Genomic DNA, 144,179 nt, shown 5'->3' on the forward strand with positions numbered 1-144,179 from the left:
TCATAGACAAAGCTCAGGCACATGCCATAACGCGTGCAAGCTCACACAGCCAGGGCAAGGTCAAGAGGGGCTTTGATTCCAGGTAAGCCAACTCCAAAGCCCCGGCACCTGGTCCTCCTGCCCTGCTGCCTCACAGCATAGTCCTGCCTTCCAGAAGGAGGCTTATGGCCTCCTTCTCCTCTGTGTCCCCAGCACTGTGTCTGACACTGATGAGCTGCTCGATTCATACTTGTTGTATACGTGAAAGAATGAGTGAAAGAAAAATCCTATGAAAAAATGGAAAAAAGGTATAGAAAACAGCAAGCTGGCGGCTATATTGAAAGGGACATCCAAGTTTCACCTACTCCAGGAAGCCCTCCCTGACCGCGCTGCTGACAGAGACCTGGCCTGGTGTGTGCCCTTCCAGTGCTACTTAACAGATTCTGTCAGCAATGGCCATCAGAGCTCAGGGGGCAGGGAAGATCAGGCAGGCAGGGAGAGGCCCTGGGGACTATACAGAGATGCCCTGAGGACTTGCCATGGGGCAGCCACAGAGCTGCATGGCCTCCATACAGTTCATTTAGCCTTCCCAGCTCCAGGACAAGGAGAGAATTCTTAACATTGCCATGTTCAGTTTCCATACACATGAGGGAGGTAAGTTACTTGCCCAAAGTCACAAATTCACAAACAGAGAGCACTCTGCCTGACACCTGGGCTCTTCTCTAGGGCAGCCTTCCCCTCAGAGGGAAGGCCATCCAGGCCAGCAGGCCGAGCACTACAACCGGAGGTCAAGGCAACAGGGAAGAGGGCAGAGCTTTGAGTGCCTTGCTAAGGAGGTGGGCTTTTTCTTGAGGGCACTAGGCAGCCACTGAAAGGTTTGAAGAAGGGGGAGCAACGTGGACTGGTTAGTGTTTTGGAAAATTCATTGTGGCAGAAGCAGGGAAATGAATGGAAGGGGAGAAACTATATCAGTGGTTGTCAGAACATGGTCCCCAGACCAGCGGCATCTGCTTTACCTGGAAGCTTGTTAGAGACACCAAGGCTGAAGCAGCCCCTCCCCACACTGTATCTACTGAATCAGAAACTCTGGGAGTGTGTGGGTCCAGCAATCAGTTTTAATAAGCCCTGCAGGGGATCCATCAACAGGTGAGTGGATAAAGAAGATGTGGTATATGTATATGTGTACACACACACACACACACACACACACACACACACACACAATGGAATATTACTCAGCCATAAAAAATAATGAACTCATGCAGCAACATGGATGGACCTAGAGACTAGCATACTAAGTGCGGTAAGTCAGAGAGAAAAATATCATGTGACATCACTTATATGCGGAATCTAAAAAAATGACACAAACGAACTTATTGGCAAAACAGAAGTAGACTCACAGACATAGAAAACAAACTTATGGCTACCAAAGGGGAAAGCTGGGAGGGATAAATTTGGAATTTGGGATTAACAGATACACACTACTGTATAGAAAATTGATAAACCACAAGGACCTACTATATAGTACAGGGAACTATAGTCAATATCTTTTAGTAACCTATAATGGAACAGAATCTGAAAAAGAATATATTTATATATATGTATAACTGAATTGCTTCGCTGTATACCCAAAACATTGTAAATCAACTATACTTCAATTAAATAAATAAATAAGCCCTGAAGGGGATTCTGATGGTCTCTAAAGTTTGAGGACAGCTGGACCAGAGCTCACATGATCAGCTAGAATTTTATTTAAATACTTTGGAGAAGAGAAGGTGGGAACATAAACCAAAGCAATATATTACAAGTCTTAAATTACTGGTATTAAATTATTAGTCTTTATATTTTATTTAATTGCCATTATCTAAATCACGTAGAATTATCCACAATAATCCTATGGTATGTAAAGGACAATTTCTATTCTTCAGATGTGGAAAGGAAGGTTCCAAAAAGTTGAAGCAAAGGTCAGAAATCCACAGGATGGCCTTGCAATTTCTCACCCAAACAGGGACACCTTTGACAAAGGAAGGAGGTGCTAACAGTCATTACACAGGGTCAACAGGCCTAAACTGGACTCGCCAAGGCAAACCAGGACGTGTGATCAGCCTGGAATTCAAACCCAGGACCATAGATGCCAGTGTCTATGCCCCTGAGAGTCTGCCACTGAGAATCCACTTCCTTCTGTGAGCCTGGGGAAATCAGGGATCTGGGACCCATAAGTCTGGATGCTGCCTGCCACGGTTTCTCCTGCAGGATTGGGAGAGATGGGGGCGAGTGATGTAATTCCTGCCCATCTGCTCCTTGTTAAGGTCTGGGCAACCTGACCCTTTTGTACTTTATCTCTAGTCTAGAGCATAAGCAGAATTTCCCCATTTTATTGTGAAATATTGCAAAGGTCAGAACTAAGAGAAGCATGTGAGGCTGCCCCGGGCCCTTCTGGAACACTCTCTCAGCAGCAGCTCTGGGCCGTAATCTGCTGCCACCACACTCGAGGCCGTGAACAGCTCAGCTTCACAGGAGCGCCCAGTCCTCAGGGCTACACAGGCCACTGCCTGAGCACTTTCGAATGCTCCACGGTTGGCAAAACACTCTCGTACCTGCTGTCCAGCGCTGTTTCCCTCAGGCCCCACGCCTGCCCTACACTTCCCCATGTAGCAGGTGAAGCATTGAGATGCAGGGGAGCAGAGCAACTTACATGAAAGACACCAGCCAGGGCCTGCCTGGTCCTGCTTGTCTGTCTTTTGTAATTGTCCACTCTGCCATTTATTTACTTGGAAAGAGAAAAACTCGGCAATTTGCTTGGAAGACAGTAACTCCGAATTCACACAATCTTTTCTTCCATTTTTAAGAGAATGAAAATTAGGAGTTGGTCTTTAATGGTTAGTTTAAGTCTATCATTATCTCTGGTTTAGAGGTGCAAAAGTGGAAAATTCTTCAGACTCCAAGGTCATTGCGCAGTCCGCTGGGCTAATGCAGTGATAACACCAGGGAAACAGCAATGGTTTTGTTGCAGCAACTACTATGTGCCAGGCACCATCTGGGCACATACCACGGGTAACCTCATTTAGCCCCCTCTTTCCAGATGAGAGACCGGAAGCGAAGAGGGGACAATGACATCCTTGAGGCCACACATCTTGGGAGGAGTGTAGCCAAGATTGAAACCCCATCAGATGTCAAAACCAGTGCACAGAGAGGGCAATGTTCCAGAAATCCAGTTCATTTCTATGCCTTGAGTCTTTTTAACATTTCCCCTGTGCTGAATCCTATACAAGGGAAAAGGGAAAAAAAACTAGAGGTTACAGTCATCCCTCAGTATCTGTGGGAGGAATCGGTTCCAGGCACCCCTTGGATACCAGAATCCACCAGTGCTCAAGTACCTTATATAAAATGGTGTATAGCCTACACACATCCTCCAGTATACTTTAAATTATCTCTAGATTTCTTATAATACCTAATACAATGTAAATGCTGTGTAAATATTTGCTGGAGCTCAGTAAATTTGTTTCGCTTTTTGGAACTTTCTGGAATTTTTTCCCAACTATTTTTGATCCATGATTGGTTGAAACTACGGATGTGGAACCCACAGATACAGAGAGTCAACTACACTCCACACTTTTCCCTTTTTCCTCAAATCTCCACACCTCTTCCCTCTCCGCTAATGACCTTGCCATCTCTTGTCACTGAGAAAACAGATATACTCTGAAGATAACTTCCACACACTCACACCCCCATGTCTACCCACCCTGTACCCATGCTTGTGGGTTCTGCCATCCTTCCTGTCACTGGAGATGGTCTGTCCTGTGGAGAAATTGCCTTCTTTCTCTCCTACGCTATCAAATGTTCCCTGTGCTTTTCCCATCAGCATGCAAACACCTGCATTCTTCCCATCTCTGTTACAAAACCCTGACTTGACACTTCATACTCCTCCAGCCACTTCCCCATTTCTCTGCCCCCCTTTACAAAATAACTTCTCAGAAGAGATTCAGTACTCTCCCTGGCTCAGTGTCCTTCCTGCAATTTCACCTGGACCCTCTCCAGTCATGCTTCCACCCCACATCCCATGGAAGACTCTGTCGAGGTCATGGATGACCAGCATGTGCTAAATCTAATGATCCATTCCCTTGAGCCAACAGCAGCTTTTGACACAGTTGATTCTTTCTTCCACCGTGATGCTCTTTCTTAATTTGGCATCCAACATTTTCTTTATTCCCCTCCTATCTCATTGATGGGTCCTGTTAGTCTCTTCCTTAGGTTCCCTCTCTTCTCCCTGCCTCCTAAAGTTGGAAGGCTATAGGGCGCCATTCTTAGTTTCTTCTTATCTCTTCTCTGGATAGATAGATAAATGATTGATACATACATACACACATAGATCATACATAGGTACATAGACAGACACATAGACACACAGTTAGATACTTGATGATCGCATCCAGTTATATGGTTTTATAGACCCTATGCTGACAACCCCTAAGTATGCATCCTCACCCCACACTTGTTCCCTAAGTCCCTGACTCACATACCTGCCTACTCAATGTCTCCTCTTAGATATCTAACAGGTATTTCAGACTCAGCATCTCCAAATTTGAACTCCTGGTCTTCGTCCCAAACCCTGCTTCATCTCCACTCTTCTTCATCTAAGTTGAGGGAAACTCAGCCCTTCTGGTCAGACAGGACAGTAGCTTGGAGTCATTCTTGACCTCTTCCGCTTTCTCCTATCCCACATCCAATCTGTCAGAAAACCAGGCTGGGCTTACCTTCCAAGGATAGCCAGTGTTTGACCACTTCCCACCACCTTTGTTACCACCCTGGTCTGAAGCATCATCCTCTCTGGCTTGGATTTACGCAGCAGCCTCCTACCTATAGCCCCTGCTGCCGCCAACCCTGTCCCCTACCATCCGTTCTCAACCAAGCTGCTAGAATGATCCATTTAATTAAAAAGATGGGTAAAGTTATTCCTCTCCTCAGAACCCTCAGTTGGCTCCTCATTTTTCTCAGAGTGCCCACCGACGCTGAAGAGTTCACTCCAGTCCCTGTGGTCCAGGTATCTGTCACTGCTCGGACCTTAACTCCTGGTGGTCTCTACCCCACTCACTGCTCTCCAGCCATGCTGGCCTCCTTGGCATATTTGTCTCTCTGCCTAGAATACATTTTCCAGATACATGTGTGGCTTCCTCCTTCAGGTCTCTGGTCTACAGTTAACTTCTCTTAAAATTTTAACTGTCCTACCCCCAGCATTCTCAGGCCCCCTAATCTGATCTATTTTTCCCATAGCACTTACCATTTCAGCCACTTACTCAATAATTTACTTTTTGTTATGTTCTCCCACTACAACAATGTAACTTTCAGGAGGGCAGAGTTTTGGAATTTTTTATTTTTTTTTTCGTTTTGGTTCACCAATAGAGCCCAAACACCTAGAATAGTGCCTGTGACACAGGTGCTTTAGAAGTATTTGTTGAATGAATGAATGAATGAATGAGTAAATGACTGAGAAAGCAATGTCGCTGCCCTGAAGGATTTTTCAGACTTTCTGAGAGGCTCTAGGTCAGTGGCCACTCATATGGCAGATAACTCTGAATCCCTTTCCTCTTTCTCCCATTATTTCTTTAATCTCTTACTTAACGATGCCTCTGCCACTCACCAGCAGGGCTGCATCTGGGAATTTGTTATTTCTTGACCGTGCAAGATCTTCATCAATAACCCCAACAACTTCTGTTTCTTGAGCAATGATTATGTATAGGTATCACACTAGACATTTTGAGTATCTTTTCGGCCATGGCTCATGGGCCCAGCCGCTCTGCGTCATGTGGGATCTTCCCGGACCGGGGCACGAACCCGTGTCCCCTGCATCGGCAGGCGGACTCTCAACCACTGCGCCACCAGGGAAGCCCCATTTTGAGTGTCTTATCTCTGGTTTTCATGGTTCCACTGAAAAGGAGTTTTAAGTTTCTCATTCCTCATCTATAAATGAGGATAATGAAAGGTTGCAGAGCTTGTTCACGTTAATAAATTAGAGTGATGGCCTGAAGCTGGGTTCATTGGCCCCAAATGGTGTGCTGTTCCCACTCCTGCCTTGCTGGGATGGAGGGAGAAAGCCATGGCTAAACAGCTTCCAACTCCCTTTCCTGCTTCTCTTTCTTTCTCTGGAATCCACACTCCCTGCAATCAGCACCTTAAGAATATGGGATCTAGAGCTACGCTCTCCAAGTTCAAATCCTGGCTTTACCCCTTACAAGCTGTGTAACCCTGGGCATATTACCTACCTCCCCTACCTCTCACTTCCCTCATCCTTAAATGTCAGTATCAACAGCACTTATCTTATGAAGTTATGTCTAACACCTGTAGACAGCACTTAAACTAGGACCTGGAATGTGGTAAGTAATATGGCTCTTGTCATTTGTTATTGTTACTATTATCCAAGCTAGATCATGAGACTGGTCACATGGAAAGAGGAAAGGGACTATAAAACACTTGAAAAAAAATGCTTCAAAATCTTACAACTAGTGGCCTCTGGGGGAGGTGGAATTATAGGTACTGCTATCTGTCTCAGAAACAAAGGAATTGATAAATGACTCACTCATTGTCAGGAAACTGAAAACATTGTATAGAATCAGAACTCAAACCCCAGTTCTTTTGATTCCACATATTGTGATCTCTAATTGAAGACAAACGTTTTCCCACACTTAGTTAATTTAAACATCTATAAAATGAAAATATAGGTACTATATTTATTGAAAAAAAAACCCATGTGTAAGTGGACCTGTGTAGTGTAAACCCATGTTGTTCAAGAATCAAATGTATACAGAGAGAGAGAGGGAGATTTTAAAGAACTGGCTCACACAGTTGTGGAGACTGGCAAGTACAAAATATTCAGGGCAGACCAGCAGGCCAGACCCAGGGAGGAGATGAGCTGCAATAGCTCAAATACAAAGACAGTCTGGATACAGAATTCCCTCTTCTTTGGAGGAGATCAGCCTGTTTTTTCTTAAGGTCTTTGACTGATTGCACTAGACCCACACACATTATAGACGGTAATCTGCTTTACTGAAAGTCTGCTGATTTAAATGTTAATCTCATCTAAAAAATACCTTGACAGTAACATTCAGACTGGGCTTTGACCAAATATCTGGGGACAACCCAGTTGATGCATAAAATTAACTATCACAGGGAATAATACCAATACCTCCCAGCAGGGCTTATGGTAAGTAACAAAGGAGACCGGGCATAGGAAAGTCTTTTTGTAAGCTGCAAAACTCACCTCACTATGGGGAATTACTACTCTTGAAAAATGCCAGAATTCACTTTTTTTATATATGATGACACCAGAGTAGGAGAAAGCAAAGAGGCCCAGCCCTGGGTAGACCTCCTATCATTCACACACCCTGCAGGTCTGACACATTTGCTTTCTCTTCCTCCCTTTTTGGATGGGCAAAATTTTCTAGACTCCTGACATATGTACTTAGTCACCCAAGCCATGTGGCAATAGGGAGAAGTTTTTAGTTTTGAGCTAAACCTAAAGCCTTAAAATATTCCACGAGCCTGAATCCTGATAGAACAATATTGAAGACAGACATCCAGTCGTGAAACAGAGTGACAGAGATAGTTCTTGAAAAGCTGCCTTTTCCGAGCTTCAATTTCCCTTCCCATACAACAGGAGCTAACACTGACTCCTGCCCAGCTCACTCAAGAGTCACTGAGACTCAGTGGAACCGTGGAGCTGACAGTACTCTAAATTGTAACATTTCCAAATGCCAGGGATTTTAAAAAATCATTTAAGAACATGCACACTAATAGTAACAGCAAACCATGCCCTTTTCATTATCCTATAGGAGGTCTAACAGTATGTATCACAGAGACAAGATTAAGAGATAAAACTATGGGCTCGGGCTTCCCTGGTGGCGCAGTGGTTGGGAGTCCGCCTGCTGATGCAGGGGACACAGGTTCGTGCCCCGGTCCGGGAAGATCCCACATGCCGCGGAGCGGCTGGGCCCGTGAGCCATGGCCGCTGAGCCTGCGCATCTGGAGCCTGTGCTCCGCAACGGGAGAGGCCACAACAGTGAGAGCCCCACGTACCGCAAAAAAAAAAAAAACTATGGGCTTCCTATTAAAAACAGAGGTTACCTGGAATGCATGCTACCACCCTCCCTCTTACATTCATGGCAGACATATCTAATTGATCACAGAGCTCTCTCAGGGACACAAGGACCAATGTGGTTGTCATGGTGGAAGAGACAGGGGTGGGGGAACCTGTTACTAGAACGAGCTCAGAGAGGGAACTGCAGTCAATATTCACAATTCCAAGTCATCAGTCTGCTGGCCTAGACAGAGCCACTTATATTTCCTGGTCCACAGACAGAAGTATTTCCCAAATCTGGATCTATGCTAAACCTGGGAGTGGAAGCTAAGAGGCCCCGGATTCTGCCTTTTGAAATCCTTTCTGGACCAGCGATTTACATCTATCATTCAATCAATCCCCAGGCAGGACACTTATAGTGACACAGGGGCAGGGTTACTCCACCACCACCATCACTAACAGTAGCCACCACCACTACTGTATTAGTTCCCTATTGCTGTGTAACACATTATCCCAAAACCTAGCAGCTTAAAACAACAAATATTTATTATCTCACACAGTTTCAGAAAGTCAGGAAACCAGGAGCAACTTAGCTGGGTGGTCCTGGTGGGGTCTTTCATGGGTTGCAGTCAAGAGGTCAGCTGGGGCTACAGTCACCTGAAATTTTGGTTGAGTCAGGAGAATCTGCTTTCAAGGTAGCTCACTCACATAGCTATTGACAGGGGGCCTCAATTCCTCACCAAACAGACCTCTTCTTACGGTTACTTGAGTATCCTCACAACATGGAGGCTGGCTTCCCCCAGGTGAGCAATTCAACAACAAGAGCAGGGATGAATCTGTGATGCCTTTTATGATCTAATTTTGGAAGTCACACAGGGTAGGGGAATCAGGCTGCACTTATTGGAGGGATGAGTGTCAAAGAATTTGTAAATCTATTTTATTTTATTTTATTGGCTGTGCCACATGGCTTGTGGGATTTTAATTCCCCGACCAGGGATTGAACTCGGACCCTCGGCAGTGAAAGCACAGAGTTCTAACCACTGGACTGCTAGAGAATTCCCTGTAGATCTATTTTCAAACTACCAAAACTACCACCAAAAATACCTGTGAAACATAGTAGAGAATTGGAGGGAGGTGGGGAAGTGTTATGTCAGGTAAAATGCTCTACTTCAATTCAAGCTTCTGTGGTCTAGATTTAATGCATCAACATTCTAGATTTAACACGTTCAATAACAGAGCATGCTTCATTTATGACTGAAAGTAGATGGATGCTACACTGTAAGGATTCAAGCCAGAAGGAAACTTCCAGATCATCGACCCAACTTCCTCATTTTACAGAAGGGAAAACTAAGGCCCACAGAGGAGCGGTGACTTTCCTAGGACAACCCAGTGAGTCAGTGGCCCAGCCCTGCCCAGAAGTCTGATTCCCCGACTCCTGAGCAGAACTTTTCCCAACATTCCATACAGGGCCATATGTAACAGGGCCTTTCCCAAAATCATGCTGAGATATCCTAAGAAGAAACTGAGCTCTAGAGACGGTGATGTCAGGGAAGATAGAAACAAAATGAATTATAGGAATTTTCAGGAACTGCTGGGACCCTGAGGCCCTTCTGGTTCTGAGATGAGCTGCCCTCCTGCCAGGAATTGGCCAAGAATGAGGCTGGCAAGGAGAGGAAATGGAGATGTGCTCCCAGCTGCCTCACACACCCCCACCCACTGCAGCTGGGGCAGCGTCGCTGCTTGTCGATCGAGAACACTGATCAGAAAACCCCTGGCATGTGGATGGTAACTCAGGGATCAGCAACTCAGGAACACAGGCATCAGCTCAAGTCATGAGCATAAAATGACAAAGAAACAGACCAAGGTAACTGAGAGAATATTTTACATTAAGTTTTCCGGGTTGCTTACTATATATTTTATGCATCTTTATGCTCCCTAACAATTTGACATTGTTTATACATTTTATGCATCCTTATGTTCATAACTGTGACATAACAGCACTTTATAGTTTTTAACTGCATAGGTTATATAGGATCTTTTCATCTCCCAGGCCTTCTGTAGTGTTCCTAAGAGCTCTGGAATAGTAATGACGGAGGTAGCCGTTCTTGTCCTTGTTACAGAGAGGTAAGGAGACATGGTGGAGGAACACCTGTTCTGGGATCAGAATGCCCAGGTTGAAATCCTGCCTCTGCCATGTACCAACTAGGACTTTGAGAAGGTCATTCAACTTCTCTATACCTCAGTGTCTTCACTGGTAAAATGGAAATGATCATAGTTGCTGCCTCATGAGATTATTGGAACAGATGAACAAGTCAACATTTGGAAAGAACGACAGGGCTTGGTGCACTGTGGAATCTCAGTGTTTTTAGTACTTGGTATTCGGTATTTAGTATTGCTAGATGCTTTAGTCACACGTTCCCTCTTAGGCACTAGGGCCCAGGTGTTACAGTTCAGTCCCCTGCCCAAGCTCACGCAGTGATCTGGCCAATTTTCCAAACCAGGGAAGTTGGACTAAATGATCTCTGAGGTCCCATTCAAATAATTATTCCATGTGCCTCAGAAGGTTGAGAATAAACTGTAATCAGATATCCAAATTCAGTCATGTTTGGATTCCATTAAGTTCAAAAAGACCTAGAGAGGGAGACTGTATCACTTAATACAACCACAAAATGGTCAAGTTTAATCCACAACAATCCTAGAAGATTGGTACTATTGTCATCCCCATTTTACAGGCAAGGCAAGTGAGACACATAGAGCTTATTAGGTGACACAACTAGTAAGCAAAGAGCCAGGTTCAGAGCGGGGCATTCCGGCTCCAGAGTCTGCTGTGCTTAACCCCCTCACTGCATCCTGACAGCTTTCCTGCGGTGACATGGCTGCGGTGTTGGGTGAGATGAAGTGCTGGATGGAATCAGCTGGCAGCACAGTGCTGATGCTCCATTATATATTTGGCCATCTGCACTCACTTACCTCATTGGGTGAGGTCTGTGCTCTGTGTTCCAAGCACAGGGGTGGGAGACACAGGCATTAAAGAGCCAGAACAGCCACATTATTTATTTTTTTCAGGCACTTAATGTATGGCTGCCCACTCTTCCCTGAATCTGCCATGCCCATGCTTTTGTGCCTTTGCCACGCTCTTCCTTCTGTCAGTAACATGCTCTTCCCACATCTCCATTTGGAGAATGCCTACTCCACATTTAGGGTCCTGCTGACATCACCTCCTCTATGAAGCCTTCTCTGATTTCTCCAGGCAACGTTGCTCCATCCTTTATGACCCCTCCGATTTTGCACTTTCCAAAATCGTAGAACTTATCAGTCTGTACACAGCTCACCATGGTAACATGTGTCCCTTCTCTCCATTACCTTTCAAAACTGTGCAGCCCGAGGGCAAGAACTGAGTTTTATTCAACCTCAAACCTGCTGTGCCCGGAATAGGATTCACTCATGGTAGAGAACTGATGGGCATGAACTGACCGATTAAATGAATGAAAGACCCTTTTCTTCAAAGAGTTTCTGTGATTCGATATGATATTTTCCTCCAGAACTGGTGGTTTTCAGGCCAGAGAGTGACTTTCCCACCACATTCTTTGCAAACAGCTCTATAAGAGTTTGACTTTCCGGAATGTTTCCTACATTTTCCTTTCGATTGTATCCCAATTGTTTCCTGTTTGTCCACACCTCATAACCCCTTCCTTCTTCCTCGTCTAATTGTCGCAGGCTATTTCCACTTCATCCCCGCCTGTCAGACAGTTCTGACCTGGACTGACATTCCCTCATCAGACAGGCCCTGTGGGCAGCAAGTCTGGTTTGGGGCAGTTTCCTGAAATCGCGGCAGGGACCAAATCATGGGCTTTGGATTCTATCACTTATTCCCTGGATGAAGCTATTACTCCACTTTGCTAAACTTTGGTTTCCTCACCTGTAAAATGAGATCACCTGTCCCTTCCTCCATAGGATGTTGTGAGGATTCAACAAATCATAAGTGTGTGAAGTTGTAGCACATAGTAGGCACTCAATGAGCGCTCTGGTACCTTTCCCTTTCCCTGTGCGGACAAGATCTGCTTTTCACCGTAATGCAATGCATTATCCATAAATCAGGAATAAGAATACATACTGCACGCAGTTATGAGAAGTAAAATACCTAGAAGATACCCAGTTCTTGCTGGATCCCTATCCAGCCCTCTCCCTTGACACCATGTAGCTAAGCAGAAACCCACAACATAGATCATCCTTCCCTGTGGCTCAAACCACATTGCACTGCACCTACTTGTTGCACAGAATCACGCCAGATGAACAGGGCAGAGGAGGAGTCATGAGCTCTGTCTGGGGAGGTGGGCAGGATGGGCTTCAGGGGCTGAGGCCAACAGCAGAGGAGAGAGAGCGATGCATAAAGCATCCCTCCCTCCTCAGGCCTCCAGACTGAGGGAGGAGGAGGGATAAGAATAGGGACTCAGGACTCAGCCTGACTGGAGGAAGTAAATGTAGGACAAAAAGAGGGCTTTGAGTCCAGAAAACCAAGGTTAAGTATTGGCAGTGCCATTAACGGTCAACCTTGGGCAAATCTCTGAGCCCCCTTCCTCCCCCGTAAATGAGTTGGATAATCCCAGCTCGTTCAGTGTCAGAGTTTTGCACAAAGATCACACGAGGTAATCTATGTGGACACACAGTTTAACTACAACATGGTTTACCATTGGGAAAAGATCTTTCAATAATCTTGTAGCCTGTTTTTAATCTCCAAGGCTTGGTGTCCCCTGTCAGCCCACTTTGCCAAGAATTTCTTCAGATACCATCACAAGTGGTTTGCCAAATCCAAAACTCTAGGAGGCTTTGGTAAGAAGACTGGCAACTAGGGAAATCTCTCATGCTCATTTAGGAGAGTTTGATCCTTAGCCATCTTTGCTGTTCCCTACAAAAAGATGAACATATAAGGACAGAGGGATGAAGAATAGTAGAAGAATTAGTAAGCTACACAATTATCATTCCTTTTACACCTTTGCCATAAAGGTTAATCATGTGTATTTTTTGAACTGGACATGGGCTCTTGACAGGTGGGTCATGAGTAAATGAAATTGTGTTTGAACATCCACACATGTTACATACAGAACCTTGGATTCACGCCCAGGCAATTCTTTCATGTGCTGCCATGCAAGAGGAGGTCTCATTTGAAAACTAAGAATTGATATTCCTTCCCTTCCAAGTGTAAACAGAACCCTGATCCAGGAATTTACTATTGTGCCTCTCGGGTGGGCATTAGCCAGTATTGAATAATTTAGCATGACTGATGGTCACTGTGTTAGAAATAAATTTTCTTCTGTCCCCAAAACCTCATAATAAGAGTAGGCACTCAAGAAATTAAATCCGTAATTATGGGCTATACATTTCACTGATTTGTCTCTGATTCTTACAATGATACTGCAACATAGGTACTTCTGTGCCGATTTTACAGATGAGAATGGTGGTAAAGTTACAATTGAAGTGACCTTCAGTATCAACAGTGGCAGAACCCAGATTGGGACTAAAGTCTGTCATCACAACACAGCACATATATATATATATTTTTTTTGAGTGTCCATCAAGTAAGAAAGTACTTTGCCAAGCATTAGGGATAGAATGATGAACAAAATAGGTCTTGTCATTGCCCTTGTGCAGCTCACAGCTTGGAAGTGAAAACAGATTCATTGGATTTACAATCATTTCTAAATTTTCCCAGAGGAAGTTATTCGATACATATAAACTGAGTCTTAAATGATAAGTAGCAATAAGCAAAGGGGGAGAGGAGATTTTAGAGGAGAGAGAGCCTTCCAGGCAGAGGAAGCAGAGAAGGGCATGTGCAAGGCAAAGGAGAGAGTAAAGGGAGAAGAACCTGGAGAGGCAGCCCCGGGTGGTGGGGAGGTGGCAGGACTGCTCAGGAGCTCAGACTTTATCCTGAGGGCACTGGGGGCCTCTGAAGGTCTTATACGGGGAAAAATATGCACTGATTTGTGTCCCCTACCTTGCTTCTCTACTCTCATCCATCCTCCAGGCTGCGGCCTGCAAGGTCATGGAACAATTCATTGCAAGGTGGTCTGTGGTCCAGGACAGGGATGCTGGTGACCGGGATGCAGGCTGTGGCAGTGAAGATGGAGAGGAGAGGGTGACCTGAGGGATCTCAAGGAGGCAGCCAGACCCTGAAGGCCCTCAAAACCCCAGCCCATTACAGTGCGGGCGCCAGATCCAGGATGTTATGAAGATGAAGAATGAAGATAAAGAAAAGGGACCTAAGGGACTAATAAGCAGGAGTGTTGGTTTGAATTATGTTCTTTGCCAATGTGTTCTTTTTTCTTTTCTTGTTCCTCCTTTTATTCCCTAATCATATGCATGAAGATATAAACTAAAGTATTCTCTTTTAAAAGTTTATATGGGATCATAACCCTGTTTTATATATGGGAAAAGGCTGACTCCCGGTGGGTTCTCTGTATTTTCATATTGCCATAATTCAAACAATGTGATGAATCAACTCGCTGTAATTTCTGAAGCTGGGCCCAGAAAAGCTGAATTTTATGGGGATTTTATTGAGCTGTGCCCTGGGGCTGGGTGGCAGTCCTTAGGGGGAGAAGGTATTTCTAGTGGGATGAAGGAGGGAACTACCATTTACAGAGTGTTTCCTGTGTGCCAGGTCATTTACCCCTCAGGAAAGCTACATGAATGTTGTTTCACATAGGAGGAAAGCTGAGGGGTTAAGTGACTTGCCTGTGGACACCCAGCTGCAAAAGGGAGACCCCGGCTAACTCCAAAGTCAGGTTCTTTCCCTGACAGCACATGCCTCCCAGGCACAAGAGACACAGCCCAGTGGACCTGGCTGGGAGAAAGAAGGAGGTTTTACAGATATTCTCCCTGTCTCGCCAGCTTTAACAGACCTGGGTGAACCTGAGCAGGGTCTCCTCACTGTGCCCTGAGCCCCCCTCCCAGGGACACAAGGGAGGAAGTGGGGGCTATGTCCCTTGCAATTAATTTTCTCTTCTGACCCCAAATCTTCCCAAGTTGGCACAGAGCCTCTGGCTCCTAGTCCTAACTCAAGGTCCAGTGATCATGGGGAGACCATTCAACTGATGAGCCAAGGAATTATCTGTTCAGTCTAAGAGTCTCCTACAAACCCGAGCAGATCAATGAGAATATTCAAATCTGAGCCCCTCAACGCCGCTGAGCAATCTGATCTGCCCTCTCTGGAGTAATCAATACTATTATCCCATTTTATGTGTAAGAAAACTGAGACTTGGAAAATTTGAGAAAATTCTCCAAAGTATTTAGTAACACTGTCAGGCTGTGAATCTCGATTTCAGATATAAAAGTAGCCAGCATGATCTTCGGCAATAGCATGTGTTCAAAATGTGTTTGCCTGCCTGCTTCCAGCTCTTGGCTTGACCCCTGTCCCTCACTCTGGAAAGCAGACATCTACTGACATTTCCCCACAGTGAAAGCAGTTGTTACCCTGTAGATCTGAGCCTCCATCCCCAAGATGTGCCACACGTGGACCCTCGAAGGGATTAACAAGCCCACATATGGCGCAGGGTAGACTGGGAGCCTGTACTAAGGAGTCATAAAAGATTTTTAAGAGAACTTTATGGGGGTGAGCTGTCCAGCAGGGTGAGCAGTGGGGTAGAGGGGGCCGGCAGAGAACTGGCAGATCCAGAGGTGGGAAGTCAGGTCTGATGGAGGAAGAGAAGCCCAGAAAAGACCACATCCTCCAAGGGAGAGCAGTGAGCCCAGAGCCGGGGCTGGGGCCCAAAGACCAGGACTGTGACTAATTCACCATGTGATGCAGGGCCAGTTCCTTCCCTCAGGAAGTTTATCTGTGCACCAAAGAATCTGCATGTACTAAAATGTTCTAAAATGAAAATGAGAAAGGGAACAAGGATGGGAAGAAGGAAGAAAGGATTGGTTCAGACGGGATGGTCCACGGAGCCATCACACCCCCCCCTCTGACTTGTGCCCTGTGATCAGGATACAAACGTGTGTCCTCATGCTCCAAACCGGCTGTGCACACTGAATACTTGTGCAGATGCTGTTCCTGCTAAGGCGAATGTTCTCTCCTCTCTTCTCTGCCTGGAAAATTTATAATCTGTTTTTCAGTTCTCAGGTCATGTCACCTCCTCCACAAAGCCTTCCCTGACTCCTCTCCCACTTCCACCCACTCTCAAACACAAGCAATCACACCTCTGAGTTTTTACAGTATTGTATATACCCCAAGGACAGCATTTGTCACATTGTGTTTTTATTGTAGTAGTACTAGTTCTAGTAATAGAAAGCTTTTATTTAAGGAACTCATTTTTTTTTTTTTGCCAGACAGTGTTACAGTCTTTTTATAAGTTATAGCATTTTAAATTTCATCCCTATGCCATAAATTAGGTATTATTTTCCCGACTTTAAAAATAAAGAAACTAAGAACCCCCCCCCCACACCATGAGGTCAGGAATCTTCCCATGTGTATCCTTGGGCAAAAGTACAGTGCCTGTATCTGGAGCAGGGTCTGATTCAGTTATACTTCCAGACTACTCATTCTGAACAAAGAAGTAATAATAGGCAATGACTGAAATAATAAATGAATGTCACCATTGAGTGAAGAGGGCTTACATGTGATGCATGGCTTTAAACATGCATTTTATTTTGCTGTAACCATCCTAGAGCACCCCAACTCAGGGAAAAAAGCTGGCCATAAGGACCACATAATTTAACCACAGGGACATGAAGGCCCGGGCAGGCAAGGGGCTGGCCCAGGTCACAGAGCTGCCTTTGGCACCTGCTCAGTAGTATTTCTCAACTTCTGGTGGGTAACACTTTCCAAAACACTCTTTCCCAGAGCTCTGCATTGGCGACGGGCCTGTTTTCCTTCCCTGCAGAAGCTTTCCTGTGCCTGTCCTTAGAGACAGAAGGAGCACCAAACCTCTGTATTTCTTAGTTGCATTCTCCCAATTAAGCAAAGAAGCCAACCGAAGACTCCACAAGTCAAACTCATTGCATCTTAGCAGGCTCTGTTCCTGCCAGCTTTAGCCTGGGGAGTCAGGTTTTACAGGTCACTTAGCCCCACATCCAGGGCCTACGATGGAAACCCTGACAAAGCCACACAGATAAGGCTGCAGAGGACACAGGAGACCAGAAAACCTAGTAATTTTCCAGTGTCTAAACCCAGCTTCCATTCCGAGGGCTCCTTGCCAGCCGAGACACTGAAGTGTCAGCCAAGAGGGCCCTGGCAGAGAGCTGTTTGTTTCCACTCCAATGCACTCTGGAAATTCAGTGTGATACCTTGCTGGGATTTTTAACGACAAGTTTCTCCTTCCGCATCACCTGCTATGCAATTAGTTTTCCCTTCTTTGCACTGCCCAACCATTTGTTCATTTGTGCGTTCATTCATCAAATTTAAACTCTATTTGAGTTGCCGTATGATCCAGCAATCCCACTCCTGGGCATATGTCCAAAAAAACTCTAATTCAAAATGATACATGCACCCCTGTGCTCACAGCAGCACAATTCACAATAGCCAAGACATGGAAACAACCTAAAGGACCATAGACAGATGAATGGATAAAGAAGATGTGGTGTGTGTATATACATACATGATGGAATATGACTCAGCCATAAAAAAGAATGAAATAATGACACCTGCAGTAACATGGATGGGCCTAGAGATTGTCATACTAAGTGAAGTAAGTCAGACAGAGAAAGACAAATACCATACGATATCACTTATATGTGGACTCGAAAATATGACACAAGTGGATTTATCCATGAAACAGACTCGCAGACAGAGAGGACAGACTTGTAGCTGCTGGGGTGAGGGAGGAGAGGGGTGAACTGGGAGTCTGGGGCTGGCAGATGCAAACTATTATGTACAGACTGGACAAACAACAACGTCCCTGTACTGCATAGCACAGGGAACTACATTCAATCTCCTGAGATAAACCATAATGGAAAAAGAATGTCTCTATGTATAACTGAATCACTTGGCTGTACAGCAGAAATTAACACAACATTGTAAATCAACGATACTTGAATTTAAAAAAAAACCTGCAAAAATATTTAAACTCTATTCCTTCAGGTACAGTTTGTGCATGCACAACTCTAGGGGACTATGAGCTCAGAGAGTACCTTCTGATAATTGTGGAATAGGGAGAGTAAGAATAAAACAGAATGTGAAAATGCCACATATTCAGTCTATTACAGAAGAAAGAACATTCAAAATAAGGTAGCTGGGTCACATAGCAATTCCCAAGCTCTTATAGCAATTTCCGTTGTTTCTCTAACACAAAAAAATCAGAAATATCATTCCCTTGTTTAAAACAGGTTTCTTGGGGCTCCCCTGGTGGCGCAGTGGATAAGAATCCTCCTGCCAATGCAAGAGACACAGGTTCGAGCCCTGGTCCAGGAAGTCCCACATGCCACGGAGCAACTAAGCCCGTGTGCCACAACTACTGAGCCAACGTGCCACAACCACTGAAGCCCGCGTGCCTAGAGCCCGTGCTCCACAACAAGAGAAGCCACCGCAATGAAAAGCCCATGCATCACAACGAAGAATAGCCCCCGCTCACTGCAACTAGAGAAAGCCTGTGCGCAGCAACGAAGACCCAACACAGCCATAAATAGATAAATAAATAAATGAATAAATAAATAAATAAACTTATATTAAAAAAAAACAGGGTTTCCCAACCTTGGCATTATTGTTATTTTTAGCTGGATAACTCTGTTGAGGGAGAGTGTCCTGTACGTGGTAGAATATTTAGTAGCATAACTGGCCTCTACCCACAAGATGCCAGTAGCAACTTCCTACTCACCATGATGATAACCAAAACTGTCCCCAGATACTCCCAAATATCCAGGATGGGGAGGAGGAGGGAAGGGGGCAAATTGTCTCCAGCTGAGAGCCACTGGTTAAAAATAACCTCTTCTCCTCCCCATTTCCTGTCCATTCCCTTCTATTGCCCTCTAAATGAAGTCTAAGACATGTGGATTTTCATTCAAGACCCTCACGATGGGACCCTGCTTACCTGTACAAACCCATCATTTGCCATTCCTCCACGCCACCCACCCCGCATTTCCCCCACAGGCAGACATTCATTATTCCCACCTCCCACCCTGCCTGTTTTACTCTCCTTGTCCCCCAGGGTTCAGCGTGGGTCCCCTAACTTGTGAACCCTATGCGGACCCATCCTCTCCCCCACGAGCAGGTGGATTTGCCCCTCCATGGGATCCTCGGCACCAGGGCACCGTCTATCACGACACTTCGATTGGTGGGAATATCAGTTCTAATGAAACTATTGGTTTCTATGTCTGTGAATTACTTGGGGGCACTAACGATGTATCCCCAGCACTTAGAAAAGTTCTGGCTCAAAGAGATTGATTTAGCAATTGCTCTATCAAATTCAAGTTCAATGAAGAATTAAAAAGTAAAATAAAGAAGAACCCACACCCTCCACTAGCACGTCCTGCAGAATTATTTGGAACTTTTGTCCAGAGAGGCAGGGCTCTCAACTCCATGGTCAGCTGACTAGTCGTCTGATCCTGGACAAGTCAATTCATCTCTCTGGTTTGCCTCAATTCCCTTGTATGTAAAACAGTGTCTCTCACAATAGTTTAAGGCACAGCTAAGTTACTACATGAAATCACTTAGTGAACTGCCATTAATTGTATGAAATTGAAAGGTTATTATTTCTATTTAATAATAAGACCTTTGAAGACATAAATATTGAACTGAAATAAATATATTTGTAGGATCTCTCTTTCCTTTATGGAGGCTTGGCCATATCCTAGATGTGAAGGCCATTTTATTTATTTGGGTTTTTTTTTCTTCCTCCTGAAAAATAAGCCTTTTCATTTGATAATTCCTACCCTACCTGGACTCTTCGTATTTCAGTTCAGGAATGTTTTATTTCTTCCTGGGTGAGAGTTCAAAGAGTTCCTTTGATTTCTTTGAAGCAGGCCACATCCATAACTGGAGACCATTTTTCTAATAGACCTGCAGCCTGTAGAATCTTAAACTTTAAAAATTGTGCAGAATGATAATAATTAGAATAGAAAACTTGAGAAGAGAAACTGCTTCTAAAACGTACTCTTCATTTCGAAGACAAAAAAAAAATTGCATTAGGTTTAAGGAAATGTAATTGAAAGAAATCTCTGAAGAATTTAGCACTATTATGGGTTGAACTGTGTCCCACACAAAGGTCCTAAACCCCTGTATCTGTGATTATGAGCTTATTTGGAAATAGAGTCTTTGTGGATGTGACCAAGTTGAGATGAGGTCATACTAGGTTGGGATGGGCCCTGATCTAATATGACTGGCGTCCTTATAAGAAGAAGAGAAGAGATACAGACGTGGGGGTAAAGTCACGTGAAGACGGAGGCAGAGACTGGTGTGATGCAGCTACAGGCCAAGGAACATCAAGGATCTCCGGGAGCCACCAGAAGCTGGAGAGAGGCATGGAGCGGATTCAGCCTCGGAACCTCTGGAGGAACCAACCCAGCCAAAAGCTGGACTTCAGACTTCTAGCTTCCAGAACTATGAAAGAATAAACTTCTGTTGCTTTGAGCCCCCCAGCTTGTGGTACTTTATTAGGGCAGCCCTAGGAACACGAACACCCTATAGCCAACATCATGAAACCGTTCCCTTCCATGAAGTCGTCCTTTACCCCCAGTCTGAGCTGCTCTATCATAACGTTAAGATGCCCAAATAGAGAATAATGACAGTTATTCTCCCCTCAGGAGCAGAAGTACTGAAAGGGTAGAGATTGCTTTTCCTCTACCCTGTGTCTTCAGGACTGGCAACTATGCGAACACGGAGCAAACGCTCAGTCAGCAAACGAGTCAGCAAACGAGTCCTGATGAGATCCACAGAGCCCCAGGCGAAGGCAGGAGGGCAAGGAGAATTAGCATTTTTCTGCAGTTACAGGGAGACGACTGTCACAATGTATGTCCTGAAGGAGAGTTCTGAAACCTAGTCCAGAGCACAGAGCCAGGCAATGGGGCTGGTGATAAGCAGGCCAGGAGCTAAAGGAGTAGAAATGGTGAGGACAGTGGGTTGGAATCTACTAACCAGAAGTTGCTTTTGTTACCCTCATCTGGAGTGTACGGACGTGGGCACATCTAGGAGTAGAGTGCCAATTATTTAGTTTTTCGGTTGTTCAATATCCCATCCCCAGTCGTATTGGGGAGGAATCTCCCACAGTACATAGTATTGGTGGACACGAGGCCCTGCTTTTTATCCCCACTCTTGAAGATGGGAGACGCTCCATCAGTACATGCCCTGGAAGCCAAAGCACACGCCAGTAACCTAGGCCACCTGTGAGGCTTGCTGGCAAGCGATGCAGAGCGGAAGGCATACTTAGGCTGATTCACAGAAGGCGCCACTGGAGCCAGCTGTGCAGAGTCACGGTGAGAGGAAGGGAGGTGGGCACAGCTTCCATCTCCCCAGACTCAGGTCTTTGTCTGGAGGCCTTTCAACTAGAGCAGCACTGCTGGCCTCTTCTTCCATTCTTCACTTGATTTTTCTCCAGGGGAGGAGAAAAAGTCACCACCTTCTACGATATGTAATTGGTAAGTCTAGGAAAAGGAATTCAACATGCTCAACGAGACTCCATCCTTCTCATTTTCTAAACCAGTTTGCCTAAAGGAATGCATAGTTTTTGCTTCTCTGTGCCTTATGTTTACTGTGGCAAGTTGTAGCCCTAGGATAAGGCCCATGGTGGTTCCACCGTGCCAATGACTGGGAGAGAGTCAAAATTCAGAGGTGAAATATAAGCAAACCCACTTGGCCTCAGATCGAAAGCCACATTCCCCAATCACCTTTATCAATAATAAATTGTGATTGCTGTATCCATCTCTGAGTGGGCTTTAAACTCAAAAGGGGAAGAAAAAGATCATCTATTGGGCCCAGGGAACACAGAGTGGGTGACGCCAGAGGCTTATGGCGTCATCACCAGTGATTGACAGTTGAAGGGCAATGCTGATTTTGAATAAAAAGAATTAGGTGATATCTCAAAAATACCTGTTGTTCTAGACTTGCTCGGTACTGGAGTGAATCATTAACATCCAACACTTTGTATGCAGTGACCGACTTTTTTCTATAATGAGTATCAGGAAATGCAAGAAGTTTGCTTTCACCTGGCAGAAAGAGCAGTATACTTGGTCTGTCTCGAGACAATATCAAAACCCCTCGTCTGTGCCACAATTTAAGCCTCAAAGACCTTCACCATCTTTCCATCCAGGTGGCAAAATGTTAGTCCACCGCATTTTTTTTTATATGTAATTTCTACACAGTGGAATTCACCCTTTTCCTTTTCCACTACATTACTAGCATTATTTTATTAGGACCAGAAAAATAGGAAATAGCAAGTACTGTAGATGTTTTGGTAAAGTACAGCAAGCCAGGGGATGAGAGAGAAATCCCACAAGAATGGGAGACTTTACTTCTGTGAGTTCCATGAATACCAGTGGTTGAAGGCATGTCATGATAGTCTCCCAAAAGTGAATGTTAAGTTTTTGTACCTTGCACTTCCTACCACTTAAAAAGAAGCACAGTAATTTGTGGGCCTCTGAATTTTGGAGGCAACATACACTCCATTTGTGTTACCACTTTCACCCATCTGGGAGGTAAACTACCAGCTTTGAGTGGAATACGTAATAGGAGAAGCCTCTCTGCCTGGTCCAGACTGCAATGCAATCAGTTCTTAGACTTACCTGTCATGACTCAGCAGATCCAACAGTACTTAGTGTGTCTGTGCCAGATCGGAATGCTCTATGGCACTTATAGCAAACCTCAGTACAAGACTCAGGGTAAAAAGCCTTGAAGCCTAACGACAAATCCAGGCACAACTCAGCAAATAATTACACTCGTCTTAAAAAGCATTGTGTGTATTGTTATTAGGCCCTGTTGGAGACTAAATGACTGAAAATGGGACAGGAAGTAAGCACTCAGACCTAGCTGAGCACTGTGAACAGGGTGTTATATAATCCACCGCCCGTAAAGTGCATGGCCAGCAGCTTTCCATCGTCAGGTGAAAGTGGTGGACGTGGGACCGGGCACAAGAGGTTCTTAAGGCACCAGTAAATGCTTCCACTCCCAGAAGGCACACTCCTGCCATTATTCGTCTCCTCCACCAGCCCATCCCTATAGCTCCATGGGAAGGTACCTCTGATTAATGCACTGACTCACAAGCGCTGCAGTTTTTTATAGCTCCACCCAGGGACCGTAGAGAAGGGACATCTACCCAGGAAGCACTTTAATTTTTATTGGAGTGCAGTTGATTGACAATGTTGTGTTACTTTCTGCTGGACAGCACAGTGAATCAGTTATACACATACATATATCCACTCTTTTTTAGATTATTTTCCCGTATAGGTCATTCGAGAACATTGAGTGGAGTTCCCTGTGCTATACAGTAGGTCCTTATTAGTTATCTATTTTAGATATAGTAGTGTGAGGCAATGGTTTTATGCCCAGGGGATTCATTTATTTTAGGATGTGCGCTTTACCAGGAGCTGCTGTACTCACAGAATGGTGTCCCGGTCAGGTGAAGAATCGGTCACCTCACCAGCAGAGTAACACCTCACAAGGTGGGGCACCATCCTGTAGAAATGATAATACTCTCAACAAGTGAACAACTTATGGTAATGCTGCTGCCAGAATAAAGTGTCCAGGACCCAGGGACTGAAGAAGGTTGCACTCCTCACACTGGCTCACAAGCTTGCTTCCCGTTCCCACAACTTTGGGCCTTACTGACTCAGTGATCTGGGGGAAGTTATTCTTCAGGGAAGAACGCTTCCATGAGAGGACATGACAATGGTCACTCTGAACTGAATTTACCACGACCCTCTGTTCATTTCAGTGTCCTTATGCCACTGAGAATATAGACTGAAAAGAAGGACAGTCAACACACTGGCCAGGGTGTTTGCCCCTGATTGTCAAGGAAAAATACGATTGTAATGATAGGAACACAGGAGTAGTAAGAGTGGAACTTGGGGACCCCCTGATACTGCCATATCTAATAGCAAAGTTTAGTAGAAAACTCTGCAGCCTGAAACCAAGGGCTCATATCCCTCAAAACTAAATCTTTGGGCTACCCACCAGTGTGACCAGGGAAGGGCTGGCTGAAGGCAAAAACCATTGGAATGAAATAGTAGAAAAAAAAAAGCTACAAATGTCAGTTATGCAGAAACAAGGACCAGAGCCTCTCTCTGTATTACCTTCCTTGCAGTGTCAGGTATTCCTATATTTTACTGAAGTTTCCTCTTCTTTCCTCCCCATTTTCCCCACTATTATATATGTGGGACACAGTAACAGTGGACTTTACAATTGAATCCATAAGTTTCAGAAAGAACTGGAAGCACAGTCTGGATGCAATAACCAGTAAGGCTTTTGTTTTTGCTCCTTTGTGGAGAAGCTAAATACATTCTCAGTAGTAAGAAGGATGTGTGTGTGTATGTGTTAGAAGCATATGTTTTGAGTGGAGATGGGCAGCCAAAGAGGTAGGACATAGGGGGTCATGTGTTAATTCTTATTAACCACCCAGCAAAGGGTCTTCTTATGTGACAGGAAACCCCATGGGAAGAAGCAGCCCACACTCACGATGAAAGCCGCAGTGGTTGTGGGGGGTCCTCACTCTCTCCTGCTCACAGCACCCAGCAAAGTTGCCTGGATGAATGAGGCTTGGGCTTCACTCGCAGTCACTGTGCTGTCCAGCGTTGGTGGTGAGGGTACTGATGGGTGGTGCCATCTGGCTGTCTTCCAAAAGATGAATGCTTGCCTTCTGCTATTTGTCTCCTGGACAATCAAAGAGTTCCTTGATTCCTGTCTATCTTCCAAGGCCGATCCTCTAGTGTCTACTGATTCTGGAGCCTCCAACACCCTCTCATGGGGGTGCCAGAGTTCATTTTCATTGCTTACAACTGAGAACGCTTGCTGATAGGAGAGTGTTTCTGATTACAAGGCTGAGCTAGGTTCACTTAAAGGGTCCTGGACCAAACAGGTGACCACAAGAAACTTTTAATGGATATTATAGTTGGCATTCTGTTCTAGCACCTTGGGGAGAGGTTCGTGCCTTCACACGCACACAAGATTGCGGTTGATCTTTGTGATCAGTTTAACCCTATGAAGTCTGGATTACTCTTATGTCCATTTTACAGATGAGAAAACTGTTGCACAGAGAAGTTAAGTAACTTTTCCAAGTCACACGCCTAAAACGTAGAGGATTGGAAGTCAGGCACAACTATGTGAGTAAGAACGCATGCTTCGGAGAAGACGTGACTCAGTGAAGTGTTCCATGATCTGCAATGCCTAGAATCTCATCTGACCTATGCTTTCCTTCGTCTTGGGAGAACACCTTCCCCACACAGCAGTTTTGATGGGAACCAGAGGTTACCGACCAGCATCACGGTTGCACTAGATGGTCTTAACCAATAGAAGATGTGAGTCCTTTCGTCCAACCAGGTCCAGACTCACTGTATTCCTGAACATCTGACCTGATGTATTATTTCCCACTGTTCACCCAAAGACGTAAGAACTGCCTTCACCACCTAGGTTCTGTACCCCCAAAGCCATAGCATTCCATCCCACCACCCTCTCCCCAGCAACACCAGTGAGGTGACCTGTTTACAGCATTCCCAGGAGCCCACGGGGTGGGATAATCTGAGGGCGATGAGGAGACAGGCCACAGGACCAGCTCCATTGGCCAAGGCAGGGACACGTGCAAGCCATTAGGCCTATCAGCAATGGTTCTCAGGTGCAAGCAACGAGGGTGGCAGTTGGCTGACCCCTGTTTTTAAGGAAGCCTAGCGAGGGTTTTATGGCCCACAGTTCTCTGAGATCCTCAAGGCTTCCCTTGCTCTTGGCTCCCCAAAAAAACTCCAAGGGAAGAACTTCAAAGTTCTTCTCTCATTATAAATCTCACAGCCCACTCATGTGAAACCACCAGATCTGTGACTCATTTGGAGGTTTGCAAGGCTTCCTTGCCTTATTAGATGCTCCTGCCCACCCCAGTACCCCTCAGTGTTCTTGCTAAGTCAGCTTACTAGACCAGGTAGCAGGTTTTATCCAGATCCTACTTATCCTTTGAGACTCTCCCTGAGACATCCCATCTCCAGGAAGCCTTCTCCAGGCTGGTTTGGTTCCCAGCAGTACTTTTGCCCTAACCTCTTCCAGAGCACAGGAGCCTGCCTTGAGTGGCTATGATCTTCTAGGCCATTGCTTCCTAACCAGGGGTGATTCTGTCCCCCCAGGAGGCATTTGGCAATATCTGGAAACATTATCAGTCGTTCCCCCAACTCTCCCCAGCTGGGGAAGAGTGCTACTGGCATCTAATGGGTAGAGGCCAAGGATGCTGCTAAACATTTACAGTGCACAGAACAATTCCCCACAGCAACTGTCTGACCCCAGATGTCAATAGTAGGTGTGGCTTCTTGGGCAAGCAATGTGTGCCATCAATAAGGCTCAGCTCTCAGAAGGGCCCCCACTCGGCTTAATACTCTGCCATTGCCATGTTGAAATTCTTGGTAAATTTTGAACCTAGGGGCTCTGTATTTTCATTTTGCACTAGGTTAGACAAGCTATGCAGCCAGTCATAGTCAGTTTGTAGATGTTGAGAAACCCAGTTCTAGGCTCTGAATAGGAATGTAGGAATGAAGATGCCATTCCTGCCTACAAGGAAGGTGGGGGAGGGGACCGTGTGCTTCCTTGTCTTTGTGCCATGATGGGGAAGCCTGAGGAGGGACCACCTGACCAGCTTGAAGGGTCAGGGAAGGCAAAGTCTCACCTCAGCTAATTTCTAAGGGATGAGTAGGAGATAACCACCTGGACAGGAGAAGAAGGAAAGGGTCCAAATAAAGAAACAGCGTGTTCACAGGTGCCAGGGTCTGGGAAGACAGGGCTGTGTCAGGGACTCTAGGCAGCCCTGTGGGTCCAAGCTACGGGCTGTGATGAGGCAGAGAAGTTAAGAGATGAGGCTGGAATGCTAGGAAGAGCCGGGTCCCAATCACATTAAGGAACTCTTGAAGGATTTCAAGTAAGGTAGGAACATGATTAGATTTAATTCTAGAAAGACAGTCACAGGTGTTGTGGCAAACAGATTGGAGGGAAAAGACATTGAACTGGGGGACTAGTTACGGGCCAGTGACTGTAAAAGAGCTGAGAAACGATATGAGGGGAATGAAGCTGGGCAGAAGCAATAACAGGGAGGGAGAGAGAGAGGCTGAGAGATAATGAGGTAGAACAGGCTTTGATGATTACTGAATGGATACCAATGTAAGATGCTTACGTTTATTATCTTTTTATTAATTCTTTTCATCCCAGCAACAGACTTAGAGGGACACCACATTTTTTTTATCATTTTACACTTGAGGAATTTAAGGCTAAAGAGATTTAAATAACTTGTCCAAGGTCACATAACTGGTAAGTGTCAGAGCCCACATTTGAAGATAGACATATCTGATGCCAAAGTCATTGTCTTTCCGAAGTGCCACATAGCACCCTCTCCAGTGTACTGAGGATCCACCAGGGTGACTAAGAACAAGTCCAAACTGGGCTCAGGACAGGTGCTCTCCTTACCTCTTGGTACCAACTCTGTTCCTCAAGCTACATGGTCCACTCTCAGGGTTATATACCGAATTCTTCACTTCCTTGGGTCAAGCTGATTTCTTGGCACATAGTAGATAATTAATAATGGCTAAAGAAGAAGAAAAATTACAGCAGAAATGTGGAAGAGTAAAAAAAATCTTTCAGTTGATATTATTCGCATTATTATTCTCATTTCTGCCTATCAAATTGACTGGCAGTGGGTAACTTGGTACACTCTTTCTGAAAAATGGTTTGACATTATGCATCATTTTTAAAAAGTCATACCCTCTGCTGAGTACTCAGTTATTTCCTTAAGATGAGAACCTGAGTAAAGATTTATGGACAAAGATATTCATCTCAGCCTTTTTTACAATGTAAGCAAAAAAGAGGTGGGGGCAATTTTCCAAAAACAGGTGAATGACTAATGATATCAATTCAGAATATTAATCCTGCAGAATTTTTAATGACATTAGAAAGTTACCACAATACCACACTAAGTGTAAAAAGAATTTAATAAATACAGTTGTATATACAGTAAACTCCTCATCTGTGTACAGAGTTCCCAGCTAGGGCTTAAGCAATATTATACCCCTGGGGTTGAGGCATTTCTGGAAATGGCAGGTGGAATGATGGGATCAGTCCAGTGGGATTGTCCTGGGAGAGTAGTCAGCATCAGGAGGGAAGGGCTGGGCAGACATGTTTAACCAAGACACAAAGCCTCATACATAGGCTGGGTGGGGGCTGTTCTGGGGAAGGCAGGGTGTCTGTCACGCAGTTCCTGGGGAACTCAGAATATATCTGAGCTAAGAGAGAAGCTAAAATCTGCTGTTTACCTTATGTGACTGTGTAGCAAACTACCCTGAAATTTAGTGACTTAAAACAGCAATTTATCATTTTCCTTCATGGTTCCTTGAGCTAACTGGGCAGTTCTCCCTCAGGGTCTCCTATGTGGTTGTGGTAAAATGGTGGGTTTAGCTAGAGTCACCTGAAGGCTGGACTCCTTGGGAATCCAAGATGGCACACTCACATGCCTGGAGGTTGGTGCAGACTCTGCCCTCAGATGGGGCTGTCAACTGGAGCACCTACATGTGAACCCTCTATATGGCTTCTCATCATATGGTGGTGGGTTCTGGGAAGAAGTAACCCAAGAATGAGCATTCCAAGAGACTCAGGTAGTGTCAAGCCTTGTTATCACCTAGTCCCAGAAGTCCCAGAACATGCTTTTGGACGCATCCTGTTGGTAGTAAGTCACAAGGACCAGACCAGATTCAAAGGGTTGGGGACTAGATTTCACTTCTTGATGTGAGGAGCAGCAGGTGCTTGCAGGAAGGGAAGGAGTTGATGGTGGCCATCTTTCAAGCCTATTTATCACAACCGTTTTCAATAAAAAGCTCTGGCAGACATTGCTACATAGGACCTAAAGCAGGGCTGTTTGCACCCCCAAAGTATAAGCCAAAAGGGTCAGAGACTCCCACCTCTATAGGGATATCAGCTTAGCTTTGGTTTCCTACAGGCTCCGGAGAGCTCAGCTGTGCTCTGTACCTGGAGGATGGCTCCAGGGCACCAGGAGGGGCCAAAGTACATGGCAGCTATGAGATTCATAACAGTGCCCATTAGAAAAAGCTTTGAAGGTGGGCCCTGGCAGCAAAAGCGAGGCAGAGTCAGAGGCCTGGAGACCTCCAGAGTGAATATCTTTGTAAGGACCACAATTCTGAAAGTAAAGAAAACAGAGGAGTAGTTCCTGAGTTCATATGAGAAATTCCTTAGAACTTCCCAGAAATAATTCAGGAGATCTTTACAAAAGAGGGTTTGGGGGAGCCAGTAAAATACAAGTTATGACTACTAATACCACCCCATTTTTTTATGCCAGCTTGATGTAAAGCAGGTTGTATGACTTAAACACACGAACATGTATGTTTCTATGCACGTACATGTAAATGTACACATACAAAGAAAAAGTTACATTGGAAGAAGTTACACCAAAATGTTAAGTGTCTCTGCAATCTCTAACATCAGATCTCTTTGATATCAGGACATTGTTTTTAACTCCCTTCTTTGTATATTTTTCTGTATGTTCCCAATTTTCTAGGATGAACCTATTGCTTATATAACTAGTAATAAGTACATTTCTTAAGAAAAGCATACGTTAATGATGGTGCTTGCTCAAGTGAGGTAAGGAGGAGAGGAGGTCTACCCCACTCAGGCCCTGGCTCTGACACAACAAACATGGCAGTCAACATCTACAACAGATTTGGCCTCCAGAACAGCCCAGGGGAACAATGAGCATAGCAGGTCTGGAGCCACTGGGTAAGGATGTCCAGACTGATCCAGGTGGACTCCCACCAGCTTGTCATACTCCCAGATTATCCTACCCAGGCCCCCAGAAGTTGTGCTTGGTTTACATGCACACCCATAGGCATTTCACTCCCAGGCACATCAGGGGCATTTCATCACACTCACCTCCTTCAACGCAGTCCCCGTGAGTCCTCTTTATTTAACCCCAAGACATCTTCCCTAAACTCCTGGAAGTCTGAGAGCATCACTTCTGCTTCTGACTCAAGGGCAGTTTCTCACCTTCCTGTAATTCTCTCTGCTGGAATGTCCTGTCCTCCACTCATTCTGATCAGTTTCCCATACCTCTGGGGAGTGGGGAAAAAAAAGAAAACCCCAGGGAGGCTGCAGAGGAAGCAAAAACAAGGTGGGCCCACCCTAAGTCTGGTGATCAGTGACCAAGCAGGGTGCCCACCGCCCAAACACCCCAGGCAGCACCCTGCCCATGCTCCTGGAGCACCCCAAGCTTTCCAATGTCATGGCCAGGGCATTGCACCAGCCCATTGTGCCCCTTGTGCAGGGGCACAAGCAGCAAGAGGAAGAAGAGGTGGACAAGATGATGCAACAGAAGATAAAGGAAGAACAGGAGAGAAGGGAGAAGGAGATGGAAGAGAGAATGTCATGGGAAGAGACCAAGGGACAAATCTTGACATTTCAGGAGAAACTTTTGGCCCAACAGGAAGAAAAGCACTGTTTTCTTGCAGCTCAAGAACGTTCTACATGAAGAAGAAAAACAAAGGCAAAAGGAGCAGAATGACCTGACCACTCTGACATCAGCTGTGCACCAGCAGAGCCTGACTGTCACCCAGGAACTCACACCCTCAGCAAGCGGGGGACAGCTGGAGGACACAATCACCCAGGCATCCTCATGACAGCTGACAGAGCCAAACCGATGTTTGGGCCCCAGATGCTTATGACCCAGCACTACCTGGGCTCAGCCGCTGCTTCCAAAGGGAGCCCAGAGCATGGACAATTCCAAGGCAGCCCAGGTGGTGCTTATGGGACCTTTCAGCCTCCACCTCACCATGGACCCGAGCAGCTAACCTGTAGTCCTACTCAGCAGCTCAGAGCACGATGTTAAGCCTTTCCTGCAGTGCAGTGCCTATCTCAGCCACAGTCACAGCCCCGCGCCAGGCACGGCCACTTTCAGCCCACCCAGACAGGGTTCCCCTAGCCTGGTGGTGCCCTGTCCTTGCAAAAGAATATGGGAGATGCTAACAGAAGACTGCTTCTCTGATTCACCCTCCCCATGCCCCACACATCCCCAAGCTCTGCATCCAGCCCTGGACTCCCTGCCTCTCCCCGCAGACCCTTGTGTGGATGCAACAGCCCGAAAAGTTGGGCTTTTCAGCTACCAGCCATCCCTGCCCTTGGCTCACCACTATCTAGCACAGCCAGGACCCAAGATTCTACCACAAGTGACCATCAGATTATATCTTCAACCCTCACCGCTCATCATGGAGGAGGGTCCCCAGTGTGTCCGAGTCCCAGGCCAATAAAGTCTACTGTCACTTGAAAAAAAGAGGGGGAGCCTCACCTTCTGTAGAAAGCCTCCCCAGACACTCTAGCCCTCCTGTCTCAAAAACCATCCATGCCCAGACTGGTTCCTATGTGCGCTCCCTCCCTCGCCACACTGTCCTCACCGCATCGCCATGGTTTCTCATCCATTTTCCAAAGCCATGCCGGGGTTCCCTGGGGGTGAGGACCTTGCCTGATTCATCCCTGGGACCCCAGCACCAGGTCAGCATGCCCACTTCCTTCCACACACCTGTTACACCTGCCTCTAGAAGCCGAGGTGTCTAGAGTTAGGCTTACAGTTATAAGGTACGCCTACTGGTAGGGAAGGAGTTGTGGGCTGTCTGGAAAAACAGCAAATTATTAAGAAGTAACAACGAATTACACACTGTCTGAAAAATGGCAGTTGGAAGAGATCCTTTTAAGTTTCTTCCCGAAATGTCCTCAGAGGGGTAGAAGTTTGCTCACAGCTTCCATATGCCTTAAGTCATTTAATTAACAACCCAGTCAAGTGAGGAAATAGGGACTCAGAGAAGGGAAGCAGTTGACCTGATTGCATCTCATGTAAATGCAGAGCTAGGACTATCTGGCTTGAAGCCCATGCCTTACCCTCTAGACCACAGGAGGATGGAAAGTTGGCCCTGGGGGAGATCTGTGGGCTTTGATAAAGTTAGAGTCATCTTTCCTCAGGGAAAGAGGGAGAAAGAAGGCATTTCTCTGCCTAAAGTGTCTGAGTTTGTGTGTCTGCTTCTTCATGCTTTCCATCATTGCCTGTTATGGGCTGAAATGTGTCCTCCCAAAATGCATATGTTGAAGCCCTAACCCTCAATATGACTCTTTTGGGAGACAGAGCATTGAAAGAGGTAATTAAGGTTAAATAAGGCTATAAGGTTGGGGCCCTAATCCGATTAGACTGGTGTCCTTAGAAGAGGAAGAGACACCAGGAGGGCATGCGACAGAGAAAAGACCATGTGAGGACACAGCAAAAAGGCAGCCATCTGCAAGCCAAGGACAGAGTCCTCAGGAGAAACCAAAACAATTGATACCTTGAATGATACCTTGATCTTAGATTTCCAGCCTCCCAAACTGTGACAAGTAAATTTCTGTGCTTTAAACCATCCAGTCTGTGACATTCTGTTATGGCTGCCCTAGCAGACTAAGGCACGGCCCAAAGAGGAAAGAGGACACACGTTTGCATTTCTCTTTGGCCTTGATCACCCTAAGGAGCCAGATGGCAGGAAGATCAGAATTGGGGTTAGGGGGGTATGGTGGAAAACCTCTAGAAAAGGGGGCCGTACTTCTACCAGCTGGGGCAGCCCTGGGGACATTCCTTTACCACAGAGGCTGGGACCATCAGTATGTGTGAGACACCTGCACGGACCACCCATCAGACTGGAGAAACGGCTCACGGAGAGTAGGAGGGCTTTGGCTTAAGCTGGCCACAGACTCTCAGCCAGTCTGATTGAAGTAGGAGGAAAAGAATAAAACTCAAGTGACCACTAGCAGCCACACACAACAGCCCTACTGAGAACACTGTATCCATCAGGGAAGCCAAGTTCACCACAGATGGTCCAGAAAAGAACAAAAAAGACTTTAGTAAAAGGACCGTTGAAGAGATAAGGGGCAGAGATAAGGGAACAGATGAGAATCCTCAGACACTGGCAACAGCAGAGAGCTGTTAGCACCACAAGGGCTAGAGGGACAGGGAGGGACAGAGACAGTGTTAGTGAAGCTATGTAAACCAGCTCCCATGCAGGACGTCAACCACAAAATACGGCCAGGAATGTGGTGCTGGGGCAGCAAAGAAATACCTCAGGCCTCTCTCTTCCTATTGCTCCACCTCCTGCCAGGGCCTCCCGTGAGCCAAGCCTGTCAAGGGAGCCCAGGTAATGCAGTCCATAAGGGTCAACCTTATCCCAGAGCAAGACAAAGAGAATCAAAAATGGATCTGGGAATAGAACTACCATATGACCCAGCAATCCCACTACTGGGCATATACCCTGAGAAAACCATAATTCAAAAAGAGTCATGTACCAAAATGTTCATTGCAGCTCTATTTACAATAGCCCGGAGATGGAAACAACCTAAGTGTCCATCATCGGATGAATGGATAAAGAAGATGTGGCACATATATACTATGGAATATTACTCAGCTATAAAAAGAAACGAAATTGAGCTATTTGTAATGAGGTGGATAGATCTAGAGTCTGTCATACAGAGTGAAGTAAGTCAGAAAGAGAAAGATAAATACCGTATGCTAGCACATATATATGGAATTTAAGAAAAAAAAATGTCACGAAGAACCTAGGGGTAAGACAGGAATAAAGACACAGACCTACTAGAGAATGGACTTGAGGATATAGGGAGCGGGAAGGGTAAGCTGTGACAAAGTGAGAGAGAGGCATGGACATATATATACTACCAAACGTAGGGTAGGTAGCTAGTGGGAAGCAGCCGCATAGCACAGGGAGATCAGCTCGGTGCTTTGTGACCACCTAGAGGGGTGGGATAGGGAGGGTGGGAGGGAGAGAGACGCAAGAGGGAAGAGATATGGGAAAATATGTATATGTATAACTGATTCACTTTGTTATAAAGCAGAAACTAACACACCATTGTAAAGCAATTATACTCCAATAAAGATGTAAAAAAAAATGGATCTGGGAGCAAATAGAAAAGATCATAGTAATACTGATAAGTTTATAGGTAGGTAGATAGATAAATAGATAGAAACCATTGTTATCCCAGGTTTTCAAATAAGGAAAGTGAGCCTGGGAAATTAGGTATTTGCGCAACCTCTTCCAAACACCATATTGTACTTCCTGGAGCTCATCTAGATGGAGCAAGTCTGTTTATTGTAATGGGCAAGTAAACAGCCTGGTAAACACCAGGAGGCAAGTATTACACACTATGACAGCACATGGCTGGGAACCCGAACAGTGGCTAGGGGAGGAGGAGACGTCAGAAAGGCTTCTCAGAAAAGGTGACTCCTGAGAAGAGTCTTTTTTTTTTGGAAGATAGGCAGAATTTCGTTTGCTTTTTTTTTTTTTTTTTTTAATACAATGTTTAAAGGTTTCACTCCACTGACAGTTATTACAAAATATTGGCTATTTTCCCCGTGTTGTACAATACATTCTTGAGCCTATCTTACACCCAATAGTTTGTCCCACCCTCCCCCACCCCTATAATACCCTCCCCCTTCCCCCTCCCCACTGGTAACACTAGTTTGTCCTCCATATCGGTGAGTCTACTTCTTTTGTGTTATATTCGTTAGTTTGTTGTATTTTTTAGATTCCGCAAATAAGTGATATCATATAGTATTTTTCTTTCTCAGTCTAACTTATTTCACCTAGCATAATGCCCTCCAAGTCCATCCACGTTGCTGCAGATGGCAAAATTTTGTTCTTTTTTACGGCCTGTCACAAGCATCTTACCCTGCAGCACCACCACCTTCTCTGAATCTCCATAGTCCCTGATTTTGAACTGTACAATGCAGTATTTAATTTTTTAAGATAGTATTATTCTTAAGGTTCTTCTGTGTAATATTTTTTCTCTCTAGTTTTCTAATTTTCATATATTACCCCTGACAAACAGCACCCAGTAAGTCTTTAGAAGACCTTTGTTGATTGGTTGATAACTCTTGGTTGTTTAGAGTCTTTTCTCTGTGCTGAGTAAAGTATGTTCTCCCGCTCAGCCCATAGTGAATCATAGGGTCTTGCCAGAGCATTTCAAAATGTCCCCTGCAGCTCCAGGGCCCTGGAGGCCAGGCTGGGGACATGACCTTGGCTGAGTCCTTCTCTATCCCCCATTCAGCACTGCCCCCTGTCTTTTCTTTGCTTCCTTAGACAGGGACAGAGATGGCCTGTCACCTCACCAGGCTGACACATGGTAGACACCATCAACAGGAGCCAGTATTATTTTTATTAGCAAAGCTGTACTTGTAGATCCTCAAGACATCTACCAATCTATCCCAGAGCATTTCTTGATTTTATCATTTCTAATCACCATGATGGAGGTGTGTTAAAGCTGTAGGTTCATCTTCCTCTGGAGATTTGCAAAAGTAGAAGAGTGTCCTCTGCTGGGGATTGATTTCTGGGTGGTCTGTCCGAAACACCAGGGCCGAGTGGCTAAAACTGTCTATCTCTCCCAGTCATTTCCACAATTTCTGAGCAAAGCCATCCTCCATCAACAATTATTTTCATAGGGCTCACACAAGCCTTCAGGTCAATTAAATGGCCTGGAGGAGAAGCTGGCTTCTTCAACCGAAAAAAGGTCCCCTAAATCCAAAGTTCAAATGCCTTGCTTTAAATACTTATTACAGTCAGATGAGAAGAAACATACAGCTCTTCCCCAGAAAAGTACGGATGTTAGAAAAGAACAGACTGGAATTATAGCATTTCACTATTTACAAAATCCCCTGACAGTGGGCAGCTGGTTACTGGAGGCTGATGCTTTCTGGGAAGCAAGAGTTCAAAGATAGATGACTATAAATATTGTTAATAGGCTGGAAAAAACATTTATTCATTCAATCATTCATTTGTTCATTCATACATTCATAAGTATAGCAGATTCCGATAGAAATACTCTGATTTTCTATTCATAAAACAACAGCCTATAGTAGTCAACATGGATTAACCTGGAAAGCTCAGTTTCTGCTTAGTCACCCACTCCAGGAAGCAATCACCAGCCCCCTATGTATAGATTATGCCCCTTCCCTCAAAATGCATTTGTAGTGTGATCGCCTATTATCAGATCTGTATCTCTAACCAGCAATAAGCTCTATGAACTCCATTTAGTTCATTATTGTGGCCTGAGCACCAGCACATTGCCTTGCACATAGCAGTTGCTTAATAAATATATGTCATGGTTGGTTGAAAGAGATCTGGAGTGGGTATTCATTCATGTATTCATTTATTGATTCATTTATTCAATCCCTAACAATACCTGGAAAGGATCTTTATCTGGAGACTTTACAAAGAGAACAAAAATAATAAACTCAGAATGATTGGTCTTACACATAGGGATGGAAGCTAGCTCTGCCAAGGTGGATGGGCCACAGACAGACCAGTGAATAGGTAGATTCCAGTGTGGGAGGTGATAAGAAACTAAATGAATGGATAGATGTGTGGACAAAACAACTACAAAGACTTGCAACAGAATTCCAAGACCAATTTTCAGCTTCAGACAGGTGTGGCTGAGGGAATTCTCTCATCTCGCTCTGGTTTACAGTCTCTTTTTGCATTTTCGTGGGACGAAAAGACCTCCATCAGGCCAATGTCACCTCCGTCCACTGCAATCTACCTGCCACCCATAAGTTTCTTTATGTCTGCTCTCCATCTTCTGTCTTCAGCCTCTTCCTCTCGACTCACTGTGATTTCATAAGTGTGGTCAAGATTCTCTATTAAGTTTAACCACCCCCACTTGATTCCATATTCCTAGAGAGTTACTTCCTAACTTCTTTCCTTTCCTTCACACCCAAGATTCCCATAATAGCACCTTCACTCACTGCCCGCACTTCTTCACCTCTGAATCACACCTCAAGTCACTGAATCTTGGTTTCTACACCCACCATTTCATAGAAACTGCCCTTCCCATATTGTTTGCTAAAACCAGTAGATACCTCTTAGTCCTTTTTCCTGACCTTTGCATCTTTTGCCACTGTTAACCCAACCTTCCTAAAGGATCTCCCTCCGGGATTCAATGATGTAATTATCCTAGAGATTTCTCCCACCCTTTCAGATCTTGATCCTTTACGGCTGAGGCTCCTCCTCCAAGTCTCAGTTCTTCTTTCCTCAAACACTAATCCTGCTTGAACTCATTCCAATCCATGTCTCTAAAGACCATCCATATGCTTATACCTCCAAAGATCTGTCTCTCCAACCCAGAGCCTTCTCTAAGCACCAAACACGTGCATGGAGCTGCCTGCTGGACATCTTCACCCGGAGGTACCAGAGGCAGTTCACAGCATGTTTAAAATTGTATTTGTCATTTTCCTCCAAACTCCACTCCTCCCTTCCATGTTCTGCACCCCCGTGAATGTCACCTCCATCCATTTAGGCCCTCGAACCAGAAACCTGGGAATCATCATCGATTCCTTCGTCTCTAACAGTCGACAAGATCCATCAATTCTACTTCCTTAAAATGTGTTTAAATCTTAAAATCCATCCAATTCTCCCCACCTCATATCTGCTGCCTTAATTCAGGCCACCATCATCTCTTGTCTGGATTAATATAGTCTTCAAACTGTTCTTATCCCCAGTTTTTTATTTTCTACTTTGCAACCAACGTGATGTTTCTAAAAGACAAAACAGACCATAAAAGAATCCCTTCTTTCTCTCACCTCCAACTCACTTAAAACCTTTCATGGACTCTCCTGAAGACCTCATAGCTAGTCCAACAGCCCTCAGGATGCTGTTCATGGCCCACGTCTCCAGCCCCACCTCCAGTCTTCCGTTACATCTCTCCATCCCAATCTGTTTGTAGACTCCAGACCTTGTCACCTCTTTTTCTGGGCCTTTGCTTATGCTGACTCCTCGCCTAGACTACCTTTCTCTCTCACTTCTACACTTAGCAAATTTCAACTCATTTTTAAACCCAGCTCAGGTATCACCTTCTCAGAGAAGTCCTCCTTGCCTCCAAGACTAAATGAAGGGCTGTCTATGGGTTCTCATGATTTAAACCCATGGTGGTCTTTCCTCCATAGTTGCCAGAAACAATGAGAAATTTGAAGGGTTTAACCCCTATGTCCCTAGCCTAGTACACTGTACATCTGAGGCATTTCATAATTTTTTTGTGAACAAGTTAATGATCTATACATAGAAGAAAGGAAGGATGGATGGAAGAGGATTTAGCTGAGTAATTAAATCATCTGTAACTCAATTTCACTCCACATTGCACATCCATCATGCCCTCTAGTGACTGATGGAGTCGTTGTAGGTTTAGAAGATACTGGGGCAATCAGCAAATACAGATTGAGAACTTAATGTGTGAAATGCCCAGTGCTGGGCACCGAACAGGCTTATAGTTTAGTAGAGCAATAACACAGGTATCAAAGGATCGCTCTTCTTGGTGTTGTGTAAAGCAAACAGCCAGGTAAAGTCGCAATGACAAGAATTTGGGAGTAAACAATCTAAAACTCTGTCAGTACGAGCTGGACAAATTTTCTAAGCCTCTCTAGGCCTCAGATTTCTCATCTATAAACACTGAGTTCACAATACCTACATCTCAGCATTGTTGGGAGGATTGAAGGAGAAAATGTTCATTCCAGGCATGTGCAAGGTTCCTTATAGAGCTTCACAAACTTGATAGACCTCAACAAAAGCTACCGTCTTTCCTCTCCATTTGCTTGCTCACTCATGAATCTGCAGCTCCCCCTGGGATCTGTTAGACCTGAATTGAATTGAGGGGAAGGAAGCTCCATCCATGCCTGGGGCACTGGCACATCTTTAAAACCCTTGGTTTTAAAAGATTGGTGACTCCCACGGGTCCATGTGGAACCCAGACCCATCTCTGCAGACACTGAGCAGGGTTGGATGTAGTTGAAGCATTCACTGCTCCCCTTCCTGTCTAACGTGACCATGACCCCTGCTGCTGGCCCAGATTGCCCTCTTATGACATCTGGAGATGACCACGGAATTCTCTTCTCCCCAAAATGTCAATTGCTGCTCCTAAGCTACAGGGCACACTCGAACTCCTTAGCATGACACGCAAAGTCCTCTGAGGCCTGGGATCCTCTGCGTCTGCACCCAGCTGCACTCTGTACTCCAACCACACTGGACCCTGGTGAGCTGTGGTCCCAAAACACCATGTTCTCCAGCTTCTCTGGGCTTTCTTCATGCTTTTCCCTCTTCCTGGAATATTCTGTCTCAGTTCGGCACCTGGCAAAGTCCTCTCTATTTTCTAAGAACCAGGCATCCACTCCTTTGAGCAGCCTCCCCAAGTCTGGGTCAGCTGCCCCTTTGGTTGAACTATGCCCTCTCTGAGGCCAGGAATGCTGAGAAAGGCAGAGTCAAAGCCACAGGGTGTGGCTAGAGGAAGCAGAGCCAGAGCAAAGGCCCAAGTTAAAGTCACGTTAGAGGACATGCATATTCACCAAGAAAACACTAACCTTTAAACATTTTACATGGTACCTCCTATGAGCCAGGAGTGCCTTCATACACTGACTCATTTAATCTGCACAACCACCAGGTGCAGCTAGTCTACTGTTACAGCCATGTTGCGTATGAGGGAAACTGAGGCCCAGGGAGGTCAAGTAACTTGCCCAAGGTCACACAAAACTAGTGATGGAGATTTTATAAGGGCAAGGTGGTTCCAGAAATAGGTGAAGACATTCTTTTGGAAGCAGAAATAACCAAAAGGAGGATGATGAGCAGGGTGAGGAATGGGGTGGGCAGGCAGCTTTATTTCCCTAGACATTCATTCAATTAAAAAATGTTGTGCACCTGTGCCTGGCTCTGTATTAGGCTCTGGAATTACAGCGATAAACAGATGCAGTCCCTGGCCTTACGGTGCTCATAATGTGGTAGGGGAAATAGGCAAATAATCACACAAATAGATAAATGAGTATACATTATGGAAAGTGCTAGAAGGGAAATGTACACGGTACCATGAGACTGAATAGAAAGGGATATCTAATAAATTTCAGGGGTCATACGGTGACATTCGTGCTGAGATAGACGGTGCCCAAACGAAGGATGGAGGGGAAAGAGCTCCAGGTAGAGGGAGAAGCACATGCAAAGTTCCTGCTGCGTGAAGGAGTCAGGACATTCAAGGAACTGGAAGAAGGCCGGGGTGGCAGTGGGACAAGAAATGAGGCTGGTGAGGCAGGTACCGGCCAGATTGTTTGGGACTTCGGGGCCGAGCATGTGGGAAGAGGCATATAGTAATGGGAGGCTGGAAAGGGAAGCTGGAGGCAGGTCTTGAAAGCCATGCTTAAAATTTGGTACTTCATCTTTGATGTACACGGTGCCTCGTGGAGTCAAGAGTCTTGTGCATGTCATTTTAGAGATGAAAAATAAAAACAACAAAACGGTACGTGTTCGATTGGGTGGTGGGGGGAGATTTGAAATGTTCAGAAGGAGAGTGAAATGGCCAGCCAAATGGTCCCAGCCTGGAAGGAGTTAACCCCTTCCTACCCTTGAGATCTTCAACAACCTCGGCACTCCACAAAATGATCAGCTATCATTTATCAGCGTTCTGCAAGGTAGCATTTAAAACTGAGGCCAGGCAATAAATCAGGCACATATAATTTGAGCCCTGAAGTATAGTAATTCTTCTTTTAATGCAACATCTGGTACCGATAATACAATTTGCAGGGGGAGGGAGCCAGGAATGCGATGTAGGGCCCTCATTACTGGGCAAGCAGTGCTGGAAAGCCCAATTTCCCTCCCATCCTTCCAGCAACACCGTGGACTTAAAAAGGAGCTTTATTATGATTCCCTCGGCTGGCCAAAAGGGAAATCGAGTTAATTATAGACTTGTTTGCGGGTTATTAATTAAACCCCAGCTAAACATAAAAACACAGGGGAAGTGCCATTTCCCGCTCCGTGCTTCCAGCCTCTCAGAGCTGAGGAATGACGTTCCTGCCTTTGCAGTCCACTCTGTGTCCTGTTTCCTCTGTGGATTTTCTCAGGAGGGTCCCAGGTCCTTCCCCCTATGTGCAAACAAAACCTTATTTTTAGCTGAGAAGGAACACAAAATTGAAAGCTCCGAAACAGCAGGGGGACAATAGGAGGAAGCTTGCAGACACTGACTGGTCGTGACACTCAGAGTTCCTGGGCTGCCACACCACCCTGCATCCTGCAGTCTTCCAGGTTCTTCAGCATCCCTGGTCCTCAGTCGGGTACCCCAGCTTCTCCTGTACACTTGCTGTGGGGCAGCTCTACATAGTGACTAGAAGGACAAGCTTTGTCGCACACGACCAGAGCTCCAAACTTGCCCCCACTCACTAGCTCCTTGACAATGGGCAAGTTCCTTCACCGCTCGGCTTCAGGTTCCCCTCTCTAAAATGGAGACACTAACAGTGCCGCCCCCTAGGTGTGCTGTGAACTTTCAACACAATGAAGTTTGTCAAACACTCAGCAGGTGTGCAGCACACGTTTGCTAAGAAACACTAGTTTCCTTCCCTCACTCTTCCAGGAGGACAGTTTTCATCTCTGGATCTTCCACATAAATGTCCAACGCTAGAAGGTGCATGTGAGACCTTGACACCTCTTGAAACATTTCTAAGCCTCTATTTTCCCATCTTCAAAATGGGAGCAAGAGCAGTGCCCACCGGTAGGATCATTGGGAGCATTAGAGAATGGGAGCAACCTAGTACCTGGCTCTGATCAGGCGCTTAATACCTGTTAGTGGCTAAACTGTCTGCAAACAATCCCCAGAACACTTAAGGGGAGATTCTCATGCCAGTATCTGTGGCATAAAAAGGAAGACGATCCAACAAAGGGAATCACACCAAACTAGCCTCATTTCCTACTGGAGCTGAGATGCTAAATTACCAGATCAAGAGCATTCCACAGATGTTGTACAGACATCCTAAGAGAATTTGCCAGATTCCTTGGCAAAATCTAGCTAGACCTTCAACCTAGCCTCCTCAAAATCATCCAGTGGGCATTTTCTCTGCTTGTCCGTAGAGAGATGTGGCCATCACAGCCTGATTAAGGATAATCAGACAGTTTTTTTGGATGGGAAGGGCCAAGGACAAAGCCCTCTGACCGCCAGGGATTTCCTTCAGAGCAAGGTTTCTCAATGTTTCTAGTCACGTGGAGAAAATAGAAAGCATTCCAGTGAAATGTGCCAATGAGACAAAACTTGAGGGAATGGCTCATGTGACTCCCAGGCTCCAAGCACCATGCTATTTACACTCCCCTGCACTACCAGCCACACTAAAGACGGTTGAGTCAGCATCAAATCTTCCCAACCCTGCCCACTAGAACAGGTGTGGGCAGCCTGCCCGGGCATCGGCTTTGCAACCTGGGTTCACAGACCTTCATTAGCATCATACAGTTGAATTCAAACAATGTATACTTTTCAGTTTTTTATTCATTTAAAAGTACTGTTTCCATTTTCCACCCACCTCCTGGCAGCAATCCTTACACACAGATTCAAGTCCTAGTTGTGCAGCTAAGTTCCCTATAAAATAAAAGCTGGAGACAGAGTGGTAAGCAAGACCTAGGAGATCTCCACAGGAGAGATGAATAACTATTTGTGTAACTGTGTGTTATTAGTTAAAACTTTACTAAACTGCAGGTGCCAAAAGAGCACATAAAAAAGGGACCAGAGCTAATGTGTTACTGGCTCTCCTAAACACCTTCTCATGCGTAGTGCACAAGTCATTATGCCCCTTTTAAAGGTAAAACTGGAGCCAGACAGCTCATGGGATAGATACAGCATGGAGCTGCTGTCAAAGAAAGGAGATAAGAGGGAAAGGGAGGAGAGGGACAAATCTTTGTAAATGGTAAAGTGCTCTATATTTGAAAAGATGACAACTGTCGTTCCTGTACTCTGGGATACCAAGCTTGAGATTCCATCCAAATTTTTTTAAATAGCTTACATCAGAGTTTCCATATTTCTCTCCTTTTTCTAGCCTTCTGGGGAAGAGGATGGGGTGGGATATTTGGAGAGAGCATCTCAAGGTATATGACTAGCCTAATATTGTAGCACCCGCCAAATAAAATTCTTCATATATCAGCTGTTGTAACTTGGAAAAATTATTCAACTCCTCAAACTGTTCACGCAGTCTGCAAGAAGTGGATGATAATATCTACCCCACAGGATGACTCTCAGCGTTAAATGAAACAGCATCTATACAGCCTGACTCATACTAAGTGCTTATAAGCGAGAGCTCTCCTTCGCTTCCCTTCCCTCCACTTCCTTTTTCTCTGGAGAGGTCTTCATTGCACAAGAAGATGAATCAGTATTCTAGAAGCCTGGCAGGCAGTTGCTGTCAGAGATGTGCCCTACCCTTGTCAATACATGGCTTTGGTCTTGGCTCTAGGAACTTAATATTTAAAAAGCAATGTAACTGGAACATTCTTCACTCCCAATTTCCCACTTGCTGTTCATGCCTTACCAATTGCATAAAGGGCAGAATGGTTCTGAGGGAAAGGCAGTGTATGTGTGTGTGTGTGTGTGTGTGTGTGTGTGTGTAGTGACATGGGAAATTTCCAAGGTTTTTATTTACAGCTCTGGGAGCTTGTGAATAGTTTAGTAAGAGACTTCTTTCTCCTTTTTCGCTAAGTGTTGAGCAGTGATACATTTGTACTTCTTCTTAAACAGAAAACCTTGGGGAGGGTGTTGGAGGTAGAGCTTGACTGTTGCATTCCAAAAACTTGAAGAGCCAAAGTCTACAGAATTGCTACATATCCCAAGACCGTCACATGCAAACCTGGTTGTAGAACTTACACAAGGAGAAACTTCACTTCCCCTGAGGAGCTGGCATTCTTCTTTGTGGTGAAGAGAAAGACATGTCCCAACCCCTACACTGTGCCCAACTTTGTGCTAGGCCCTTGAAGCTCATAGGTGACCCTCTGCAGTCTAGACGTAGCACGTTGAGATGGTAAGAAAATTGTAGAGCGAGAAGCAAACCCACTACTTGGGAAGTAATGTTTATTATTAAGCAGCTACAATGTGTTAGGCGCTTTCACAGCATTGGGCCTTCCCTTTTGTTGTGTATCCGACCCTCACCATGATCCTGAGGGGTAGAAATTTCTAGAAACATGATCAGAGCCAAGGTAGTTATACCTGTATTGCATATGAGGACGCTGGAGCCCAGAGACCATAAACAGCAGAGCTAAACTTCAAACTCAGCTCTGACTCCAGAACCCTTTCTTATCTATCTTGTCTACAGCCCCTAAAAATGAATAAAATGATTACAGTAGACAGAATAAATCAAAATTCACAACAAGGATGGGGAAATTTATCATTGGGCAAATAGCCCCTTATTTTTCCTAAACTATAACCTGGTAAATTAACGGTCCTGATGCCCTCAAGAAAAGGTTAGCAAATGGGCATGATCCTCCACTGAAATAGGCAGAGAAGCCCGAAATTGGTTTAGAAAGACTTCCATTCAAAATTATTAAATCAAAATTTGGCTCATGAAAGGGTTATTTGAAAATTGACTTAGGTGACACAGCTCATTTCCTGATGAAGCCAGATTAATGAGACATTACTGAACCTAATTCCTCAAGAAATAAATGACTCACCTCTCTTCCTGTTGAGCCGCCTAGAGCTTTCCTTCTGCTTGGCCTTCTGCCTTTTCTGAAAACCCAAGTGCTAGGATGGAAAACTCAACTGGTAGGGAGAAGGATAAGAATCAATCCTTTCTGTTCTTTACCTCCAGGTTCTCCATTAATTAGATCCTAAACTAAGTGGCATCCAAATAGCTAAAGTAGATGCCCCTCCCACCAAGTTGCAGAGCTTACACTATGTTATCAGGGACTTACTGAGGCAGCCCAGGGTGATTAAGATGGCCAGGTAGGCGAGGTCTTGGAAAGAACAAGATTAGAGGATAGTACCAAGGAGCTCTGAGGGTGGACCTCTCAGAATGAGCACAAAACAGGAGGCTATTTTGGTCTGTGTAGATGTTCACAAAAAATATATTATCTATAGCAAAGGAATACTCAATAATCAGATGGTCAAGGTATCCTATTCTGCGGACAGGTAGCTTCTTTCCCTAGCCACCTTGATGTTTGCTCAGTGGGCTCATGAACATGGTGGTCACAGTTGCAGGAATGGAGGTGAGTAGTGCTGTAGCCAGATCAACTTTGGTCAAAGAACGCATGCATGTGTCCAACCCATCAACAGCAGAGACCATTGCTGAGCCTCAGATATGGCATTATTTCCAGGGAGAGCATTCAGCCACCTGGTCTGATCATGTGGGGGGTAGTGATTTATCCTCACCAGAACAGATACCAACATGAATATATGGATTTGACTCCCCTGCCCACAGTGTTTCTGACAACACCTCTGTCTATAGGCATAAGAATGCCTTATTCTCCATATCATGGAAACCCACACAACATTGCTTCTCACCAAGGAACTCATTTTAAAGAGAAGAGGAAGACAACGGGCTCATGACCATGAGTTTTATCATGAACTTAACCACTCAAAGGAGAGAGTCTGATAGAATGGTTGAATGGCCTGTTAAAGACTCATTTATGGTGCTTGCCAGATGACAACACTTGAAGGGTTGGGGTACCATCCTGAACTTCCAGTTCATGTCTGATACCATTTCCCCATAGCTGGAACACTTGGGTATGAGAACCAAGAAGTGGGAGGAGCTTCTTTCACCATTAACTCGAATGACCCATTCACAAAAATTTTATTCCCATTCCTACAGATTTGGGGTTCTGCTGGTTTAGAGGTCTTAGTTCCCAGGGAAGGAAAGTTTCTACCAGGGAACACAACAATGGCTCATTGAACTGGAAACCAACACTACCACCTGGCTGGTTGGTGCTCCTGCAACATGAATTAACAGGACTACTGGTAAAGTTAATGGAAGACCATAGCAACCCAACACATCCAGATCTACTACAGGTTTAGACCTTCTAGCAATGAAGGTTAGGGTCACACAGTCAGGTAAAGATCCATGACCAAGTAAGGTACTGAATGAGGCAAAGGGAACATGAATTTAGCAGTGGAATAAGGAAGCTCTTACTACAACTATGGGCTTATAATCCGTTGCAGAAATGAGGAAGCTTGCAACTACGCAACCAGTCATCCTCAGTATCCCCAATTCCTCCCTAGCTTCTGAATAAAGTCTAGGTGATTTTGTCCAGCTGGCAAAAACTAGATGCAAGGAACTGTGGAAGAGATTGTCTTATCTTTTCAGCTCCTCTAGTGGGAGACAACTCTGCCTTTTAAAGAGATTGATAAGACAGAGAAGGAAGAAGAGGATTAAAACGAAGAAAAATAACAAATATCTCCTACAGAAAGAAATACATTAAACACCTACCATGAACCAGGCAATGTCTGAACTGAGATTTGAAGATTTGGTTAAAGTGAAGCAAGTGGCCAGAAGGGAAACTCCATAGAGAACCACATACGCAATGGTTCGGGCCATCATAAGAGTGCCAATCATTCCGTGGAACTGGGATGTAGACTAGGTGGGGAAGAAGACCACTGTCTACAGGGGAGAAGTTAAACTACTTGGCCAACATCACAGAATTTGATGTGTGGTAGGATGGGAACTCAAATTCGGGTCACTCTGAAGACATGCCCAGTTCCACCACCACCGACATCCACCCCCCAACTCTCCACTTTGCTCTTAGCCGGTGAAGGAGTTAAATGCACAACCAGAGGGCAAAAGGACTGAACATTCTGGGCCAGGGTCATCATAAGCCTAAATAAGTAGTGCTGATCAATCCAGAGTTGAATGCTAAGGTTTTTCTCTGAGATGCAAGTATGGGGCCCAAGAAGATCCCAGCATGCTCACCAAAAGGAAACTCTTGGTTCTGCAAAGGCAAGTTTGGCAAAATATTTAGTCCCACTCTAGATGCAGGCAAGCGCTTGCCACATCCCTATGCTAAGTCCAGAACCAAAATTTTAATCTCCTTTGTGGGGATAAGGAATGGTCCGTGTGAGAATAAAATATACTACTGACCAAAGGGAAGGGGAGGAAAAGGGATTCTAATTTGATCATTGCTAAAATAAAACCGGGGAGCAAGGCCAACAGCTGCCTCCCCAGGAAGTCCTATTACTGCGGACAATGGCCCAATTGTTCTCCCCTGCCGAAAGAAACCTTGCAGTCTCCAACCTGGGAGGGGGGGGCACTCACTGTCTTTTTCTATTTCTTTCCTTGAAACACAATTTATTGGAAATACTGCCAGATCTCCAGGGGGAAAACAAAAGGCTGGCGGTAAAATGAAACACCTAATTAACAGAGAGAACTGCTCCAATGTTGCCAGAGAACTTTCCGCAAGACTCCTGGCTCCTTGAAGAAAGAAGTTAGGGGAGGGGGACACAAGGAGCACTGAGCACCTCTTATTGTGTACACCATGGTGCCAGAAGGTAGCATAGAGTAGCGGCGATGAGCACTGGCTCTGGAGTCAGACTACCTATGTTCAAATCCCACCTTTGCCGCTGACTAGGACAAATGGTATAACCTCCCTGGGCCTATGAAGTGAGGATAACTGTTGTCCTTCATAAGGTTATTGCAAGAGTCAAGTGAGTTAATTCACTGAAGTGCTCAGAAAAGCATGCCTAATAATGTTAGCTAAGTATTAGCTCTTATGGTTATATGTTAGGTAAGTCCATTGTTACATCAACTCCGTTTATTCCTGCAACAACTCTGGGTGAGGGATCATTACACCCAACTCACAGGGTTGGTAGTGAAATTGAGCACGAAAAGTTAAGTTCTCTACCTACGTTGTAGAGCTAGGATTAAAATCCATCGTTGCAAAATATTAAAGCCCGAGATATTTCCAGAATATCATGCTGCCCACTTCCCCTATGAGAGGGCTTTCTCATCATTGTGTCCATTTGCAGCCTGAGAAGTTTCACCATTGGCTCCAGAGTCCCCTGCCTCTGTGCTGGTGGACAAATACCCACCAGGGGGACCGTGGGGAGAGGTTCCGGGACAAGCAAACCTCTGCAGACAGTGTCTGGACTGTTGGCATCAAAAGAGATTAAAGAGGGGTGGAAGGGCTTCCCTGGTGGCGCAGTGGTTGAGAGTCCGCCTGCCGATGCAGGGGACCCGGGTTTGTGCCCCGGTCCGGGAGGATCCCACATGCCGCGGAGTGGCTGGGCCCGTGAGCCATGGCTGCTAAGCCTGCGCGTCTGGAGCCTGTGCTCCGCAACGCGAGAGGCCACAACAATGAGAGGCCCGCGTACCGCAAAAAAAAGAGGGGTGGAAAAGAGAAAAGCAAGAGGGAAAGAAACGGGAGAAACAATCAGTTCCATTTGCATTTATGTTTGTTTCTACGTTTGTGTCCAGCCTTGATTTTCAGGGATTATACAGCAGGATAAAACTATGTCTCACTTGGGGCAGCAAGTTTCCAAGGAGTCTCCTTGAAGTCTCAACCTAGTGACTTTTTCAACTTTCATTTATCATTTTTCAAAACAATATAAGGCCTTGGCAACCAGCCTACTTCTTCCTCCAGCATTCCCCCCACCTGCCTTCTGCAGAAAACCCTCAAGCAAAGCATCTGACGAAACGCTTAGTGCACAGTAAGTGTTCAACATTGTGAGATGGCTCCAGGACCAGCAGGGCACTCCCGATGGGTCCCAATGGATCGAACATCCAAAAGCTGCTGCTCCCCTGGGGCTTGAGAAGAATGCATTTGTATAACCCTTTCCCTTCCTTCCTCTCCTATCCCCTAGGAAGTCTCTCCTCAGCCAAGCTGGCCAGGACTGCAGGCCTGTTGCATTTGCGTGTGTGTTTGTGTGTATATGAGTGTCTTCCTGCTGGGAAGCTGGCACATGGAGTCCCACCCCAATCCTCCAGCCCCAAATTAAAACAAGCTGGTTGCGATTGTGAGCAAGCCCAGCTCGCACCAGCTGCGCCCGGCTCGCAGCTTCAGAAAGTGCTGTTTCATGTTCATATGCAAATAACTATTTCCTCTCTAGAGCGTGCCCGGACTGTGTTCCAATCTGAACGGGGAGCAGAGAGGAACAGAGGCTCTGGAAGAACATGTGGCCAGGGCTGTCGGGATGGATTATGCTGCCCTGAAGTGTTCCCTGAATTCAGAGAGTGGTCAGTGCGCCACAGGAGGTGCTGAGGGCAGAAGGGAGATGTTCCCAGAGTCTCCTGCAGCTGTTCCTTCACCCTTCACACTGCCAACCCCTTTGGACGAGCGCTTGTGGCCTCTGAACGGGTTCTCCTGCCTCTGGGCCCTCCCCAATCTACCCCAAACGCCTGCTACCAGAGTGATTCCATCACTTATTCACTCAAATATCAGCTATTGGACACTTAACTGTGCCAGATGCTGTTGTAGGCACAGGGGTTAGAGCAGGAATCACATGGGGTACGGGAGGATCTGTCCCCAGGAGGCTTATATTCTAAGGATCTTTTTCACTTGTAGTCCTCACCTCACTCCTCTGTGCTCCAAAGTCTTCAACAGCTCCCTATGGCCAACTGAATAAAAATTAAACTTCTTAACATAGACTAGGCCCTCCAGGCTCACACTCAGATGCGTGCGTCCAGTCCTAAATTTCATTGTTCATCACTCATGAATGTTGGGCTGCACCCCACAGGTCTGCAAGCCCTGTACTTGCCCATCCTTGAGACCGAAGAAAGAGCCTGGAGTCGGAGACAGAGACATCAATGGTTTAATGGATGGGGGAGCTTACCTGTCTGAAGCAAGGTCCTGGAGCGACACCCTACAGAGCGCGGTGGATGGTGGGCAGGACATGGCGGCAGTCTTCATTCGGGGGTGGGGCGGGGGTGGGGCGGGTTACCAGTTATAGGGGAATTGATATCAGGTGGGCTCATTAGTTACCAGGGAAACTACTGGTTTCTACTGGTGCCCCAGAGGGGCACACCCCTCAGGGTGGAAATGTTCTGATCTAAAGATTAGAAGAATCACCAGCTGGGGCGGGGACAAGTATGTAGGAAGGTCAGTCAGGTGAGTAGGGTGTCGGTGAGGCAGGCACTGGTGAAGCAGAGAGAAAGAGAACAGCCATCCTGTGTGGCCTGACCATACAATGAGCCTGTTGAACATTTACCCACGCTGCAAAATCCAGCTCCAGTGTCATCTCCTTGGACCCATCCAAGATTCCCCAGTAGGAATGAACCCCTCCTTCCTCTGTATCCTTACAGCAAGATCCCAGCAATTTACAGTGAGGGTAAATGGCAGAGATTATCCCAAAATCCAAATCGACCCTTCCATAGTCCAATTCTCCCCAGGCTAACTGTGTGTTAAGACTAATTAATTCATACTGTGGTAAACATGACTCAGGTTCTTTGATGTGGGGATTTAACTAAAATCTACTGAGGGCCTAATGTGTGTCAAGGACTGTGCTACACGCTTTCATTTATTTTATTTCTTCCTGTCCTCTATTTTCTCCTACATACATATGAGGAAACCAAACTCAGAAAGGTGAGCTTATTTACCCAGGGTCACACAGCTGGTCCAACGGGCTTCTCCTGCTCATTCCCACAGCCATTTCTTCTACCTGTAACACACACATCCTCCAGGACACAGTGGTGTACTTTGGAGTGGTTGGTGGGGGCGGGGGGGGGGTGTCTGTGCAAAGTTACAGGATAAACACTGGACATCTACCTGGCATCCTTTTCACTTACTGGTAACTAAGTTAAATACTATTTGATTGCATACACTTTAAAGATGAAATGCAAGTCTTCAAATCCATTTTGCACCAGAGGAAGGGCTTTTGGGGCTGTGCTCCCAGCCCCCCAGCTGGCACCCATTCAGAACCCTGTGACGTGAGGGCTACTTGGATGGAAAAGCTTTCTTTAATACTGCATTTTCCATAAGGCAGAAACACTGACACCAATGGATGAAGGCAAGTAGAAAGTGAGGAAAAGGCAGGAGAAAGAAGAGTTTAAAAATACAGATATTCAAAGAAGTACTGAGGCCTGGGAGCATCAGTGCTGACACCATGAGCCCTCCATACATCTGGAAGAAGGACACGGTAAAAATAATATTCCTGGGCTTCCCTGGTGGCGCAGTGGTTGAGAGTCCAACTGCCGATGCAGGGGATACGGGTTCGTGCCCCGGTCCGGGTAGATCCCACATGCCACGGAGCGGCTGGGCCTGTGAGCCACGGCCGCTGAGCCTGCACGTCCGGAGCCTATGCTCCGCAACGGGAGAGGCCACAACAGTGAGAGGCCCGTGTACCACAAAAAAAAAATAAAAAATAAAAAAATATATAATATTCTTGATAGTGGGCCATCCAAAAACAAAAAGGAGGGGCAGTTAAAGATTAATTATCTTCTGTATACTATTTTCAAAGGACAATGACATCAAATATTTGAGGAAACTTTCCATTTAAAACAGTTGAAACTATTAAAACATGGGTACTGAAAAAATATATTGCATTTTCCTAATTAACAGTGTATGTCCTTCCCCTCATAAGTTATGGGTCCTGCATGTGTCAGGTAACTGACTGATGCCGTTAGCTGAATGATGTGTTCTTTTTTTTTTCTTACAAAAAATACAATCTTTATTGGAGTATAATTGCTTCACAATGCTATCTTAGTTTCTGTTGTACAGCAAAGTGAATCAGCTATATGCATACATATGTCCCCATATCCCCACCCTCTTGAGCCTCCCTCCCACCCTCCCTATCCCACCCCTCTACGTCGTCGCAAAGCACCAAGCTGATCTCCCTGTGCTATGCAGCTGCTTCCCACGAGCTATTTTACATTTGTAGTGTATATATGTCGATGCTACTCTCACTTCGCCCCAGCTTTCCCCTCCCCTCCTATGTCCTCAAGTCCATTCTCTATGTCTACGTTTTTATTCCTGCCATGCCACTAGGTTCATCAGTACCATTTTTTTTTAGATTCCATATATATGCCTTAGTATATGGTATTTGTTTTTCCCTTTCTGACTTACTTCACTCTGTATGACAGACTCCAGGTCCATCCACCTCACTACAAATAACTGAACTTTATTTCTTTATATGGCTGAGTAATATTCCATTGTGTATATGTGCCACATCTTCTTTAACCATTCATCTGTCGATGGACATTTAGGTTGCTTCCATGTCCTGGCTATTGTAAATAGTGCTGCAATGAACATTGTGGTACATGTCTCCTTTTGAGTTATGGTTTTCTCAGGGTATATGCCCAGTAGTGGGATTGCTGAGTCATATGGTAGTTCTATTTTCAGTTTTTTAAGGAACCTCCATACTGTTCTCCATAGTAGCTGTATCAATTTACATTCCCACCAACAGTGCAAGAGGGTTCCCTTTCCTCCACACCCTCTCCAGCATTTGTTGTTTATAGATTTTCTGATGATGCCCATTCTAACTGGTATGAGGTGATACTCATTGTACTTTTGATTTACATTTCTCTAATAATTAGTGATGTTGAGCAGCTTTTCATGTGCCTCTTGGCCATCTGTATGTCTTCTTTGGTGAAATGTCTATTTAGGTCTTCCACCTATTTTTTATTTTATTTTATTTTTTTTATGTGGTGAAGAAAAAGTATATTTTACAACTGAAAAGATGACAATTCAAGTCCAGATTTCAAACAAGTGGAAGCAAGGTAAGTATACTGTCTAAACTGTAAAATTGAATTAATATTTTTAAGTACAAGTTTGCTATGAGATAATATATAAGAAGGTACTAGAACATAGAAATAAATTTGAATTCGTTTTTTTCAAGGATTAACAAATATATCTGATATTTTAAATTTTAAATATATACTTATTAAATCATTGTGTATTTCATTGTAATAGATCTTATAAGGAGGTCATATATGGAATATTAGGTTTATTACAGTTAAATCTTGATGCCATTTTTCTTAAGAAGTTAGAAACATATATCTTATCCATTCTCAACACCACCAATAAATCAGAAAACAAATTTCTATTTTCCAGTAGATAAAGCAAGGAAACTCCCATTTCTGGAAATATGTTTTCAAACATTTACACTTTAGGATATCATTTAGGAAATAAAAAATAATAATTGAAATTAGCTTCCAAATGCAGTCTATGAAATTAAGATACTACAAAATCTGATGATATAAATATACAGCATCTACATGCAGCTGCCTATATGAAATATTTTTCAAAAGCACTGATAAAATCTCTTGGGCAAGTACTGAACTCCCTTTAAATAGCAGGCATTGTAATAGATGCTGAGTATTCACACATAAGAAAGAAACCATTGCAATATTCAAATACCTACAAGTTGCTGAAAGGTTCATTTTAAAAAGCATCATCCTCAACAACAACAGAAACAAGGAAGGCAATAACAACTTAAGTCCAGACCATAGATTATTCAATGAAAGTAACTTGATGGTAGTCACTATAAGAGATTATTACATTATTAAATCTGCATTCAAAATAAATATTTATATTCTTTAATCAGATAAATACCCATTAATCTTCACTTTTTGAAACTGGTTAACGAAGCTATAGTTGTGCATTAAATCAAAAGGAAGAGGGAAGATACTAGTTATTCTTTCAGAAGAGAATTTGAAGGTTGAAGACGATGATAGCAATGGCTTATTGAAATTGTATTTCAAATATAATTCCAATTTAGAAAGGTAAGATTAACTGATCTGGTAACTATATAGCATAGACAAAGGAGTTGCTCACAGTCTATTTTTCTATGCATAGAATGAGATTTGATGTGACAGCTCATATATTATGATTTTGTTAGATATAATAAGTAGGAAAAATTTGAAAATTGACATTTGTTAATAAAAAGTAGGGTAGATAAGCTGACTGTAAAACAAAGTCAATCAAACTATGTTGGGCTTTTATGCTAGGTAAGCTCTGCAAAAGTTGGACATGGTCTAAGATCTAATATTTAAAATGTTGTCTTTCAGTGTCATGTCATTTCAAGTTAGAAGCTATATTATTATGAAATACATCCCTAAGCACACATTTTCTTGAAAGCTAGACTATAAGATAAATTTAATGTAGCTAACACTACAGTTCTTTTTTTTTTCTAACATCTTTATTGGAGTATAATTGCTTTACGATGGTGTGTTAGTTTCTGCTTTATAACAAAGTGAATCAGCTACACATGTACATATATCCCCATATCTCCTCCCTCTTGTGTCTCCCTCCCACCCTCCCTATCCCACCCCTGTAGGTGGTCACAAAGCACCGAGCTGATCTCCCTGTGCTATGCGGCTGCTTCCCACTAGCTATCTATTTTACATTTGGTAGTGTATATAGGAACATGCCACTCTCTCACTTCGTCCCAGCTTACCCTTCCCAGTCCCCGTGTGCCCAAGTCCATTCTCTATGTCTTCGTCTTTATTCCTGTCCTGCCCCTAGGTTCTGAATTCTCTCCCCTGAATTCTCTTAGCTTTTGCTTCTCTGTAAAAGTTTTTATTTCTCCGTTGAATCTGAATGAGATCCTTGCTGGGTAGAGTAATCTCGGTTGTAGGTTTTTCCCTTTCATCACTTTCAATATGTCCTGCCGCTCCCTTCTGGCTTGCAGAGTTTCTGCTGAAAGTTCAGCTGTTAACCTTATGGGGATTCCCTTTTATGTTATTTGTTGCTTTTCCCTTGCCTCTTTCAATAGTTTGTCTTTGTATTTAATTTTTGATAGGTTGATTAAAATGTGTCTTAGTATGTTTCTCCTTGGATTTATCCTGTATGGGACTCTCTGTGCTTCCTGGACTTGATTGACTATTTCCTTTCCCATATTAGGGAAGTTTTCAACTATAATCTCTTCAAATATTTTCTCAGTCCCTTTCAACTATAATCTCTTCAAATATTTCCTCAGTCCCTTTCTTTTCCTCTTCTTCTTCTGGGACCCCTATAATTTGAATGTTGGCGTGTTTAATGTTGTCCCAGAGGTCTCTGACAGTGTCCTCAATTCTTTTCATTCTTTTTTCTTTATTCTGCTCTGCAGTAGTTATTTCCACTATTTTATCCTCCAGGTCACTTATCCATTCTTCTGTCTCAGTTATTCTGCTATTGATTCCTTCCAGAGAATTTTTAATTTCATTTATTGTGTTGTTCCTCATTGTTTGTTTGCTCTTTAGCTCTTCTAGGTCCCTGTTAAACGTTTCTTGTATTTTCTCCATTCTATTTGCAAGATTTTGGATCATCTTTACTATCATTACTCTGAATTCTTTTTCAGGTAGTCTGCCTATTTCCTCTTCATTTGTTTGGTCTGGTGGGTGTTTACCTTGCTCCTTCATCTGCTGTGTGTTTCTCTGTCTTCTCATTTTGCTTATCTTACTGTGTTTGGGGTCTCCTTTTCTCAGGCTGCAGGTTCGTAGTTCCTATTGTTTTGGTGTCTGCCCCCAGTGGCTAAGGTTTGTTCAGTGGGTTGTGTAGGCTTTCTGGTGGAGGGGACTGGTGCCTGTGTTCTGGTGGATGAGGCTGGATCTTGTGTTTCTGGTGGGCAGGACTGTGTCCGGTGGTGTGTTTTGGGGTGTCTGTGGACTTATTATGATTTTAGGCAGCCTCTCTGCTAATGGGTGGGGTTGTGTTCCTGTCTTGCTAGATGTTTGGCATAGGGTGTACAGCACTGTAGCTTGCTGGTTGTTGAGTGGAGCTGGGTCTTAGCACTGAGATGGAGATCTCTGGGAGAGCTTTGGCCGTTTGATATTACATGGAGCCAGGAGGTCTCTGGTGGACGAATGTCCTGAACTCTGCTCTCCCACCTCAGAGGCTCAGGCCTGACACCTGTCCAGAGCACCAAGACTATTTCAGCCACTCAGCTGAGAAGAAAAGGGAGAAAAAAAGAAAGAAAGAAAGAAAAAAATAAATTAAATAAAGTTATTAAAATAAAAAATTTTTTTAATATTTTTAAAAATAAAAAAAACAATGAAGAGAGCAACCAAACCAAAAAACAAATCCACTAATGTTAACAAGTGCTAAAAACTATACAAAAAAAAAAAATGGACAGACAGAACCCTAGGACAAATGGCAAATCAAAGCTGTACAGACAAAATCACACAAAGAAGCATATACATACACACTCACAAAAAGAGAAAAAGGAAAAAATATATATATATAAAAAGGAAGAAAGCAACCAAATCAATAAACAAATCTACCAATGATAATAAGCTCTAAATACTAAACTAAGATAAACATAAAGCCAGAAACAAATTAGATGCAGAAAGCAAACCCCACGTCTACAGTTGCTCCCCAGGTCCACCACCTCAATTTTGGGATGATTGTCTACTCAGGTATTCCACAGATTCATGGTGCATGAAGTTGATTATGGAGATTTAATCCGCTGCTCCTGAGGCTGCTGGGAGAAATTTCCCTTTCTCTTCTTTGTTCGCACAGCTCTTGGGGTTGAGCTTTGTATTTTTGTATTTGGCCCCGCCTCTGCGTGTAGGTTGCCTGAGGGCATCTTTTGGGGAGTCTGAGGTCTTCTGCCAGCATTCAGTAGGTGTTCTATAGGAGTTGCTCCACATGTAGATGTATTTTTGATGTATTTGTGGGGAGTACGGTGATCTCCACATTTTACTCCTCTGCCATCGTGAAGGTCCCCCTCTTCATTTATTTGGCCTTGTAGGTTTTTACCTTGCTCCTTCATCTGTGACATATTTTTTTGCCATCTATTTTTTTTTTTTTTTTTTTTGATGGGTGAGATGTGTTCCTGTCTTACTGGCTCTTTGGCCTGAGTTTTCCAACATTGGAGTTTGTAGGCTGTTGGGTAGAGCTGGGTCTTGGTGCTGAGACGAGGACCTCTGGGAGACCTCACTCCAATGAATATTCCCTAGGGTCTGAGGTTCTCTGTTAGTCCAGTGGTTCAGACTCAGAGCTCCCACCACAGGAGCTTCAGCCCGACCCCTGGCTCATGAACCAAGATACCACAAGCTGCATGGGGTGGCAAAAAAAGGAAAAAAGAAAAGAACAACAATAACAAAGAGTAAAAATAAAATTAGACTAGCAAACTAACAGATATGTTAGAAAGAATATAAAAATATAGATGAAACAACAGGCGGAGGGTAAAACAAAACTACAATAGTAAAAAAGAGGAGAAGAAAAGAAAAAAAAAAGGGTGGGGGGGTGGTGTAAAAAAGAAAAAAAAACGGTGGAAAAGGCCTTGGCTGTAGAGGGCAGGGCCTAGGCAGGAGCGGGGTTTGAGTGGTGGAGCAGGGCCTATGCTTAGGACCCACAGGGCTGGAAAAGGCCCTTGGGGGTGTGAGGGGTGGGGCTTAGGCTCAACAGAACAGAAAGGGCCCAGGTGTGCCTCTGGTCTCAGAGGGCAGGGTACCCCACCTGGGAGCCCAGCAGGCTTCCTGCGACCAAGTGGGCGGGGCAAACGCCCTCCACTCCTCTTCCAATCCTCTGGTCCTGGAGGGCCCCTCCCGCCTGCCTCTCCTGTTCTCCCCCCAGCCTCATTCCTACACCCCCAGGACCCACGCAGCCTGGAGGGGGCCTCTGAGGGCGTAGGACCTGGCCCAAGGGCCCAGCAGACTTCCCGGGCCGATTGGGCAGGGGAAACGCTTGGTGCATTCCCCCCAATCCTAGCCCTTGAGGGTCCCTCCTGGCATGGGAACCCCTCCCCCTTCTGAGCCAGACCTCAGGGGCACTGGTCCTGTCTGGCCTTCATTTCTCCTCTCCCCTCAGTCCCCCCATGTCCTACCAGTTCGTTTGGGTGTTCCTTCCGTCTCCTTGGGTGTCGAGGTCCCCCCCACCAGCATCCGACAGGTGCCCTAATCGTGGGGAGACATGAACTCCACATCTTCCCATGCTGCCATCTTGGCTCTGCCTTGAATGATGTGTTCTTGATGAACTGATTCCTCCTCTCCTGCAGCATCTTCGGTTCTATAGGGACCTGAGCCGCCTGACTCTGAAAAAAAGCATAACGGTAGAAATTCAGTCATTGTGTCATGAAACAGGAGAAGTTTACATCGTGGAGGGTGTGAAGAGGAGAGGATTCCATGTCCCTCAGTGACTCTACTCCCCATAATTTAGAATTGATTCTAGCTGCTAATGACTGGGAGCAAGGCTGGGTTTCCTGAGTACAAATGAGTTCTGGAAAACATGTGTTTTTATTTTCATTGTGTTAATTATCTGGCAAGAGCAATTCAAATTTAATATGGAGCATATGAGCCAACAAATCCTCACCCCCTACAACTCATGTCCATGGCAACCTTGGCTACTTAGTCACAAACTTCATTCCTCTACATCCCAGACTTGACTCAGGATCCTTCTTAATACAGCACTCGGGCAGCTGCAACCGATGGACCAGAGCTGGCACGAGAGATGAGTCTTTGTTTGCCCTCCCTGATCTGGAGCACAGGCATCATCAGATGAAGGGGACAATTCTAGCTCTTCCCGGGTCCAGTCAACAGATGCTGATGGAGTGCCTGCTTTACATATGCCCAGCTCACACTGACTCTAAAGAGAAATCTGACCATGCCTACCTCCTCTTGAGCTGTCTGTGTGGCTTCCCATCCCTACAGTCTACATCCCTCCATTGTCTGTCTGAGTCAGACTTCCAGGCTCTTCGGCGGTACATCCACACAGTGACCCTGCCCTCCAGCCCCTGAATGATGTTCCCACCCAGCCATCTGCCATCTCAATGCTTTTGCACACCTGCTCCTTTGGCCTGAGGCAACTTCCTCCCTCCCTTACCTAGAGCAGTGGTTCTCAAACTTCAGCAGACATCAATAGACTGGTTAAAACACAGATGGCTGGGTCCCCATACCCAGAGTTTCTGATTCTGTCAGTCTGGGATGGGCCCCAAGAATTTGCATTTCTCACGATTTCCTAGGTGATGCTGGTGCTTCTAGGCTAAGGACCACACTTGGAAAACTATGGCTCTACATAACTCTGGCCTGCCATTCAAACAGCTAAAGCTTCAGTTCTTCCAGGAAGCCCACCATGACTGGCCTCCTCCCATACTGTTAGTTTCCTCCCCTGAGCCACCACATCCCCCTGTTATTTCCTCTATCCTTGCACATAAAGGGTTATGAAGAAATTACCTGTCAATGTGTCGATGTGTCTATATCTCCTCACAATTGTAAGCTCCTCGAGACTCCAGCTTAATAATGTCTTAGTCATTTCCATACCCCCAACACCTCACAAAGTGAGTACATAGTTCAGGTTCATTAACATTTTTTAATGAATACAAACCCTCATGTAAGCAGAGTAGATGGAACCAAATTTTAGGGTAAAGCATGATGTAATGAGAAGGAATATTATCACCATGGCCCATCCTCTTTTACCTGGAGCACTGCCTCAATCTCCCCCCTGCTCTCCAGGCCTCTAGTCTGAACACCTGCCTGCCATCTACCACACTAACTCTGCCACACTCCTGCTTAAAACTCTCCCAAGACCCCACATGGCCATCAGGAAAAAGACCAAATTCCTCATTCTAGCATTCAAAGCCCCCAGGTTTGGGTCCTAACATAATTTTCCAGCCTCATCCTCTTACACACTGTGTTCTCAATCTCCCAGACTGCTTTATCCTTCTGTGCCATTTCCTCTACAAAGAATGCTCTTCACCCTTTTCTTCCTGGAAAACTCCTATTCATGCTTCAAGGCCCAGATCAAATATTATCATCTCTGTGAAACCCTCCTTGATTACTCTGGGCCTAGTGACTTATTCTCATAGCATGTAGTATTTAAAGATAGGGCAGATCTCCTTACAACCTGAAAAAAAATCTGGCCCCTGCTTGTCTAATGCACAACCCCAATGAGATCCAAAGCTCCTCTTCAGTGGGATCAAAATGTGTTTACAGAACCAAATAATCAGAAGAGGAAATCTTGTGAAATCTGTTTAACAAATGGGGTGGCTTCAGTGTCCTCCCATGGACTTGGGTGAAGAGCAGAAATTCAAGAGGCCTTTGCAGCCTCCCACTTTGTGCACAAGTGCACATGCAGTCTGTAAAGAGAATCTGAGAGGAGACAGACATGGCAGCACAGAGATGCAGGAAGAGACAAAGGAGAAACAAACAGAGAAGGAAGCAAAAGACAATGGAAAAGTAAGAGAAGCTAAATAGAAAAAGAAAGAGAGCAAATGCAGTGAGAAATAAGGGAATAAAAATAGAGAAATGTAGAGCGATACAAGACGAGGAGGAGGAGGGAAAGGAGAAGGAAGGAAGGGAGGAAGGGAGGAAGGAAGGAAGGAAGGAAGGAAGGAAGGAAGGAAGAAGAAAAGAGAGAGAAGGGAGATATTGACCAAAAATAACCAGAGAGATGCACACACATATGCAGATGAGAGACACAATGAAAAACAAAGAAACAAAGACAGAGAAGTAGGTTAAAGAAAGATAAAGGCCAACCGTGTCCCTGAGCTGCTATACTGTGATAACTGGTCCACAGCAGGTACTAATAAATATTTTGAATGAATATGGAATGAAGATGGAGAGGAAGACACCCACAGATGGACAGGAAGGGAATAGGATAGAGCTCAAACTTGGTGCCTGCTGTTTTCTCAACACATACTCTATAAGCAATGGAAAAATTATAAGTCGGCCAAGAGCGCATATGAACATGAGATCTCTGATTTCAGCAATGGCCTCCAAAACCTAAGGGTGGGACACAATGTCTTTTAGCCCGCTAAGGGCCAGGCCAACTCTGGGAAGAGACTGAACAGATCATAAAATTCTTCTCTGAGATCAACACAATAATATGCTGTTTATCCCATCCTTGATTGATTCCATGGGGCAGGAAGAAGCGGAACATGCAGGGAGTCTGGACACCTGGCTTCTGGTCTGGACCTTGAAGCTCACTGGACAGTCAACTTGGACAGTCACTGTCCTTCTCTGGCCTCAGTCTTCCCAATTAGAAAGGGAGTGTGGGATGGTAATTGGACCAGATCACTTTGCCTATCTTTTTTTTTTTTTTTTTTTTTTTTTAGTATAAGAAATTTTTGTTTCCTAACAAAATCATGGGCAAAAATCCAATATAGAAAACTGATTAAAAATGAAAAATGAAATTTCTCTGGTTCAAGTTAGATGAGAACTCAACAGAGCAAAGACAGCTCTGCTGAGCACCAAGGTACCAAGGAACTCAGAAATCATCTCATCGGGGTTTTTTTAAGGTGCCCTACTGCTCTCTGTATTTCTATACACTTCCGTTCTGCAGAGCCCACATGCGTACTCCTCAAGAGGCCTCGATGGCTGGCTTGCCCAGGACCACCTTTAGTCCTCAGTGAGAGGGATGCAGCCATGGGTCTATAGGTTAGAGGGCCCCACACATCACTCACACACACACACACACACACGCATGCACACACACACACACGTACACACACACTGTGGACTGGGGCTTAGAACCGGCACAGGGCCACCTATCACACAGCCAGTCCCTGGACCAGCGCTGTACTGGATCCAGGAAAAGCCACCCTCTCTTTCCCTCTGTCCCTGAATCAATGAGCAACTGGGCCCAAGTGCTGTTAGAATTTGTGCTGCCAATATCGGAAACAACCCTGCTTCTGAGAGCAGAGAGAATTGAGGGGTGGAAGTGCCGAGATAGGAGAAAAGACACATAACTGTCAAATCCTTCCATTCAGATAGCACAAATGCAATCGATTCTTGCATAGCAAAGTATTGTTTCCAGTAGTGCCGAGTGTTCATTCTCTTCTTTTTTAACATTCCAATTCATAATTTCAAAGGCATTTACAAATGAACACAATAGTTACAGTAGCTAAGGAACACTCTGTAATATTAAACAATTCAATTGCTCAGAAAAGTATATACTATATGAAGGTCTAGAAGAAACAAGAGTGAAGTGATAACTCCTTATAAAACGGTATCTAGATGGCCAATGACTGTTAGATTTTTTAATAGTTTTATTTTCATTAAAATATATAAATATTTCTAACTAAAACTTCAAAAAAATAAATGAAATTTTACCTTTAAATATTTTATAATTTTGATATTCATCAAATACAATTTGTAGTTCACCTTTTGATTTAAATATCTTACAAAAGATAACTTTTTTAAAAAAATTTATTTATTTATAGCTGTGTTGGGTCTTCGTTTCTGTGAGAGGGCTTTCTCTAGTTGTGGCAAGCGGGGGCCACTCTTCATTGCGGTGCGCGGGCCTCTCACTATCGCCGCCTCTCTTATTGCGGAGCACAGGCTCCAGACGCGCAGGCTCAGTAATTGTGGCTCACGGGCCCAGTTGCTCCGCGGCATGTGGGATCTTCCCAGACCAGGGCTCAAACCCGTGTCCTCTGCATTGGCAGGCAGGTTCTCAACCACTGCACCACCAGGGAAGTCCACAAAAGATAACTTTTTAAAACAACACATGAAGAATATGTTTTTACTTTTACATTGATTAATGAGAATATTCAAATTATATATACATTAAATACAATTACATTTTATTTTCAATCCTTTAGATCATTGAGAATGAATAAAAGTTGTGATCATGATAGAAATAGAAAGTGAAATTCAGAAAAGAAAAAAGCTAAAAGGAATAAAGAAGTAGAAAAACTTAAAGAGAAAGTCTGCCAAATTTTTTTATTGAAAACAGTGCGGAAAAAAAATTTGAAATTCCTAGAACTAAAAACAAAACTTAAAAAAATGGCAAGATTTCCATAGTATCCAAAAAATCAAGTGATATTGAATATTGGCTTGATGTTCTGAAGAATAGTGTTGTATGTCTAATATTTATTCAAATATAATGAATGATACTTTAAATGGGACTAAAAGCACAATAGTTATAGACCACAATGGAAAATATTTAGATTTAGTTAAAATGATTTTGACATTTGCTGCTATAATAGCAGAACTTGCAAAATTATTTTTTAAATAATGGGAAAAATGATAGCTCTGCAGGATGAAGAATTCAACATGAAATTTTGAACTTAATGAGGAATAAAGAGGGAAGACATTTTATTTTTTAAATTTTAAATAACATAAATATTATAATATTAAATAATATTGTTCAATACAACTACTTTGTAGCAGGTATAAAAGTCATGTGGAACAACTGGAAAACAAATTGAAATTAATGATATTAGATTCATGTCACAGCTCTTCTAAAACATACAGATTTTGATTTAATAAAGAACTGGAAAAAAATCACCTTAAGTTTTAGGCATTGATTTTAAAAATTGTTGAGGGTAAGCCTATGATAAAGATGCTAACATGGTGAGTGAAGGAAAGGGTATACAGCCAGAATCCACAAGTATTCTTGGTACACAATTTAAGTTATTACTAGAAGATTCGGGCTCAACTGGCTGATACCAGTTATCATTCTTTAGAGCAATTCAAAGATTATACTCAGTATTTTCAAGACCTGCTCAAAGTAGTAAGATTTTTTTAAATTAAGATATAATTGACATATAACATTGTATAAGTTTAAGATGTACAACAGATTTGATACATTTACATACTGCAATATAATTACCACGGTAGTGTTAGCTAACACCCCTGTCACTTCATATAAGTATCATTTCCTTTTTATGGTGAGAACATTTAAGATCTAGCCTATTAGCAATCAGAGTTGTAAGATCCTGATGAAACACATATTATATTTGACCTACCAATTCTCTCTCTAACACAAGTCAGGAATGCAAACTAATGGCATTCAAGTGCTTAGATATAATTTCTTGTAATTTTAAAGCAATTTTATCAGGACACAACTTACCTTAAAATGCACCTATTTTAAATAAACAGATGAGTTGTGACAAATGCATACACAGGTGTAACCACCAACACAATCAAGATAGAAAACATTTCCATCACCCCAGAAAGTTCCCTCAGGTGCCTTTCCTGTCAATCTTAACTCCCACGCACTAGCCCTGGCCCTAGACAACTACTGATTGATCTACTCTGTGTCATTATAGACTAGTGATGCCTGCTCTAGACTTGCATATAAGTGGAATTATATAGTACGTAGTCTTTGGCATCTGCCTTCTTTTCACTCAGTATTTCTACTCTCACTCACCTTTTGAGGTGCATCCATTTGCTGCATGTATCAGTAATTCGTTTCCTTTTTTGCTGACAAGTATTTCATTGCATGGATATACAATTTGCTTATCCATTCACCTGTTGATGAACATTTGCGTTGTTTCTGGTTCGGAACTGTTGTGAATAAAAATGTTGTGAACGTTGGTTCATGTGTACGTTTTCATTCCTCTCAGATAAATGCCTAAGAGAAGAATAGCTGGGTTGTATGGTTAGAGTATGATTAACTTAATAAGAAATTGCTGAGCCGTCTATACCACTATACCATTTATATGCCCACCAGCAATCTATGAGACTTCTGGTAGCTCCACACCTCCCCAACTCTAAGTATGATCAGTCTTTTTAATTTTAACCATTCTGATGGGTATATAATGGAACTGCATTGTAATTTAAATTTTTCTAATTTCCTACTGATGATATCAAACATATTTTCATGTGATTATTGTTTGTTCACTTATCTTTGCTCATACAGTGTCTGTTCAAATCTTTTGCCTGATTTTTGCTGCATTGTTTGTCTTCTTATTATTGACTGTAGAAGTTCTCTAGGTATTCTTGGGAATTCCCTGGTAGTCCAGTGGTTAGGACTCCTCAGTTTCACTGCTGACGGCCTGGGTTGAACCCCTGGTCTGGGAACAAGATCCTGCAAGCTGCTCAGCATGGTCCCCCCAAAAAAAGAATTTCTCTATATATTCTTGATACTAATTTTTATGATATATCTCCCAGCCTGTGGCTTAAGTTTTCATTTTAATATTTTACCTTGAAGAGCAGAATTTTTACTTTTGATGAAGAAAAATATATCAATTATTTTCTTTTATGATTTGTAATCTTATGTCCTAAGAAATTTTGTTCTGTTCCCAAGATCACCATTTTTTCTATAGTTTTAGTTTTCACATTTAGATCTATGATCAGTTTCTAGTTAATTTTTGTACATGGTGTGGGAGGTAAGAATCAGAGTTCATATTTTTCAAACGGATATCCAGTTTTAGCACCATTTGTTGTGAACACTATCTTTTCCCAGATTGTCTTGGCACCTTGGTCAAAAAGCAATTGCCCCTCTATTTGTGTTTCTCGTTCTGGACTCTACTGTGTTTCATTAACCTACATATCTATCTTTGCACCAATACCACCCTGTCGTGATTACTGTAGTTATATAGTAAATCGCAGTATCAAGTTATGGCAACTCCACCAACTTTGTTCTTTTCAAGTGTTTTGGCTATTTTAGGTCCTTTGCATTTCCATGTAAGTTTTAGAATAATCTTGTCAATCTCTACAAAAAGCCTTCTGGAATTTTTTTTGGGGGGAGGGGGTGTTTCATTACATCTATAGATTAATTTGGGAGAGAACTGGCATCTTGAAAATAATGTTTCTGATTCTTGAGTATAGTATATCACACTACTGATTTAGGTCTTAATTTCTCTCACCAGTGTTTTGCAGTTTTCACATATCTAAATAAACTTACCCTACTTCATAGTTTTTGATGCTACTTTAAATTACATTGTTTTTTAATTTCATTTTCAATTGTTTCTTGCTCTGTACAGAAGTACAATTGATTTTTGGTATATTGAACTTGTATCCAATGACCTTGCTAAATTCACTTAGTTCTAGTATCTTTTTTGTAGTTTTCATGGGATTTTCTACGTGTATGATTATGTCATCCAGAAATGAAATCAGTTTTACTTCTTCCTTTCCAATCTAAGGGCCTTTTTTCCCCTTATTTTATGCACTTTCCAGGATCTCTAGTACAATACTGAATACAACTGGTGAAAATGGACATCCTTGACAGTAAGGGGAAAGTATTCATTCTCAGCCTCAAGTATGAGGGGTCAGCTGGAGGTTTTATTGTTAATGACCTTTATCAGGTTAGGAAAGTTTCCTTCTGTTCCTAGTTTGCTGAGAAGTTTTATCATGAATAGATGTTGAATGTTGTCAAATGCTTTTTCCGTGTCTATTGAAATGATCATATTCTTTTCTCCTTTATTTTATTAATATCGTGTATTACATTAACTAAATTCAGATGTTAAACCAAATTTGTATTCCTGGGATAAACACAGGATATATGCTGGACGTGATTCGCTAATTTTTCACTAGTATTTTGCATCTATATTCATAAGGGAAGTTAGTACTGGATTTTCCTTTCTTGTAATATCTATGGCTGGTTTTACTGTCAGGGTAACGTTAGGCTCATAAAGTGGGTTGGAGAGTATTCCCTTTTCCTCTAAAAAGACTTTGTGTAAGACTGATATTATTTCTTTCTTAAATGTTTGGTAGAATTTACCAGTGAAGCCATCTGGGCATTAAGATGTTTTTGCTGTTATTTTTGTTCTGTGGGGAAATTTATTTTTAACTTTTTATTTTGAGATAATTTTAGATTTACAGAATAATTGCAAAAAATACTACAGAGAGTTCCCGTATATTCTTTATCCAGCATCTCCTAAGGTTAATACCTCATGGGTCACAGAGGCTCTGTCTTTTCCTTTTAAGTATTTTCTTCTCTCTGTGCTTCAGTTTGGATACTGTTGTAGACTGAATTGTGTCCCCTTAAAATGTATATGAAGAAGGCCTAACACCTAATATGACTTATTTGGAGACAAGGCTTTTAGTGAGGTAATTAAGTTAAATCAGGTCGTAAGGAGTGGTACGAATCCAACAGTACTGGTATTCTTACAAGAAGAGGAAGAGACACCAAAGATCTCTCTCTCTCTCCCCCCACCCCCTGTATGTACACACGGAGAAGAGGACATGCAAGGATACAGTAAGAAAGCAGCTATCTACAAACCAGGAAGAGCAGTCTTAGCCAAAACCAACCCTGAAGTCACCTTGATCTTGGACTTCTAGCCTCCAGAACCATGAGAAAATAAATTTCTGTTGTTTAAGCCACTCAGTCTGTGGTATTTTGTTATGGCAGCCCAAGTAGACGAATGCAGATAATTTATTGCTTTAGTGATGTTATTGTCTATAACGTCCAACCTGTGTTATCCCACTAGATATGAATTTTTTTGTTTAAAATCATATTTTTCATCTATAAGAGTTCTATTTCACTGTTTTTTAAATATCTTCCATTTCAATATTTATCATGTCCATGTTTTTCCTTTAAATACTTGAACATAATTATAGCTATTATAAAGTTCTTATCTGCTAATTCCATTATCTGTCATTTCTGGGTCTGTCTGTATTGGCTGAGTTTTCTTTTTTTATTACTATCTCATTTTCCTACTTCTTAACCTGTCTAATAATCTCTAATTGTATCCTGGACATTGTTGTGTGCCGGGCTTTGTTGTCTTCCTATTAGGAGTTTCAGACTTTGTTCTGGTAGGCAGCTAAATGACTTAGGGATCAGCCTGATCCTTTCAAGAATGTACTTAAGCTTTATAGAGAAGCCTTTAATTGAGGGCTCATGTAGGACTTCTCACAAGGGATGATCCTTCTGTCATTTACTGAATGCCTTAGGTATTCAATGAGGTCTCTCTACTCTGGCTGCAAATCTCTCTCAACACTAGGAGAGATTTAGGAATCGTCCTGCCTACAGCTCCTCAGTCCTTCTTATCTTGGCTGCAGTTTCTCCCTATGCATGTGCAGCTTCATATTCAAAGTAGACTCAAGAGAAGCCTATGCAGATACCTGGAGCTTTCTCTCTGTGTACTTCCTTCCTCTCTGGTACCCTGCTCTGCAAATTCCAGCAAAGCCCACCTCCCCGAACTCTGATCTCTGACTCCTGAATTCGGGGAGAACTGTTATGATCTGACTAAAATTCTCATCCCTATATCGTAGTCTGAAAAGTACCTCCAGGCAGAAAGCAAAATGATCATTGGCCTCATTTCATTTGTTTTCCTTCTCTAACTTTTTTTTACATATTTTGTGCATTTTTAAATCATGCCATCAAAAGAAAGCAAGAATAGCTATATTAATTTCACACAGAGCAGACTTCCAAGCAAGGAATGTTAACAGAGATAAAGAAGGGCATTACATAATCAAGATAAAAAAGCATAATTGCTAATTTTGCAGAAATGGAGGCAAGAAAATTATTTATGGAATAATGACATCAAACTTCATGAATTATGTATGTCTCAGTTTTGTCACTCATCCAAACATTTTTGGCTCATCAACAGAACACTCAGATATATTCAATAATAATTAAATTCAGTCGTATTTTATACTTTGCCAAACTTTCACTCACTTAAAGACTACATTTTAAATGTAGCTTTAAGACAGCATTCAAAAACTATCATTTAGCATGTTGTTTTAATTTCAAAATATATTTTCAAAATATACTGCTTAATAGCTTATTGAGTTGATTTATAACTTTTAAATATTTAGACATATGGTATACACGTTCCACATGAACTCCTGCTCCAGGGCCTGCAGGTGTGCAGCACGGGCCTGCCCTTGCCATTAGACATTCTTCTACCTCCAAGCTGAAGCAGCCCCGCAGTCCCTGCTCTCCACCTGTGGTGAACACTGATGCCGCCACCCGCCTTTGCAAAGGCCTGGCTCTCCTCACAGTCCAAGAGGAGTCCTAGTTCCTTTCATCCCTTGCTAATGGCCCTGGGATTCACATACTCCCACTTGAGGCTGCAGTGGATACTGGCTGCTCCAAGATCAGCTCACCTCTGTGGACCACTTGCACCAATGCTGCAACTGCCATTATTGCCAGCAGTGAAGTTGGAGGTTTGGGATGCTGCAGATGTGCGTCCTCCACATGGCCAAGGGCAGCTGACTACCCTCTAAGCCCCGTATTAGTTTCGTGGGGCTGCTGTAAACTTTGTGGCTTTGGAACCGCAGTAATGTATTCTCTCACAGTTCTGGATGCCAAAAGTCCAAAGTCAGTGTCACTGGACCAATATCGAGGTGTAGGCAGGGCCATGTTCACTCTAGAGGCTCTAGGGAAGAACGTGTTCCTGGTCTCTTTCAGCTTCTCATGGCTGTTGGCACTCCTTGATGTGTGGCTGCATCACTCCAATCTCTGTCTCCCAAATCACACTGCCTCCTTCTTTCTGTCTGTCCTCAAATCTCCCTCTGCCTCTCTTAAAAGAATACATGTTATTGAATTTAGGACTACCCTGATAATCCCGGATAATCTCCCCATCGCAAGGGTCTTAATTCAATCCCGGCTGCAAAGACTCTTTTTCCAAATAAGATAACATCTACAGGTTGGAGGGATTTGGAGCTGACATCTTGGGGGGTCCATTATTCATCTTAATATACTCCCCCATTCTTGTTCACACCACCATCACAATTGTCTCAATCCTCCGTTCCCAGCTCAATTCTGGAGCCAAAATCTTCTTGACCCAGTACAAAATTTCACTCAGGTTCTGCCCTAGAATTAACAATTCCCGGAATGACTGACAATGGAATCAATTATACTCTTCAAAAGAAAACCCTACCCTGGCCACCAGAATATGGCCTCGCCTCTTTAGTCTCCAAAACCAAATAACAAAATAACTTAATTTTGTATAAGCAGATCTTGGGAAATAGATGAGTCTTATCCCTGTTTACTTTGTTATAATCCTACATTATAAAAGCCATTTGAATTTTTTTAAAATTTTCTTTTAATGTCCTCATGTACCACTAGATCTGGGTGCTTTGTACCCTCTTCCACACGCATCACCCCACCTCCTCATGGGCCCTGATGTATTAGGCACCGAATAGGCACTTGTTAACTCAAATGCATCAAACAAATTGAAGAGTCTTGGGAAATGGAGGCTGGAAATACCCTTGCTAAAGCCATATTCTACTGTATTTGATGATGATAATAACTACACTTAAGAGCAACAGAGTAGGTGGAAGGAAGGAGAGCTGGGCTCTAGTCCCAGCCGTGCTGTTAACTAGTGGTGTAGCCAGAGAGGCATCACTCACTCCCAGGTCTGCTTTTGCTCACTGGTCAAGAGGAAATACAAACCCTGACTGCTCAGGGCTCTTAGGGGATTTACAGTAACCAGGTAGATGAAGGCCACATGCAATACAAAGAGCTGGGCAAACACTAGCTATTCTCCTTATTAGTAAGTCTACGGAATGGATCTCATCATCACCATAAAATTGGTGATATTATTTTTTTATATCATTATCTTATTTTATTTTTTGAAATAAAAGAGATTAGTGACATACAGCCCCAAATCACACTTTGCCAGTAAGAGGCGGGCCCAAGAGTCAAACTCAGAACCCAGTTCCGATTCTACCCTCAGTAGCAAGAGAACACTGATAACCCTTCAGTATCTGGCAGATAGAAATAGGCACACTTTTTTCTTTCCTTACAGAAAGATTCCATTACTTCTAATCTGCTATGTATAACCTAAATGTTAAGCATGTTAGAACTCTGTGTAACAAAGGAAAAACAGGCTGGGATGAGGGTCTAAAAAGACACACAATTTTTAAATTTGTTTTCTACTCACAAGGTTTTTTTTGGCCTGCTTCCAATTTCCACATATTCATTACAAAAATATGTATGCAAAGATATAATAACAGTAGTAATAATAGCAATAGTAATTATTATTATTATTTTAAAAGTAGCTATCACTTATTGAACTCTGTGCCAGGCATTATGATCTGTAGAACCCAGGGCAACAGGGAAAACAAGTCATGCTTTAGCTGAAATTTTTGAAGGTAGAGACTACATTGTAAGCTGTCAGATAATGACCCCAAACAAGTCAGGAAATAAATTAAAAGAGCAACCCCCCTAGAAAATAAAGGCCTGGCTATGTCCTAGGTATTTATACTTGTCATGCAGTGCACAGCATAGATTCTTCAGGATGGAGCTGTTGTCGAGGGAGCAAAGTTTATAAGCAACGACTCTCTCATCTAAAAGAAAAGGAGAGAGAAGTTTGGTTTGGCTAATTTAAAATGCAGAGCTCCCTGTTTTCAGTCTAGTGGACGAGATACCTAATGCTTGCTTTTTTTCCCTCTACTTGGTTAAGTAAAGTGTTTTTGTAATGAACACGTTGTAAGGAAATGCTCACTATAACTAAAAGAGGTTTGAAAGACTTGAAAACTAGCTTAAATTTTATACAGACTGTAAATCCTTATATTTATTTTTTCCAATCTTATTTGGCTATTAATTTGCTTAAAGTATTTGCTGAATATATTATGCAAAGAGAAACCTCACCCTGGCTACCACCCTCAAACTATTTTGAATAATGCCCAGCTATTTGCTGAGAAGGTTTAGACAGGTGTTTGTTTGTTTGTTTGTTTGTTCTTAATAATCTCCAGGCTTTGGAGAGCTTCTTAATGTTTACAAAGCCCTTTCCCATTCATGCTCTCAGCTGAGCCTCGCATCAACTTCATATTACAGTTGAGGAAAATGAAACTTAGGGGGTTCATGGGACTTGTCCAAGGTCACACAGTTTGTATGAAGTGGAGCTAGGACCTTAACCCTTCACTCTCCAAAAACCCCCTATGACTGAAAAGAAGCAAATCAGTTTATTAAGATCTGCTGGATTGAACAGAAATTTTTTAGTGACAGTAGCCTAAGAAGGCACCAGAATAAGGAGCACTGTAAAACAAGGACATTACCAAAGCAAGAAAAGAGAAACAAGACAAGTCTGCGATTTGAAGGTTTTCATACTCAGGTTCGAATCCCAGCTCTGCCATTAGCCACACAGAGTCACACTGCTTGGATGTGTTACTTTCATCTGTTTCATCCCTTTCTGCCTCAGTAGGCTGTTAATTTCAGAAGGACCAAGGTCTATCATTCTTATCCACCACTGAATTCTCAGCACTCAGCCCAGTGCCTGACACATAGTAAGTGCTCACAAATATCTCTTGAATATGTTTCAGGAACATAGCAAGCTACTGCTCCGCTCTGAGCCCCAACTTCACCATTTGCAAAAAGAAAAAAGAACAAGTTTAAAGGGTAGTAAGACTTAAGGTAAAATAGAAATGTTAACTTCTCAATAAAGGGTAGTTCCCTAGGCTGCCTTTCTCATTGCCTTGGCCTCATACAGGTCCACTCCTGGAATGCACGTTCCCTGGAAGGAAGGCTTCCATACAGACAGGAATGGATATTTGGGTGCTGCCATCATTTCCAAGCTGCGTAGACACAATATGACACAGAGATGAAAAATGGCATCGTTGTTGAGAGCTAAAACCAACATCTCTCATTTTTAATGTTCTGCCAATGAACATCTCAGCCACTTTAAAGGACTGGGTTCCCATTTATATTGCCTCACTTAGCAGTTGTGTTTTTTAAAGGAATAAACATTTCTGCTTGCTGAGCAAAAGCAAAATGAGATTTAGTAAACACACGACTCATTTGATCAACATACTCCATGCAAGGCCCCAAGCTGATTGCTCAAGATAGATTTGTTAGGGACAACAATACAGTATTCAGATCATCCCTCATCAGGACCCCCTCTAAATGTCCAGTGTAAAGAGGCAGCAGATTGGAATGGAAGAGCCTAGGCTGCAGTGTCAGACCTAATTTCAATCCCAGTTCAACTACATGTACGCACATAAGCTCAGAAAATATCCTCTCTCTATTAGTCAGGGTTCTCCAGAGAAACAGAGCCAATAGGATACATGTGGAAAAAGAGAGAGATCTAGTCTAAAGAAGTGGTCCACATGACAGTGGAGGCTGGCAAGCATACAATCTGTAGGGCAGGTTGGCAGGCTGGAAAGTCAGTTAAAAGTTGATGCTGCATTTGAGTCCAAAAACAGTCTGGAGGCAGAATTCCTCCTTCCTCAGGGGACCTCAGTCTTTTCTTTTGAGGCCTTCAACTAATTGGATGAGGCCCATCCACATTATGGAGGGTAATCTGCTTTACTCAAAGTCAACTGATTCAAATGTTAATCACATCTTTAAAAAAAAACACCTTTATTACATCTAGACTGATTTTTGACCAAGCAAACAGGCACATAGCCTAGCCAAATGGACACATAAAATTAACCGTCACACTCTCCAACACTCAATTTCTTTATCCACTTCTCTTTATCCAATGAAAAGAACACAAAATACCTAGAAAAGTACCTGTCTTATAGCAAGTACCAGAACAATGTCATGTTAAGGAACTGTACAGTTCTAGAGACACTGATAGGGCATCTACTATGTACCAGGCACTGTTCTAGACCCTGGAGATGCAGAGGTAAACAGAACCTTGCCCTTAAGGAGGTTATCATCTAGAGAGGGCAACAAATGCCAAATCATCTGTTACAATGATGTGGGAGCCCAAAGGAGGTGGGCCCAACACAGCTGGGAGACACAGGGGAGGTCACCTGGAGAAAGTAATGCCTGAGGTAAATGTCTCAGAGTGAAAAAAATTTAGCCAAGTCCAGTAAAGTAGAAAAGGCATTCCAGGCAGCAATAAGAATATAGCCAAAGGCTTGGAAATATGAAAGGCTATGCATATATGAGAACCAGAGCTAAACAGTAAGCTGGTGAGTGGTGGCAGATGAATCTAGAAAGGTAGGTGAGGCCAGACCACGAACAGCCTTGGTACCAGATCAAAACATATGAGTTTTCTTAGGCCTACCATCATGAATGAACCACAAACATGGTGGCTGAAAACAGCAGCTTATTCTCTCATAGTTTAGAAGCTAGAAATCTGAAATCAAGGTGTCAACCCTGTCAACAGGGTTGTTCCTTCTGGAGCCTCTGAGGGAGAATCTGTCCCAGTTCCCCATCCTAGTTTCTGGTGGTCGTACATCACCCCCACCTCTCCCTCCATCTTCACATGATGTCGCACTGTGTGTGTCTCTGTGTCCAAAGTTCCCTCTTCCTATATGGACACCAGTCATGGGATTAGGGTGAGCCCTCCTTTTAATGTGATTACATCTACAAAGACCCTCTTCCAAGTAAGGTCCCATTCACAGGCACAAGGGCTTAGGACTTGAACCTACCTTTTGGGGGAACAAAACTCAATCCACAACACAAGGTAATGGGAGTGACGGTGAGAGTTGTATCTAGGAAGAGCCTTCAGGCTCTGGCAGGCGGAAGAGATAAGACTTGAGGTCTCCTCCTATGGTTCTGTTGTTTTGGTCACTGGGAAGGTCAGAGTCAAATATGCCACACATGCACAGATGTACCTTTGGAGGGGAGCACATGTACAGGGCACTATGATTTGTATTTAATTTATGAGCATTATTTCTGACTGCCTCTCACTTTCTTCCTACCCTTATGTATCAGTCAGAGTCCTAACAGGAAACAGATGGTGCACTGAAATGAGTGTAATTCAAGCAGGCTTTATTTACAGTGGGACTACTTACAGAGGTGTGAGCTGGAGGTAGGGGAAGTACACAGTGACCAGGGGCCAGTAACAGGGGGGTTTCTCACCCCTCCTCCCAAGGGACAGAGCAGTTACCTGTCTAGAGGCAGAGAGTTTTGTTGGGAAGGTCACCTTGAGAGGATTCGTGTTCCCCATGGAAGGATGCAACCTGCCTGAAGGGACCCCTCTCACTTTCTGATCTCCTGCTGGCTGTCTCCATGACCAAACCCAAAGAGGATCTAGATGTAGGTCAAACCCCAGAGCAGAGAGCAGGTTGGAGAAGGATGGAGAGTGGATCTGGAGGGGCAGACAGAGGACCTCCCCAGAAAACCTTATTTTTCCTTCATCCTAATTTCCTCATTAATTTTTCACTCTTTTATTTCTCATACTTTTTATGTTTGGGTCAGCTACCTCAAGCCCTTCCTTTTTAGAGTAAAAAGGGGAATAACCATCAAAAAATACATATATAAAGTAGAGGCAGAATTTCCTGCCCCTGTCCCCAAGGTGCTCTCTCCTCTGGAGTTTGCACACTATGTACAGCTTGTAGCTGAGTCACCCTGAAGGGTCACAGAGCCCTTTGCGCATGCTCTCCTGGCCACTCGTCCAGTTACATAAACTCCCAGCAGGCTCCGTATCGTGAGGGCTTTCCAAGGACATACTTGAGGCAAGAGTCATCCTGGCACAAGTGTTTCTGACAGATGTTGCAGACTGCCATGCAAGAGAGGCCCAGATCGGGTACAAAGCGGGTGGAATGAACCCTGGGAGGGTCCACAGGCTCCTATTCTCACATGGAGAACACATCAAATAATTCTGGGCACATGCTGGGAAGATCGTCTTTCCACCCCAAGTCCCAGCTCACTGCAGGAGTATATAGACACAGGCAAAGATGTCAGATCTGGAAGGCACCCTTGGGACCAACTACGCAAATCCTTTGTCATACAGATGTGCAGACTAAGGGTCAGAGAGGGGCAGGCCAACAATGTATCGTGGCTAGGGGTTGGTGAGTGCCCGGGCTCTTCCACGCGGTGTGCTCTGTTCATTCATTCATACCGTTACTCATCAAAGATCTGCTATACGTGCTATGTGCAGGGTGCCAGGCCAAAAAATGGAGATCCCTATGGGGACAAGGCAAGCATTACCCTGTCTTCATGGAGGCTACAGAATAATGGGCTTTCTACCACTATCACTAATCCTCACCACAACCCTGCAAGGTCTAGGCAGGTCTTGGAAACCAAAGGGACCCAGCCAAACACTGCTCCCTTTGAAGACCTGGAAAATGAAAGACAACAGGTCACCGTGTGCGAGTTAAATATTAACCCTTCACAGAGCATCACAGAGACGTGGACTGCCATGGAAGGAGGCAGAGAAGGCTTACAGAACTGGAGGCCTTGGCTGTAACCTAATTGAAGATACCAGTGTTTCTAAAGGAAAAGACTGTCCATCTGCAGGGTTTGGGTCAGACATGGAGGCCAAGAAAATGGATAACAGAGGCTGCTGTTTAGGAAAAGATCAGCAGGTACTGCTTCAGCTCTCTTGTGGGTTTTCTCCATTTTCATTGAATAAAATAGAAAGGAAAGCCTGTTTTCCTCAACCTCAAGGAAAATTGGATTTTCTCTTCAAATCAGTCCTCTGACTGCCAGCTGACTCTAACAATCAAAGGAGGTTGGACTCAGTGTTGAGCCAACCCAAGGCTGTGACCCATGCGGCCTTATGATGCAGGCTCACCTTGGAAGAGCTGTCCTGTGAGATATCTCATGCTGTCCAGGAGGGAAGTGGCTCCACCAGTGAACTTCTAGTGGAGAAGCACAGGGGTCCTGGTGTCAAACAAACCTAGCTCAAGCCCTGGCTCCACCACTGAAAGCTCTGTGACTCTGAGCAAGTTGCTTATCCATTAGGAGTCTCAGTTTTCTCATCTATATAATGGGAAGGATTATAATCCTTAGTATAAGTCTGTTTTACAGGTAGCAATTGATATCATAAATAAAAGTGTTTAAGTGCCTTTCACATAGTGAGGACTGAACAATTGCTATTATCAGTATTATTGCATAAAGTAAGCACTCCATAATTATTAGTAGTATTAAAAATAAACAACAGGGCTTCCCTGGTGGCGCAGTGGTTGAGAGTCCACCTGCCGATGCAGGGGACACGGGTTCGTGCCCCAGTCCAGGAAGAACCCACATGCCGTGGAGCGGCTAGGCCCGTGAGCCATGGCCGCTGAGCCTGCGCGTCAGGAGCCTGTGCTCCGCAATGGGAGAGGCCACAACAGTAAGAGGCCCACGTATCGCAAAAATAATAATAATAATAAAAATAAACAACAATTTACACAGCTCACAAGGTTCACAGTGGTAAAGTTATAAAGATTTTTGCTGGATAACGTTCTTTTAAGTCAACTTTTTATTAAGTTTCTTTTCTAATTCTAAAGGGGAATACACATTCCTCATGAAAAAAGTAGAAAACACAGAAAGCACAAAAAGAACTTTTTTTCTTTAATCCACAACCCCACAATCTAGTGATAACCACTGTTAACATGCTGGTATATTTTTATCCAATTATTTTTTTTCTGCGTGTGTGTGTGTATGTGTGTGTGTGTGTAAGAAAAAGATAAAATTTACATAAATAAAACCATACTTTACATATATGACCATTTTCCACAGGAAATGGTTCTGTAATATTTCTTCTATGTTTACACCATAATTTACACAACAATTCTCTTACTGTTAGGCTTTTGAGGGTTTTCCCCCAATATTTTTGCTCTTATAGTTCATGCTGCAATGAAATTCTTTGCATAAAAATCTTTTTATACCTCTCATAATTCCTTAGAAGATTCTCAAGGTGGAATTTTTGGATCAAAGGATATAAATTTCTGGAGAGCACCAGAATCACAGCTAACTGCTGAACAATCATCGACAGGAGGAGAGTGGAACGCACCAAACAGATGGCCCACATCCAAGGACAGGGGAGAAGCTGCAGTGAGATGGTAGGAGGGGCGCAATCACAATAAAATCAAATCCCAAGGCCACTGGGTGGGTGACTCACAAACTGGAGGACACTTATACCACAGAAGTCCACCCACTGGAGTGAAGGTTCTGAGCCCCATGTCAGGCTTCCCAGCCTGGGGGTCCGGCAATGGGAGGAAGAATTCCTAGAGAATCAGACTTTGAAGGCTGGCGGGATTTGATTGCGGGACTTCAACATGACCAGGGTAAGTGGAGACTCCACTCTTGGAGGGCACGCACAAAGTAGTGTGTGCATCAGGACTCAGGAGAGGGAGCAATGACCCCATGGGAGACTGAACTGGACCTACCTGCTAGTGTTCGAGGGTCTCCTGCAGAGGCAGGGGGTGGCTGTGGATCATGGTGGGGACAGGGACACTGGCAGCAGAAGTTCTGGGAAGTACTCCTTGGCGTGAGCCCTCCCACAGTCTGCCATTAGCCCCACTAAAGAGCCAGGTAGGCTCCAGTGCTGGGTCACCTCAAGCCAAACAACCAACAAGGAGGGAACCCAGACCCACCCATCAGCAGTCAAGTGGATTAAAGTTTTACTGAGCTCTGCCCACCAGAGTAACACCCAGCTCTACCCACCACCAGTCCCCCCCCATCAGGAAGCTTGCACAACCTCTTAGATAGCCTCATCCACCACAGGGCAAACAGCAGAAGCAAGAGGAACTACAATACTGCAGCCTGTGGAACAAAAACCACATTCATAGAAAGATAGACAAAATGAAAAGCACAAGACTATGTATCAGATGAAAGAACAAGATAAAACCCCAGAAAAACAACTAAATGAAGTGGAGATAGGCAACCTTCCAGAAAAAGAACTCAGAAGAGTGATAGTGAAGATGATCCAGGACTTCAGAAAAAGAATGGAGGCAAATTTCGAGAAGGTGCAAGAAATGTTTAACAAAGACCTAGAAGAATTAAAGAACAAACAAACAGAGATGAACAATACAATAACAGCAATGAAAAATACACTAGAAGGAATCAATGGCAGAATAACTGAGGCAGAAGAATGGAAAAGTGACCTGGAAGACAGAATGGTGAAATCCACTGCCATGGAACAGAATAAAGAAAAAAGAACGTAAAGAAATGAAGATAGCCTAAGAGACCTCTGGGGCAACATTAAATGCACCAATATTCACATTATAGGGGTCCCAGAAGGAGAAGAGAGAGAGAAAGGACCAGAGAAAATATTTGAAGAGATATAGTTGAAAACTTCCCTAACATGGGAAAGGAAATAGCCACCCAAGTCCAGGAAGCACAGAGAGTCCAGGCAGGATAAACCCAAGGACAAACCCGCCGAGACACATAGTAATCAAATTGGCAAAAATTAAAGACAAAGAAAAATTATTGAAAGCAGCAAGGGAAAAACGACAAATACCATACAAGGGAACTCCCATAAGGTTAACAGCTGATTTCTCAGCAGAAACTCTACAAGGCAGAAGGGAGTGGCATGATATACTTAAAGTGATGAAAGGGAAGAATCTACAACCAAGATTACTCTACCCGGCAAGGATCTCATTCAGATTCGATGGAGAAATCAAAAGCTTTACAGACAAGCAAAAGCTAAGAGAATTCAGCACCACCAAACCAGCTGTACAACAAATGCTAAAGGAACGTCACTAAGTGGGAAACAAAAGAGAAGAAAAGGACCTACAAAAACAAACACAAAACAATTAAGAAAATGGTAATAGGAACATATATATTGATAATTACCCTAAATGTGAATGGATTAAAGGCCCCAACCAAAAGACACAGGCTAACTGAATGGATACAAAAACAAGACCCATATGTATGCTGTCTACAAGAGACCCACTTCAGACCCAGGGACACATACAGACTGAAAGTGAGGGGATGGAAAACGATATTCCATGCAAATGGAAATCAAAAGAAAGCTGGAGTAGCAATACTCATATCAGATAAAATAGACTTTAAAATAAAGAATGTTACAAGAGACAAGGAAGGACACTATGTAATGATCAAGGGATCAATCCAAGAAGAAGGTACAACAATTATAAATATATATGCACCCAACATAGGAGCACCTCAATACATAAGGCAAATGCTAATAGCCATGAAAGAGGAAATTGACAGTAACACAGTAATACTGAGGGACTTTAACACCTCACTTATACCAATATACAGATCATCCAGACAGTAAATTAATAAGGAAGTACAAGCTTTAAATGACACAATAGAACAGATTGATTTAATGGATATTTATAGGACATTCCATCTGAAAACAGCAGATTACACTTTCATTTTAGGTGCACATGGAACATTCTTCAGGATAGATCACATCCTGGATCACAAATCAAGCCTTGGTAAATTTAAGAAAACTGAAATCATATCAAGCATCTTTTCAACAACAATGCTATGAGATTAGAAATCAATTACAGGCAAAAAAAACCCCATAAAAAACACAAAAACATGGAGGCTAAACAATATGTTACTAAATAACCAAGAGATCACTGAAGAATTCAAAGAGTAGGTCAAAAAATACCTAGAGACAAATGACAACAAAAACACAATGATCCAAATCCTACAGGATGCAGCAAAAGCAGTTCTAAGAGGAAAGTTTATAGCAGTACAATCCTACCTCAAGAAACAAGAAAAATCTCAAATAAACAATCTAATATTACACCTAAGGGAATGAGAGAAAGAAGAACAAACAAAACCCAAAGTTAGTAGAAGGAAAGAAATCATAAAGATCAGAGCAGAAATAAATGAAATAGAAACAAAGAAAACAATAACAAAGATCAATAAAACTAAAAGCTGGTTCTTTGAGAAGATAAACAAAATTGATAAACCATTAGCCAGACTCATCAAGAAAAAGAGGGAGAGGACTCAAATCAATCCAATTAGAAATGAAAAAGGAGAAGTTACAACAGACACCGCAGAAATACAAAGCATCCTAAGAAACTACTACAAGCAACTCTATGCTAATAAGATGGACAACCTGGAAGAAATGGACAAATTCTTAGAAAGGTATAACCTTCCAAGACTGAACCAGGAAGAAACAGAAAATACGAACGGACCAATCACAAGTAATGAAATTGAAACTGTAATTAAAAATCTTCCAACAAACGAAAGTCCAGGATCAGATGGCTTCACAGGGGAATTCTATCAAACATTTCAGAAGAGCTAACACCCATCCTTCTCAAACTCTTCCAAAAAATTGCAGAGGAAGGAACACTCCCAAACTCATTTTATGAGGCCACCATCACCCTGATACCAAAACCAGACAGAGATACTACAAAAATGAAAATTACAGACCAATATCACTTATGAATATAGATGCAAAAATCCTCAGCAAAATACTAGCAAACAGAATCCAACAAAATATTAAAAGGATCATACACCATGATCAAGTGGGATTTATCCCAGGGATGCAAGGATTCTTCAATATACACAAATCAATCAATGTGATATACCATATTAACAAATAAGGAATAAAAACCATATGGTCATCTCAATAGATGCAGAAAAAGCTTTTGACAAAATTCAACACCGATTTATGATAAAAACTCTCCAGAAAGTGGGTATAGAGGGAACCTACCTCAACATCATAAAGGCCATATATGACAAACCCACAGCAAACATTATTCTCGGAACCTACCTCAACATCATAAAGGCCATATACGACAAACCCACAGCAAACATCATTCTCAATGGTGAAACACTGAAAGCATTTCCACTAAGATCAGGAACAAGACAAGGATGTCCACTCTCACCACTCTTACTCAACATAGTTTTGGAAGACCTAGCCACAGCAATCAGAGAAGAAAAAGAAACAAAAGGAATACAAATTGAAAAGAAGTAAAACAGTCACTGTTTGCAGATGACATGATACTATACATAGAGAATCCTAAAGATACTACCAGAAAGCTACTAGAGCTAATCAGTGAATTTGGTAAAGTTGCAGGATACAAAATTAATGCACAGAAATCTCTTGCATTCCTATGCACTAACAGATCAGAAAGAGAAATTAAGGAAACAATCCCATTCACCATTGCAACAATAAGAATAAAATACCTAGGAATAAACCTACCTAAGGAGGTAAAAGACTTGTACTCAGAAAACTATAAGACACTGATGAAAGAGATCAGATGACACAAATGGATGGAGAGATATACCATGTTCTTGGATTGGAAGAACTGGTACTGTGAAAATGACTATACTGCCCAAAGCAATCTACAGATTCAATGCAATCCCAATCAAATTACCAATAGCATTTTTTACAAAACAGAACAAACTATTTTAAAATTTGTATGGAGACACAAAAGACCCCAAATAGCCAAAGCAATCTAGAGGGAAAAAAAAAAGGAGCTGGAGGAATCAGACTCCCTGACTTCAGACTATACTGCAAAGCTACAGTAATCAAGACAATATGGTACTGACACAAAGACAGAAATATAGATCATTGCAACAGCATAGAAACCCCAGAGACAAACCCACACACCTATGGTCAACTAATCTATGACAAAGGAGGCAACGATACACAATGGAGAAAAGATAGCCACTTCAATAAGTGGTGCTGGGAAGACTGGACAGCTACATGTAAAAGAATGAAATTAGAACACTCCCTAACACCATACACAAAAATAAACTCAAAATGGATTAAAGACCTAAATATAAGGCCAGACACCATAAAACTCTTTGAGGAAAACATAGGCAGAACACTCCATGACATAAATCACAGCAAGATCTTCTTTGACCCACCTCCTAGAGTAATGGAAATAAAAACAAAAATAAACAAGTGGGACCTAATGAAACTTAAAAGCTTTTGCACAGCAAAGGAAACTACAAACAAGACGCAAAGACAATGCTCTGAATGGGAGAAAATGTTTGCAAATGAGTCAGTGGACAAAGGATTAATCTCCAAAGTATATAAACAGCTCACACAGCTCAATATTAAAAAAACAAACAACCCAATCAAAAAATGAGCAGAAGGCCTAATAGACATCTCTGCAAGGAAGACATACAGATGGCCAAGAGGCACATGAAAAGCTGCTCAACATCACTAATTATTAGAGAAATGCAAATCACAACTACAATGAGGTATCACCTCATATTGGTTAGAATGGGCATCATCAGAAAAGCTACAAACAACAAATGCTGGAGAGGGTGTGGAGAAAAGGGAACCCTCTTGCACTGCTGGTGGGAATGTAAATTGATACAGCCACTATGGAGGACAGTATGGAGCTTCCTTAAAAAACTGAAAATAGAATTACCATATGACACAGCAATCCCATTACTGGGCATATACCCAGAGAAATACATAATTCAAAACCATGCACCCCACCCAATGTTCATTGTAGCACTATTTACAATAGGCAGGTCATGGAAGCAACCTAAATGCCCATCGACAGACAAATGGATAAAGAAGATGTGGTACATATGTACAATGGAGTATTACTCAGCCATAAAAAGGAATGAACTTGGGTCATTTGTAGAGACGTGGATGGACCTAGAGACTGTCATACAGAGTGAAGTAAGTCAGAAAGAGAAAAACAAATATCGTATATTAACGCATGTATGTAGAATCTAGAAAAATGGTACAGATGAACCAGTTTGCAAGGCAGAAATAGAGACACAGATGTAGAGAACAAATGTATGGACACTGAGGGGGGAAAGCGGGGGTCGGGGGGGATCGGGTGTGATGAATAGAGAGATTGGGATTGACATGTATACACTAATATGTATATAATAGATAACTAATAAGAATCTGCTGTGTAAAAAATAAATTAAATTTAAAAAAAGGATATAAATTTCTTTAAGCTCATAATACATTTTGTCAAATAATTTCCAATAGGATTATACTAAATCACCATCCTTTCAGCAGAATGTGAATATCCATTTTTAAAATTTTTCATTTTATGAAAAAAAGGTGAAAACACCTTTTCTTTATTTTCATTGCTTTGATTACTAGTAATCTTGATAGCTGTCATTGGTTCTTTTTCTAGGAAATGTGTTTACACCTTTGACCCACTTTCTGCTATATTTCATAATTTTTGTATCACTATGCATGATCTCTTTATATAATAAAGATGTTTTTTTAAGTATCACATCTGTGGCAAATAAATTTCACAGTCTATTGTTTGCCTTTTAATTTTTAATGATATTTTGACATATATTTTAAATTTTATATAGTTAGAAAACTTACTATAAATTTTAATTAATGTTGTTCCTATATATAGTCAACTCAAACTCCAAACTCTTAAACCTCATGACATTCAAGAAAACTCAATATAGTTAGCTCATTTATACTGAAACTAATAGTATAAAGCATATTATATTCTTGTATATATTGATGATTTGCTGAAACTGGGGTGATGGGTGCACAGAGGTTTGTTACACTATTCTCTCTTTTTGTGCATGTTTTAAATTTTCCCATAACAAAGCCTAAAACATTCTTTTGTAGTCTTGGCTTATTTCCTACTGTCTTTCAAGCTTCGTGGACATAAATTCCTCATCTGTGACTTTGGACAAATTTTGAAATCTCTCTAAGCTTTGGTTACCTCTGCTACTAAAAACAAAACCAAACAAAGAAGTAAAAATATACCAAACATGTAGGATTGTTGAAAGGAGGAGGTGGAATAATGCATTCCTAGCATATAGTATGGTGCCTAGCATACAGCAGGTGCTCGATAAAGGTTTTCTTTTTATTATTGTTATTATATTACTACTACTACTATCATTTCAATTTCTGTATCTCAGACTTTCTCGCTGCAAGAATCAGAAGCTGATCCTGGCTGATTAAATAGAAGAGAAGTTTATTTCAAAGATGTTGGGACAGCAGAGGACAAGTTCAAGGACAGTTTAAGAATGATGCCCAGGGCTTCCCTGGTGGCGCAGTGGTTGAGAGTCCGCCTGCCGATGCAGGGGACACGGGTTCGGTACACGGGTTCGTGCCCCGGTCTGGGAGGATCCCACATGTCGCGGAGCGGCTGGGCCCATGAGCCATGGCTGCTAAGCCTGCGCGTCCGGAGCCTGTGCTCCACAACGGGAGAGGCCACAACAGTTAGAGGCCCGCGTACCGCAAAAAAAAAAAAAAAAATCTTACAGATATCTTCAGTAACTCGTCATGAAACCCTAGTTAGAAAGAGTGAAGGAGAAAGAGAGAGTTAAATATTGCGTTTTTTCTGCTCTCAGGCAGCATCTCCACTGGTCAGAAATCTTGACTTTGTGGAGTGATCCAAATCGAATGCTCATTCCTGAACGATCTGAGCCACTGGTGGTCTTACCGTATAGAGACTTAGTGGCCTTCTTTTTTTTTTTTTTTTAACACCTCAGAATTTTAAAAAAAAAAAAAAATGTAGAAGGCCCCACAGAGGAACTTCTTAATTCCAGATAAACTCCTCCCTACTCAATTTCGTTAGCAGCAACCCTATTTCCCCTTGGTCATCAGGATTAACCCCCTAAAAGTACCGTAACTTCCTTTTTTGCCTGTTCATCAAGGGCATGAAGGAGACTGAAAATATCTGGGTGGTGGTTCAGCTTCCAGCCTCAGCGACCCATTGTTGAGCACCGTGATAAAAGAACATCTCCCTTGGACACGGAGACCTCCACACACGCAGAACTCAGAGTCTCAGGGGTGGAAAGGAAAATTCCACAAGTGGGGACACTAGGCATGGCTGACTGGGAGGTCCTGTCTGAAGAGACCATTGCCCTAACAACTCAGGCATCGGGGAGCCCAATTCCAGGCTGCTGTGCTGTGTTCTGGGGTGGCTGGAGCCTTTCCCTTAAAATCCCAAAGGTACACATTGCTCCAGAAAATGCTCTGGGCAGTCTTGTTTGATTTGGGGGAAACTGGGATTAAACAAATGTGTGACCAGCGAATCCTCATCTAGTAACCTCAGGTGCAAAGATATTCCAGGTGGAAAAGAATGTTCCAACACAGAGTGGGGGCATGCTGCTGCTGTAAAGAAATCCAGAGCTGATTTCTCAACGGCATGGAATTCTTCTGAGGATTCAATTAAATAACAGATGTAGAGTGCGTGTCGCATAGTAGGTATTCCATGAAAATGAAAATGTGTCCCCTCCACACTTCTAAACCATGCTGGGGTGAGGAGGCTGGGTGTTAAGGTAGCCACTTTACAGATTAAAAGCTGGGGCTCAGAAAGGAGAGGGATTCCATGTTAATGAGGACAAAGTTAGGAAGTGGGAGCGGCAGTGACAGGAACTGACCTTGGCCTTCTGACTCCAATTCCAATTAACTAGACTCGCCACTTCCCAAGACACACAGCCGCAGTCTGGTCTTACTCACCCCACGAGTTAACATTTCACAAGTACTGAGTCACAGCTTCCCCTCCTCTTGGCTGCATGAGAATCCCAGCGCACTCCATCCCAGGCCTGGCAGCTCCAACCCTCTTCTGGGGCCGCTGATGGGAATGCTCGAGGCCAAGACTGCCAGGAACTGAGGGAGTAGGTAAGGTGCCTGTGCACATGGAGGGACCTGACCCACGTGAGCTGGAGGAATCTATGACGCTGCCAAGAACCACATCAGAAAGATAATATTTGAAGAGTGAAAGCTCCTCCAAAGAATGTAAAATCCTTCGAGTGAGCGAGTGCCTGAAGTTCTCCGGGCATAACTCACTCAGGATGGACCAGAACGTGAGCTGCAGACAGCAGGTGAAATAGGGCACAAGAGAGCAGGGTGTCCAAGCGAGCTGAAAGGGATTTGGGAGATGACCGATCCCTTCAGCAAAGAAGAAATGGTGGTTCAAAGCATTTTCCAAGGTCACACCGCTGAGGGGCAGCCCTGGGACCTAAACCCAGACTTTCTCATTCGCTTGTCCGATATTCACTCCGTGTGCTTCCGGTGAGCCTGGAGGGCCATTGGATAGCACTAAGAATATAGCAGTAAACCAGACAAGCAGGTTTTCTGTCTGCCCAGGACTGACTTCCCAGCGGGGAGGAGAGAGAATTTAACAGACCATTGTGGAGCATGGTGAGAAGTGCTATGACGGCGGGGGAGGGGTACAGTGCTGAGGGGGGCACAGGGGAGGGTGGTCTCATCTAATCTATGGGGTCAAGAAAGGCTTCCTGGATTAAGTGATGGTACAGCTGAGACCTGAAGACTGAGGAGGCATGAATCCAGTGAATAGGGGTGGGGTGGAGGGACGGAGAGCACTCCAGGCAAGGGGGGAATGCTACAAACCAGGCATAGTATTAGACCCTTGTTTTAAAGAACTTCATAAATATGGACGCTCCCACACTGAACAAGCACCCAGGGTGCTAAGAGAGCAAGAGAAGAGACCACCCGTCTACCAAGAAGAGGTGACATCTGGATCTTAAAGGATGGGTAGTACTTCTACAGAAACCGAGAAAGCAGATGGCTAGTCCAAGGCCGTGGGGATTTTGTGGGAAAAGGCATTGAAGGGGAACTTATGAGAGGCAGTTCCTGGAACAGAAATTGACCTTTTTGCGGGGAGGTCAGTACATGTTTGTCAAATACTAAACCTCGCGGCTAACAGTCATTGGTGGGGCTCAGAGAAGCACAGAGAGGTTTTCCTGGGTTCCAGTGGCTGTTAGTACAACCCTCCCAGATGCAGATTTTGAACAGCTTCCGCTTCAGCACAACACAGACAAGGGGGTGACCCAGAATCACTGCCCACACCCACTGCCCCATGCTGCTCCATGGCCTACACAGCCACAGCAGCCCAGCGAGCGGCTGGTGTCCACGGCTCCCAGCGTCCCCCAACCCCGAGGACCCCAGGTGGGTGAGGAACAGTCACAAGGAACACAGTCTTTCAACTAATCAATTTTACTCTGATTATGGGATAAACACAGCAGACAAACTGATGTCTAAAAGAATTCCTAATGTCCCATCCAGGCGCACAGATAACCACATTGAAGAAAACAGTGCTGAAAATAATAGCGTCCACAGTGAAAATCCGGGTGGCACGTGGCCCCAACGGAACAAAGATGGTGTTGCTTCCAGTTCATCACGTCACCATTCGCTTCCACAGGGGCTGAGGTGAGGCAGCTGAGACGAGTCACACCTTCATCTTTGGGGCCTGGAGACTAGGAGCCTGGGACAGCCCTGCAGCCCCTGCACAACAGCCAAGGCCTTTAAAAGGGACTCGGAAAGAGGACAAACTGCAGTGTCGGTATTCTGTGGCACGTCCCCGTGTGTCTGCTCCGGTGACAGAGCCTTTAGGGGCTGTGCTCGGCACCAGATACTGTGCCCAAACGCTCTACCTGTGGGATGCTGAACATTTCAGGCTTTTACAAAACCTTTTCTAGATTGCTTTGCATGTCGTGATTGCCATGTGTTTTTTGAACTTGAATGTCACGCTTAATATACTGAAGGATTTACTTTAGTTTTAAATAAAAATTGATATTTTACTTAAAGCAATAATAATTACTAAGACGTAGTGAAGACTAAGTTCAGCTGATCTAGATACAGCATGATTACTGTCTACAGCAACCCTGCAAGAGCGCCTCCCCGTTTTACAGGTGAGGCCTCGACAGGCATGGGAACGGGTCTCTCCGGCTCCAAAGCTCACACTCTTTCCACGAGGCTACACCAGACAAGGAAACGCCCGGATGGACTGCTGCCTGGGACTCAACGGTGGTCTGGTTAGTTGACATTTGAGGCACAGGATGCGGAGCAGTGAGGGATGCACTTAAAAAGGGAGAGGGAGGCCTATCCCGGGCCTGCACGACCCCATGGAAGTTGTCGCAGGGACCACAGAGAGAAAACACAGGGCCTCTCCCCAAAGAGCTCACAAACTCAAAGCAGACAGACAAGAAGCCCAGCCTCAGGGTTGAGGCTGAAGGCGCCCTTCAGGAAGGACAAGCAGCCCCCCTGCCTGAGCCACATGGAGCCGAGCGTAGTGCCAATGACTAGGACTGGCAGGGACACGGTCCCTACTCCACGCCACCCATGTCATCTGGAGCCCTGATCAAACCGTACCGTAATCCTCTGTTTTCCTGTCCCTCAGGTCATTGCTCTTTCCCCCTGCGCCCCTCCCAGTTTTCAGGCAATACCCGGGAAGCATGTGTGTGGTCCCAGCAGCCTCAAGGTCACGTGTCAGCCGAGGGTTGGCACATGCTCCCACCCCCCGCCCCCGTTCCCGGCTCCGCCGTCACCACTTCAGTGCACTAAGCCTCTTAGTTTACATTTCTGCATCTGGTTCTCAGCGGACAGAACCTCTCTGTCTGGGAAGCAGGGGACAAGGCAGAGCAGCTAGTCCCAGGGCCTAGTCAGTGGTCACTAAGCTGTGGAAAGTGACGATTCAAATATATATATATATATATTTTTTTTTTTTTTTGGCCGCCCCGCACGGCATGTGGGATCTTATTTCCCTGACCAGGGATCGAACCTGCGCCCCCGGCAGTGGAAGTGCGGAGTCTTAACCGCTGGACCGCCAGGGACGTCCCACAATTTGAATTTTGGAACTCAGAATCTGCCCAGGAGCCCTGGGTGAGAACTACAGTTTGCTCCTGAATCGGATTCATTCCATCACTTGTATATCATTCACTTATGGTGCTTTAAGACCCATGTTGACACTGGGGACAGGCGGGGATTCATCAGAGTCACTGTTCCCAACTCCCCTCTTCCCTTGAAGCAGAGCTGAACAGCTTCCTGCCTCGCGTCCCACAGCCCCACACCTCCCATTGTTCACCTTGACTGAGAACTCACCGTGTTCTGGGAGTGCTGTCCTGTGCTAAAGCCTTCCACTCTTCATCTTAGTTCATCTTTACCATAACCATGAGGTAGATGTTGGTGCTTTGTGACCACCTAGAGGGGTGGGGTAGGGAGGGTGGGAGGGAGACAAAAGAGGGAGGGGATATGGGGAAATATGTATATATAGCTGATTCACTTTGTGATACAGCAGAAACTAACACACCATTGTAAAGCAACGATACTATGATAGAAATGTTAAAAAAATAAATAAAATAAAGATAAGGAAACTGAGGCACACTTATTCATTCAGTAATAGAAAACCTGGTCGAGACTCAGAATAGTCTCTTAAGGAAAAGAGAAAAGGGAATGAATCTGCAATTATTGAGCATCTACTTACTACGTGTCAGGAACTATACGTTTTCAAAATGTTACCTCATTTAATCCTCCCAACACAGCAGGGAAGTGGGTTTGGATTTCCCAGTTTTCACAAATGTGCCAGACAGTCCACAGTGAACTAAACAGATAAGCCCCCTGACCTATGGAACTGATGATTCTAGTTAAACAATCAATCAGGCAATCCATTCATTAGATTGGGGAACACATGAAAAAGCATGTGAGATGGGGACAGAGAGTGGCAGGGAGGGGCAGTCAGGGAGGACTTCTCTGAGGAGGTGACACTTGAGCAGAGACCTGAATAAAGCGAGGGAGCAAGTCCTTTTTGTCTCTAGTTGGAGGGGCATCCACGCTCAGAGCACTTGCTATTCACGTTTCCATCTCCCCAGCAACTAGTGCCCTCAGTGGGGTCTTCATACACCAGCCTCCACTGGGCACCTATTCTAGAGCAGGATTGACACTCAAGTTGCCTCTCAGGCCCGTGCCCCCTGCCTCAAGCTGCTTAAAAGAGATTATCGAAAAGGCTTCTGGGGACCTGTCTAGGCCCAGCAGAAGAGCACAGCATGATCAGTCAGTGATGTATGTCGGCTGGAGCCTTTGGTGGCAGGAGCTCCCTGACGGCCAACTGGTTATCCAGCCACTGCATATGTACCTCCAGAACCCAGGAAACTACCTCCCCATGCTGCTTGCCCCACTGTGGTCCTCTCACAGAATGAGAAATACTCTACAATGCTCATTGAGGCCTAGCTCATCTTAGCCTCCAATGTAGGCTGGAAACTCCTTGAGGGCAGGGCCCACGTCTTGTCTCTGAATCCCCAGTCATCTGCATGCCCAGTTCAAGGTCTGACATTTAGTAGGTGTCTAATAAACACTTGTTGAATTGAATTGAAAATTCACCCTGACTCTCTGAAACCTCTACTTTTTAGACTGTGGGGACCACATAACAAAATTCTTCTTCCACACATCAATTCTTTTGGGAAAAAGGAAATGGGTGAGGTGGGAATTACACATTTACTGAGCACTTACTAAGTGTCAGGCCTATATAGTTTCCAAATGTTGCTTCATTTAATCCTCCAGCAACTCGCTGAAGTAGTTGTTCTTTTCCTTTTTATGGATGCAGAAATAAATCTTAAAACAGCCCTGGTTACAATTCTGGCTCTACCATTTATTACCTGCGTGCCTCTAGGGATGCTTCCAGTCTCTCCGGCCCTGTAATCTTTTTAGTTCATCGCTCTGCCTCCCAGAGATTTGAAGACAGCAATTACATCCCCTCTGAGACTTTTCTTATCTCTGGGCAGCACATATCCAGCTATTTCCAATGTCTTTCATGGACAAGTGGTCAAGGGCATTGGCTCTGGAATTAGAATAACCAGGGTTTGTCCCTAACCACGTCACCTTGTGTACAAGTGACTTAACCTCTCTGAATGTTGGCTTTCCTAACTGTGCGACATGGGATACTCATGGTACCATCCCATAGAGTTGTTGCAAGGATTAAATAAGACCACAAAAGTAAGCACCTCACACCATGGCACACAGTAGGTCCATGAGATGCTGCCTCTGCTGGTTTTGAGTTCCACCCTCCACCATTTCAGCTAAGTTCAGGCCAAGTTGCTGGTGTCCAGTTCACATCATGTGACATCAGAACAAGAGATTATCTGGGCCCCTTTGTTTTTCAGGGAAATCTGCCATGCCAGCCCAGATCCTGCCTCTTGGGGGGAAGTAAGGAACCGGAGTATGTGAACAAGACCAGGATCATACCACTTCCAGGAACCCATACAAGCTCTGCTGATAAATCACGACTCAAGCACTGGTGATAAATAAACTGGTGTTTACTCTAAACACAAGAGCAAAGACAGTGATTTGATCTAAACAGTTGGATTTTTATTACATTAACTATTTCAGAGCAACCATTGGGGAAACCTTCTCCACCCCAGGAGAATTAGTGGCTATAACACCAGGAAGCAGATCACTATCCTGGGTTACTTTCTTAAGTCCCAGAGGCACACTTTTTCACATGTCAATGTTTCTAAAATCAGAATGTATCTGATGATCAATGGACAACAATAATCAAGTAAAATAGTGCCAGGTTCCTCCTTCCAAGAAGTTATGATTTAACTGATGATGGTGCCCGCTTCGGCAGCACATGTACTAAAATTGGAACGATACAGAGAAGATTAGAACGGCCCCTGCACAAGGATAACGCACAAATTCATGAAATGTTCCATATTTTTAGAGAAGAGACTTGTGGTTGCCAAGAGGGAGGGGGGTGGGAGAGGAATGGATTGGGAGTTTGGGATTAGCAGATGCAAACTATTATATATAGAATGGATAAACAACAAGGTCCTACTGTATAGCACAGGGAAGTATATTCAATATCCTGGGATAGACCATAATGGAAAAGAAGATGAAAAAGAATGTGTGTATATATATATATATATATATATCTATATCTATAACTGAATCATTTTGTTGTACGCCAGAAACTAATACAATATTGTAAATCAACTATACTTCAAAAAAATAAAAAATAATAAATTGATGATGAACATTAGAATAGAGGAGGCCACCACTGACTGAGCACATACTGTTAGACCTAATGCTGGATGCTAGATCCTTTCATTTTCATTGCTTTCTTTTATGTTCTTTCAGCATGTTTTTTTTTCCCCTTTATAAAAAATAATAATCATTGAAGAAAACTTTAAAAATACAAGCAGCTCAAGTATCCCAGAGTTCCCCAGTAAAGAGATATCTAAAGAGCCCCTTCAGAATCTAAGCAGCCATAACACAGTAAAAACCTCAACTTGAGTAACTGTAGGGGCAAAAGCAAACTCCACCCACATCACCACCAGGTACCTCTGAGGATCCAGGATAGCTTTTCCTCTCTTGGTAGCCACCTCTCTCTCCAGACCTCTGCTCCAAACTTCTCTACCATTCAATTCTGCCCATTCGAGCTTTCCCAAGCTGACATTGCATCTTCCCTGGTCTTCCCACACCTAGACATTGATCTTCTCTTAATTCCCAAAAGCACAGGTGACACTAGAACTTAGTGTTTGACCGACTCTACTCAAGTCCTGAGGGGACTACAAGGGCACTACAAAACAGGGAAGTAAAAGGGAAAGATGAGTCCCAGTTGACGCGGACTCCAAAGACCAACATCCTTAGCCAACATAATGGACCTCCATCCTCAGCCAAAGCAGGGCATCATTTTGCTCCGTCTGGGCTAACTTCATAATAGAGAACTCCCTCTCACCTCCTCTTCTCTGGGTTCCAGAGCCCCAATCCTCTCCCTCTGGGCACTGCTGGAGATGCCCAAAATATGTTATTATACTAGTTGAGATAACACTATCTACTTTTAGAGCAAAACTCTGACATTCCACAGGCTTAAAAGGATACTTCCATCTACCCTTACAAAGTCCAGTCAGGGAGAGGGCAGGGGCCCATGGAGCTATGCACCACAGAGTCATTCAGGGACTCAGGCTCAGAGGATCTGCCGTCTTCTCTGTGTGGTTGCCAGTTTGCCCTGGGCATCAACATCCAGTCTGCAGACAGGGCAAGAGAAGGAATCATGTGAGGAAGATTTTTGTGGCCAGTCCTGCAAGTGGCATGTGAAACTTCCACCCTTATTCCATTAGATGGAACATGTGGCCGTGTCTCATTGCAAAAAAGGCTGGGAAACACAGGACAACTTGTGCCCAATAGGAAAGGAAATTGTTTGATTTCTCAAACAATAGTCACTCTCTACTACAGGCACCATCATGATGTGCCCTGTACCCAGGAAAACGGCACCTTCTAGCTGATAACGCAGAACAATTTACCACCCACTCCCTTTGCTTCAAGCTCTCCTTCCAGACTAGCTTCTGGCCATGCTGCTCCAAAATCAAAAGCCTATTTCAATGTTCCTCCTAAACAATAAAGAAACCTCCCTCCAAAATTAAAATCAATTCTGCCTGCCAACCCTAGAATTCATAAATACTTGCCGTTGTTTTTGTGTGTGTGTTTTGTCCCCCTACATAGAAAAAAATGTTCAAAGAAATCACTCATAATCTTACAACTCTATTAATTTTAATGTGTTTCTTTCCTTTATATTTCCATATGCTCAAATCTTGTACAAACTTCAAAGTCCTGTTCAAACAATATAACTTTCTTAAGCCTGAGGCCCAGAGAGGTTAAGTAACTTGCTAGAGGTCACACAGATAGGAAATAGTAGAACCAGATTTCTAACCATGATCTAACCCCAGAGCCAAGGCTCTTGCCAATGCAGCATGCTGCCTCTCAGTATTCCTTGTAATTGTCCCTGGCCTTTCATTCACCCCTGTCTGCTGGATGGTAATTATCTGTGTCTAAAATATAAATGACCCATCTGTGACAAACCTTATCTTCCTTATTAGAGTGTCAGCTCCCAGAAGTCCAGAGATATATTTGATTCCTCTTTGCAACCACAAGGCCTGGCCCGTAATAGCTGTTTAATTCTCTACTACCCAAAGAAGCAAACATCAAATTGGAAGCTACCTAAAAGGCTCTGGTCCAATCCACTGCCCAATTCACAGCCCCACTTCACATTTCACAGGTGACCACAGCACAGACTTTGGGGCCTAACAGATCCAAGTTCACTTTCCCCTCCACCACCATGTGACTTTGGACAAGTTACTGAACTTCTCACTTTGTGAAACCCAAATGAGTTAATGCACAACACATTCGATAAACAGTATTGATTATATTATTATTAATATTATTACTTATTATTATCATTATTATTGTCCACCCTCTGACTTTTCCAAATTGCTTACCATAGAAAGAAGTGAATAAAACCTTTAAGGCCTGGCAACAAAAAGGAGGTGAGATTTTGAGTGGCTTCTCGTGACCCTCAGGGAGCAGAGTGGCGCAAGTACTCTTTGGGGGAATTCTTGACCCTTCTAAAATCCCATTAAACCTAAACACACATCTGTTAGCACACACCAAGCATGCAGTGTCTGCTTTCACCCAGCACTGAGTAGTACAAGGAGGAATATTATAGCCAGTAACTCATATGGAACTATTTATCCCCAATCACTTTGTGCTTTTCCTTCAACTTTTCCATAGTCTTTGGTTTCAAAGGCCATTTTAGAATGACTGAATTTCCTTGCAAAGTAAGTCTTCCCCTGCCCCCACCAAAAAAAAAAAAAAAAAAGAGAGAGAGAGATTGTTTTAGGAAAACCTCCTTGGGGCATAGGGGCTATGAGTTTCCAAACTTGCTCTCTCCTGCTCTCCTTTTTTCTTTTAAATAAAAATTGCCCAGGAAACCAAGATGCATTAACAGTGATGGGGAAAAAATATGACTGAGTTGAAATGAGTTTGCAGCTTAGTGCTTAGCAGGGAACTCACAAGGCTCTTTTAGGGGAACCTTATAAGATCAGAGAACATGAGGACTGGGAAGGACCTCAGAGATCATATAGTTCCAACTCCTCATTTGGAGGTAAGAAAACTGAGGTCCAGAAGAGAAAAACTAACTAGCCAAAGTGACGGAGCAAGTCAGCCAAGTAACTGAGACTTGAACTCAGGTCTCCCATAATTCAGCCAAATTAGACCAACTTCTCTAGAAAGCAGAGCCTGAGGCAAGGATTACGTACAGTGTTGTTGCTTTACTCGGGAAGTGAAGCCCAGACAGCGAGAGTGAAGAAAAAGCAAAGCAAGGCAAGCAAAGGTGGGCAGTGATGCAATGTGAGAACCACTCTGGTGTCTGCACCAGTCAGCAGGCTGGTTTACTCAGCTCTCGCGACTTCTCAGGAGCCGTAAAGGAAAAACTGCCTTTCTAGGTTGGGAATCGAGAAACTGCATCATCCCTGACCAATCAGATGGTAAGTCGGCGGATAAAAAATAGTTCAGTTTCCTCACCTAAGTCCGGATAACTTAGGCATGTGGGATACGCTGACTCCCAGATTGGGTGACCAATGCATCTGGATTTACCTGGGACTTCCCTGGATTTTGCACTGAAAGCCCCTCACCTCAGCAAACCTCTTGACCCCAGGTAAAGTGGGTTAGTTGGTCCCCCTACCCCAGAGGACCCCAGTGAGACGGCTCCAGCTGTCCACAGTAACTCCTTACTGGTTTCCTTTCCTTTCCTGTTCACCTCCCTGTGGGTGTTTCTTAGGATCATTACCCAATTAAACTGCTTGCCTTACAAGTCTTCATTTCAGGAGTGTCTGCTTCTGGGGGAATTCAAGTGTCTGGCACATAGCGTGCACTCAATAAATGTTATGAGCAATCATATTGAAACAACATACACTGTCTCCTCCCTCTCTCTTCCAGTTGTTTTGGGAACTTTAGCAACATGGTCATGTCACCCCTGGTCTGCTCCTCGGGCACCCCACAAGTCAGCAGTCTGAACGGGAACTTAAATCTGATTTTGCCCACTCCAGGCAGGAGAATAGTAACTGAGATTGTCAGGCAAGGTCTACCTGGTATGGGCACATATTTATATATCACAAAATTTGCACAGCTGCTTTAACTAGGGACTTTTGTGCCCTAAAAGACTAAAGTGAGAATGACTAAACTACTCATAGAACACTATATACAATTTATCATACAGTTAATTTAAGTCCTTTTTGTATTTAATAATTCAGAATTCCTCATAGTGTGGTCAGCAATCCACCTACCTACATCCTAAACATGGGGGGGTGGGCAGCTTGTTCAAAATGATGGTTCCCGGGTTCCACGCAGGCACCCCCTACTGAATGCTGCCAAGTGCGGCTCCATCATCTCCAAGAGATTCTGAGGCACTTTAAACTTGGTGCGTCACCAGCCTGAACAACTGATGGAGGCTTTGTTCCTCCTCCTTAGGGAATCAGTGAGCTTCCTCCCCAGGCTCGGTTTGACCCCCATGGCCTCCTCCCCTTGTACCACGTGCTTTCTGCAGTTCTCCTTAGGAGAACTTAAGTTCCCCTTACTGCTCTTGTCTAGTGATCTGGGCTGACACAGCCACTTCCTAGGGGATCTGTGTTATCAGTCTCTGCTTCAGAGCTTGTCCAAGGTTCACTGTAAACACAAGCCTTTATCCACCATGGTGCCCAGAGTAAACGCCTACTGCTAATGATGAATTAACCCAGCTGGTACTTGGCCAGTCCTCCCTGACCTGGCCTTCTATGTCTACCTGGCCTCGGGTGCAGAGAAGAGTCAGGACACCCCACCTTGAGCCTGGGTTGCCATCATCAGAGAATGTTTTATTCTACTCCCTTTGGTGACTAAAGAAATTTATCCCTGGGACCCAAGATGGAAATGGATTTTCCCCATTGGGTGGAGCCTAAAGGCCCTGGCATTCCCACATGATGCCGGTGAGTATCCCACCACCACCACCCCTTCTCGCCCAGCTGAAACGGCTCGAGCGTTAGTGATGAACCACTAAGCTCCCACTATGCGGTCTCCTATGTTTTCTTGTGTGCACATAGGTTTCTGCTACTACACTGTGAACTGCTTAAGGGCAAGGATCATGTCTGAGGGAACTTTGGATCCCCCGCAACAAACCCAACTCCTGGCTCAGAAAAGGTCTTCCAACAACATTGCTGAAAAAAACAAATATTTACATATTTGCTATAATATACAGATACATAATGATGAATGGTCAATTTCTATGCTGTTATCTTGTTTTTACTTTCTTCACAGTACTTATCATTACCTAAAATTATCTAAAGTTTGTTTATTGGTATAGTCATTTTTTGCCCCTCAAACCCAACACACATCAGAATGTAAACCCCCTGAGAGTGTTATGAGCTAAACTGTGTGCCCCCAAATTCATATGCTGAAGTTCTAACCGCCAGTACTTCTGAATGTGACTGTATTTGGAGATAGGATTCTGAAAGAGGCAATTAAGTTAAAACAAGATCATTACGGTGGGCCCTAATGCAATATGACTGGTATCCATATAAGAGGGGGAGATTAGGGCAGAGACACATACAGAGAGAAGACCATAGGAAGACAGTGAGAAAATGGCCATCACTAGCCAAGGAGAGAGGCCGCAGAAGAAACCAATCCTGCCAACACTTCCATCCCAGACTTCTAGCCTCCAGAACCCCAAGAAATAATTTTTGTTTTCAAGCCATCCAGTCTATGGTACCTTGTTATGGCAGCCCTCGTAAACTAATACAGCAAGAAAGAAATGGGTCTGCCTTGGTTACTCCTGTAACCAGTTCCTGCCACAAAGTAGGTGTTTAAGAAATAATTGTTGAATGAACACTCTGAAAATACAAGCTACTTACTGTTCCCCGCCATATGCACATACTGTTTTATACATCTGAGTCTTTGCTATTCCTCAGCCTAAAACCCCCTTCCCCATCCAGCCAAAGAAATCCTATTTTCCTTCAAAATTCAGTTCAGGCTCATATTCTCCTAAGATGTCCTTGACCCCACTGGACAGAATCGACCACTCTCTTCTTGGTGCTTTGCTGAACTTTGTAGACACACATCTACATCATTGTAGCTGCTAGGCTGTGAGCTTGACTTCAGAAACCATATTCAACTCTGATCCCTGCCATCCAGCACTGGGCCTGGTGTAGAGGAAATGATCCATCATTAATCTGCCAAGCTCTTTGAATCCTTATTACGTAGCTGCAAAGCAGACAGTCCCTGTCTGCTAGTGACTTACTGCCTGATGGGGGACAGATCCATAAACACACGTGTCTGACACATACTGGTGGAGAAATAACTTCCTAGGCCCAAGATGGAGCCACTCCTGCCCAGGGTGCCACGTCAGCAAACCAAAACATAGATAACTTTCGTGCCTCTGTAAATGCTCCGCTTGCCAAGAAACCGCAGTATATCCGGTCAGCCAGTCCCCAAATGCCAAGCCAGCTCTGGGCTCTATACTTATTTCCTTGTTCCTTCTCACCACAAACAAGGTTGACAGTGTGGCCCCAGCCAATGAAATATTTTCTATTTTTCTCTTCCTTGTTCTTTATTCTTAGCCCTATAAAATCTTCCTGCCTGCTGCCCCGATCTGCAGTTCTGTGAATGGAAACTGTCTGCTTCATGAAGTTTGTTATCACCTGCATTGTCTTCTTTAATCATTTTTAACGCTAGGTACTCAAGGAATAGTTGTTGGGTTGAAATTTACCAAATTGTTGGTAAATTTCACATTCACACTATGTTGTTTGCTCAGAAAGCCCATCTTTGTCCTCTCCTTCTAAACAAACCACCTCCATTTTTCAAATCAAAACTTAACTCCTAACTCTTCTAGAATTCCCTGCCTGGCTCTGTACGAACTCACTGATCTCCAAGAGTTACTTCCAAACATGATGCCCTGTAAGAAACATGAACTCAGCCCAGCTGTGAGTAGGGCACAACATTTCCATCCTGGACCCCAGAACACTTCTTAACTCTGAAGCCAGCAACAGGCAGGTCTCTTCCTGCCCTACACTGACCCAGCCTGGGGTAGGGGGCCCTCCACACTGCCAGGGGCTGATGCAAAACCAGCCTGGGTTACACAGCCTGCATTTTGCCTTAAGGAACAAAATCTGCGTGGAAAGAAAACACTGACAGGAACCATCTGCCCTCCCCCAAAGCTTGAAAGAAGCTGCATGTGGACCACTTAATCCTTCCTCTCTCCCCTCGGCCAGGAATGAATTTCATTTGGAGGGAAAAATGGGGGAGCTGTGAGGGAGAGGGTGCAGAGAGAGGTAGGCCAGACACATCTGGACAGCTTTTCTCTGTAAATTCAGAAGACTGCAGGGAATCACTTTCTCCCCTTGACAAAGGAAATGGGCCATGGTCAGAAATTGATGACTTGCAAAACTCATGCAGGCGAAGAGGTTATTGTGCCTCGAGGTCTTTGGGGCTTAGAGAAAATGAAAGAGTAAAAAATTTAAATGGGGCAGCTGTTTGCGGTACCAGAAACCCGACCACCAGCACCAGTCAGCAGAGAGCACTCCAGGGTCCCGAGGGTCATTCTCTTATCAATTTGTTCAGTTATTCAGCAAAAATATCTTAAGACATACTTGAGGGTTTTTTTTTTTTTTGGTGCTAGGGAAATAGTCGCGGGCTTGGATTTATCTTCATCTCTAACAGCCTCATGAGGGAAACAGTCACATAAACAATAATAGGCAGACCAACAGTCACAAGCAATCATCTGGAAACCAGGACAGATCAGGTGTTAAGTACTATAAACGAGGTACTTGAAAAAATGATTCCCTTAACTAGTATCTTGACTTTGGGGGAGGGGTGGTACGAGACAAAGCTTTAGTGAACAGGGCACAAAGCTGTATTCTGAAGATGGTTCGGAAAGAAAAAAATCTTACAAGAGAGAGGGCAAAAAGCATAGCGGTGTGAAAGTCAGTGCACACTTGGAGAACAAGAACAGTTGGGTGTTGGGTGTGACCAAGGCTGGGAAATGTGGTGGCAAGTGGTAGGAGAGAAGCTTGTAGAAGGAGGCAAGGACCACTTCTCGGAAGACAGGGAGTGTGTTAGTACCACACATCAATACTGTGCGACCTTGTCCACGTACTCCAAAAGAGAGGCTGCAGGAAACAAGGGAGAGCTGAAGTCCAAAGCAGCCTTTTATAAACATAAAATTTATTTGAAACTCATCATTTCTCCTTTCAAAAAAGATCACGTGTGGTTTGCATTCTGCTTCGTAATATAATTTTGGCTTTGTTTTTAAAATATTTTCCTACCTCTTCAAGTAGAATGAATACACAGCAGATGGTTTTTTGTCTTCCAGCGTATGGCCACATAGCCCTAGGCATATGTAAACCCCAGTTTGGGGAGCAGAGCTTGTTGAAGGCAGAGCCCCAATCAAAGTTTTAATCAGAAGGAGATGAAGGAAGAAAATGAAGCCTTCATTCCTAGCTTCACCCGACTCAATCCCAGAGCCCCTTCCCCCAACAAGCAAGAAAACAGAGATAAAGGATACAGTTCTCTCTTCTGTAAGTGGACACAAACCCAGAGCTAACTTATATGAGGTCCCCCATCCACTACGCATACATACCTCCCCGTATTTTGCCAGTACCACAACTTATCAGAGATCTTCTCTAATGAGGTGACCCAACACTTTATTCTCGGAACATCTCAGTCCTTGGTGGCCCTGTTCCTATAAGGGTCTAACAGTCTCTTGCAAAAGCCTATACAAGAGTACATGGTAATATGACAAGAACAGAGGAATCACCGGAGTTCCATCCATATTCCTCTCTGTTCCCTACTGTGTAGCCCAAACACAGTTTCTCTTCAATGGTCAAGGTCAACCACACAAGCCAAGCTCTTTTCCTTTGTTTACCTCATGGCTCCAGGAGCCCAAAGTGGCCAGGGAACCTCCATAACTTCCAATTTAGTAGAAGAATGACTATTTCCCCAGTGAGATCATTCCTTCCTTGGGTACTTTCTAAGGTTCAACAAACCACAGAACCCCAAACCAAGAAGCAACATGCTGAGACTGAATCATTCAGTTCAGTCATAAAAAGTACCACCCCACTTGCACTTCTCAGTTCCTAAATCTATGGTCACCCATTCAGAATACAGACCACATCTGAAAAACGACACCCCAACCTAGCCATAGGTTACCTCCCACCCATTGCAATATCCAAATCTTCAACATGATATTTCACTGTCCTTTAAGGTCAGCTGACAAAGGAGATTATGATAAAACCAAGGATTGTCATAATAGTAAGTCCACTGCCTTATTTCTTTCACTGTACATATCAAGGGCTTAGGGTTGGTCTGTGGGGCGCAACTGGGCATTAGCAGTGGCAGGAAGTGTGGAGTGGAGAAGCCATGAGCCCAGGCACGGTGTATCCATCACCTCTTTTACTTGCCTCGCATCCTCTCAAGTAGCTTCAATTCCACCTATTCCTGCAGCAACGAGCCTGCAGGTTTACACTGACAGCTGATGGCCTCAGCCCCACCATCAACCTCAGGCTTTTTGCCCTGGCATTCTCTGACACTGGTGTGAGATGCCTACAGGGGCCCATTCAGTTGTCAGGCATAGGCAAACGTAGAAAGAGGGTAACAGCACTCCATGGAAGCAATAGACAAATGCTTCCTTTTTTCATCACTTGGGTGGATAATTCTGAAATTCTCAGCGGGTCCCAGTGGGAAAGCCCCAATCACCCACAGTGGTGGTCAGCCCAATAACACAGCCTGATATTGGCTTTCCCTCCGTCCCTGTTTTTCTCTTCCCAGACCCCCACCCATTTTCCCTGGAATCACCTCACAATATCAATAACCTGCCCACAGGCACTTGTCTCTGGATCTACTTTTTGGGATAACCTAACCTATGAAAATTGCTGTCAAAAGTGGTCTTGGAGGGCTTCCCTGGTGGCGCAGTGGTTGAGAGTCTGCCTGCCGGTGCAGGGGATGCGGGTTTGTGCCCCGGCCCGGGAAGATCCCACATGCCGCGGAGCGGCTGGGCCCGTGAGCCATGGCCGCTGAGCCTGCGCGTCCGGAGCCTGTGCTCTGCAACGGGAGAGGCCACAACAGCGAGAGGCCTGTGTACCGCAAAAAAAAAAAAAAAAAAAAGTCAGGAGGCCTCTAAGGCAGTTGGGATGGCTCTTTGAAGCTTGAACACAAATTTGGCCTATAGTACATGAGCAAGAGGTACCAAAACTGCCTAGGGAGAGTACTGAGGAAAGAGTCGGAGGCTCTGGAAGGTAAGAATGGTGTTCTCACATGAGACCATTTAGCATCTTGGTTTACCGTAGACGTATCAAGCCTATTGTATCCCCAGGTCAGAAGAGTTGAGCAGAGAGCCACCCAGGCTGCATTTTGGAAGAGGTAGAGATCGTTCTTTTAATCTGGGCCTCTCTTGAAGCTTCCAGTTTTTCAGGTCACTTGGCAAATGGGTGAGAGCAATACACCCAAATGTGGCATCAAGTGAGCCCCAAATTTTTCAGAGACCCAATTACCATCATGCCTCCTTCATAGTGGAATGGAGAACAGGAGAGACCATTTTGTCCTTGGAGGAGATATCTGACATGCATTAGGTCAGGGAGGGCTCTGCAAACTAAGACCAGCCGGCCAAATCAAGCCCACAGCCTATTTTTGTAAATAAAAATTTGTGGGAACACAGTCATGCTTATTGTTTGCAGATTGTCTATGGCTGTTTTATCACTACAACAGCAGAAGTGGGTAGTTTCAAGAGACACAATGTGCCCAAAGCTAGAATTATTTCCTATCTGAACTTTTACAGAGAAAGTTTGCTAACTCTGCTGCAGATCACTGGAACTCACAGGATGTACAGCTCACCCTCTGCACAAATGTATCTTGCCACACATCTAGGGCATCTGTCATTTCTAGGTCTTACCCACTACAGGAGGGGAAAAAGTTTTCCCTGACCCTTTTAGGGTCTCTGGCTGGGTCTGAAAACTTAACTGGCAAAGACAGATTAACAGGAGAAAAGTATACAAGTTTTATTGAACTTTTACATGTGCATGGGAGCAATCACAAGAGAATCAAGACCCAAAGAAGTAACCAGAGCAGGAAACTTTCACATCTTTTAGACAGAGAAACAATAAATTTCTGAAGAATTGACAAGACAAAGGAGTTTGGGCTGGGGTAGTAAACAGTGAAGAAGTAACTGGGAAGATAAGAGTTAGCTAACAAGGTTTGACTGTACAGATTTGTACAGATTTCTTAACGCCAAATCCCCCATCTCTGATGGTAAGAATGTCTCCTTGTCTTCTGGTACAGGGAGGGTACCTTTCACAGGCGAGTTTTTTGTTTGTTTGTTTTTGGTGTTTTTTTTTTGCGGTACGCGGGCCTCTCATTGTTGTGGGCTCTCCCGTTGCGGAGCACAGGCTCCGGACGCGCAGGCTCAGCGGCCGTGGCTCACGGACCCAGCCGCTCCGCGGCATGTGGGATCTTTCCGGACCGGGGCACGAACCCGTGTCCTCCGCATCGGCAGGCGGACTCTCAACCACTGCGCCACCAGGGAAGCCCCACAGGTGAGTTTTATGAGCCATTTTGGGGAGAAGTAGGTGGAGGGGCAGGGGAGGGGTCAAAGGTCAGACTGACCTTCCTGCTTCTGCCATTTTCTCAAACTCCCTCAGCTTAAGATGTTCATTGTGCCAAGGTGCCCTATTGTTACCAAGCTACTGGACAAGCATGATGTCCTGTAAGATAATGAGTCCATCACGATCCGGCAGAATAAATTGTAGCACGGGTCTGGAGAGTTCAGGATAGTAAATACATTAGTGCTCTCCCTACCAGATGTGAGCAAATTGCCTCTGATGTTCACTTTGACTCAGAATGGAGAAAAATGCATTTGCCTGTTCATTAGATGCATATCCAATGTCAGGGGCTCTATTGCTTAGTTCCAGAAGGAGACCACATCTGAAACAGCAGCTCAATTGGGTTCACCTAATTACATGTGTGATAAACCGGTATCATCTCAAGGATCTTTTTTACCCTGGCAAATGGAAAAATTAAGTGGGGATGAGCTAGGAGGCAACCTGCCTATATCTTTCAAGCCTTTGATAGTTGTGATAGTGTCTTCAGCTCTACTCAGAAATGCAGTATTGCTTTTGATGTCTTTCTTTTTGTGTAACTGGTGAATGTTAATGGCTTCTACGCTGTCCTTTCTCCATAGTAGGTCTTCCCATGAGTCAGGAAGCTGTATGGAATTTCGGTCAGTTGCTGAAGATATCCATTCTGGCTATGTATCCAGACTAGGGTAATAATGACAAGGAGAGTTAGTGCTCAGGTTTCCTTCCAGAAAGGAAACTCAAGTGAGATCTCCATTTATCTCTTGGCCTGCAAAAGTCCTCCCCCACCCGCCATTTCAAACGGTGAACCACAGTACAGCTCTGAATCCCTAGCTTTAGCTTGGAGCTAAAGAGAATTCCAGAAGGTTGGCCACATCTTTTTCCTTGGGATACGGTTACTGGGTTTAAAGGGCACCAGGCTCCTTTGGGGAAGACTGAGAAGATGTCCACAGGGATCTGAGGTGTCTATGGAGCAACGGTCCATTGTCAAGGGTTCCAGGCCTCCTATTCACCCTGGAGCTTAGGGACTGTCAACTGTCAGGTGCAGGGTTGGAGAGAAGTGTGGGTTGTGTTGAGGGTCAAGTCTTGGCCTGCCTAAGTTATAGTCCAGCAGGAGAGCCAAAAATTATACATGGAAATGTTTAATATCTAATTGCATTGCAAGACATCATGATATGAACACGGAAACTGGGAGAGCATGTACCCTGGCCCAGTCAAGAAAGCTTCCAAGGAAACAACATTTAAGCCAAAATCTGAAGGCTAAATAGCTGAAGAATCAGGGTACAAAAAGCATGACATTAGGGGCTTCCCTGGTGGCGCAGTGGTTGAGAGTCCGCCTGCCGATGCAGGGGACACGGGTTCGTGCCCCGGTCCGGGAAGATCCCACATGCCGCGGAGCGACTGGGCCCATGAGCCACGGCCACTGAGCCCGCGCGTCCAGAGCCTGTGCTCCGCAACGGGAGAGGCCACAACAGTGAGAGGCCTGCGTACCGCAAAAAAAAAAAAAAAAAAAAGTATGACATTATACTCCCAATTTTTGTCCCAATTTTATTTTAAAAATTGGATGTTTATACATGTAATTGGAGTATCCCTCTACTCAGTTTGGGGAACATCATTTCTATTCCGAGAACTGATCAAAGTACAATGTGATTGTTTATATGCTATATGCAATATGCACATATGCATAGAAAATGTCTAGAAAGCTACGTAATAAAGTGTTAATGGTGGGTATCTCTGCAAGGTGGAGTTATAAGTGGGTTTTTTCCCCAAATAAATTGTTCTACAATCATTCGTCACATACACAAAAAAGGCAGTTACGGTTTTGGTCATAAGAAAAAGAAGACTCATTTGTTTTCTTAGAGCGAAGCCTGTATATCGATTTTTAAGCCATTTGACCCCTTGACTCTCACCTCCAGCTGGGTCTGGCTGTACAAGTCTCTGCATTACACCTGTCATCATGAACTTCCAGAACTGAAATCTAAACCCTGGGAGCCGTGAGTAGCATCAGATTTGCCCAGGACTGCAGCATTTAGGACCCTAGTCCTGAGCCAAGGGCAGCAGCTCTGACACTGGGCAGACGCTCAGCTTTCTGACTTTCTGGCACATCTGGCGCTGGCTGCTGCCCAGGCAGTATGAGTCCTGTGGTCAAGTATCCCCGGGAGAAACAGGCCATCAGAGTCCCCGTATGTATCTGCCCCCTCACCTAGGAGATTGGGGTGGGCTGCCGTTGTCCAGAACTTCACTGGTCTCAGATACAACAAATTCTTGGGCCAACAGCTTAACCATTTTTGCACTGAGGATCATCAAAACATCTTGAACTCTTTCTCTAGTATTTTAGGTTTGTCAAAACTCAGTCATGCTTGGCTGATTAATTCTAAATGCACATGGCTTAAAAAGAAGCAGGGGGAGAGCAAATGGGATCCTTATGGTTTCATTCATTCACACCTAATTCAGCCAGATGTGGGAGAAAGCTGGGGGAGGAGTACCAGATGCCCTGCTGGAGTATTCCATCAAGGTAGGAGGCTGACAGGGACCTGGGCGCTCCCTAGCCAGAAAACCCGGATTCTTGTCCAATTTTTGGTAAGTGCCTTCTCTTGTGCCAGGCCCTGGGCTAGGCACTGCAGACACAAGGTGAGCCGTGCACATTCCCTGCCCTCCAAGGATTCAAAGTGCGATGTCAGAGATGAGTATATAAGCAAATAATTCCCCTAAAGAGTGTCAGAGACGTACAGGATGTAGTGGGACATCAAGGAAGAGGGGATTCCGTTCTGCCCAGAGTGTAAAGAAAGCTTCAGAGATGAAAATAATGCTAATGCTTGCCCTTTACTGAGTACTCGTCATGTTTATTCATTTCCCAGGGCTGCCTTCACAGATTGCCAAAAACCGGGTAGCTTAAAACAACAGAAGTGTATTCTCACAAGTTCAAGATGCCAGAAATCAAGATGTCAGCTGAGTTGGCTCCTTTTGAAGGCTCTAAGGGAGAGTTTGTTCCATGCTTCTCTCCTAGCTTCTGATGTCTCCCAGCAACCCTTGGTGTTCCTTGGCTTGTAACTGCATCACTCCAATCTCTGCATCCTCCTTCATCATACGACCTTTCTGTTCTGTGTGCCTCTTCTTCTTGTAAGGATACCAGTCTTTGGATTTAGGACACACCCTCAATCCAACACAATATCATTTCAAAGTCCTGTTTCCAAATACATTTAAATTCACTGTACAGGGAAGTTAGGACTTGAACATATGTTTCTGGAGGACACAGTTACACTACACCACATTTCAGCCCCTTACATACATTATATGATTTAATTCCCACAACAACCCCATGAGGCAGGTACTATCACTAGCCCTGTTTTATAGATGAAGAAACAGAAACTTAAAAAGGTAAAAACCACACAGCCAGTAAGACAAAAAGCATGGTTTGAACGCAGGTCAGACAGACTCCAAAGCCTTGTCCTTAGCCAGTGTGTTACTCTCTGGAGTTGAGTCTTGAATGGTGGCTAGTTGTTTATCAGGCAGATGACAAAGTACCTGGGAGTTACTCTTTTCAAGGAGACAGAGCTGCTAGGACAAAGTCTTGCAGGAGGGAGTCCTTGTCTTGAATCAGACACTGAGTCACTGTGATTTGTGGCAAGCCACTTTTCCTCTCTGACTGAGATGCCCGACTACCTCCTGTCCTTTTCACATCGCTGCTGGAGCCACGTGACTCACTTTTAAAGATTCGGCTGTATGCCAGACTCTGGAACCTGTCATGCCCCTCACCAAAGGGACCTTAACTCAGGACACTCCACATTAAATCAGCCTGCCTCTAATCCCACTCCAGCAGTGAACCCCTGTGTGGCTGAACCTCCTTCTTATAATAATGATGACCAAAATGTAATGAGAATTTTCTATACACCAAGGCTATGCTAAGTGTTCTACATGCTTTGTCTTATTTAATACTCACAACAATGTAAGGAGGAAGGTACTATTACTCTTCCCAGTCCATGGATGAAGAAAGTGAGGCTTGGAGAATTTTCCACTTGCCCAAGATCATACAACTATTAAGTGACAGAACTGAAATTCAAACTCATGAGTTCCGACCCCATAATGTACACTCTTGATTACTACACAACCATATTCTGCACTTGTCTAATTCATCTCTCCCTTCAGCACTCAGCACAGGACCTGGCATGTAGCCACCATGGCCAGACCTCCCTGCCCTGGAGCAAAATTTTTCTATATCACCAATTACCCATCACCATGCTCTCCAGAGACCATTCTTCCCTGTGGGCCAGGACTGGATGCATCCCTGAGTTTGAGCTCACTTCTGAAAGTGACTCCCATGTTTGGCCTAGCCTCCAATTCCAGGACCCTACTTTTCAGGCCCGTTCCTCTACAGACCCAGTAATAGTGCCTCATCCAAAAAATGCAGCCTCAGATTCTTCACTTGGGAAAAGAGTGTGTTGAATCAGGTGAGTTTTGAGTTGAAATTCTACTTGAAGTCATGGTTTATCCTTGCCAATCAAAGTGAACCCATTCTCCAGTCAATTACGTGAATTACATAGATATTTTTAACTAAAAGATTTTCCTTGTCTCTGGGTTACATGGGTAGCATTATGGCATGTTGTCTCACTTGTGTGTTTAATGTTCAGTGGACAGTGAAGTAGTGAAAAAGAGTAGTGAATTTGGAATCAGACCATTTGGGTTCAAATGAAAATGCAGTAATCAGCAGTGGGACTTTAGGCAAGTACTTGTCTCAGTGGTTTTTAATTTTGTCATGTATGAAATGAAGACATAAATACCCTGTGAGGGTGCCTGACGGACAGCAGAGCACTGGAGGCAAGAGTAAAAAGAAGAGGAATATCACTACCCACCTATTAGAATGGCTGGAATATATAGGTATCTGCATCACTTTGCTGTACACTGGACACTAACACAACATTGTAAATCAACTCTATACTTCAATTGGAAAAACAAAAGAATGGCTAAATCTAAAACACTGACAACACCAAATGCTGACAAGGATGTGGAGCAATAGGAACTTTCATTCATTGCTGGTGGGAATGGAAAATGAAACAGCAACTTCGGAAGACAGTTTGGTGGTTTCTTACGAAGTTCAACATAGTCTTATGATGATCTAGCAATCATGCCCCTGGGTATTTACCCAAATGAGTTGAAAATTTAAGACTGTACAAAAACCTGCGCATGAATATATATAGCAGCTCTATTCATAATTGCTAATACTTAGAAACAATCAAGATATCCCTCAATAGGTAAATGGATAAACAAACTGTGATACATCCATATAATGAAATATCATTCAGCAATTAAAAGATATAAGCCTATTGAGCCACAAAAAGACATGAAGGAACCTTAAATACATATTGCAAAGTGAAAAAAGCTGGTCTGAAGAGGCTACATACTATATGATTCCAACTATAAGACATTCTAGAAAAGGCAAAAATATAAAGACAATAAAAAGATCAGTTGTTGCCAGCAGTTCAGGGGGAGGGAGGGATGAACTGGAGGAGCACAGGGGATTTTTTAAATCAGTGAAACTATTCTGTATGATATTGTAATGGTGGATACATGACATTTGTCAAAACTTATAAAAGTCATAGAACTGTACAACACAAAGAGTGAACCCTAATATAAACTATGGACTTTAGTTAATACTAATGTATCATTATTGGTTTATCAATTGTAACAAATGTACCACAGCAATTCAAGATGTTAATAACAGGGGAAATTTCGGTGGGGGCGGGGGCGGTGTATATGGGAATCCTCTGTATTACCTGCTCAAGTTCTCTGTAAACCTAAAACTGCTCTAACAAAGTGTCTAGAATGAATGAATGGATAGGTGGATAGGTGGATGGATGGATGGATGGATGGATGGATGGATGGATGGATGGATGGATAGAGAGAGAGGCAAGAAACATCTATCCACAGCCAGCCTGGGGGTGTATTAAGAAGGTTGAAGCAGAAAGTGTCTTCTAAGAAGTGAAGGGACTGAGAATCAACCAGGAAAGGAGTAGGTCCTCCCCATGGATACTAAGACATATCATCACCAGTTTTGCCTGTTTTCAGAAACTATTGGGTAGATATTTGTCTGTTTCTCATCTCCAGCACTGGCGTCATGCAAGAGGCCAGGCATACAGATATATGTAAGACACAGTCTAGATCCTCAGTGAGCTCATGTTACTGAGAAGGCTTTAGACACACAGCATAAGGTGCGAGGAAATGAAATGGAGCTTGGGAGGCTACGAGGGTGGAGAGGGGAACCAGAGACCTCAGGCTTCCAAACGTGGGGTCAGAAACATGTGAGTTATTGAAGAAACGTACAGCCTGAGCTCAGAGTCCAATGCAACCACTCCTCCCCAGCACACAGCTCAGGGCAGAGGCTCTGGCGAGGTACGTGGGGAGATCTGGGCTGGGACACGTGCCTGGATGCAAGCAGCAATGCAGTTCCTGCAGCCTGGGTATTGCCAATGCATTTTCTCAGGGAGCCATAGCAGCTGTGGGCTCTGCTCGTGGTGGCTTTGCTCGGAGCCAGGACAATGGACTGCAGGTGCACAGAGCCCCACATCCCTTTTGGTGCCCTTCTCCCTGCCCTCGCCGCCCTTCTGCCTCTTTCCCTAGTCTATGCTTCTTGGAGAACATTTTATCAGCTCTCACTTGGAGGAAGCAGGGGCAGCACCGAAGGGACACATTGCTGCCGAGGCTCTTGGCTCTCATTCTAATCGGAGCCCATGCCAGGCCCTCCTATAGTGGGACCCCCATCACCCCTAATACGGCAACCCTGTGGGCTCCTGCACTGTACTGGCCACATCGTCCATACTAACGCCTATCCAGCTTCTTCCGCTGGCCACTGGGCTCTTTTCGTATATGGGAAGAAGTGGAAAATGCTGATTCCCACTCAGGGGTCAGTACCTCCTATCTGTTTCACAGCAGACACTGTGCTTGTGACTCTGCAAAGGGTAAGTCCACATGCCAGGTCGTCTGTCGCTGTGGCCTTCTTCCCTTCTGCCCCACCCCCCAAGAGTGCCCTACATTCTTGCCACAGTGAACCAACTTGGCCCCTAGACGGGACATACCCTAGCATTCCTCTGGGCCTTTGCTCATGCTGTTTCCTCTTCCAGGAGCACCTCGCTTCCCCTTCAAGCTCCTACTTGTCCTTTAAGACCCACCTAAAATGTTATCTCTCTGCAGATCTCTACCAGGTCACCCAAAGTGACTCACCCCTGGTTCTGAGTTTCTAAAAGTCTTTCTTCTTATGTAAAGCACTTACATCACATTTGTTTTCATTCTCTTCTCCCCCAAATAGACTCATGTCTTCATTTCTATTTCCCCAGAAGAAAGCAGAGGGATTGGCACATAGTATGAGTTTATGGCATGGATGCACAGGCAAGAGGGAGTTAAATGTGATTTCACTCCAAGAGTACGGACACCGGCAGAGCAGATGGAAACCACTTGGGAAATGCAGCTCTTCCTCTCCAGCCCCACCCTCTCCAGCCCGGGCTCTACCTCCCCAGCGTCTCACCTGAGGTTGAAACACCCCACGTGGGCAATGTCCACTTTAAAGCAGGTGTGGTGGCCTCTCTCCTAGAAGCCAAAGCATGTTCTCTGAGTTCTTCCGCACATTTCCCACTGCTGATCTGATTTCCAGTGTGGACTACCCTTGAGCTAATAAGAGCTATTTAGCCCTTGAATTCTCGAGGCTGCCTTCCCTCCAATAGAGACGGAAAATGGAGTACTCACTCATCATCAACCAGCACCAGGGAGCCCTGGGCCAGACGGGACACAGAGATGAATGGAGCCCAAGCTCTACCCTTGACGAGCCCACCTTCGAGAGGGGTTGGCAGCCTGGTGAACAAATACACGTAATACAGTGTGGTTCAAGGCAGAAATAGAGACACAGATGTAGAGAACAAACGTATGGACACCCAAGGGGGAAAGTGCGGGAGGGGGTGATGAACTGGGAGATTGGGATTGACATATATATGCTAATATGTATAAAACAGATAACTAATAAGAACCTGCTGCATAAAAAATAAATAAATAAAATTAAAGTTTTTTAAAAATTGGATCAATCACAGTCCTTAGTCATGACATAATCTTAGCTTTGGTTCAGTCATGGCCAGTTTTGTCCATCTGCCATCTGCCTATTCATTATAGTGAACTATTAAAATTGCCATTTTTGAAGATCAAAGGAAAAAAAAATACAGTGTGGTTCAGGATGAAAAAGAAGAACTGCCAATGCAGGGAGCAGGGAAGTGAGGGTGCATGTAGGAGGATCAAAGAAAAGGCATCTAACCAGGCTTGAAGTATTCAAGGAAGGCTTCCTGGCGGAGGCAACACCTAAGCATGTGCAAACACAGGACCTCAAGACAATTTCAGATCCAGACTCTTGGGGGGGGTCTGGGGAGTCCGCAAGGTAATGTTAGGAACGGGGATATGATGCTGTCACCTACAGACCCCAGGGCCTGCCATTTCTACAGGCAGGAGAGGCCCATGGCATAAAATTCTTCAACAGTTGCCTAGGCTTCTGCTGTTCCTACTGCTGGTGCCCCTCAGTCTCCATAGCTCAGAGCCTCAGGATTCAAAGCTCTCTAGTTCTTGGCCACATTTCTCATTTTTAGCCTCTTCAAAAGGTCTGACCACAGAGGCCTTGTCAGATATACCATGTGTTTTAAAATCAGCACAGGCAGGGGAGTCATTTCACTGGGTTTAACTCTGCTGGGTGTGTGACCTTGGGCAAACCACTTAAGCTAGCCTCAGTTTCGTGATCTGTTAAAGGAGGATAGTAATAATATCTCCCTTATGGTTGTTGAGGTGATGAAATGAGATACAGGATGGAAACCTCATATTTCAAGCCTCTTTGTCTCCCTTGATCACATCATGCTCTTTTCTGCCCTCTAACCTGTCTTCCCTCAGCTAGAAGGTTCTACCTCAGTTTACCTGTTTAGTTCCTCGTATCTTCCAGGACCACCCCCTTGAGGTCACTCCTCAGGACAGCTTCCCCTGACACCTCAGACCCAAGTCCCTTGTATCACAAAGGCTCACAGTCCCTAGAATTTCTTTTACATCAGACTCAATGAACCTGAACATCAAAAGGTCATGACATCTTTGCCAGCCAACTGTAAGATCAAGGACATTGATCTCTCTTGTTCAATGCTGTGTCTCCAACTAACTCACAGGGTCTGGTACACAGCAGGTACTCAGTAAACATCTACCAAATGAATGCATAAATAAATAAATGAGAACTCAGTGTTGATGGATATTACTAACAATACTATATTCTCAGCCCACCACTTACTACTCATGTGACTTTGTTGCTTCACCTGTAAAATGGGAAGAAGGAATACTCAAAATGACCCTGCAAAATAGCTCTTGACTTAATGTAGATAAAATGTTTATCTCATAGTGTTAAAAATAAGACAACATGGGGGCTTCCCTGGTGGCGCAGTGGTTGAGAGTCCGCCTACCGATGCAGGGGAAGTGGGTTCGTGCCCTGGTCTGGGAAGATCCCACATGCCGCGGAGCAGCTGGGCCCGTGAGCCATGGCCGCTGAGCCTGAGTGTCCGGAGCCTGTGCTCCGCAACGGGAGAGGCCACAGCAGTGAGAGGCCCACCTACCGCAAAATAAATAAATAAATAAATAAAAATAAGACAACGTGCCCAAAATGGAGTCACTTAGGTTAAGCCCCATATCTTACCAAACCAAGACTTATAACTTAATTCCAGTTTTGGCTCTCCCAGAGGTGGAAGCTTAAACCAGTCAATCAGAAATTGCCTGACCCGCACTAGTTAGGTAATCTGCCTGAGAGACCCCTGCCATCCCCTAAAGAAAAGTACCTTTGTCATCACCAGTCTGCTTTTGCCTGGTATAACTTCCTTGTTTCTACTCCCTTATGCCTATAAAAGTCTTTCATTTCATACAGCTCCTTGGAGCTCCTTTCTATGTGCCAGATTGGATGCTGCCTGATTCAAAATGATTTTTGCTTAAATAAACTCTTAAAATTGTTAACACACCTCAGTTTATCCTTTAACAGGTGGGAATCAACAAACGATGGTGACTCTTCTCATCTTAAGGGCAAAGGGGAACTAGGGCCTCTGTTTCAGAACCCAAAAGGATCCTTTCCAAAGGTCAGAAGAATATTGTGTGATCCTCACCCCCATATCACCTAGCACCCTCCAGGAGATGCTTGAAGGTAAAAAGATGCCCCTGGCCACTCCAGGCCTGCCGCCTTGACAACCAAGGCTGCCTCAGCATGGGGGCTACTTCAGATCTGCACACTCCTGCTTCTGGCCAGAGCAGAGAGGCAGAGAAGGGATCACTGGCAACAGCCCTGTGCAGATTCATCATTTCGAATCCTTGTCCTTAACATATGTTTTCGATCGCAAAGAAAACACGGCTTTCTGGTTTCCATTACCTTTGTTTCATTTTAGAATGTAATGTTTTTTATAGCCTGGGGAAGGGAGGGGGATGCAAGCGAGCCAGTGAGAGTATGAGCTTATATGCTTTAATGTTTCCATCAGAAGAGGGATGAGAAAGCCAAGAAACCAGTGATGGCAGGCTTGCCTCTGACTCCTTCAAGTCGATCGATGGTTGATTCCCCAGGCATTTATTGAGCACCTACTCCGTGCACGTAGCAAGACGGGATAAAAAGATGACCCCCACAGGGTCCCTGCTGTCGGGTATTTTGCAACCGAATGAAGCAGATAAACTGCTCACAGAATCATAATATGAGACAGATTTTTCTTCTGGAAGGGAAGAGGGAGAAGCAGGGAGGGAGGAAAGGAAGGGAAAGAAGAAAAAAAGAATGAAGGGAAGGAGAGGTAGGAATGGAAGGAGAGAAGAAAGAACGAAGGCAGAGTAGGAAGAGGGGAAGGAAAGAAACTAACATGTATTCATGACTTCCGGTGTGCCAGGCACTGGCCTAAGGCTATTACATCTTGTATTTTATTTAATCCTCACAACAGCTCTTTAAGGAAACCTCATTTACCATTTTACAGGTGAGAAAACAGAGACTGAGGTGACACCCAAGGTCTCACAGCCGGTAGAACAATCTGGAGGTGTTGCACAGGCCCCAGAGATGGTGGAGCCAGACCAGCTCTGCTGTACAGACCAGAAGCTCCTTGCATGCATGAGGGACCCAGAGCCCCAGGGCCTCTCGCTCCGTGAAGGCCGCCCAGAAACATAGAAGGTTAAAATCGATGGAACTTAGAGATCATTAATGCAACCCACTCACGGAGAAACTGAGATCCAGAAAACAGGGGGACCACTTGCCTGGGGTCCTGTGGAAGGTTCGTAGAAGCACTGGGGTCCAGTCCTTCCCACCAGAGCCCACGGGGAAGTCAGTAATGCCAATAGCCATGGCATTTTTTGTTCCCAGGCTGTGGAAGACTGCAGTCCCCCCTCCTCGCTCTGTCCCATTCTGGCTCAAGCGATCTCAGGTCTGCTGAGCAGAAAGGTTTGTTTTGGCAAAAAGCTGTGTGCTGTCCAGCTCGATAATTACCTGTGTTAACACACCATTATGTGTGTCGTTAACAGACTTGGCAGCTGGGACTTTGCTTTTTTTTTTCTTTACATTTTCTTTTTATTTTTATAAAAAGAAATTTTATTCTTTTCATTTCCAAAGAATAGAAAAATAAAATGCAACCCCCATGTGTGAATCAGAAGGACCAGCCACACAGGTGCATGCTGACTCTGACTGGAAAACGAGGCTTTACCAAAAGCAGGTCATTGCTGCCCAGGATAAAGCTCACCACTTTGCTCTTGAAGGAGGCTCTGTCTGTCATCACACGTGGGGTTTGCTGCTCATGGCCAGGGCCCCCACGTCCAGCCTTCCCTCTCATGCCTCACCAGCACCTCCTCTATACCAGCCTAGCTGATAGCACTGAAAAGATAAGGGCTATGAGCTCAAACAGACTTGAGATTAAAGACTGGCTTCATCACTCGGTGGCTTGTGAGATCTTGATGGAGATTTAATCTATCTGAACCTCAGTTTCCCCATCCGGAAAATGGGGGTAACAATGAGATATCATATATCATCCTTCGCTCCATTTATGTCATGCTCAGAAACTCACTGATTTAAAAAAAGAAAGAAAAACACTTTAAAATAAGATTGTACTCCTATGATTTAGCAGGCCTTGTTCTAAGTACTCAGAATAGAAAGATAAATCAGACACAGGCCTTGCCCTCCAAAAGCTTACAAAAGGCTCACAGGGAAGCTAGACATAAAGAAATGTAATCATTATTCCACGAATACACACTGAGCCAATGTTAACCCAACTCCAGTGCTAATACCCTGGTCCAAGCCATGTGTCCTCTTGCCTTGACCCCTGCAGTTGCCTCCTAACTGGGCTCTGGGCTCCTCCCTTGCTTCTCTACAGTCTGTTCTCAAAAGAGCAGCCAGCGTGAGCCCTTAAAACACCAGTCCGATCATGTCACTCTCCTGTTCACAACCTCCTGACGGCTTCCCTAAACTTAGGGGGAAAACATCTAAAGCTCTTAGACTGACCTAGAAGGTCTTAGGATCTGGGCCCTCACGTCTCACTGCCCCCCTCCCTCCCTCTGCCCCAGTCATACTGGTCTGCTTGCCATTCACTGAGCACACTTAGAAGCTCCCACTTTGAATTCTTTATTCTCCCCCCTTGATCGGTGTTCCCCTAGATATCTGCACAGCTCCTTCCATCACTTCACTCAGGCCCCTGCTCCAATGTCACCTCCTCAGAGAGGCCCTCGAGCCACAACAGCATACCCATTGCCTGACTGCCCGTATTTCGCTCTACTTTCCTTCATAGACTTATCGCTTCCTGAATTATATACTGATTTGTTTGTTTTCTGCCTTTCTCACCAGAATACAAAGGCCCAAAGGGCAGATTTTGGAACAGCACCCTGCACTGTGTACTCAATAAACGTCTATTGGGCAGAAAAATGAATGCACAAAACAAAACATACTATGTGCCGGGTACTATGCTAAGCACGGATGAGACCAAATGGACAGAGGCCTACTTTCCTAGTCTGTGTGGGGAGGAGGACAGAGAGAGCTCTTTAGGAGCCCTGAGGAGGTACCTGATCCACCTGTGGAAGGTCAGAGCCAGGGAATCCTTTCAGAAATAAAATATCTATAAACCCAGTCTTAAAGAATGAGTTGGGGTACAGATAAAGATAGGAAAGTTGGGGATAAGGGGAGGGCATTCTAGACAGAGGAAACAGTATTAGAAAAGGAATGCAGGAAAGAAACATCTTGGTGTGTTTTGAAACCCATAAAGATTCCAGTTTTGCAAGAGCTATACGTGTGTGTGTGTGTGTGTGTGTGAGTTGGGGGTGGGTGCAGAATAACAAGAGAGGAAGCTGGAGACATAGAAAGGAACAGTTCATAGAAGGACTTCTGTGTCGGTTGAGGATATGCAATCTTATCTTACAGGCTAGGGAAAGCCATTGAAGAAGAGTGTCAGGGTCAGATTTGGGTTTTAGAAAGATCCCCTGACCAACTGGTAAAGAATAGGTTCAGGGGAGGTCAGGATGAGAATCATGGAGATGAGCTAGCTAAAATAAAATAACAACAATAAAAATTAAAATAGAAAACAATATGTTTTGCTTTCTATAACTCCAACTATCTTCTAAAAAGAACAGATCATTAAATGGGAATGGGACCTCCTTTTCTGCTAAGAACTTCTATGATTTTGGTTATAGAGTTTTGAGGACAAGACCTGTGGAGAGCTGAATTCTCTACATGACAGAAGGAAACAATTTGGAGTTTCCCAAAGGAGCTCAATGGGGAAAAACAATAGGAGAAAAGGAAAGAGGAACCAGCAAGACAATGTGATACCAACTACTGAGCAGAGTAAATTTCCAATGAGAAAAACCCAGTAGCAATGGAGTTTTTTAAAAACAGGAGCAGGTAATTTGCAATTTTAAGTTGCTTGCTAATTAATGAGGGTTCACATCAGGGTATGGTGGAATCACTGGTATAAAGTACCACTGCCATAAGTGAAATGAAAAAACATAAACTGGACAAAACACAGAAGGCAACAGTTTTCTGGCATTTGGACAACAGGCAGCACAAGACTGGGATGCCTGCAAGGAGAGGAGTTTACAAGGTGAGCCCCAGCATTGCCCCAGCTCTCCGTCTGGGAATGATTTCCCCCACTGCAGAGCAGAGAGCCAGAGTCTGGGCAAAACATGATAGTTCTAATGATCTGAGGAGGTAGAAATCAGAGATCAGAGCAGCTGAAATGGCTGGAATGTCAGGAAAGGCACAAGAGAGGCATGAAGTGCACAGATAGGGGTCTTCAGAAGCTTGGAGGGGTGCCCTATAAAGTCCTGAGCTGAGAGCTAGACTGTGCATATGCTCAGGGCGAGAGTACACAGGCTTGCCAGAGAGGAGCTACAACAGGGCAGGGAACAGAACAGGGATACCAGAAGTCAAGCAGTGCTAGAGGACAGAAGAGATACAGTTCAGCCATAGAGGAGAAATCTTGTTCACACCCAGGCCTCCAGCTGAGACATGAACATGATGACAACGTAAGTGTAAGGACCATAGGGCTTCCCTGGTGGCGCAGTGGTTGAGAGTCCGCCTGCCGATGCAGGGGACACGGGTTCGTGCCCCGGTCCGGGAGGATCCCACATGCCGCGGAGCGGCTGGGCCCGTGGGCCATGGCCGCTGAGCCTGCGCGTCCGGAGCCTGTGCGCCACAGCGGGAGAGGCCACAACAGTGAGAGGCCCGTGTACCGCTAAAAAAAAAAAAAAAAAAAAAAAAAAAAAAAAAAACAGTAAGGCCCACACCCTAGAGTAAGGCACACTCTGGTTTTTTTTAAAGTCTATTTTATTTTTGGCTGCGTGGGGTCTTTATTGCTGCATGCGGGTTTTCTCTAGTTGCAGCAAGCGGGGGCTACTCTTCATTGAGGTGCGCGGGCTTCTCGTTGCGGTGGCCTCTCTTGTTGCAGAGCACGGGCTCTAGGCGCACGGGCTTCAGAAGTTGTGGCTCGCAGGCTCTAGAGCAAGGCTCAGTAGCTGTGGCACACGGATTTCGTTGCTCCGTGGCATGTGGGATCTTCCTGGACCAGGGCTTGAACCTGTGTCCCCTGCATCGGCAGGCGGACTCTCAACCACTGCACCACCAGGGAAGCCCCCAAGGCACACTCTTGATAATCGCTGGCCATTAGAAATTTCTGCAATATTGTTACTGTTGAGCTGTCCACAATGATAACCACCAGTTACGTGTAGTTATCGAGCACTCAAAATATGGCTAGTGCAAATAAGGAAACAAGTTTTTAATTTATTTCATTTCACTTAATATAAATTTAAATAGCTACATGTGGGGACTTCCCTGGTGGCACCATGGTTAAGACCAGGTTCCCAATGCAGGGGGCCCGGGTTCAATCCCTGGCCAGGGAACTAGATCCCACATGCATGCTGCAACTAAGAGTTCGCATGCCACAACTAAGGAGCCAGTGAGCCACAAGTAAGGAGCCCACGAGCTGAAACTAAGGAGCCTGCCTGCTTCAACTAAGACCCGGCACAGCCAAGTTAATTAATTAATTAATTAATTAATTTAAAAAATAAACAGCTACATGTGGCTGTCATGTTGCACAGGACACTTCTGATCCCACCACCAACAACAAAAAAAGCCTAAAGCCAAGCGCTCATGATATCCACAATGGACAAAGATTTGGAGGTTGGCCCCATCAAGTCAGAGTTGCTTGAGAAAGATGGGCTTTCCACAGATCCTCCATATCAAAGCCTACCAACAGTCAAGGTGATGAGCCAGTCTAAATAGATTTATTCTGATAAGTTAAAGATACATTTTGTTCACTCTAGAGCAACCACTAAAAAGTAATAAAAAGAAGTACTGATGAGAAGCCAAATAGAGAAAACAAAGTGAAATTCCAAAAATACATATAATTAGGAAAAGAAAGGAACATTAGAGAAACAACAAAAAGAACAAATGAAAACAAATAACAAGATGGTAAACTTAAACCCAAACAGAATGATAATATTATTAAATGTAAAACTCCCCACCTAAAACAACAGAATGACAGACTGGATAAAAAAGCAAGATTCAAGAATATTCTCTCTATAAGGGATGCACTTTAAAATCAAAACAAATATACTGAAAGTATAAGCATGAAAAAAGACATATTATCTGTTATAGACTTAATTGTTTCCCCTCCCCACAAATATATATGTTGAATCCCTAATGTCCAATGTGACTATATTAGGAGATGGCACCTTTGGGGGGTAATTAAGGCTAAGTGAGGTCCTAATCCAATAGGACTGGTACCCTTATTTTTAACTTTTTTATTCTTTTCTTATGTGGAAAGGAAAAAACTACTTAATCAGGAATTATAATGCCCACACTACAGAGTGGTTGGGAAGGTTAGACGACATAATAGAGGATTCTTTTTAAATGTAAGCAACAATCTCGTCTTTCAGCACAAAAACCTCAGAAGTGAAGATGAACATGGAGAGATGAGGGGGGAAGAGGGAGCACTGGGGTTTGCGGGGAGTCACGGGCAAGGTTTTATCATCAAAGCTTCCTGGGAGAGGCACAGGAAAGCTTCTGAGAAAGGTAAAGATAAGGAAATTTTGTGAAATAAAAACCTGGTTAAAGTTGAAAGAAGGAAAGAAAGAAAGGACGGGAGGGAGGGAGGGCAGGAGGGAGGGAAGGAGGAAGAAAGAAGGAAAGGAAGAAAGAAAAGGAAAAGAAAGAAATGCACATCACTGGCTTCCCATCTCAGAGGAAAAGCATAAACTGCTGAACTGGCCAACCAGGCGTCATGGGGTTACCGAGCCTGCACTCCACTTCCAGTCCTGGCCCCTCTGCTCACCCGGCTGCCAGCACACGGCTTCTGGCTGGTCCTTGAATCCAACAGGCACATCCCCGTATCATCGGGGCCTTTGCGCTTGTTCTTCTCCCTGCTGCCAAGCTTGCTCCCTCACCTCCTTCACGCCCGTGCAGAACGTCACCCTCTCATCAGGTCTTACCTGACGGCCCCCCATTTGAAATCCAACATACAGACCCTATCCCTTCCTGTGTTTTATTTTTCTCCACAGCACTCAACATCTAACACATGATACACGTTACTTATGTATTTCATTTATTTCCTGGTTCCTCTGCTAGAATATAAGTGTGAGAACATCAGATTTTGTCCATTCTGTTCACTGCCGTATCCTGGTGCCTGAGACAGTGCACAGTACATACTAGGGGCTCAATGTATACAGCCCTCCCTCGGTATCCAGGGAGTTGATACAGGACCAAAATCTGTGGATGCTCAAGTCCGTTATATAAAATGGAGTCATATTTGCGTATAACCTACACACATCCTCTAGATTACTTATAGTAATCAATAAATCATCTCTAGATTACTTATAGTGCCTAATAAAATGTAAGTGCCATGTAAATAGCTGTAAACACAATGTAAACGCTATGTAAATAGTTGTCAGAGTGGAGCAAATTCAAGCTTTCGGTTTTGGAAATTTCCGGAATTTTTTTCCTAATATTTTTCCACCCATGGTTGGTTGTATACACAGATGCAGAATCCACGGATATGAAGGGCCACTATATTTGTTGGGAGGAAAGAAGGAAAGAAGGAGGGAAGGGAGGAAGGGAGGGGGGCGGGGGGGGAGGAAGGGAGACATGAAACATTTTTCACATTTGCTAGCACATAGTAAGCCTCTAGTAAATGATAATTTTTATTATTAGATCTAGGAAATGAAGCCTAGAAAGAAAGAAAAAAAAAATGCCTTGACCAAGGGCCATAGTACGTTTTTGATGAGAATAGTGCTAGACCCCAGGTCCCCTGACTTGTAGCACATAGTTAAGAAAACAAAAGTAAAAATAAAGAAAAAAAAGGAAAAAAGCTTTGACTTCCTGTTATGCACCTGGCAGTTTCACGTTTAATCTGTATATCAGTTATCAGAGGTGAAGGTGTTATTTTAATTTTAACCCTGAGAACACTGATACTCAGCGAGGTCAAGTGACTTCCCAGGGTCACACAGCAGGTAAGCGGTGGAATCAGGATGCATACCCAGGCCTGTGATTTGAAGCCCAGTGGTCTTTTCCTAATAATGCAGGAGAGAGGTTTGGCAAAAGTGCCAACAGCTTGAAATGAAATCCATCACTCATAGGCCCAAATCCAAACCTCCCCTCATTTAGCCTCAGGCAGGTTTTCCTCTCAGCCTTAACCTTAAGGGAAGCCTGCTGACACTTTGGCATCTGCCTTTGAAAGCCAGCTACCCATTTTTCAAACTCCTAAATTGCCTGTATGAAGTGTTTCATTATTCTGTCCAGGCGACATCAAGTACCTGGGCCGTATTTCATGAAAGTTCCCCTTCAGGTCCAGGCCACAGGGCAGGTGACATTTCTGTCTCCAGGAAACCCCTGAAATCCACCTTCTGGATAATTCCATCGGAGACAAATTAGAATTGAAAGCAACTGCCTGCGCTCTCTCATGTTCATGGGGAGAGACGAGTGGGTACGGGTGGCCAGGCACCCAAGAATTCGTTCCTCTTCCGTCACAGGGGAAATTGAGACAAGAGAGTAAACACAGCACCTTCCACCCATACATCAGTCATGGGCACTGAGGGGGAGGGACCAAAAGGTGTCATTCTCAAGGCAGAAAGCCACCAGGAGGGCTGGGAGCCTCTCACCCGGAGCCAGGCCTGGTCAAAACCATAAACTTGATAGAGAACAGTGGTGCCTCACAGTGATGGGAAAGTCAGGAGGCCCTAATTCAAAACCCAGCTTGGTCATCACCTGGTTACATGTCTTTAAATGTCACTACTTCTCTAAACAGCTACCAGTGAACTGTGAATCCTTACGAGTTCTCTCATTCTGATTTCTGTCTGGATCAACACAATCAAGTCACATGAACTAGGAACATATTTACTGTATAAAAGAACAATGGGGCTTCCCTGGTGGCGCAGTGGTAGAGAGTCCGCCTGCCAATGCAGGAGACACGGGTTCATGCCCCAGTCCGGGAAGATCCCACATGCCGCGGAGCAGCTGGGCCCATGAGCCATGGCCGCTGAGCCTGCGCGTCTGGAGCCGGTGCTCCGCAACGGGAGAGCACACAACAGTGAGAAGCCCGCGTACCGCAAAATAAAAAAAAAAAAAGAACAATGAATGAAGACAACCACCACATCTTGACAACAATCAAGTCTGTTAGTGGGTTTTTCGTTGTGATGCCAAATCTTTCTCCATCCCAGCTACGTGCCAAACGTACACCATTCTCCCCAAGGTTTATATGTTCTCATTTCCGTCCCTGAGGAAGTGCTAAAGCCAACACAGCCAGAGGTGATGGGAGGAGGATGTGGCTGGTGCCCTGGCAAAGCTGGCAGCAGTGAGGGGGGGTAGGGGATTCCCTTGTATTGAGGGCCTTCTCTCTGCCAGGTGCTCGTGTTATTTCATTAAATCCTCAGGACAACCCCGACAGGTGTGCATGGTTATTCCTATTCTAAAGTGAGGACACGGGGGCTCAGAGCAAGGAAGTGTGTTTCCCAAGATCATCAGCTCCTAAACAGGGACACTGGGATCCAAAGTCAGCTCTATGTGTCTCTAGTCTGTGTTTGCTTCACCCTTTGCAAGGTCCCTCAGAAAACTGGGTGGGAAGCTGTAAGTAACAAAAGGGTGTCATCACTTCCTGCTGAGGGGCTCTGGGAGCACTTCCTGGAGGAGGAGGCCTTTTTGAATTAAGCCTGAGGTCAGTCGGGGTTTGGCCATACATCCTATCTCTCTTCTCTCTGTCTCTCTGTCTCTCTGTCTCTCTCTCTCTCTCTCTCTCACACACACACACACACACACACACACAGTCTTCTGCATAGACCCAGGGTGGCCCTCAGCCACTGACCAGGCTGGAAGAATGTGTGTACACACTCAAAAGGGAGCTGTTGATTTAGTACTGGCGACTCTCCAGCCATGGAAGTGGGGGGTTCCAGACACTTATTATTTCTTTTTCCACCAGCAGAAAACATCTGTCTCATGAAAATTATATTTGCTAAGAGACCACGGCATACCTGTCAGGAGCCCCGCAGCCCCCCCCCCAAGCCTCCCTGACAGCAGAGGCTACAGTCTGTGCTCTGGTGGGACTGAAGTGGACCCCTGAAGGCTCTTGGTGCCCTCAGCTGAGTGGAAGGAAAGAAGGTGTCCTTGGACAGGGGCATCCCTGAGGACCACTGAAATGGAACTCGGGATTCTCGTGAAGAGAACTTCGGCACCACCTGAACTACCTCTGGATCTCACTCAACCGACACACGTTAAGTCACCTAGACAGAATTCATCTAACAGAGTAGAAGGAAACACGGTAGAAGGAAAGAAGGGTAAAGAGGACTAAATTTTCACAGACCCTAATATGTCCCAGCACTGTGCAAAATTCTCTCTCTCTCTTCCCCTCCCCTCCCCTAGAGACCATGACCCTCTTCGTATCTTTCTACCATTTGGGGGGCCTACAGGAGACCAGAGAGGTAGCATATTGTCCCAGAAACAGCTTAGGTTTGGAAGCGATGTATCCAAGGTCGCACAGGGAGGCGGGGAAGACTGACACAGGATGCAGGTGTGGGGCTGCAAGTTCTATGTCCCTTAAACCTTACCCCACCACTTCCTCCAGCAAGTGGTCCCAGTTGACTGTAATGTCAAGGGCACTTACGGGTGTAGCGGAAAGATAAGCAGCACCCAGATTGGGAAGGTTCTTGAAAACCAAGATAAGGAGATTGAGCTTAACCCAGGAGGCACTGGGGAGCCACTGAAGGTTCTTGAGAGGAAGGGAGAGTTTATCAGGTTTGTACTTTGGAGATCCACATATGATCCATTATAAAGGATACACACATGGACTCTACAGGACATAAAATCATTTTCAATTCTGGATACCTCAAGGGTGCTGGCTTACAGAGAGGTCCCAGAGACCAACCTGATCAGCAGACACTGTCAGTCACCTTTGTTGGGCTACGAAGAGACAGCATAGAGCCCACGGGTCCACTGATGGAGACTGAAAGGACTAAGCAGGCATGAACTGGGGGAAGTGCCAATGTCAAGCCTATCTCAGGAGCAGGGTCCACTTCTAGCCCTGGAACACATTTCTCTGAGACAAGGGGACGTAGGCACATGGACCCTAGAAAAAGCACTCTGAGTGACCCGGGGCCACTTGTTCCACTCTGGGACCGGCTTCACTCCAGGGTGGTCTAGGCGTTCTGGACAGAAACCATAGCACTCCGTTGCCCTTAGGTGAGCTATCGGGGTCCAAGCACCTGCTCTGTGGCAGCTGTGTGTCAGCCGCATACTGTACACCTACCTCTCTGGTGACTGCCTTCAGGGGCACGGGCAGGGGTCCTGCCCACACAGCTTCGCAACCTCTGTGCATCAGGGAGACTCTGGGCCCCAGTCCGAGCTCCACCATTCATGAGTGTGTGAATTTGGGCAAAGTTACTTCATGTCCTAGTCGCTGTCTCTCTTTATCTATAAAGTAGTAGAATAACCACCCACCTCGGAGGGTGGCTGTGAGCAACCCAGGTAGTCCTTAAAGCACTGAGGGTGGTGTGAGGGCCCGCACGTGGAAAACAGCTCACGCGGGTTAGTCATTCATACCGTGAATTAGGGCTACATCAACAGAGCGACCCTAGAGGCCTGGTGAGCTGCTGGGCAGTCACGGGGAGGGTAAGAGGGAAGGTCAAGGACCATCCTCCAGGAGAGGGGGCATTTGATGTTGCTGGGCATGATGAAGGCTCACGGAGGAGCCCAGGGAAGGGTAAATGGACAGTAGAAGGAGGTGAGTGACGGTGGGAGGAAAAGGTAGTGGGCCCCAGCTTGTGGATGGCACCTCAGAACAGACTAGGGATTTAGACTTCATCCAGAGGCAATTTGGATCCATCGAGGGGTAGGGGCTTAAAAGTAGGGCCTGGCCTAATCAGACTTAGAGGGCACTGTGGCAAAGGGACGAAGATGGACTAAAGGGACCATCACAGCTGCAGAGAGGCCAGACCCACCAGAGAATGAACAAGGATGGTTGGGGCAACAGTGAAAGGAAGGGAGGAGAGGCTGAGAGGCCGCCTGAGGGCTTCTCAAGGGTTCTTGTAGCCCCCTTCAGGCTTGACATTCCAGAATTGTGGGATTCCTCCAAGACCCTCCACATGGCCGCAGCTGGGTAGCACACACACCTCAGGGATCTCCTTCCAGTTCACTGGAGATCAGAAGGCAAGAAGCCCTGCTGGGGGGTGGTCGGAAGCTCTGCATTGGTTTCGCTGTCTCCTCCCATCCCTCTTCTAAGAATCCAGGGAATTACAGAGCCAGATCCAGGCCTGGCCAGGGACTCAGAGGGGCCATCTCCAAATCCTAGGGGATCTGCACACCCACGAGGATAGCTCTGTCCTCCCAGGTTCCATCAATCATTCCAATGGCCTTCATCCCAGCTTCATGCAGCTCTCTCCGCTGTAAACGCTGTCTGCTGCTCCAAGAGATTTGTCATACTTGGAGAGGCTCTGCCACAAAGGCCACTGGGACCTTGGTACGGGTGGACCAATGGGAGGATAAGGGAGCTTGGACTACGCAGGCCGGGGACTGGGTGGGAGATGCTCTCCCTGCTGGAGTCCTGCCCAAGGAGCTAAGCAGAAAGGAGCTGCTGTTGACTGAGCTGCTGGTGTCCTCTCAACTCATCACCCCAACAGTGCAGCAAGGCAGCTTTTGTTACTGTCCTTTTACCAAGATTAAAATTAGAACATCAAATGATTTGCCTAAATTTACACAGCTACTAAAATGCAGGCATGGACTCAGGTCCAAATTCATCAGCCTCTGAAGCTTATTCATTCATTTATTCATTCATTAATTCACTCATTCACCCAACAAAAATGTATCAAGGGCCTATTATATGCTGGGCCCTGTACCAGACACCAGAGATACAAGTCAGACACATTTCCCGCCCTCTTGCAGGAGAAACCAACAATACCGAGTTCATAAATGTGCAAGATAATTCCAGATGGTTATAAATTGTGAAGCAAATGAAAGCGGGTGGTGAGCTAGAGCAGGGGTTACTAAAATACAGCCCAGGGTCCTAATCTCACCCACGGTCTGTGTCTGTCTTTACATGGAACTGCAAGCTAAGAATGGCTTTTAGATTTTTAAAGGGCTATAAAGAAAGCAAAGGAGAACATGCAACAGAGATGGCACATGTCCCATGAAACCTGAAATATTTACTATCCAGCCCTGTGCAGACAAAGTTGCCAACCCCTGGTCGAGAGAGAGAGCCTGGAGGGGCATCCTTGGCAGTGGGCAGGAAAGGCCTCTCTGTGACAGTGACTTTGAACTGAGACCCAACAGTGGAAAAGAATCACCAAGTGAAAAGACCCAGGGAGAGAGAACAGCAAGTGAATGCAAAGGCCTTAGGGTAGGAATAAGCTTAGCAGGCTCAAGAAACAAAAAAGGCCAACATTGTTCAAGCACAGGAAAGGAGAGAGGAAGTGGTACCAAGTGAGCTCATGGAGGGAAGCTGGGAGCAGATCATGTAGGGCTTTCTGGCTCAAGGCTGAGAGTGTCCTGTCCACTCACCCCTGCCTCTGGTGTGGCAAAATCAAATGTGAATCCAGCAGGTGTCAGGATAGGCAGGATCCAATCCAAGCACAGTAATAAGAATCCAGGTACAAGGGACACTTAAGTCAGAAACACGGTAGCACAAACTCCCAGGGAATGTGTTCACCCAGTGGTCAGAGGGTACCAGGAAGATGATCCAGGATGGACCGGGCTGCAAGAGCTCGACAGGCTATCAGGACCCTTGCCAAACAAGCTGCCACTCAAAGAAGGCCTTGGGGTCCAACAGGAAATGAAGGGCTAAAAATGAAGAGCTAAGGACAAGTGATGATGTGCTGAGGGCGGTGGTGAAAACAGTGACTTCTCAAGCACCTGGCTACCCAGGCCTCACCACCGCACACAAATGCTGGGACCTTGGCCACAAGACTTACTACCGGCCCCCTCCCACCCTGGTATTCCCTCTCCTGGTCGGCAGGTTTCAGGAAACAGGTGGGACCAACCCAAAGAGAGGACGGCAACAGTGATTCCTTCCGGAAGGAGCTCGTGGGGTGGACGCTGGCAGGACTGGGCAGAAAGTGAGTGTATTGGGTTGATGGCTGGTGCACACGTGGCCCTGGCATCCGTGCAAGCACACTGCAGGGGAGTGAACTCAACTCGAGCTAACTTCTCTGACCTCAGGGAGTGAGAGAGGCCATCAACAGTGTCGATCGCTGGAACAGTTTGTACTTTGGCCACCACTTAGTTGAAAATGGCCGTGCTCCTAAGCATGTCCCCAGACAACGTGTGTTTTGTAATTTGATTTTTTTCAAAACAATTTTTATTGGGTTTTTTTTATTATTATTATTATAAGGGTGACACACGTTCCTTTCAGGAAAATCAGAAAATATACAGATACCAAAAAGAAGAAAATAAAAAACACTCACCCATCCACCCAGAGACCACCATTGTTAATACTTTGAAGTCTGTTTTTCTAGACTTTTCTTTGTGCATATGTCATTTATTAAGTAAATGCAATACAAATATCCTCTAGGTCTTAGCAGGTGGGGGTCTCAACTCAGGAAAATGAATGGTCACACTGCTGACTTGATAGCTTGTACCTGCCTGTCACCAGGCCTCTGGACCCCTTTCCAAGGTCCCTCCCTCTGGTATCCCTGGACATCTTCGGGGGTGTCCCACGCATGCTCCCAAGCCAGTTCACGCTTTTGCCTGTGCCTGACACTGCTCACCTCCACGTCACCTTACTGTTGCTCCTCCCAGGCCACTGCCCCGAGTTGTTCCTCCAGCTGGCTTTTCAGCTCAGGCGGTGCCCATCACCTTCATGTTCCTCTGCCTTGGACCGCCCCAGCTCCCCTGGGGCAATTCTGCTTTGTCACTCCTGACTCAACCACTGCCACTTTCCTGGGCCACATGGATGTTCCTGCCCTGTCACAGGGGAAATGCCTTTCCCATCTCTGCTCTTCCAGTGGGGTTGCCTAGGGTTTAAATACACAGTCCTTTCCATCCCTGGGGTGAACGAATCCTCCAGTGTCTGCATCCAGTATAAGTAAAGGACCTATCCTATATCTGGAACCATGACTCTGCTCCTAATCTTCTGAGAATGACCCTGTGGTCCCTTACACCTCAACTGCGCATCTCCCAGGAAGTTTATAGCCTCCTCTGTAACCTCCCATCCCTCCCTCTCCCAGCCCCACCCCTGGCTATTACCTGAAGGGGGGAAGGGATGGAGTCACCTATATTCACCTGACACCAGACTCCCTCAACACTGTGTCACACATTAAAAGGGATACAACATGCATATAACCTTATAACCTTTTTTTTTACTTGTCAATATATCATGGACATCTTTATCAGTTAAGTATGCGTCTACATCATGTTTAATGGTTGCATAGTACTCTGTTATATACATTTAGCTTAATTTATGTAAACAAACCCCTATTATAGACATCTAGTTACGGCCAACATTTTCTGTTACAAACAAAATGCAGCAATCTTACTTTTAAGTGAAAAACATCCCCCCGCAGAAATTCCTTATCAACCCTAGAGCTTTAGAAGAAATTCTCTTAGTCATCTATTGAATTCAACTGGCCTGAAGCACTACTTAATGTGCCATGCCTCGCAGCGTGCTCTGCACCGTACGGTCTTGAAGGGGGACACAGAGGTGAAGTTAAGGCAGTCTGCATCCTGAAAGAGCTCACAGTCTAATGTTAGACAGACACGGACAGAAATGACCTGATGGGAAGCAGAGCGCATGCTCCCGGTATAGGATGGCCCCAGGGAGTGTGCCTGGGGACATCAGGGCCAGGCATCGTTCTGCCTTGGAAGAGCAAGGTGGAGGCAGCATTTCACCTGGGCCTGGAGGATGGCTGCGATTTTATTCAGGAGAGAGGACAGAGACAAGTGAGCTAGGAGACGGTCAGAGCCGAGGTGTGAGAACAGACAGGTGTGGGGCTCGGCAGGGGCAGGGAGGGGCCTGACTCGAGAACAGAGAGCAGTGAGAGAGAGTGATAGACACAAGTCTAGAAAAATACACCAGGACCAGGTCATGAAGCAATGTGGAGCCACTGATGATTTATCATAATTAAAAGGTCATAATTAAAAGCATGATAAAAAGATTTATCATAATTAAAAGCATTTATCATAATTAAAAGGTCAGGAGGAGCAGAATGGAAAGTTAAAGAGGAAAACTCAGCTTTGAGGGGATAGTCCTTAAACAATGGCTCCCGCTATGTTTTTTGGGGAAAATTATGTTCCCCCAAATTTTTCCACTATGTCATTATCCTTATGCCAAATATTATCATCATACGAGTACAGAAATTACACTAAATATATTTTTATAATCCTAAAGCTGACCATGTTAATTTTGATCTACAATGAATACTAAAAATTAAAATTCTATACTTTCACTCAACCCAATATCTCAGTGGTTATTTTTCCTCATAGACAGAAAAGTCATGAATATTCCAGTCTACATTAAGCCAGGAGTGCTCCTGGCAGTCCAGGTACACTGACCTTCCTTGTTCCTGTTGCACCTCAGGGCCTTTGCACCTGCTATTCCCAAAGCCTGGAACTGTTTTTCCTCTTCATTTCACCTACCTAAATCTCACATATCTTTCAGATTTCATTTCAAGCATCACTTTTACTAATCCTCCAGATCTGGGTAAGGTCTCCCTATCTTACGTTCTTGGGATAGTCAGTCCTTCTTTTTAGCATTTATCATAATTAAAATCAAATAATTTAATGGTGCATTCATGTGCATGCATTTAAGCTCAAGAGATCAACATCTACCACTTGAATGTAAGCTCCATAAGGGCAGGAATTGTGTCCAAAGTGTCCTTGCACATAGAAGATACTCGTTAGGTGTTTCTCAAGTGAATGAGTGTTACTCATAATCCAGTTATGTATCCAAAAATTCTTGATAATTTCAAGATGAAAAAAATGTATTTTCTCAGAATGACTGTCAGGTAAAATTTTGTAACAATCATGTCATTTATTTGTATTTGCCTTTTCATAACAGCCCACCTACTTCTAGAAAGAATTTAAAGGAAATCTGTACAAAAGACAATAAAGTTGAGAAGACATTAAAACTCAAGTAGGCCCATACCTGATTGACAAAGGATTAAATCCACAATCTCATTATCATCTCAAAAACTATGGGAGGAATTTTTGTGAGGTGGGGATTATCATCCCCAATTAGGTGAGGAAACTAAGGCTCAGAGAAGTGAATGAACATGCTCACAACGCAAAACCAAGAAGGGAAACAAAAGTGGGCTTTTCTGGGGCAAGAACACTAGACATTTACTGCTTTCTGCCACCTCCTGTTGGTGTGAGGAGGAAAGAACAAGCCTCTCTGGGTTTGCTAAAGAAGGCAGCCCTGCATTCCTGCAGCAGACCACCGGCACCAAGCAACCTAGCAAGATCCCTCAGCCAGCTCCCGGGACCTTTCATCTCCCCACACTCCCACCCAGCCAGATTCTCAGGACGCCTAATTGCTCTGGGTTACAGACTAATAACCAGAATCCAAGAATCGGATTGATGGCCTTCAGAGTCAGCAGTGGTTCCAGACTGGCTGGGCAGCCTGCTTGGTCTCTTCATCTCAACCGATGCCTCAGCATCTACCCTCTGAGTTTCAGGTGCAGCCCTGGGAGGTGACCAGAGCTGGGCAAACTCTGACACATCCCAGCTGTGTGTCTTCACTCCTCTAGCCTAACTCCTTCTCCTCAATAAAATCAGGATGCATGTGGCTTTACTAGGCATTCAGAAAATGTCCACTTCCCTCGCTTCCCTCTATGTTTTTGCTGGCAGTTTCGACAGTGACTGAAATATCGATCACTCTCCTACCCCGTGTTTGGCTGGGGGCCTTGGGGCCGGTTTCCTGGCAGTGAAGTCACTGCGTGCTGAGCCAGGAGGATGAGTAACTGCCTCTCTCTCCAGCTGAACTTGGTCTCATACAGGTGTCCGAGGCGAGGCAGCCCAGGCTCCTCTGCCGGATCCCGCATCAGGCCATCACCCCCAGCAGATGCTATGACATAACGAAGCAAGCACAGCCAATCATGGCTATAAATCCAGGCTGTTTATAAAGTCTTTGTGCACCTCTAAACTCGGATAACCTCAAGTTGCACAGGACTGAAGGAAACAAGCTACAATTGTTGTTTATTCATCAAAACTGCATTCTTCAGAGGAACAAGGAGCCGGGACACAGATGTCACTTGGTAAATCACCCAGCAGCAACTGGGGAATGGTTGCAAGGTGGGGAAAAAAATCTGATCAAATAATGAGATGAAGGAGAGAGCAGGGGCTTGAAGCAAAGAAATCATCCTGCATAGGGCTGGAACCCAGAAGATTCCTTCTCTCTGTGCCATTTGCAAACGTGGATATTCAGAGTGATTCAGACCTTAACATTTCAGGGGGAGGGAGCCAGGGCTGCTTCAACTCCAGGTCCAGGTGGTTATTAAAAGCATGCTGTGGGTTCAGAGTTGTGGGACAAATTGTTTTTTCGGTGAAAGCAGAGAAAAACAAGATTGGCATCCAACTAACAGACAGAGACAACATGGCAAGGATGGGGTATGGCTGGGGCTCAGAGAGCTCACCCCAGGCTCAGACTCAGACTCAGAGTCGGACCCTCCTGCTAGGCAGAGGGTGCTGCGTCCTGCTGGCCCCTCCTAGGCTAGGCTCAGGGCCTGGTGGGGTGAAACTCCAAAGGACTCTTGGCCAGAAGGGATGGGGATATTAGAGAAGAAGGGCATTTTGAGAGGACACCTGGTGACAAAGCAACCCCTTCACTTTAAAAAAAAAAAAAAGAGGGGGTAAACTGAGGCCAAGAGTGAAGAAAGGCACTGGCTGGTCTCACCATTCATTTGATGGTTGTTAGTCATGCTGGAAGTACAATGTAGGCCTCTTGAATGTAGTGCAGTGCCTTTTATTTGAGCTATTGACTCATAAGACTAGAACTGAAGAGTTGTATGGGCTTATCTAACCCTGTAATAGAGAATGTGTGGCCTGTTTGATACCCATTCCCTCCCACTCATATAAGTGGTGTTAGCTCCTGCTACAGGGTTTCTTCTGCTCAGATGGCTTTCCCAAACCCCATCTACTGGGACTAGCTCCTTGGTTTTCTTTTAAAACAAAGAATGCACCAAGAGCGGCTAAGATGGAGGAGTAGAAAGACCGTGAGCTCACCTCCTCTCATGAGCACACCAAAATCACAACTATTTGCAGAACATCCATCGATGAAAAAGACTGGAACCTACCAGAAAAGATCTTCTACAACTGAAGACATAAAGATGGAACCATAATGAGGTGGGTAGGAGGGGCGGACTCGCAATATAATCAAATCCCATACCCCCAGGTGGGCAACCCACAAACTGGAGAATAATTATATTGCAGAGGCTCTCCCACAGGAGTGAGAGTTCTGAGCCCCATGTCAGACTCCCCAGCATGGGGTTCCTGCATCAGGAAGAGCCCCCAGAACATTTGGCTTTGAAGACCAACAGGGCTTAATTGCAGGAATCTCACAGGACTGGGGGAAATAGGGACTTCACTTTTAAAGGACACACACAAAACCGTACACATACCGGGACCCAGGGCAAAAGAAGTAGTTCAAGAGGAGCCTGGGCCAGAACTACCTGCTGGTCTTAGAGAGTCTCCTGGAGAGGCTGGGTCAGGGGGAGTTGTGGCTCACCTTGGGGATACAGACACTGATGGCAGACATATTTGGTAACATTCAACCATGTACACACTCCTGGCAGCTGACATATTGGCTCATTATCACCAAGACCTGGCCCCGCCCAACAGCCTGCAGGTGCCAGTGCTGGTATGCCTCAAGCCAAACAACTAACCGAGCAGGGACACAGCCCCACCCATCAGCAGATAAGCTGCCTAAAGACCAAACAGCCCATAGCTACCTTTAGACATGTCCCTAGACACAGCCCTGCCTATCTGAGGGTCAAGACCCAGATCCACCCACCAGCGGGCAGGCAACAGCACCTCCCACCAGGAAGCCTTCACAAGCCTCTAGACCAGCCTCACCCACCAGGGGCAGACACCAGAAGCAAGAAAACTATGATCCCACAACATAGCCCAGACCCTACCCTGGGACCAGCTGAGCCCTTGCCCTGCCCACTAGCAGGCCAACACAACCTCCAGGACACCGCAGACCCCATACCCAACTGTGTCAGGAACTGCCCCCGCCACCCCATGAACAATCTGAAATGAGCTGTGGGATCCCTGGGCCCTGCAGCCAGACACCAGGAACCAGCTCTGCTGCCAGTAGTCCGGCACTAACCCCAGAACCTGTTTTCACCTGCCAGTGGGTGGGCAACAGCCTCAGAGTCTTTGGGACTCTGACTCTGCCCACAAGTGAGCCAGCACTAGCCCAGGGTCCCCTAAAATTCCACAATCAGCCACCTCGAGATCAGGCCCTGATAAACAGCAGCATTCGCACAAGGCAGGGCCTGGCAACCAACCAGGCTAGGGGCCATCCAAGCCTACCAGACCACCCACAGGGTCAGCCCACCACAACAGAAGGACACACAGAGCCCTCTTAGGGGGAACCCCTAGAGCATATAGCTTGGGTGACGAGAGGGGAGGGCACTGCTGGGACGCATAGGACATCTCCTACAGAGGGGCACCTCTCCAAGGTCAAGAAATGTAACTAACCTGCCACATACATAAAACTACAAATAGCAACTTAGACATGTTGAGGTGGCAGGGGAATTTGTTCCAAAAGAAGGAACAAGATAAAACCTCAAAAGAAGAACTAAGTGGAGTAGAGACAGGCAATCAACAGAGTAATGATCATAAAGACATTCAAAGAACTCAGGAGGAGAATGGATGCACAGAGCAAGGAGTTAGAAGTTTTTAACAGAGTTAGAAAATATAAAGAACAACCGAACAAAATTGAAGAATACAGTAACTGGAATCAAAAATACACCAGCAGGAATCAATAGTAAGCTAAATGATACAGGAGAACTGATCAGTGACCTAGAAGACAGAGTCGTGGAAATCACTGCCACTGAACAGAAAAAAGAAAAAAGAATGATAAGAAATGAAGACAGTTTAAGAGACCTCTGGGTCAACATCAAGTACACTTATATTTGCATTACAGGGGCCCCAGTAGGAGAAGAGAGAGAGAAAGGGCTTGAGAAAATATTTGAAGAGACAATAGCTGAAAACTTCCCTAACCTGGGAAAGGAGACAGTCACCCAACTCCAGGAAGCAAGCACAGAGAGTCCCGTACAGGATTAACCCAAAGAGGAACACACGAAGACACACTGTAGTCAAAATGATCAAAGTGAAAGATAAAGAGAGAATACTAAAAGCAGCAAGGGAAAAGCAACAAATAACATACAAGGGAACTCCCATAAAGCTATCAGCTGATTTTTCAGCAGGAAGTCTGCAGACCAAAAGGGAGTGGCACAATGTACTTGAAGTGATAAAAGGGAAAAACCTACAACTAAGAATAGTCTATCCAGCAAGGCTCTCGTTCAGATTTGATGGAGAAATCAGAAGCTTTACAGACAAGACAGAATGCACCTCCTCATTCTATGAAGTCTAGGTGGGGCTGTTAATCACAGTGCTCCAAAGACTGAGAACATGTGACCCAGGACTAGCCAAAGTACCCTCTCTCCTGGCCATACTGTTTGGTTTGGATATGGACAAATTACCCAAACCTAGCCAATCAGAAGCCACCCAGGACTTTTCTACCAAAGTTAACTGGAAAGTTGTCTCTTTCCCCAGCGTTTGCTAAGGTAGAAGCATGTGCATGTCTGGGACTGCCAGCAGCCATACTGCCCACCCTATAAAAATAGCCTTTGTGGACAAAGGAGCCAACCAAAGTCAGACAGAGCCAAGGGATGGAGAGAGAAGAGCTCCAACAACATGTGTGCCCTTGGGTCTCGGGCAGTTCTCCCTGCAGGCGCCCCTGTTAATGAGCCAGTACGTTCTTTTTATTTATAGCATATGGATTTCTGTCACTTGCTGTCCTGACTAATATCACTCATCACTCAAAAGCTCTTTATTGTTGAGCCCAGACACAGTCTCATACTTCTTCTCAACATGATGCTTCACGTAGTTGCCATGTTTATGTGATGCAACCAGTTGGCCTTCCCAGAGTCTGGTCTAATGCCTGCATTTGGCAAACGAAGAAACAGAAGTCCAAAGAAGAAAAAGCATTTGCTCAAGTTCATGCCCAGCTAATAATAGAACCTAGTTCATGCCCCAGTGAGTGTTGGATATTCCTTGATATCAACCCATTTTCCAGCTAAAAGACCTGCTGCCAGAAGTTGAATGAGAGCTCATGAAAATCTCTGCACCTTTGGTCAGGATTTAGACCCTCCCTACCACATATTCCCCAGCCTCTCAGCTGTATCCCTTTACAGCCTTGAAGTTGCTGAAGTTCACTGTGAGATTTCATGTGCCCTCTAAGATTACAGTTTTGAATGGGGATCTGGAGAAAGCTACTTAAAGGAATAAAGAGAGGTTCATTTTACTTCTACATTCCTCTATCAGCAAGACCAGTTCTATGGAAGATCCTTTTCTAATGCACACTTATTCATCTGGTTCCTTCATATCTCATAGTCTCAGAGCTGAATCTTTGATTCCAGAGGTCATATGACCAGAAGAAAATTTTCCCCTCCTTTAATTCAGGCACTATACTTCTTTCAATGCAACCTGAGAAATCATTAGCTTTTGGAGCAACCGCATGATTCACTGTGAAGAATCAAAAAGCAGGGAGGAAAAAAAGTAATTGAAAGAAGAATTTTTAGCCTGAAAGTGAGAATATTCAGGGAAAGCACACTGTATTTTTAAAGGATTGCCATGAGTTAGGAAAATTAGGTTTCTGTAAGAATCCAAAGGGAAGAATAGGAGTGAATGGGCACAACCTATAAGGATACAGATATATAGATCCAGAAACTGAGGCTCAGAGAGGGTGAATGACTCACTCCATCCACACAGCACTTTGTTTACCAAATAAGAATGTCAACTCAGACCTCTTAAAGAGTCAAACATCCTGAGAAAACCGAGTGAGACAAATCCTGGTTAAAATCCAGTGTAAAATCCAGTAAAATCCATATGTACAATATGGCAGGGCAGAGGGGGTGGGGGAGGACCTAGGCTGACCAAGCCCATGAGACTGATGTATAAACCCTAATACCCTTGAACTTATTGACAATGGACACGGAACTGCTGAAGACCTAGAAATCCTCGTTTTCTCCTCTGACCCACCTCCAGAAGGATGCTTGATGAACAGAGGGTCAGAACCACAAAGAACAGTAGGGGGATGATTCAAAGATTCCCTGTCATCAGTTTTCTCCCTAGAGAAATATTCCCTTCAAAGACCAAAGAGGCCATGCCCTTGAGCGGTTTGCTATGGTGTTAGTCAGCTTGGGCTGCCATAACAAAATACCATAGACTGGGTGGCTTAAATGACAGGGATTTATTTCTCACAGTTCTGGAAACTGGGAAATCCAAGATCAAGGTTCTGGCTGATTCAATTCCCAATGAGAGCTCTCTTTCTGGCTTGCAGATAGCCACCTTCTCACTGTGTCCTCACATGGCAAAGAGAGAAAGAGAAAGCTCTCTGGTGTTTCTTCTTATAAGGACACTAATCCCACCATCAGCCACCCCCTCCATGACTTCATCTAAATTTAATTATTTCCCAAAGGTCCCACCTCCAAATACTATCACATTGGGAGTTAGGGCTTCAACATATGAATCTGGGGGTAGGGAGATATAACTCAGTCCAAAGCACCTACTATTCACCAAGAAGCCATTTGGGAATGAGTTTTTTTTCCTGTTGAATTTTTTTTAATTGAAGTACAGTTGATTTACAACATCATATTAATTTCAGGTGTAAAACATAATAACTCAATTTTATAGATTATACTCCATTTAAAGTCACTCCAAAATAATGGCTATATCTCCCTGTGCTATGCAATACATCCCTATAGCCCATCCAATTTATACATAGCAGCTTGTACTTCTCAATCCCCTACCCCTATCCCACCTCTCCCCCACCTTCCTCTCCCCACTGGTAACCATCAGCCTGTTCTCTACAGCTATGAGTCTGTTTCTGTTTTGCTATGTTCATTCACTTGTTTTAATTTTTAGACTCCACATATAAGTGATAACATATAGTATCTGTCTTTCTCTGTCTGACTTATTTCACTAAGCATAATACTCTCCAGGGCCATCCATGTTGTTGCAGATGGTAGAATTTCATTCTTTTTTATGGCTGGGTAATATTCCACTGCATATATATACCACATCAATAAGCCATCTGATAGTCCAGGATCAATGGCCTCACAGAGGAATTGTCAGTATAGTCAATAGCTATGTAATATCTTTGTATTGTGACAGATGGTAACTAGACTTATCATGGTGATCATTTTGAAATATATAATATTATCAAATCACTTTGTTGTATATTAAGAGCTAACATAGTGTTGTATGTCAGTTCAAAAGCAAAGAAACAAAAAATCTCATAGAAAAAGATAATTTTTGTGGTTACAAACACAGACACAAAAATCAGAGAAAAAGAGGTCAGATTTGTGGTTATTGGAGGTGGGGGAATTGGATGAAGGCAGTCAAAAGGTACAAACTTCCAGTTATAAGACAAATAAGTCCTGGGGAAGTAATGTACAACATAATAAATGTAATTAACACTGCTGTACATTATATACGAAAGTTGTTAAAAGAGTAAATCCTGAGTTCTCATCACAAGAAAAATATATTTTTTTAATTTCTTTAATTTTGTAACTATATGAGATGATGAATATTCACCAAACCTCTGTAGTAATCATGTTGGATGTATGAAAGTCAAATCATTATGCTGTATACCTTATACAGTGAGGTATGTCAACTATATGTCAATAAAACCCAAAGAAAAAACAAAAAAGAAATTTTTTAAAGAAGTCATCTGGTTGTATCTCCTTTGAAGACTGGCCTAAGGGAGAGCATAGGTGGCCACATGACCATTCCAGCAGTGCTCTCTGCAGTTAGGAGCAAAGCCTCAAGAGTACCACAGCCTGCATCTGATTTGGGTTCCAGTATCACCCATTCTGTGACCCCATCCTTTCTGATCCCCAGTTCAGTTTCCTTATCTATAAAATGGTGGTAGTGATACCTTTCTCCTAGGGCTGTTTTGGATATTAAATGAGATACCATAAAACACCACTGCCCACAGAAAATAGCATCAGCATCACATGGGCAGCATCAGTCAACACATGGGCACTTGACTTCGTAGATCTAGGTAGCTCTCCTGAATCGAGCTGGAGTGCACACTTCCTCAGTGACTCATTTTTATTTATGTTCTTTGACTTGCAGACCCTCTTACAGCTGGTACATTCTTTTATAACTATGTTGGTGGTCTTCTGGTCCTAGAGTTCGCCTACTTTTCAAAGGTGCTTTTGCATATTTGTGTCCACAATGTTTTGATTTATAGTCAAACCCTCAGAAGACAACCCTCCTCCTCTTATTTTCAAAGTCTTTGTGGGTACCTCTTCAGTGGTACGGCCAGTGCCAGAGAAAATATTTCCTGATGGTTTAGTTATCGCTGGCATGAGGTTATGAGTTTGGTTTGGAGGTTGTAAATGAGCCCATAGAGGGCAACTTATGGGCAGGTGTGCTGCCCTCAATGAGGTTAGGCTGCTCTCATGGGTTGAACAGCTTGGTTTCACTTGGGCGTGCATTACTGTGGTGGTGGTCGTGGTGGTATAATAGTAGTAGTAGCAGCAGCAGCATGAGACTACAATTTTTTTCAATTCAGTTATACATTTTCTATAAAAGAGCTAATGGGCTCTTTGACCTAGTAAAACACTACAGTTTATCCTATCCAGTCTGTCACAATTGCAGATGAAGATGTAAAGAGTCACTAGCCCAGCCAGCCAAATGACGGAAATAATAGCTCTGGTGAGCAATGAGATGATGGATATGGATGTCCAACATTCAGCCATCTGTTTTGCTGATGAAAAACAAGGCCAAAGAGGTCATGACACAGTTAGAGAGCCACAAAGCTAATTAATGCCAATCCGGAGAGCCTTTTGCCCTGGGCCTGACACACAGCCACAGAAGTACATTGACAGCACTGCAAAAGTTGCTTACCACATTTCTCCATTTGTGTCACATTACCAGTCCATATCACCTGTAGTATAACATAATATAGTATTTTTTTGTAAATCTGCTAATTATCTTTAAATTGTACAGTTGTAGGACCATAACTATACACCACTCACAGTCTGTTTATTTACTTTTGTTTTTACTGGTATAAAACTGTCTCCTTGAAATTTTAAATGACATTATTTGCACAAAAATATCTAAGATTTCACATTGGTCAAAAATTTCAATTGTTATACTTTTTGCAGGCTGAGAAAACAGATTACAGTAATGAAATGTGGTTTGGGTATTAAAGATGCTAATTTGTTAAATATAACCATTTAAAATAGACGAAATTTTGTCATTCTGTTTTGGTATTTCTTCACTTTTAATACACTTTTTTTTCTTTCTTTTTTAGAAATTTCATGTAATGTCTGAAACATTTATATTAACATATTTCCATACAAATAACACAAAGAAAGTTTAGTATTCGTTGTTTTTTTTGTTTGTTTGTTTGTTTTATTGTACTTCAGGTTCTTATCAGTCATCAATTTTATATACAACAGTGTATACATGTCAATCCCAATCGCCCAATTCAGCACAACATTATCCCCATCACACCGTGGTTTTCCCCCCTTGGTGTCCATACATTTGTTCTCTACCTCTGTGTCTCACTTCTGCCCGGCAAACTGGTTCATCTGTACCATTTTTCTAGGTTCCACATACATGCATTAAAATACGATATTTGTTTTTCTCTTTCTGACTTACTTCACTCTGTATGACAGTCTCTAGATCCATCCACGTCTCAACAAATGACGCAATTTCATTCCTTTTTATGGCTGAGTAATATTCCATTGTATATATGTACCACATCTTCTTTATACATTTGTCTGTCAATGGGCATTAAGGTTTCTTCCATAACCTGGCTACTGTAAATAGTGCTGCAATGAACATTGGGGTGCATGTGTCTTTTTAAATTATGGTTTTCTCCGGGTATATGCCCAGTAGTGGGATTGCTGGATCATATGGTAATTCTATTTTTAGTTTTTTAAAGAACCTCCATACTGTTCTCCATAGTGGCTGTATCAATTTACATTCCCACCAACAGTGCAAGAGGGTTCCCTTTTCTCCACACCCTCTCCAGCATTTGTTGTTTGTAGATTTTCTGATGATGCCCATTCTAACTGGTGTGAGGTGATACCTCATTGTAGTTGTGATTTGCATTTCTCTAATAATTAGTGATGTTGAGCAGCTTTTCATGTGCTTCTTGGCCATCTGTATGTCTTCTTTGGAGAAATGTCTATTTAGGTCTTCTGCCCATTTTTGGTTTGGGTTGTTTGTTTCTTTAATATTGAGCTGCATGAGCTGTTTATATATTTTGGAGATTAATCCTTTGTCCACTGATTCATTTGCAAATATTTTCTCCCATTCTGAGGGTTGTCTTTTTGTCGTGTTTATGGTTTCCTTTGCTGTGCAAAAGCTTTTAAGTTTCATTAGGTCCCATTTGTTTATTTTTGTTTTTATTTCCATTTCTCTAGGAGGTGGGTTGAAAAGGATCTTGCTGTGATTTATGTAATAGAGTGTTCTGCCTATGTTCTCCTCTAAGAGTTTTATAGTGTCTGGTCTTACGTTTAGGTCTTGAATCCATTTTGAGTTTATTTTTCTGTATGGTGTTAGGGAGTGTTCTAATTTCATTCTTTTACATGTAGCTGTCCAGTTTTCCCAGCACCATTTATTGAAGAGACTGTCTTTTCTCCATTGTATATCTTTGCCTCCTTTGTCATAGACTACTTGACCGTATGTGTGTGGGTTTATCTCTGGGTTTTCTATCTTGTTCCATTGATCGATGTTTCTGTTTTTGTGCCAGTGCCATATTGTCTTAATTACTGTAGCTTTGCAGTATAGTCTGAAGTCAGGGAGTCTGATTCCTCCAACTCCGTTTTTTTCCCTCAAGACTGCTTTGGCTATTCGTGGTCTTTTGTGTCTCCATACAAATTTTAAGATGATTTGTTCTAGTTATGTAAAAAATGCCAGTGGTAATTTGATAAGGATTGCATTGAATCTGTAGATTTCTTTGTGTAGTATAGTCATTTTCACAATATTGATTCTTCCAATCCAAGAACATGGTATGTCTCTCCATCTCTTGGTATCATCTTTAATTTCTTTCATCAGTTTCTTATAGTTTTCTGCATACAGGTCTTTTGTCTCCCTAGGTAGGTTTATTCCTAGGTATTTTATTCTTTTTGTTGCAGTGGTAAATGGGAGTGTTTCCATAATTTCTCTTTCAGATTTTTCATCATTAGTGTATAGGAATGCAAGAGATTTCTATGCATTAATTTTGTATCCTGCAACTTTACCAAATTCATTGATTAGCTCTAGTAGTTTTCTGGTGGCATTTTCAGGATTCTCTATGTATAGTACCATGTCATCTGCAAACAGTGACAGTTTTACTTCTTCTTTTCCAATTTGTATTCCTTTTATTTCTTTTTCTTCTCTGATTGCCATGGCTAGGACTTCCAAAACTATATTGAATAATAGTGGCAAGAGTGGACATCCTTGTCTTCTTCCTGATCTTAGAGGAAATGCTTTCAGTTTTTCAACATTGAGAATGATGTTTGCTGTGGGTTTGTCATATATGGCCTTTATTATGTTGAGGTAGGTTCCCTCTATGCCCACTTTCTGGAGAGTTTTTATCATAATTTGGTGTCTGTTGTAACTTCTCCTTTTTCATTTCTAATTTTATTAATTTGAGTCCTCTCCCTCTTTTTCTTGATGAGTCTGGCTAATGGTTTATCAATTTTGCTTATCTTCTCAAAGAACCAGCTTTTAGTTTTATTGATCTTTGCTATTGTTTTCTTTGTTTCTATTTCATTTATTTCTGCTCTGATCTTTATGATTTCTTTCCTTCTGCTAACTTTGGGTTTTATTTGTTCTTCTTTCTCTAGTTCCTTTAGGTGTAAGGTTAGATTGTTTACTTGAGATTTTTCTTGTTTCTTGAGGTAGGCTTGTATAGCTATAAACTTCCCTCTTAGAACTGCTTTTGCTGCATCCCATAGGTTTTGGATCATCGTGTTTTCATTGTCATTTGTCTTTAGGTATTTTTTGATTTCCTATTTGATTTCTTCAGTGATCTCTTGGTTATTTAGTAACATATTGTTTAGCCTCCATGTATTGGTGGGGTTTTTTTCCCTGTAATTCATTTCTAATCTCATAGCATTGTGGTCAGAAAAGATGCTTGATATGATTTCAATTTTCTTAAATTTACTGAGGCTTGATTTGTGACCCAAGATGTGATCTATCCTGGAGACTGTTCCATGTGCACTTGAGAAGAAAGTGTAATCTGCTGTTTTTGGATGGAATGCCCTATAAATATCAATTAAATCTATCTGGTCTATTGTTCCATGTAAAGCTTCTGTTTCCTTATTTATTTTCATTTTGGATGATCTGTCCATTGGTGTAAGTGAGGTGTTAAAGTCCCCCACTATTATTGTGTTACTGTCAATTTCCTCTTTTATAGCTCTTAGCAGTTGCCTTATGCACAGAGGTGGTCCTATGTTGGGTGCATATATATTTATAATTGTTGTATCTTCTTCTTGGATTGATCCCTTGATCATTATGTTGTGTCCTGCCTTGTCTCTTGTAACATTCTTTATTTTAAAGTCTATTTTGTCTGATATGAGTATAGCTACTCCAGCTTTCTTTTGATTTCCATTTGCATGGAATATCTTTTTCCATCCCCTCACTTTCAGTCTGTATGTGTCCCTAGGTCTGAAGTGGGTCTCTTGTAGGCAGCATATATATAGGTCTTGTTTTTGTATCCATTCAGCAAGCCTGTGTCTTTTGGTTGGAGCATTTAATCCATTCACGTTTAAGGTAATTATCGATATGGATGTTCCTATGACCATTTTCTTAATTGTTTTGGGGGTTTTTTTGTAGGTCCTTTTCTTCTCTTGTGTTTCCCACTTAGAGAAGTTCCTTTAGCATTTGTTGTACAGCTGGTTTTTTGGTGATGAATTCTCTTAGCTTTTGCTTGTCTGTAAAGCTTTTGATTTCTCCATCGAATCTGAATGAGATCCTTGCCGGGTAGAGTAATCTTGGTTGTAGATTCTTCCCTTTCATCACTTTAAGTATATCATGCCACTCCCTTCTGTCTTGTAGAGTTTCTGCTGAGAAATCAGCTGTTAACCTTATGGGAGTTCCCTTGTATGGTATTTGTCGTTTTTCCCTTGCTGCTTTCAATAATATTTCTTTGTCTTTAATTTTTGTCAGTTTGATTACTATGTGTCTAGTCGTGTTTCTCCTTGGGTTTATCTTGTATGGGACTCGCTGGGCTTCCTGGACTTGGGTGGCTACTTCCTTTCCCATGTTAGGGAAATTTTCAACTATAATCTCTTCAAATATTTTCTCTGGTCCTTTCTCTTTCTCTTCTCCTTCTGGGACCCCTATAAAGCGAATGTTGGTGCATTTAATGTTGTCCCAGAGGTCTCTTAGGCTGTCTTCATTTCTTTTCATTCTTTTTTCTTTATTCTGTTCCATGGCAGTGAATTCCACCATTCTGTCTTCCAGGTCACTTATCCGTTCTTCTGCCTCAGTTATTCTGCTATTAATTCCTTTTAGTGTATTTTTCATTTCAGTTATTGTATTGTTCATCTCTGTTTGTTCTTTAATTCTTCTAGGTCTTTAATTCTTCTAGGTCTAAGAACTTGCATCTTAGTTCAGGCTGCTATAACAAAATACCACTGACTGAGTGACTTTAACAACAAACATTGATTTCTCACTGTTCTTTGGGCTGAGAAGTCTAAGATCAAGGGACCAGTAAGTGTGGTTCTTTTGAAGACCATCTTCCTGGCTTGCAGATGACTGCTGCTTGCTGTGTCCTCACATGGTGGACAGCCCTCTCACTCTAATCTATCCCTCTCCTTATAAGGGCACTAATCCCATCATGGGGCCCTATTCTTATGGCCTCATCTAAACCTAATTGTCTCC

At 44.1% G+C, this 144,179-nt stretch overlaps 1 long non-coding RNA gene, 1 other non-coding gene and 1 pseudogene across 2 annotated transcripts; 2 read left to right on the forward strand and 1 right to left on the reverse strand.

The window, feature by feature from the left end:
- Positions 1 to 30,399: 30,399 nt before the first annotated feature.
- On the forward strand, positions 30,400 to 31,502 carry LOC111175436 (G protein pathway suppressor 2 pseudogene; annotated as a pseudogene).
- Positions 31,503 to 54,037: 22,535 nt separating this feature from the next.
- On the reverse strand, positions 54,038 to 94,309 carry LOC149750747 (uncharacterized). Its single transcript, XR_016395205.1, has 3 exons — positions 63,932 to 94,309; positions 57,666 to 57,872; positions 54,038 to 56,893 (listed from the first exon to the last, which is right to left on the reverse strand). It is a non-coding gene; the product is annotated as an uncharacterized LOC149750747 (long non-coding RNA).
- On the forward strand, positions 91,293 to 91,399 carry LOC115801886 (U6 spliceosomal RNA). The gene has a single exon (XR_004022244.1). It is a non-coding gene; the product is annotated as a U6 spliceosomal RNA (small nuclear RNA).
- Positions 94,310 to 144,179: the final 49,870 nt, after the last annotated feature.

The sequence above is a fragment of the Delphinapterus leucas genome, chromosome 1, assembly GCF_059928025.1.
Source record: "Delphinapterus leucas isolate spDelLeu-1000000601 "Yukka" chromosome 1, BTC_Dleu_Yukka2, whole genome shotgun sequence".
NCBI lineage: Eukaryota > Metazoa > Chordata > Mammalia > Artiodactyla > Monodontidae > Delphinapterus > Delphinapterus leucas.